At 41.5% G+C, this 144179-nt stretch overlaps 2 protein-coding genes across 7 annotated transcripts; one reads left to right on the forward strand and one right to left on the reverse strand.

Moving 5' to 3' along the window:
- Positions 1-1431: 1431 nt before the first annotated feature.
- BORA (BORA aurora kinase A activator) lies at positions 1432-56725 on the reverse strand. 5 transcript variants are annotated; one of them, XM_005306833.4, is made up of 13 exons: positions 56250-56725; positions 52074-52244; positions 50393-50499; positions 39640-39685; positions 30583-30664; positions 29641-29706; positions 28846-28902; positions 26252-26475; positions 23003-23156; positions 21306-21913; positions 20271-20402; positions 9869-10046; positions 1432-3288 (listed from the first exon to the last, which is right to left on the reverse strand). In XM_005306833.4, the coding sequence occupies exons 2-13, from the start codon at positions 52227-52229 to the stop codon at positions 3230-3232; spliced, it is 1869 nt and encodes a 622-aa protein (XP_005306890.2). In that variant the 5' UTR covers positions 52230-52244; positions 56250-56725; the 3' UTR covers positions 1432-3229. The 5 variants fall into 5 exon arrangements, with proteins under 5 accessions (XP_005306890.2, XP_008171142.1, XP_023965336.1 ...); XM_008172920.4 differs by lacking the exon at positions 9869-10046; XM_024109568.3 differs by lacking the exon at positions 28846-28902 and having other exon boundaries at positions 56250-56556.
- Positions 56726-56810: 85 nt separating this feature from the next.
- MZT1 (mitotic spindle organizing protein 1) lies at positions 56811-72732 on the forward strand. 2 transcript variants are annotated; one of them, XR_256772.4, is made up of 4 exons: positions 56811-56970; positions 69421-69566; positions 71002-71118; positions 72419-72732. XR_256772.4 is itself a non-coding variant. In XM_005306832.5 (3 exons), the coding sequence occupies exons 1-3, from the start codon at positions 56922-56924 to the stop codon at positions 71023-71025; spliced, it is 219 nt and encodes a 72-aa protein (XP_005306889.1). In that variant the 5' UTR covers positions 56811-56921; the 3' UTR covers positions 71026-72732. The 2 variants fall into 2 exon arrangements, 1 of the variants encoding a protein (XP_005306889.1); XM_005306832.5 differs by having other exon boundaries at positions 71002-72732.
- Positions 72733-144179: the final 71447 nt, after the last annotated feature.

The raw sequence follows: 144179 nt of genomic DNA on the forward strand, positions 1-144179 counted from the left end.
CCTACTTCTTGTTCAGCCAATTGCTATGACAAACAAATTTGTTTACATTTACAGGAAATAATGTTGCCCTCTCCTTACTGACAATGTCACCAGAAAGTGAGACCAGGTAGTTCGCATGACACTTTTGTAGCCGGCATTGCAAAATGTTTACTTGTCAGATATGCTAAACATTTGTCTGTCCCTTCATGCTTCAGCCACTGCTCCAAAGGATATGCTTCCATGCTGATGACACTTGTTTAAAAAAAAAAAATGCATTAATTAAATTTGTGACTGAATCCTTGGAGGAGAATTGTATGTCTCCTCCTCTGTTTTATCCCCATTCTGCCATATATTTCACGTTACAGCAATCTCTGATGAGGACCCAGCACATGTTGTTCGTTTTAAGAACACTTTTAATGCAGATTTGACAAAACACAAAGAAGGTACCAATGTGAGATTTCTAAAGATAGCTACAGTACTTGACCCAAGGGTTTAAGAATCTGGAGTGCCTTCCAAAATCTGAGAGGGATGAGGTGTGGAGCGTGCTTTCAGAAGTCTTAAAAGAGCAACACTCTGATGCGGAAACTACAGAACCCAAACCACCAAAACAGAAAATCAACCTTCTGCTGGTGGCATCTGACTCAGATGATGAAAATGAACATGCGTTGGGCCGCACTGCTCTGGATCATTATCGAACAGAACCCGTCATCAGTATGGATGCATGGCCTCGGGAATGGTGGTTGAAGCATGAAGGGACATATGAATCTTTAGTGCATCTGGAATGTAAATATCTTCCACCACTGGCTACAACAGTGTCATGCGAATGGCTGTTCTCACTTTTAGGTGACATTGTAAACAAGCGGGCAGCATTATCTCCTGCAAATGTAAACAAACTTGTTTGTCTGAGCAATTGGCTGAACAAGAAGTAGGACTGAGTGGACTTGTAGGCTCTAAAGTTTCATATGGTTTCATTTTTGAATACATTTTTTTTTGTACATAACTCTACAGTTGTAAGTTCATCTTTCACAACAGAGAGATTGCATTACAGTACTTGTATGAGGTAAACTGAAAAAGACTATTTCCTTTGTTTTTTACTGTGTAAGTATTTGTAATCAAAAATAAATATAAAGTGAGCACTGAACACTTTGTATTCTCTGTTGTGACTGAAATCAATATATTTGAAAATGTAGAAAACATCCACAAATATTTAAATAAATGGTATTCTATTATTGATTAATCATGTGATTAATCTTTTTAATCCGCAATTAATCATGATTACTTTTTTTTAAATCGCTTCACAGCCCTAATCAGCAGCACCTTCAACATCAGACTTACATTACAATAAAATCAGCTTTAGTCCAACTGGTTTCCTGCCCCACTTGAAAGAAGTATCTTAACGTCCTTAGTCTGGCATGATACTAAAAACAAAACTATCCAAAACAATCTAGGGTGTGAGGGAGAAACAATCAGTCTTTATTACATTAAATCACTTAAAATTATACAATAATTTTCAATATAAAAACCCTTGTTAAAACAATTTAAATCGTTTTCTTTAAATGTAAACAGTGACCATTTTGTGCAATATGTGCCAACTGATGAATTAAGTAAAACTAGATAAATGTGATGGTCAAAAGGGCACTGTAGTTCATTAGTACAGTAGGTTTTCGAAACATAATTAAAAATATTTGTTTTTCTTAAGTCAAAATAAATAGTTGGTTGCTTCTTGGCACAATCTGAAGAAAGAAAAGAGGATAGACAAAACATACAAAAACTTTTATACAATTCACTATTTTCACATTCATCCAGTTGTGCTATTCATTTTTTGCCTTACCTATTAAAAAGCTTATTTTACACAGGGAGCAATTAAACAATTTTAGTGATTACTTTATTATTTGTGACTAATTTGAAAACTCTGATCATTGAACATGCAGCTCTGAAGAATCCAACTAAATTTAATTTTAAAAATGATAAAACCACATTTAATCTCACATTTCCACCAGAAGAGTCCAGAAGTTCCACTGATACTACAGGGATCATTTTCATTTCTGGTACAGGGCAAATGCTTTGAAAAAATATATTGTCTCAGAAATACTTGTATTGGTCTACCAATGTGCTTCTAGCTTAATCAGGTCACAAGATCCAACCTTACATTCACATAAAATTCTGATTACCATATTGCTTTCCCTCTTCTTCCCCCACCTTACATTGGCAGAATATTAGCAATCAATCATAAAAAAATAAAATCCTAAACATTCCTTATACCCTCTGGAAGTCTGAAATCCTTGCTTTCAAATGGCATAAAGCATTAAATTATCTGTTTTGCAAGATAGTGGCTACTAAAATCATGCCAATACAAGCAGGAAGCAGAAAAGGGGAAGAAGGATGACTAATTTTTTTTCATTTCTGATCTCATGACATGCCAGAGAACAGAATTAAAAAGCAACATGTTCAGTTTCTAATGGTATAAAGTTATTTTTATAGCCCTGATGGTTTGTGAGATCAAACTTAAGTATACTGTTCAGGACATACATGCACTGTAAATTTTTAATCCCTGTATTATTCAAGTGGACTTAAAACACATAATACAGAAACACTGTGCCAAACCTAGTTGCAGTTGATAGTTATATCTCCTATTTCAAGGGTTTATCATCACAATTAAATAGTGAAGTGTGACTTATCCTCCTTGGCATAGAGACTATGGCAGGGACCAACCTTTATTTATGCCAAGAACCTTAAACTGACAGGTAAAAAAAAGGACAAAGTTTAAAAATGTAAAAAAAAAATCCCATAAGAAAAAAAAGCACCTCAGAAAAGTATGTTAATTAGTTGATTACACATTTTAAACGAATCACAAACTTAGATTATTTTTGCAATACTTAAGTTTGAAGAAACAGAAAATTAATAATATTTTATTAGTGATATAGAAGTCTCCCTGTTAATTTCAATGTACATTTTTTCCAGAGTGGTCATTGCTGAGGTAACGATAACAAACATACAGAGGTTTGTGATTTGACAAAATTTCACAAGCTATTTTCCGTTTCAAGTAACAATTCAGATGACTTGTTTTTTAAGTGCCATACAAATCCTTCTCACATTTTATCTTCAAAAGTGTTCAAAATGTAGTTCAAAATGTAATTGACACAGTTCCCTCCAAACTATAACACAACTGATTCCATTTGCAAAAGTCATATGTGCCAAAGGCTACTTGTCAGCCTTGGTCTAATCACTTTGATAGAGGCATTTCTGCAGGTTATTGCATAGAATGACAGGCAGACTCTCCATCCAAGATCTTGGGACTGTTTGTCCTTACTATAAAAGAAAAAAAAAAAAAAACTTAATTGGAAGAATTTAATAATGGGACAAACATTCATTATACAGCTTCTAAGATTAAGTTATCCACAAAGGTAGAGTGCCAAGTTCTAATATCTTTGTCTCCAACTGCCAGGCTAGTGAGTAATTCAATGTATTGTTTTTTCAGGTTTTTAAGTCCAGTGTTTTTTGTAAACTTGGCTAGTCAAACTGACATGTTATCTTTGCCAGTTTGCACCCCTAACTTAAACAAATCCAGCAATAGCAAAATTAAGGATATATAACACTGGTCTACAATTTTTACCTCTGAAGCAGACGACTTCTCAAAATGTGCTATTTATTATGTATTTTGATGTGCTGAATTCAAATATGACAATTAAAACAACTGATTAGCTACTGTTTCTAAGATATTTAAGTTTTTACATTTTATGTCTATGTATATTGTGTAGATAGTAGAGTTTTAATCATAAATTGTAAACCTAGGTCTTTTCATGTGTTTATGGTTGCTCTACATGATAATATTTCACCTGTCCTGTTTACATAACACTTTAAAAATCAGCAAAAGGGTTATATAAATACAATTTATTATGAAACAAAAGGCAAAAAACTATTCTGTACATAGTTTAGTCCTATTCAGTGTCTACTCGGCGCTTCTTGGCTCGTCTCTTGTATTCATTAAATGGAGCATCTCTTGTCACTGTCCAGCAATAGTCTGCAAGCATTGATGGGCTCCATTTGCGCTGATAGCGTTTCTCCATTGTTGCAATGTCCTGGTGAAATCGCTCGCCGTGCTAGTCGCTCACTGCTCCGCAGTTCGGTGGAAAAAAATCTAGACGAGAGTGCAAAAAATGCATCTTTAGTGACATGTTGCAACCAAGGCTTTTGTATGCCTTGAGGAGGTTTTCCACCAACAACCTGTAGTTGTCTGCCTTGTTGTTTCCGAGAAAATTTATTGCCACTAACTGGAAGGCTTTCCATGCCGTCTTTTCCTTGCCACGCAGTGCATGGTCAAATGCATCATCTCGAAGAAGTTCACGAATCTGAGGACCAGCAAAGACACCTTCCTTTACCTTAGCTTCACTTAACCTTGGAAATTTTCCATGGAGATACTTGAAAGCTGCTTGTGTTTTGTCAATGGCCTTGACAAAGTTCTTCATCAGACCCAGCTTGATGTGTAAGGGTGGTAACAAAATCTTCCTTGATTCAACAAGTGGTGGATGCTGAACACTTTTCCTCCCAGGCTCCAATGACTGTCAGAGTGGCCAATCTTTCTTGATGTAGTGGGAATCTCTTGCACGACTATCCCATTCGCAGAGAAAACAGCAGTACTTTGTGTATCCAGTCTGCAGACCAAGCAAGAGAGCAACAACCTTCAAATCGCCATGAAGCTGCCACTGATGTTGGTCATAGTTTATGCACCTCAAATGTTGTCATAGGTTTCCTTCATATGGACTGCATGATCAACTGGAATTGATGGCAAAACATTGCCATTATGCAGTAAAACAGCTTTAAGACTCGTCTTCGATGAATCACTTAACAGTCTCCATTCATCTGGATCGTGAACGATGTTGAGGGCTGCCATCACACCATCGATGTTGTTGCAGGCTACAAGATCACCTTCCATGAAGAAGAATGGGACAAGATCCTTTTGACGGTCACGGAACATGGAAACCCTAACATCACCTGCCAGGAGATTCCACTGCTGTAGTCTGGAGCCCAACAGCTCTGCCTTACTCTTGGGTAGTTCCAAATCCCTGACAAGGTCATTCAGTTCACCTTGTGTTATGAGGTGTGGTTCAGAGGAGGAGGATGAGAGAAAATGTGGGTCCTGTGACTTGATGGTTCAGGACCAGAAGTTTCATCCTCTTCCTCGTCTGACTCAAGTGAGAATGATTCTGGTGCATCAGGAACCGGCAGTCCTTCTCCGTGGGGTACTGGGCGTACAGCTGATGGAATGTTTGGATAATGCACAGTCCACTTTTTCTTCTTTGACACACCTTTCCCAACCGGAGGCACCATGCAGAAGTAACAATTGCTGGTATGATCTGTTGGCTCTCTCCAAATCATTGGCACTGCAAAAAGCACAGATTTCCTTTTCCTGTTCAATCACTGGTGAAGATTTGTTGCACAAGTGTTGCAGCATATGTGTGGGGCCCACCTCTTGTCCTGATCTCCAATTTTGCAGCCAAAATAAAGGTGATAGGCGTTCTTAACCATAGTGGTTATACTGCGCTTTTGTGATGCAAAAGTCACTTCACCACAAACATAGCAGAAGTTATCTGCACTGTTCACACAAGTACGAGGCATCTCTGCTCACTTTGGCTAAACAGAAATGTGTCCCTTTGCAAAATCAAACACTGACAAATAAGAGAGCACGACACTATGATTTCTAGAGCTGATATAGGGCAATTTGTTCAGCAGAGTGATGTAAGCTTCGTTATGATTGCATCATCCATGACTTCTAGGAATAACATGATGCAATTCATATCATGTATGACGCAATACCAGCTTCAGATTGCATCATTCATTGTCAGCCTAAAAAGCAAGTACTGTCCAAACCCAGTCATAGATTTATTCATAGATCCAGTCAAAGATGTATTTTAGTCATTTCTGGTTTAAATTGAGATCCCTTCCCTTTATAACTCACTTATCCTTCACCATTCCCAAGTCAAGGGTCGTATATACTGACCCAATAGCATATCTTGAAAACTAGAGCCAAACAACAATTTTAAGCATCATTTTCGTTCGCAGTGACCCAGAATTAGTAAAGTTTGACTGCATTTATTTCAGAAGCATTTTGGCTGTAGAGCAGTGTAATTTAGTGCTTTTTCTGTTGAATATCTATTTTCAGTGTTGAAAAATCATTCCAGCTTTGCTAGAAAAAATATATTTTGAGAAATATTCTCTCGAGTCCCTCCACATTTTCTCATTTAGGGTTTGACCTATACAGTGATGGACCACTGTTCATTTTCCTGAATCAGACTTTCCTTAGTCAGTCTTGATTTTTTCCCCGATACAGTATGACTACAGCAACTTTTTATGTAGCATCTTTCATGCAAACTGTATCTCCAAGGGTTTTTCAGAGTAAAATTAAAAAGCACAAAGTAGAGGCAAAATAGAAGAGAATTGAGGCAGATATGGGAAGACCGTTCAAAATATCAGAAATTGTAAAGGAAGTACCAGCATGTAGATATTATAGGGAAGGCCACAAGTCAGTGGTTGTAAGAAGATGGTGTAAGAAAATACTGTATCTGAGTGGTTAGGGCAAGTCCAGGGGAACTTTTTAAAAACAAACTTCTCTTTGTATTGAAACTGATGAGGAGCTAGTTAAGTTGATTGAGATGGAGAGGATTTATTTCTTAGAACAGACAGGTAGTTATTCTGCAAATACGATAGTCCACAGAGGTGGGATTTGGGAATTACCACTAAAAAGGAAACTGAAAAAGTGAATTACTAGATAAGAATGTCAGTGTATATGGAAGTGAGAATATGAGCAATATTGCAGAGGGGTTGACAAGCCAATCTATGAACCTAGGAAAATGCGAGAAGAGGAGCAAGAAAATTAAGATCATAAATTATATTCTGAGGACAGTGAAGAAAAATGGAATAGATGAAGTTGGTAAAAAAAAAAATGAATATGGGAAAAGATCCTTGTGGAACTCCATAAAGGAGAGGCTTTTGTGTGTAGAGGAAATATCAACAGGGACAGAAAACAGATCAAGCAAGAATGCAACTAGACACCTGCACAGCTATTGAAGTTGGGCAGGAGAATGGAGTAGTTCAGTTTCAAATACTCTGCAGATTTCAAGGAGAAGAAGGAAGGAGAGAGTACCAGCAACAACAGAAAAGACCTAGTTAACTAGGAAGAAAAGAGTGGCTTCTGTAGAGTGGCCAAAAATAAAACTAATTTTCATATTGAAACTTCTACTGAAAAGTGTTTAAGCAGTGAGGTTAGAAACTGAAGATAAAATTGGTCACTCTGTACTCTCAAGAACTGGTAAAAGTAAAAGGAGTGGTTGACAATAGTCTACTAGAGTGGGCAGATGACAGACAAGGGCAGGGGATAAGGAGGTAAAGTTTTTGGTAAAGAACTAGGTATCAAGTCCCAGAGGAGTCCCTCACTGCTACTTCTGTGCTTAAATCCACTGGACCACACTCAAAAGAGAAGTTTTTCTTTTGCAGATTCAGGAAAAGATTATGAGGGAAGTGTGAGCTAGTTATGGAGAGCACAATGAATAAATAAGGGTTACCAACACTGTAGTTATGGAAGTAGAACTATATTGTGTGCTTCACACCCCCATCTGGCAATTTCACAGCAGATATTTTGATGCAACATGCACTCCACCCCCCCACCCCCCTTGAGATGTTAACTGAACATTTGAGGGTCCTTATCTGGAAGAAATATTGGTGGATGAAAACTAGAGGCGCTGATCAGGACAAATTTGTTCATGGGCAACGTCTAGGTTACATGTATACTAAATGGCTATGTTGCAAAATCTGTAATCTACTTTTTGCTTTATTTAGAGAACAGTGAATATACAGAGACTGTAGAATACAATATCACCCCCTGAATATCGTCCAATAGCTCAAACTGGTTTCCTGTGAATTAGGGCTGTCAAGCAATTTAAAAAATTAATCGTGATTAATCACACAGTTAAACAATAGAATAACATTTATTTAAATATTTTTGGATGTTTTCTACATTTTCAAATGTATTGATTTCAATTACAACACAGAATACAAAGTGTATAGTGCTCACTTTATATTTATTTTTGATTACAAGTATTTGCTCTATAAAAAAACAAAAGAAACAGTATTAGGTGAATTTAAAAATACAAATACTGTAGTGCAATCTCTATCATGAAAGTTGAACCTACAAATGTAGAATTATGTACAGAAAATAACTGCATTTAAAAATAAAACTATATTTGTTTACATTTGCAGGAGATAATGCTGCCCGCTTCTTGTTTACAATGTCACCTGAAAATGAGAATAGGCGTTCTCGTGGCACTGTTGTAGCCAGTGTGGCAAGATATTTATGTGCCAGATGCGCTAAAGATTCAGCTGTCCCTTCATGCTTCAACCACCATTCCAGCGGATATACATCCATGCTGATGATAGGTTCTGCTTGATAATGATCCAGAGCAGTGCAGCCCAACGCATGTTCATTTTTATTATCTGAGTCAGATGCCACCAGCAGAAGGTTGATTTTCTGTTTTGGTGGTTTGGGTTCTGTAGTTTCTGCATCAGAGTGTTGCTCTTTTAAGACTTTTGAAAGCACGCTCCACACCTCATCCCTCTCAGATTTTGGAAGGCACTCCAGATTCTTAAACCTTGTGTCGAGTGCTGTAGCGATCTTTCGAAATCTCACATTGGTACCTTCTTTGTGTTTTGTCAAATCTGTAGTGAAAGTGTTCTTAAAATGAACATGTGCTGGGTCATCATCCGAGACTGCTATAACATGAAATATATAGCAGAATGCGGGTAAAACGGAACAGGGGATATAAAATTCTCCCCCAAGGAGTTCAGTCACAAATTTAATTAACACATTATTTATTTATTTATTTATTTTAAAAGAGTGTCATCAGCATGGAAGCATATCCTCTGGAACTGTGGCCGAAGCACGTAAATATCTTGCAATGCCGGCTACAAAAGTGCCATGCAAATACCTCTTCTCACTTTCTGTTGACATTGTAAATAAGAAGAGGGCAGCACTATCTCCTGTAAATGTAAACAAACTTCTTTGTCTTCATGATTGGCTGAACAAGAAGTAGGACTGAGTGGACTTGTGGGTTCTGAAGTTTTACATTGTTTTGTTTTTGAGTGCAGTTATGTAACAATAAAAGTCTACACTTGTAAATTGCACTTTCACGACACAGAGATTGCACTACAGTACTTGTATGAGGAACTGAAAAATTGTATTTCTTTTGTTTATCTTTCACAGTGCAAATATTTGTAATCAAGAATAATATACACTTTGATTTCAATTACAACACAGAATGCAATATACATATAAAAATGTAGAAAAACATCCAAAATATTTAATAAATTTCAATCGGTAGTCTATTGTTTAACAGTGCGATTAATCGCGATTAATTTTTTTGATTTATTTGCGTGAGTTAACTGCGATTAATCAACAGCCCTAATGTGACTGTTGTCCAGTGTCCATAAATGGAAACAGTTTAAGAAACTCCTAAAAATTCACCCATTCTAAGGTTGCTAATATGCCGAGTGTATTTCTATTGAAGCTAGTACAGCTAAGATTTTGGAACAATTTGCCATTTCTAGAAAGCTGCCACTAGTGTTCACAGAAACAGCTCAAAAGAAAAAATGCTATCAATTTTTGTTGCAAGTCCAGCTCACAGCCTCCCTAATTTTCCATGTCCAGTGGATGTGGTTAGGAGAACCTGTATAGATTGCTGCTTCCCAGCTCCCTATAATACATATCAAACAAGCAGCAAGGCAGCAGTTTGGTCGGCTGCCTGAGCTCAGTTGTAGTATTACTGTGCTCATCATACAAGGTAACTATTAACAAGTACTAGCCAATAGCATTTTAAGTCCTCCATAAAAATCCACATACCATTTTTGTGAAATCCCTGAATCTGATGTTCGTTGGTATGTTTCCAAGTAGAAAAGTTGCAAGTTGCATTTTGACTGAATAATGTATTGTATGTTTTTACTTTATGGAAACATGGTTGAATCTCTGGAGACGTTGCTCTCAACAGCTGATTGTCTTTACGGTTTAAAACAGGAAACTCCTAGGTTTGTAAACAAATTTCTTTTAATATCATTCTTTCAAAAATCCTCATTTCAATAAGTTAACAATTCGGACCTCATTTCATTTGAATCAGTCCATGCTATACAGGGTGCTCATCTCAGGATATTATAGAAACAAGCGACAAAGAGTCCTGTGGCATCTTATAGACTAACAGACGTATTGGAGCATAAGCTTTCGTGGGTGAATACCCACTTCGTCAGATGCATGTGGGTATCCAATACGTCTGTTAGTCTATAAGGTGCCACAGGACTCTTTGTCACTTTTTACAGATCCAGACTAACACGGCTACCCCTCTGATACTATAGAAACAAGGTGATTGAGGTAATCTTTTATTGGACCAACTTCTGATGGTGAAAGAGTGCTTACGCAGATGCTGGAGAAGAACTCTGTGCAAGCTAGAAAGCTTGTCTCTTTCACCACCAGAAGTTGATCCAATAAAATATATATTATCTCAACCATCTTGTCTTCCTATTATAAAGGATCGTTTTGGGGGTTAAGTCACAGGAAGTTTCAGATCTCCAGTATGAAACAGTTTTAACTTCATCCCTTCCTGAAAATAAAAAAACAGAAATAAAAAACAGCTATTCCCCCTATAACTATGGTTCTTAGAGATGTTGTCCACTTCTGGTGCACATGCACCCTGTGTGAGTGAGATTGGATGCTTTTGGCCAGCAGTGTTCACTGGGGGAGAGGCATGCTCTGATTACTCTTGTGTGTCGTCATTTCCCCCTCCCCCCAAGGGCATAAAGGGCAGGGCAGAGCCAGCTGCTCCTCAGTCCCTGCACTGCACAACTCCAACAATGTCCTTGGTGCCAAGTTCATCAGTACTGAGAGAGTAAACATCAGTACTACAGATTTGGTATTGGGCATGGCTTGAATTTTTTCATAGGCTGGTACCATTGGTCATGTACCATGTTCTCCAGGGTGTCATCTGGACTCATTCTGGGCTGAGCCACCCCTTGTGGGAGTGAAGTGAGATTTTTGCTTCTTCCAGTTAGGGCCTGAGGAAGACAATCTGCACTTCTGCTCCCTGGAGGAACAGTGTTCTTCCCTACCCATAAGATTGAGGAGAACTTGGCTACCTTGCCCGTCTCTGCAGCTGGGGACATCTTGGAGAAAGAGCCTGGGAACTCAACCTTGAGCCAACTGACATAATCAGTTCAGGTACAGGGAGGTCCTTTCTGCACTGATCTAAAGCAGGCTTCATAAAATAATCTAAAAGTAGAAGTTTGAGACGAGCCCCTGGAGCCTTCCATGTCCTTTTTGAAAAAGAATGACATAATTTCTCTGGAATATGCCCTTCCCAGAAGGGAAAAAAGGCACCTTGAGTGACCATTGTGAAAGAACACACCTATCTCACATGAAGGGCAGTTTTTGAAGCCAGGAGACTTTAGGTATGTCTATATCTTGAGCTGGTTGTGTGATTTCCAACTTGCATAGACATACTTGTGCTAGCTCCTATCAACCTACCACACAACATAATAATGTAGCCAGGGTAGCAGCAGCACAGGCTAGCCATGCCAAATATTAACCCACCTGAACCCTGTGTATACATATTCAACACAGTTAACCTACGCTGCCACTTGCTGCTGTCCATGCTTCCCTACTCTCTTTAGCATGCTAGCTACACACGCTGGGAATCACACCCCCAGCTCCAAGTGTAGATATAGCCTTTGGTTCAGGCATAGAGGAAAAAATTCCTAACACTAACAGAAGTTTGGGGGTGTTTTTGCCAACAGATGTACCAACCCTATACACACTAATAGCAACTAATTTAACACCTAACTAACAATACAAAGATGTGTTTATTTGCTTCATAAAGCACCTAGTGATGCAGACACTGCAGGGTTCTGTCTCACAGCCATGGATAGTAAGAAAGAACTGAAGGGCAGTTCGACCCACTCTGACTTTGGGTGGGATGTGTGAGGGCACTGAAGGTGTAGACACAGCCCCAACAGACACTGCTGTGCAAAATAATCTGATTTCATGCACACAGGGCATAGGTGTACCAAGAGTGGAATACATACAAACATTTGAAGAAAAGACGGTTACTCACCGTTGTAACTGTTGTTCTTCGAGATGTGTTGCTCATATCCATTCCAATCAGGTGTGCGCGCGCCGCGTGCACGATCGTCGGAGAATTTTCTACCCTAGCAACACCCGGCGGGTCGGCTGTGGAGCCCCCTAGAGTGGCGCCTTCATGGCGCTGGATATATACCCCAGCCGACCCGGCGCCCCCTCAGTTCCTTCTTGCCGGCTACTCCGACAGTGGGGAAGGGGGGCGGGTTTTGGAATGGATATGAGCAACACATCTCGAAGAACAACAGTTACAACGGTGAGTAACCGTCTTTTCTTCTTCGAGTGCTTGCTCATATCGATTCCAATCAGGTGACTCCCAAGCCTTACCTAGGTGGAGGGGTCGGAGTGAGACATTGCTGTGTGCAAAACCGCTGATCTGAATGCAGCATCGTCCCTGGACTGCTGTACCAGTGCGTAGTGAGCTGCAAATGTGTGGACTGATGACCAAACTGCAGCTCTACAAATGTCCTGGATCGGAACTTGAGCCAGGAAGGCAGTCGAGGAAGCTTGGGCCCTCGTTGAGTGAGCGGTGAGGTGCGGTGTTGAGACACCGGCCAGGTCATAGCAAGTCCGGATGCAAGACGTGATCCAGGAGGATAGGCGTTGTGAGGAGACCGGTAAGCCTTTCATTCGGTCGGCCACTGCAACGAAGAGTTGCGTTGTCTTTCTAAAGTGCCTTGTGCGGTCAATATAGAAAGCCAGGGCCCTGCGTACGTCCAAAGAATGCAAACGCTGGTCATGGCGAGTAGCATGTGGTTTAGGATGGAAGACTGGGAGAAATATATCCTGATTCATGTGAAACGGAGAGACCACCTTAGGAAGAAAGGCAGGATGTGGACGAAGCTGCACTTTATCCTTATGGAAAACCGTGTAAGGGGCTCGGATGTAAGCGCCCTGAGTTCAGAAACGCGCCTTGCTGAGGTGATGGCTACAATGAAGGCTGTCTTCCAGGATAGGTACAGAAGTGAACAGGTGGCCAGTGGCTCGAATGGAGGCCCTGTGAGCTTGGAGAGAACCAGGTTGAGATCCCACGTCGGAACGGGCTGACGTTGTTGTGGGTACATCCGGTCTAAGCCCTTGAGGAATCTAACGACTATCGGGTTAGAGAATACCGAGGACGCGAGTTCCCCTGGGTGAAAGGCCGATATAGCAGCCAGGTGAACCCTAATTGAAGATATCGCCAAACCCTGCTGTTTTAGGGAGGAGATATTCCAATATGAGAGGAATAGGTGCCTGTAACGGGGACACGGCTCGTTGTTCACACCAACAGGAGAACCGCTTCCACTTGGCCAAGTACGTGGTCCGTGTTGAAGGCTTCCTACTGCTCAGCAGAATCTGTTGGACAGAGTGCGAGCATTACCGCTCTGCCTGGGTGAACCATGGAGCAACCACGCCGTGAGGTGGAGTGATTGTAGGTCGGGATGACGTAGTCGGCCGTGGTCCTGAGAGATGAGATCTGGACACAACGGAAGCGGGATCGGTGACTGAACCGAGAGCTCCAACAGTGTGGTGTACCAATGTTGCCTCGGCCACGCTGGAGCGACTAGAATTACTCGAGCCTGGTCTCTGCGTAGTTTGAGCAGCACCTTGTGGACCAGTGGAAATGGAGGGAAGGCGTAAAACAGGTGATCTTTCCAAGGAAGGAGAAACGCGTCCGATAGAGCCCGGAGCTCGCCCTTGTAGGGAGCAGAACGCGTGGCACTTCCTGTTGGCTCGAGATGCAAACAGGTCTACCTGGGGAAATCCCCACCTCTGGAAAACGGAATAGATGATGTCCGGACGAATAGACCACTCGTGCGTCTGAAAGGACCTGCTGAGTCGGTCCGCTAAAGTGTTCTGGACTCCAGGGAGGAACGATGCCGTGAGATGGATTGAGAGGGCGATGCAGAAGTCCCACAGGCGAATGGCCTCTTGGCATAGAATCGACGAACGTGCTCCTCCTTGCTTGTTGATGTAAAACATGGCCGTGGTGTTGTCGATGAGAACACACAGCGGCCACGTAGGAGATTGAGAAATGCCTGGCACGCCAGGCGCACCGCCATCAGTTCCCGAACCTTGATGTGCAGGGCTAGCTGGGGTGCAGTCCACAGGCCCTGGGTATGGTGTTCGTTGAGATGGGCACCCCAACCCAGAGATGAAGCGTCTGTGACCAGGTGCAGAGAGGGTTGTGGGGCGTGAAACGGCATCCCCTCGCAAACCACACTGATCTAGCCACCAGATGAGGGAGGTCAAGACCGAGTTCGGAACCGTGATCACCATGTTCAGGCTGTCCCGATATGGGCGGTATACCGATGACACCCAGGTCTGGAGTGGGCGAAGCCGAAGTCTGGCATGCCTGGTTACGTACGTGCAAGAAGCCATATGACCCAGCAGGGTGAGGCACGACCTCACCGTGGTAATTGGGAAGGCCCTGAGTCCTCGAATGAGGCTTGTGATGGTATGAAAACGATTGTCTGGTAGAATAGCTTGTGCACGTCCGGAGTCTAGGACTGCCCCAATAAATTCTATCCTCTGGGTAGGCTCTAGCGTGGATTTCTCTTTGTTGAGTAGAATGCCCAACGCGTGGAATGTGTGAACTATTATGTGTACGTGAGCTCGAACTTGCTCTCTGGTGCGACCGCGTACCAGCCAGTCGTCTAAATACGGGAACACCTGTACCCCTTGCCGACGAAGGTATGCCGCCACGACGGCCATACATTTTGTGAACACTCTTGGGGCTGAGGATAGGCCGAAGGGAAGGACTGCAAATTGGTAATGCACCTTGTTTACCACAAATGGTAGGAAGCGCCTATGAGGCGGGTAGATTGCTATATGGAAGTATGCGTCCTTCATGTCGAGGGCGGCGAACCAGTCTCCAGGATCCAGGGAAGGGATAATGGTCCCCAATGAGACCATGCGGAACTTCAACTTTACTACGAATTTGTTGAGTCCGCGTAAGTCTAAGATGGGTTGCAGACCCCCTTTGGACTTGGGAATCAGGAAGTAACGGGAATAAAATCCCCTGCCCCTTAATTCTAATGGAACCTCCTCTATGGCCCCCAAAGATAGGAGCGTAGAAACCTCCTGTATAAGGAGTTGCTTGTGAGAAGGGTCCCTGAAGAGGGACGGGGAGGGGGGGTGGGATGGGGGGGAAGAAGAAAACTGGAGAGCGTATCCCCTCTCCACCGTGCGAAGGACCCAACGGTCCGAGGTTATAAGGGACCAAGCACGGTGGAAATGGGAGAGGCGATCCCGAAAGGAGGGGGCTGGATCCTGGGAGATGACTGGGGCACCGTCCTCGACCGCACCTTCAAAAGTTCTGCCTAGGGCCTGAAGGTGGCCGAGGTGGCACCTGGTTCTGACCGGGTTGAGGGCCGGTCAACCTCCTCCTACCACCTCGCCCCCGCCTTCTGGCAGAGTCCTGTCTCGGACGAGGTGGGGGGGGGGGGTAGAACCGCTGAGGCTGAGGTCGAAATGGCCTGCGCTGGGGTCCCGGAACATGCATCCCTAGGGAGCTCATGATTGTTCTCAAGTCCTTGAGGCTCTGCAGACGAGAGTCCGTCTTGTCCGAGAACAATCCGTGTCCCTCAAAGGGTAAATCCTGCAGAGTTTGCTGCAGTTCCAGAGGCAAGCCCGAGACCTGGAGCCAGGAGATTCTCCGCATGGCGATACCTGAAGCCAGGGTTCTCGCAGCCGAGTCTGCTATGTCCAAGGAGGCCTGTAAGGAGGTCCGTGCCACCTTCTTACCCTCCTCCACTAAGGCCCCAAACTCTTCCCTGGAGTCTTGGGGAACCAATTCCTTGAACTTCCCCATAGAGTTCCAGGAATTAAAGTTATAGCGGCTCAGGAGCGCCTGCTGATTAGCCGCTCTAAGCTGTAGCCCCCCGGCTGAATAGACCTTACGCCCAAACAAATCGAAGCGCTTAGCGTCCTTCGATTTGGGCGCTGCGGCCTGCTGACCGTGGCGCTCCCTTGCATTCACCGACGACACCACCAGTGAACACGGCTGGGGATGAGTGTACAAGTACTCATAGTCCTTTGAGGGGACAAAGTACTTTCTTTCCACCCCTCTGGCTATGGGTGGAATAGAGGCAGGAGTTTGCCATATCGTAGTGGCGTTAGCCTGAATCGTACGGATCAGGGGCAACGCTACTCTGGATGGGGCATCCGCGGAGAGGATGTTCACAATGGGGTCCTGCACCTCCACTATCTCCTCTGCCTGTAGGTCCATATTACGTGCCACCCTACGTAATAGGTCCTGGTGTGCCCGGAGATCTATCGGGGGTGGACCTGTGCTCGTTGTGCCCGCCACCGCCTCATCTGGGGAAGATGAGGAAGATGCCTCAGGTGGCAAGGGATCTAAGGGCGGGTCATGGTCCAATGAGCCCTGGAGCGGAGCATCACCTGCCCCTGGGTCCAGGACGTCAGGTGGTGCGGGCACGGAAGCCTCCATGCCCCCTGGAGGAGGGCGAGAGATGGTGGACTCTGGGGCCCTTCGCTCAGAGTGCACCGAGCGAGAGGCTGATGGTGGTGGAGCCCCTTGTGCTTGGTGGTACGCCCACGGGGTCCAGAACGACTAGTGTGAAGGTCCCTGAGCGGGATCCTCCGCTACCTCCTGCCAGTGGCCCATGTCCGGCTCAGCGGCCTGCCCCTGAGGGGGGTATGCCGATCTCGATGCCCCATCGGAGGAACGGGACACTGATCTCGATGGCCATGGCGGTGCCGACCGCGCCGAGATGAGCTCCGGAAGATACGGTGCTGTTCGGTGCCAGTCTGGAGATGATCGGTCCCTATGCGGTGCCGGTGAGCGGTGCCGAGATCGGGATCGGTGCCGATGACCGCGTCGGTGCCGAGAGTCCGACCTGGACCTGGAAGGCGACCTCGAGTAGGCCCGGTGCCGGGAGCGGCCCCTCGACGTCGAGTGTCGCTCGTATCGGTGCCGGGAACTACGTCTCGAGTTCGAACGGTACCGACGATCATAACGGTGCCGGGACGTAGAACGGTGCCGCGACGATGATCTTAGCCGCGAGTACGACCGGTGCCGAGGTGATAGTCGGCGCCGGGACTGCGAGCGGCGTCGGGACCTGCTTTGTGACCTGGATCGGTGCCGTGGTTCCAGTCCTTGAGACGGAGGGCGCATCATGGCAGGTTTTCCCCTGGATTGCACCGGACGAGGAGCCAACGGTGCCGGTGGTTGGGGCGGTGCCGGCTCCGTGAGAGCAATCAAGTCTCTCGCCGTCGCGAAGGTCTCTGGGGTCGACAGGAGACACGGCTCTACCACTGACCGCGGTGGTGATCCCGTCCGCACCGGACTCAACGGCCTCGGAGCCGGAGTCGACGGTGCCGGAGGCACCTGCTTTTGGTGCTCCACCGGTGGACGCGGCTCTACCCCCGGCACCGGGGGGCCTGGCGTCTTCAGGACAGCAGTCTCCTGCGCCTTACGGGATTTCTTATGTCCCGGGGATAACGATCGGCGCCGAGGCACTTGCGGCGGGTGCGGTGCCGAAGGGGTCCGGTGCCGCGGAGGCTTGTCCGACTCCACCCGCGGTGCAGGGGCAGTCGGTGCCGCAGGGGCACTGCGCACCGAGGCGCTTGGCGCTGGGGCTTGACGCACCGATGGAGTGTCCGGGCTAAGTGCCACCTCCATGAGGAGTTGCTGAAGCCGAAAGTCCCGCTCCTTTTTGGTTCTCGGTCTGAAGGCCTTACAGATCTTACACTTATCTGTTTGATGGGACTCTCCCAGGCACTTCAGACACGAGTCGTGCGGATCACTTCTGGGCATAGGCTTAGCGCAGGACGCGCACTGCTTAAAGCCGGGAGCCTTGGGCATGAGCCCGGCTATGCGCCGGGGGAAAAAGGGGGAAGAACAACCCCCTTAATCCCCTTTAACTATCTACAACTATTAAAGGGTAAACTGAACAACTATCTAAAACTATATAACAACTACAACTACAACTATCTACAAAAACGGAATAAGCTAGGGAGAGTGGAGAACAGCTATGCCGCGCTCCACAGTTCCAACGACCGTCAGGGGCGGTAAGAAGGAACTGAGGGGGCGCCGGGTCGGCTGGGGTATATATCCAGCGCCATGAAGGCGCCACTCTAGGGGGCTCCACAGCCGACCCGCCGGGTGTTGCTAGGGTAGAAAATTCTCCGACGATCGTGCACACGGCGCGCGCACACCTGATTGGAATCGATATGAGCAAGCACTCGAAGAAGAACTGAATAATTCCCCTTTGTTTTAGTCTTGTATATCCCCTTTCACTATTCTCAGAAACTGTATTAGGTGTTTGTTGCTTTCCCTTGCCTCTGTACAATAAGATCCACAAGTGGAAGTAGAGATCTCAAGTTGAAAAATTATCTTAAAGACATTCCTCAGCGTATTGAATCAAGTCAATACCATGGAACTTTTAAGATATCCAGGGATGGCATTTTGTTCATTTGTAGTCTCACCAATGCTTTTGCCAAAGAACATTGAGCGAAGTTCTCCCCAAGCCCCCAGTGCCTTTTACTCCTGATGGAATTCTGCGCACCTGCACGGGCAGAGAATTCTTATGGTCATTAGATATCTGTCTCCCCACGCAGAAAAATGCAGAAGAAATATGCGGGGGACATGTGCCTCTTCCTGGACAGCCCAGGCGGCGCGTCTGTTCCAGCACACCTGGAGCAGCCATCAGAGATGCAAATCACTGTGGGGGTGGGGCAGGGCATGCGTGCCTGCCTGGGAGACATTACTCACCGTCAGGGGACAGGGCGGGACGGGGCTGGGCATGCATGTGTGTGAACAAGCGAGAGAGACTTGCTACAGTGTAGCTTGCCGGGCATGGAGAAGTAGAGCTTCAGGTTGTTAGGCATAAGGCAGGCTCTGTCCCCTGAGACAGAAATGTAGTAGCCTGCCTGCCTATTTTCCTTCGCTGCAAGGAAGCAACCAGCTGTTTTGCCAGGGTTAGAAACGCAATCAGCCAGTGCTATCCCTTTAATTGCATGGAGGCTCATTTTATAACAGGGATTGAATTGAAACAAAATTCAGTCAGTTTTTGCTTGAGATGGGATAAGGTGTGGAAGAATAAGAGTCTGTTCTGTGCATTCCTTCAAAACTGTTTCAATGTTTGAAATAAAAGATTAACAATGTGTTTTTTTCACATTTAGAACAATGTTGCTATCGATAGTTAATTCATCTTATTCTCTGAGGCAGAAGTGTAGCAGCCTGCCTGCACAGTAACATGGTTAATGTTACTATTGTTAACTAACTGTTCCCATTCTCAGCCAATTCCCCCAGGAGCATAACACATGTAAAAGTGTAAAGGGGCCTTTACATTGCCAGAGTGATGTAAAGGAGCCTTGTTATAAATGACTGTAAGGGAATCATCAGCTAGGAGGTGTATGTGCTTTCTCACTTTATGGGGTTAGATTACAGCTCAGGATTTATTTTACTTACCCATTAAATAATAAATTAAAAAAAAAATAGAAAAAAGAAAAAGGACTGAGGGCAAATAAAACCATTTATCAAGAAATCACTAAAAAGTCAGGACAATCAGAACCAAGCACTTCCCAGAGTACCCAGCCAGGTCCAGATGAACAAATATCCCTTTTGCCCTTTAATAACTTCTTTTGCATGACATGAATGGCCTTTACATCATGCATCAAAAACAAGTTCTCATGCTTGAGAATTCCCTACAAAACTGCACGTGGACGGGGACAAATTATTTTGCACATCCTGCAATGTTGTTCTCAAGCATGACTGATTGACTGTAATTGTGGATCATTTTGCATTAAAAAAAAAAAAAAACCCACATTATTTTGACCAATAAAATATGAGAATTTTAAAATGTTGTGTGCAGAATTTTTTTTTTGGCACAGAATTTTTCATTTTTTGGAATTCCTCCAGGAGTATCCTTTGCCGTCATCAGAACACATGAATTTTAAAATTAGGATTTTCAGTATATTTTCCTTTATTTTATAGATCTTTTTAATCTAATACTTGACACTAAGGCCAAATAAATTTGCCGTCTTCAAGTTCCCACAAGTTCTTAGAAACAATTTGTCAAATCCCTGACCTAGCAGGGAGTGGTGTGAAGGAAGGCTGGGAGGAAACAAGGAATGGATATTGGAAATGGAAAAACGTATCATTCTATGCATTTCCTACCTTCGTTTTGGAAAGCTGAGATTTGTTCTGAGCCTCATAAGAATGTACATTATTGTCTCTGCAATTGTTCTCAGCCCCAACTGTATCCATAATGCTGCTTCCACATGTCTGTGTATTATAGCCACTGTCCACCTAGGAACAAAGCCAGGAATTAATATCCTATGTACTCTGTTCCAGATAAGCTCCCCTATTTCTTATGCATTACTTAATTTAATTTACATTTCTATGGCACATACTTTATAAATACAATATGAAAGGATTATGAAGTTAATCTATCTTACACGCTATACATATCAGTGATGAAAATATGAACCATTGAAATACAGCCACATCTAAAGGTGATATCTGGCAATTATTTAACAATGCATGTTGAGAGTCACTTCTGTCCTAAACTATTCAGTATCTGATAGAAACTTCAGGGAAAGTCCAATAGGCAAATTGGAAATACTTGTGTGTTAAAGTACATGCCCGTTGGACAATTAATGGTCACAACTCAGAACTTTTTCAAATATTAAGGCATCAGCATCTTCAACAGGACAGTTCCTACTACTATCATCATAGCTTCTTCACTATCTTCAGAAACCAGGACTTCTTTGGAGACCTCCTATCCAAGGTGATATGGCTAGATGTGTGTGACTTGCATATTTTACAAGACAAGACAACTGCAGGCTTAAATAAAATTGAAAATCTATTTGTGACTTAAAAAGCAAAAGGCTGCATTATGGAATAACTTAGTTAACTGCAGCAGATTCATTAGAAACAAGAGAAGATGGTAAATTGGTCAACCAGAATCAAAGTAGTTTGGGATTAATCCAAATTTACTACTGTGGTAGCTTAAGAAATATTTCCTTGAATTGCTATGTTGCCAGTCATATGGAAAAAGCTTTGTCACACAATTCAGTGTTTACACCCCATCAGATAAGAGGTGACAGAAAGTATATCCAGAATGGTAGATGGACAAATGTGAAAATTGAGAGATTAAACTTGTAGTATACTTTATTTACTAAATTATTTAAATAAAACAAAAACTCTTACCTGAATACTACTGCTGTCACAAGGAATTACACTGCTTTCTGCAAGAGGTGATATGCACATGTGAGAGCTTTCAATACTGAAAGTAATTCCTGTCATGAAGCTGGTCATTGGCATACTGCTATTACCAACACATTCCTTAACCCAAGTGTTCTCATCTGACACCTCAACTGAATCAACCATATCAACAGTATTATTTTCTTTTAAACCTTCTATATCCTGCAGCGATGCCAGTCCTTGTTCACAAGCTTCAGAGTGATCTGGTGAAATAGATACAGTCGCCACAACTAAATGTGTACCATGTGCAAAAGTATCAGCATCCTGCTGCTGTAAATTTACTCCAGTGTCCATCTGTGGTAACTGAACTTCTGCAGGTAGGGCATTCTCTTTGTCATCTGCCTCTTCGTTGTGATTTTCAAGGGTAAATGGTATCCTAATGAGGGAAGTTTGATACTGTGCAGTCCCTTTGCATGCTCCAAGTCTCATAGGAGAGCAATTTTTAATTGGAGAACAGCCATCTATATAAGGACTTCTAGTACTTGGGGGTGTCATTCTGTTTGAGACTGGCGCAGAAGGAACATCGGGAGAACGAAAAGTCAACTTCCTTTGTTCTGTCCATAGTAAAAACAGAATAATTCAATTCATTAGATATCAGATGGAGGAAAAGCTAACAGACTGAATCCTAGGACCAAAAGTCACTAGAACAATTACAGCCACACTAGGTGGTGATTCCCTTGAGTATCATCTCCTGGCAGTAAAGGCATTTGATACAACTATTTTTAAAGGTTCTACTTGTTACACACACATTTAGCCATCGTACTTTCAAATTTTAATCCTGCTTACCTAAAGATTTCCTTTCTCTGACGGGTCTGCTACAGCAGAGACCAGGTTTTCAAATGGCAGTACCAAATTGTGTCAAAATGACCAGTCCTTACCCCAAAATGCTTCCAGTCCAATAATCTAATATTCATACTAGGCAAGTACTGTAGATTTCTTAGAACACATTAGTTCTACAGAAGCTTTTTGAGGGTGAAAATTATCAGAACTTTATACAATCAGGCACAGAGTGGAAAGTAGCTATTCAGTCTTTATACATAACTTTGCCGAAGTATCTCATAGCAGGTTCTGACTGAATCAGCTATGCAAATAGACTAAGCTTTTACAGAACACAGACTACCAATACTGCAAAATTGCAACAAATTATGGAGTCTGATATGGATAAGCATCCACTAGGTTTCTAAACTAGTGAATTCGTTTAATCTCAACTTAATCTAGTTATGGGGATCAGGGCTCAAATGTAAGACACCCTATCAAAACAGTTTTTCCTACTACTTCCACCTGAACTTTTTAAATTAAAATTACAATTCTGACTGCTTATCTTATTTTTGATACATAACTTATTTTTGAAACAAAACCCTCCTCCTCAGATCATATTGCTCCCCTTTATCTTATTTCATACATGTATGAGTTTTCATGATTCCTTTTCCCACTAATTTATTTTTTGCACTTTAAGTAATTATGTTCAAGTAAACATTTTATACGTTTACATTGACGACACTTTACTGTTAAACATTCCATGTGCCATTTTAGATGAGACCACTGGACTATCAAGCCAAGTACCTGCCTCTAGATGGATCAGTTTTTCATCACAAGAAATACAAGCTGCATGAAAGGAGACTGTATATACAGTCAAACCATACCTGACAATGGTGTCTTTCTTATCTGAAAAGCAATTGGAGAAAAAGTAGGGGAAGCGATATTTGCAGGGGACCTCTCTGGAAACGTGGGACTGGTAATGCTTCCCAGACTGTATGCCCTTGTACCTCCCTGAATAGGACTGGAGGAAAACTGACCCTTTAACAAAAAAGAGTAAGAGTTAGCTTTTACACAATATAAATGTATAGACTGATATACAAATTTGTAGACTTGAAAGTACAGTGCTACTGGGAAAATAATTCTATTTCTGCTTCACTGACGCTCTCAATCAAGCATTTCACTGCTTGAATAGTCCATTTGAAATTCTCCAATTGGATTTTATGATGCCTCATAAGAATTCCAATGCTTCCAAAGAAGAGTACTAATTAAGACTATGTTATCAATCATATTAGGACTACCAGGAGCCAAACTACTGAATAAGGATTTTCCTAATCAACACCCAAATTACTGTTTAGTATTTGTATTATTGTTACACTACAATGTTTCATCTCCCAAATGGCAGATACCCCAAAGCAGAATGGAATATTGCCCCCAATGCAGTGACTGACTGAGTAGCCTACACACTGCCACTGTTGGATATTTTAACGGAATCCAACTATCTGAAGGACATAACTTTAAAGTCAGCCAAAAGAGACCTTTCATCTGAAAGAGTCAAAAGAAGCTGTGCTCTTATCTCAGGCCAAGTCTACAGTAGGAACAGTTTGCTGTCATAGGTATAACCAGTGTATTATATTGGTAAAGTAGTAATTGTGTGGACACAGTTTACTGGTGAAACTGCGGTTTTGCCAAAATAGCTTATTCTAGCTCCCCATACAAAATAATTTATACTGGCAAAAGCACAGTTTTGGAGGTATAACTGCATGTACACTCAGCGTTTTTGCCAATACAGCTATAATGGTCAGAGACCACACACATCACACCTCTGACTAACATAACTATGCCAGCAAATGTCTTTTGTGTAGAGCTATCCTCAGCAGGAAGTAGCAATTTGCACAACATCACCAGAAACTGAGTTGGAGCTAAGAAAACAACATTCAGACATTTGTGCCTTGGTTGTGATCTTGTCTTCAACAAGTATAATATGCTCCTGGCTGGCTGAATGTCTCATTTAAAGTGAGTTTGTGTTGGAAACTGATGGCTCAAGAAATTGATGATAGTTCACTTTAAGGGACTTCCAATTCACCTGTGTATTATAGCATGCTAGAGGCGCATCTGTATTTTACATTGCCAGATCTGAGAGTTCTGAACGATCACAAATGAGTAAACAGCACTGTAAACGTTGCAGTTCTGTAATACAATATCATCCTTTCAAGGAAAATACTTATTTTATTTTGAAGTGTAAAAAAAGGTTTGTGCCTTTTTTGCTTTATTATGTATAGGGCTTCTGATTTTTGGTTTTATTCTTGATACAAATGAGTGGCGGAGGAAAGAGAAATTGGTGTTTATCCACTGAATACCAGAAAAACACCACAAATGGTTACTTGTATCTAAGGCTTGTCTACACAGAGAAGTAATGCAGACTACAGAGGAGAGATTTCTAAAGTGCACTAAACATGCTGCATGTTAACTGGTCTATGTAGATCCTTCTGGTACTTAAGGTTCCCTAGGGTGCTTTGAAGTCATGTTGTTTGAAACGTTATGATATTAAAGCACAAATTACTTATTATAGTATACTTAAGCAGAAAGCCCCGAATCCACCCGTATATTTTATATATCTACAGAAAACTTGAAAATTGAAACAAATACCACCACCCCCCAAAAGCAAAAGCCCTAACTACATATAAATATCCGTAAAGTTTTCCTCATTCTGCTTTTCTTTTTTTTTAAATTAAAAAATCATGTTTTGCCTACTTTCCCCAGAAATACTATGGATTACTAGAGAATTAGTAGGTTTAGGATATACACCAAGCAAGCAAACCCTGGTTGAGAAAGGATGTGATTTTTATTCAGATTGTTAGCTTTTTGTTAACAATTGTTTGGAGAATGAATCTTTAACATTCAACACATCCCTTTCAATTAACGGTTAAAGAAATCTCACAACTTCACTCAGACCATGGAGTTCTCTGTAAACTCAGGGAAGACCAGATTTTACATTCCCAATATTTCCAAAGTGTTTGTTTTTTTTAAACAAGCATAGAACAACCCCCTTTTAGGTACATTGGGTCATTTATACTATTCCTAGAGAGAGAAAAAAAAAAGCGAGGGGCACAAATCTTTCTCCTTTGCAGATCAACTTTAAGGGACAGCAACTAGAGCAATTATATACACCAAATGGTGTTTTGGGTAAATAAATTAAATATATGGAGATATACCTATCTCATAGAACTGGTAGGGACCCTGAAAGGTCATTGAGTCCAGTCCCCTGCCTTCACTAGCAGGACCAAGTACAGATTTTGCCCCAGATTCCTAAGTGGCCCTCTCAAGGATTAAACTCACAATCCTGGGTTTAGCAGGCCAATGCTCATACCACTGAGCTATCCCTTCCCCCCTACTAATCAAGCCAAGGACTAACATGATATTTTTGGTATGCAAACTTCGTAAACTCATGAAGGCATGGCTGCAATATGATCTCAGCCAATAAAGTCTTTCTGTAAAATGCATCCTATATCGAAAGATCAAAGAGACTTCACAAGCTACTCATATTCAAATCATTACCTCTCATTCTCTCATGTCAATATAATTCAGACACAAATACCATTGGGCAGAGAAAATGGCAGCTCTTCAACAGTGAATATCAGCACTACACAACAATTTGATAGTGAAAGAAAAGCATAAAATTGAAGTTAAAAAACATGAAGTTTTACTTAGGCACAATTTAGTTTCAAAATTGGAATTTGACCAGGACCCTTAGTATTAACACCACTCTTTAATTACTTCAGTTGTATAAACTATTCAAAAGTGGCACTTCAGCTGATGAAATCTGATCAGACGCACTCAGAAGTGGTTCTGCTGCTTTAGAATCAGAGGGGTAGCCGTGTTAGTCTATATCCACAAAAACAATGAGGAGTCCAGTGGCACCTTAAAGACTAACAGATTTATTTGGGCATAAGCTTTCGTGAGTAAAAATGTTGCATCTGAAGAAGTGGATTTTTTACACAGAAAAGCTTATGCCCAAATAAACCTGTTAGTCTTTAAGGTGCCACCCGACTCCTCGTTGTTTTTGGTGTTTTAGAGAATTTCACGTGTACCAGATAAATCAGTACATACACAAAGAAATTGAAAAGCCTTCTTACTGAACTAGATGTTTCCACAGGGCTTCTGCACCGGGCTGGAGAAATATCGATTGAACACAGCACTCCAAGTGATGCTGGTGGATTATTACAAGGGCTTTGTGGAGAAAGAGACAAACACTCAGATACACTTCCATTCTCATCTAAAAACAGCTTTCTTCTCAGTGATGAGGAGCTTAGGCTTTCCTGAGACTGGTCTGCAAATTCTTCTGTTCTAAAATATTCACCTAAAGAAAAAAGAAAAAGTTTGTTGGCAAGTTTAATTAGCCAGTCTTGTCTTATTTCTCCTGTCTACAGAAAAAGTATGGGGGAACAAAGGGGACAAGGACCCTTCCTGCACAGCCACAAACAGCCATTGAATTCTGTAACTGCTGAAATGGTTAATAATGTTTTAGCCATGCTGTGGGCATTAGACTAAGCAGCGTTATAATAAGGTTAATATAAAATCAGTGTTTTCCCCCCATAAAGGCTGGGTTTACTAAAATGTGCTGTAATGTGATTTTTCCCCACACATGGAGGCTGGTCCAAATGTATCAACCCCAGTTTAGACATGACAATGTTGAATAGTTTCTGCTGAACTGTTCTGGTTGTGTAGACAAAGCTTTTCGGATAGCTGCCATTCCAAGTGACCATGCTTACAGAACTCCCATAGAATCACAGGACTGGAAGGAACCTCGAGAGGTCTTCTAGTCCAGTCCCCTGCACTTATGGCAGGACTTAGTATTATCTAGACCACCCGATTGTCCAACCTGTATGTAGTGGAATGCACATTCTGGCCACCTTACCAAAGAAAAGATGGACAGGCAGGAAGTACCCAGCCAGAAACTTTTCTAAATGGAAGACTGAATCAAGTTATTCCGGGGGCGGCAGGGGGGGAGGGGGTGTTTGCCTCCAGCATTTATAATAGTGTTATGCATTAAAAAAAAAATACATATAGAGAACCCCATCCACCAATGTAGTTCAGAGATAGGAAGGAGTCGAGTCACAAAACCACGGTAGGGATAGAGACTGGTAATCTTATTTGCAGTAAGTTGAAAATTCTAAATATTCCATCCAGTCTGTTGCTATGGGTTGAAAGCCGCACCACCGTAAGACAAGCTGAAAGAAACATTCTGCACCTAAAACCTGGCTCCTCCCCCTGCTCCTTGGGTCCTGCAACATCTCTTCTTGCAGTGGCTGGCTCATGCTTTGTAGCAACACCAAAGAAAAAATAGTTACTCACCTTCTCGTAACTGTTGTTCTTCGAGATGTGTTGTTCACGTCCATTCCAATCAGTGCACACGCCGCGTGCACGGTCGTCAGAAAGTTTTTCCCTTAGCAGTTCCCGTCGGGTCAGCTGGGGAACCCCCTGGAGTGATGCCTTCATGGCACTCAATATATGACCCTGCTGACCCGACCCAACCCATCTTCAGTTCCTTCTTACTGTCCATGGTAGCCGTTGGAACTGTGGCTCGCTTGCTTTGCAAGTGCTCCCTTAGCACAGTTACCTAGTCTAGTTCTTCTTCTTGTTGTCTTGTTTTGTAGTTGTTAGTATAGTTATAGTTAGTATAGGTGTTCGTGAGTAGGCTCTTTCCCTGTCCCCTCATCCCTTCTTGGGCTCTGGGGCATGCTGGGAGCCCAAGGCTTTAAGTCTTGCAGCGCATGCCACAAGCCCATGCCAAATAATGACCCCCACGACTCTTGCCTGAGGTGTCTGCGCGTGCACACGTGATTGGAATCGACGTGAACAAGCACTCGAAGAAGAACTATTTTTGGTAAAAGCACCCTATCTGTAAAAATCAGGTTGCTGGAATGAGGTTGAGTTGCATTTTTTGTTGTGCTGTTTCTCACTTACCTTTTTCCCTATAAGCTGTTTGCGTCAGTCACACAGCGGATGTGACTAGGAAGTAGTAACTTATGTGAACTATGTGGCCCCAACTAGAGGTAAAGGGAATAAGATGGACTGGTCTAGAATAGCTTATTGAACTCTTGCTACCCAAGTTCTGTTATATAACTCCTGCTTTTTAAGTATTTCACAGAAAGCAAACATTTCCTTTAGATAGGTCAGTGTGCAGTGCAGATAGTATGCACAGTCTTCCTAGTCTGTGTAGTCTAGAAAACCATGGATATTTTCTTTGGACTCAAGACCTGTGGTCTTCCATTATACCGATGATAAACATGAGGTTACTGTATACAGTTTTTAAATTCCTGCAAAATTGTCATGCAAACCCAATCTAGCAATTGAGACTATTAGTCTTCCATAGCTAACTTCCAAACCATCCTACATTATGAACGCTGGCCCATACTTTAACATCTTATCTTTTTAAATATAACAATACAACGTTTATGTACACTTTTATCATTGTCCTATCATTCCCCATCCCTCCACCTTTTGTTTTTGTCCTCCCTTGCCGAGCCATGTCCAAATTAGAGCAGGAGCTCCACAGGACAAGGAGCTGTTATCTGTCGAAAACAACATTTGTACTTTGGGCAATTCTATGAATACTCAATTTTGATTCACACTAGGTTTCCAGTGCATTGTACCGCCATTCCTAATCAGGATGCAAAATAGATTTTCAATTTAGACATTCATACATAAAGTACAACACAGGACATACCTAATATTTTTTCTAAGTTAAAATCCACAGGCAAAGACAATACTGTCTGACAAGCAGCTGCAATGAATAAAAACAATGAAATTAGCCTACAGTAACTTAGTCAACTAGTGCAAGTAAAAGGTTTAACTTTAAATTGTATTTAACACATCGCTAGTTAAATTAGTGAAACACAATGTGTTGCCATGAGGAAAAGGGAAAAACTTATTAGGCCTGTGGTCCTGAATTGGCTACAGTGTAAGGAGCAAATCAGGCTCAGGGATAAGTGAAAAGGGTTGTTACACACAAGCTCTCTAGATGGCACCATGTCCAGCTGTACCTTAGCTGGGAGAAAGGCCTTAAAAAAAAAAAAAAAATCAATGGAATACCCTGAAAATTATGTGTTTATATACAGGTTTCAGAATATAGGTTCTGTGACCTTGTACAGAATTGAGGGGAGAGAATCTTTATATATAATGTAATTAAGTTAGTATGCAATTTGGGCTTCAAAAGCATAAACAGAACATTACGTGTAATACTACATGTACTCCAAAAAACACAGTTATTCCTAGACAAATAGTAACATAAGTACCTTGCTGAATTGGGGCCTAAATACATGCCTAACTTTAAGCACTAAGTTGTCCCACCGAATGAGACTACTCATGTGCGTAAAGTTAGGTAAGTGCTCAAGCCCCCTGGCAGTACTGAAGTCAAACAAACTTGTTTTTAAAAAGGGGTTCAGTTAGCTTAAAATAAAAACTTCTTATATTACTTTGAGTGCACGTTCATTTTGTCAACTTGATACTGTTTTATACCAACCATTGCTTTTTCCAGGTTGCACAGTTAGCTGTCTTCCAATCGGTGAAATGTTATTTAAATCTATACCTGTAAAGCATCATTTAGATAAATTAACTTAAAACTTAAATACAAGCTTTTTATCATTCTGAAACATAACAATAAAGTGAAAACATTTAGTCCGATTGTATTGAGGAACATCTCAAAAATAGTTAGCTACAATAAAAATATTGTAATACTTTAGTTTACATCAAAACCAAAATATTTTCAGAGCATAAAACTAGAACATGATGTTTGCAACTAAGTTTGGGACAGATTTAAAAAAAAAAAAAAAAAAACCTAGAGAGACAAGGGTCAGAGAAGCCAGAGAGAGGTTTCATCATTTTTTCTCATCAGTTTACGTTGTAACAGTTTTCCATCAGAAAATGCAATTCAATTCAAATCTTAAAGTGTCTCAAATTATGTTGATTTTCCCAAAGATTTGTGATGGGCAGGGAAGGAGGGGGGAAGGGAGAGATGAAGGGAACACAAGTGAAAAAGTTATTATAGTGTCAAAAGGTCATTCATGACATTTTAGGAATGAAAAGCTTCAGTTTTTCTTTTCAAATTGACTGTTTTGAAATTTATTTTGGATTATGTTATATTAAAAAAATCAAAACTAAACACTTTGATCATTTTTTTAAAATACTCAATTCTAGAAAATTTGGTGGGTTCAATAAATATAAGAATCTGTTCAATTTTCCTAGTCAATATAATTATGAGATCAGTGATAGGATCAAGTTCACAGGAACTGAAAAACCTAACTTATTAGGCAAAATCCTGGCCCCACTTAAGTGAGTATTCCCATCTAATCACGCTGTCTATAACTTTTTATAAAAGTTAAGCATATACATATTAATCATGCAAAACAGCTGATTTCTAAATTTAAGCTACTAAAAGACACTTTTAGAGACATACACAACTTACATTTAGTGGAATGAAACTGGGAAACTTGCTTCCCTTCATGATCTGTCCAAGGAGAGGGAACGATAAGACTTTTGGTGAAAAACTAGAGGAAAAAATATAACAATTGGATAGGCTTAATGTTTGGGAGTATCTACTTAATTTTATAGATATGTATTTACAAGCAACTAGTTGTAAATCTTGAGTTTTGATTCTTGTGGGCATGTTTAACATAGCCAAGATTAATCAAAATTCACTTTGGAACAGCTGATAGCTTTCTATCAGATTTCTTCAGTCACTTATTTTCAAATTCCCTCTCTGAGATACAGCCCAAAATACCAATCAAAATGTTAACCTTACTGTAACAATTTGAAGAGCCCCATCTTTTCCTAATTCCGAAGTATACTGGTGCGTATACCATGTTAGCTTTGACAAAGCTTTCTTCGCACATCTGTATTGACACACTCAATGCTGGTATCTAAAACATGTCTCATTACTCCAGCAGAGATTGAGGAAGAGTGAATAGATTTTAAGAGGTTCCATGTACTCTGCAGCAAGCTGGAGCTAAGTTCTGAGGCAATATAGTGCAGCAGAATGGAAATCACATTTTCAGTACACCACAGTTTTGTACTGACAATTCAGATGCTTTGTAGAAGCAATCAAGAGGAAGTTGAAGTCGTTATTGAAGATGAATAGGTGGTGACTGTTGGGGCTTTTGGCACCTTAAAAGACATTTAGGATCATAGAAATAAGCATATTTATGGTAGGTTTCTGCTAAAAGTCAACAGTATTTGACACTTAAATCATCACCTTTATATCTGAGCATTTCCAAAATCCAAACCTAAAGGTGATGGAGGACATGATAAAAACCTGGATAAACAAGGGAGAAATCCCCCCACCCCAACCAATACAAGCAAGGCCCAAAACACAGACAAAAGGAAAACTGGAGTAACTGGACTTCTTTGAGATGTGCTGACCGTATATTCCATTGACAGTGCACATGCACTCGAGATTGGAGTCTTTTGGCCAGCAGTGTCCATTAGGGTATACGTCACAAGTGTCCTTATTCCCAAGCCATGGACATAAAGAACAAAGTTGGACAACTGCCACTTTGTTCCCTTACCACCATGGAACTTGATGGATATAAGACTCCAAACCAGAAAGGAAGAGAGGTAGGTTGTGAAACATATGGCTGACATCTCAAAGAATTCCAGTTACAGCACAGGTAAGTACATATTCAACTTATATTGACTCACAAGCAATGAGGATGGGAGCTCAGAGTCTAGGAACATGAAGATTGGAATGTAGCTTTCCCAACTGTAGTTATCAGATCTCGAGGCTTCAGTGACAGACTAGTACTTCACAAATGTGTGAACAGATACCCAGGTAGTTGCTTTACATATGTCTAAAACAAACATTTTTCAAAGATGCTGTGGAGGTTGAACGAAAGAAGGAGGAGGATCTACTTTAGCCACCTCATAAAAGTTGGATATCTATCTAGATAGGCTATGTTTCATATTTGTATGTCGGAGGGCATTGGCATTCTACTAGCAAAAGATTAAACCTTTCAGAGATCTACTCCAAAAACGATTTATGGCAGTAGCAGAAATGGTGAAAGACCTGTTTTGCTGCCAAGACCATCTCTTAGAAGAGCATAACTTGGGGAGCGGGGGGGGGGTGGGGTGGAATATGGGCAAATGAATCTCTTGGTTCAGAGGAAAATTCATAGTAATTTTAGGAAGAAACTTGGGATGCATCCTAAGGGATATTTCATCTGGATAGAAAACTGTATAAGGTGAGTCCACCATCAAGGCGTGGATTTTAACTCTTCTCAAAGAGAGAATCACATTTAAAAGTGCCATTTCCATAGACAAATGTAATAACAAACTTTGCCTTGGATTAAAAGGTGGGTGCATTAGGATAGATAAGACCTAATTAAGGTTCCCCTATAGAGGAATTCTTCGTCGGAAAATACCTTGGTAAGATCCATCACAAAACCTTATAATACTCACATGAGGAAAAAATTGTGTCTCCCTCTACAGGAGAGGGATGCACAGAGGTGAACACTGAACACACTTATTGAAAGATGTTTCAGGTCAAGTATATATTATAAAGTATCATGAATCAGCATCCTGTGGAATTCAAGATCTCTGCTGCTACCAAGAGAAAAAAATCTTTCATTTTGATGAGTAGATTGGATCAGTAGAATCTCTTCCACTATTTAATATGTTGTTGGGATTTTTTTGGTGTGTGTGAGTGTTTGTTTTAAAGCAGATGTACAACAGGACTTTAAGTCTAACCTCCCTCCAGCAGTCAGATGATGAAATGGAGGTACTCTAGGCCCCGTTCCTTCATGTTGTATCAACAGGTATGGAATTAGAGATAATGTCTTTGGTTGGTAGACCGAAAGATTCTCAGCCACACTGATACAATTAAGATAATTTTGGCTGAGTTCTGCTGGATCTTGCGTCAGACTGTTGGGATCAACAGAACTGGTGGGTATGCATAAATGATGGTTCATAACCACAAAAATCAGAAAGATATCTGAAAGTGAGCCTGAGGTGATGTCAGGACTTCAGTTCAAGAGGGGATACTTGTTGCTTCTATCTGTTGCAAAGAGGATAACCCCCATCCCAAGATGATGTTGCAAAGGACCAAGTCCTTGATCTCCCACATTGATGGGAGAGTTGCCTGCCAAGAGGGAGATTCAATGTCTGATTCACCAATTGGTGGATAGAAAGCTGGCTAGATCGTCGGGCTCAACGGGTAGTGATCAACGGCTCCATGTCTAGTTGGCAGCCGGTTTCAAGTGGAGTGCTCAGGGGTTGGTCCTGGGGCCGTTTTTGTTCAATATCTTCATTAATGATCTGGAGGATGGCGTGGACTGCACTCTCAGCAAGTTTGCAGATGACACTAAACTGGGAGGAGTGGTAGATACGCTGGAGGGTAGGGACAGGATACAGAGGGACCTAGACAAATTAGAGGATTGGGCCAAAAGAAACCTGATGAGGTTCAACAAGGACAAGTGCAGAGTCCTGCACTTAGGACAGAAGAATCCCATGCACTGTTACAGACTAGGGACCGAATGGCTAGGAAGCAGATCTGCAGAAAAGGACCTAGGGGTTACAGTGGATGAGAAGCTGGATATGAGTCAACAGTGTGCCCTTGTTGCCAAGAAGGCTAACGGCATTTTGGGCTGTATAAGCAGGGGCATTGCCAGTAGATCGAGGGACGTGATAGTTCCCCTCTATTTGACATTGGTGAGGCCTCATCTGGAATACTGTGTCCAGTTTTGGGCCCCCACACTACAAGAAGGATGTGGAAAGATTGGAAAAAGAGTCCAGCGGAGGGCAACAAAACTGATTAGGGGGCTGGAGCACATGATTTATGAGGAGAGGCTGATGGAACTGGGATTGTTTAGTCTGCAGAAGAGAAGAATGAGGGGGGATTTGATAGCTGCTTTCAACTACCTGAAAGGTAGTTAGTCTGTTAGTCTTAAAGGTGCCACAGGACCCTCTGTTGCTTTTTACCTGAAAGGGGGTTCCAAAGAGGATGGATCTAGACTGTTCTCAGTGGTACCTGATGACAGAACAAGGAGTAATGGTCTCAAGTTGCAGTTGGGGAGGTTTAGGTTGGATATTAGGAAAAACTTTTTCACTAGCAGGGTGGTGAAGCATTGGAATGGGTTACCTAGGGAGGTGGTGGAATCTCCTTCCTTAAAAACCTCTAAGGTCAGGCTTGACAAAGCCCTGGCTGGGATGATTTAGTTGGGAATTGGTCCTGCTTTGAGCAGGGTGTTAGACTAGATGACCTCCTGAGGTCCCTTCCAACCCTGATATTCTATGATTCTATGAATTCCATAACCTGATTGCCTCTTGGCATAATGGGGAAGATCTCTTCCCCCCCGCCCTTCTCTGGTTATGTAAACATGGTTGTTGTGTTACCAATCATAATTTGGACTGATTGGTCTTCTTGACTATTTCAAAGGCACACAAGCCTTTGTCCAATATGTCCAAGCAGCACAGGACATGCCCTTACTGTGGTGTTTGGATTCAATTTTATCCAGAGATATTAAGGCAGACATGTTCTCGAACCTATCTTGAGGTAGACACTTAAGGAGTCTAGGATTGGTCATATGAGCTCCACTCTTGGAATTGGTATTAACTTGCATTTCTCCATGCTGAATTTTGGGCCAAGAGGGGTTAACAGCTCAAGAACGCAATGAATCACATCTCTCACTTGAAAAGCTTTTTTCAAACTAACCACTTTTGGTAGTCAGACCTGTTCATGATGACAACAGCACCTCCTTTATCAGCCTCTTTGATTATAATGTCAGGGTGGTTTCTGAGGCTGTGGATGGCATTGCGTTCTGCACGACTGATGCCTTAGAGCCCCGACCGGGGTTATTCTATCTACTACCCAAGATCCACAAATCCGGAAATCCTGGACGCCTCATCATCTATCTCACTGAAGGACTGTCTGGATAGGTTTCAGAGTAGCAGCCGTGTTAGTCTGTATCTGCAGACAGACTCCTATTCTTTTTGTCTGGATATGTGAACTCTCTACTCAGACCCTATGCCACCAGCACTCCCAGCTATCTCCGTGACACCACTGATTTCCTGAGAAAACTACAATGCATTGGTGACCTTCCAGAAAACAACATCCTAGCCACCATGGATGTAGAGGCTCTCTACATAAACATCCCACACACAGATGGAATACAAGCTGTCAGGAGCAGTATCCCTGATGATGCCACAGCACAACTGGTTGCTGAGCTCCGTGACTTTATCCTCACACACAACTATTTCAAATTTGATGACAATATATACCTCCAGACCAATGGCACCGCTATGGGCACCCGCACGGCCCCACTATATGCCAACATTTTTATGGCTGATCTGGAACAACGCTTCCTCAGCTCTCGTCCACTCACGCCCCTTCTCTACCTACGCTACATTGATGACATCTTCATCATCTGGACCCATGGGAAGGAGACTCTGGAAAAATTCCACCACGATTTCAACAGCTTCCACCCCACCATCAACCTCAGCCTGGACCAAGCTACATGGGAGGTCCACTTCCTAGACACCACGGTGCAAATAAGTGACGGTCACATTACCACCACCCTATACCAAAAACCCACCCACAGCTATGCCTACCTTCAGGCCTCCAGCTTCCATCCCAGACACACCACACGATCCATTGTCTACATCCAAGCACTGAGGTACAACCGCATCTGCTCCAACCCCTCAGACAGAGACCAACACCTACAAAATCTTCACCAAGCATTCTCAAAACTACGGATACCCGCACAAGGAAATAAAGAAACAAATCAATAGACCCAGACGTGTACCCAGAAGCCTCCTACTGCAAGACAAGCCCAAGAAAGAAACCAACAGAACTCCACTGGCCATCACCTACAGTCCCCAGCTAAAACCTCTCCATGCATCATCAGTGATCTACAACCCATCCTGGACAACGATCCCTCGCTTTCACAGGCCTTGGGAGGCAGGCCAATTCCTCGCCCACAGACAACCCGCCAACCTTAAGCATATTCTTACCAGCAACCACACACCACACCATAGTAACTCTAACTCAGGAACCAATCCATGCAACAAACCTCGATGCCAACTCTGTCCACATATCTACACCAGCGACACCATCACAGGACCTAACCAAATCAGCCACACCATCACCTGTTCATTCACCTGCACGTCCACCAATGTAATATACGCCATCATATGCCAACAATGCCCCTCTGCTATGTACATCGGCCAAACTGGACAGTCCCTACGTAAAGGGATAAATGAATACGAATCAGATATTAGGAATGGCAATACACAAAAACCTGTAGGAGAACACTTCAATCTCCCTGGACACACAATAGCAGATCTAAAGGTAGCCATCCTGCAGCAAAAAAACTTCAGGACCAGACTTCAAAGAGAAATTGCTGAGCTTCAGTTCATCTGCAAATTTGACACCATCAGCTCAGGATTAAACAAAGACTGAATGGCTAGCCAACTACAAAAGCAGTTTCTCCTCCCTTGGTGTTCACACCTCAACTGCTAGAAGAGGGCCTCATCCCCCCTGATTGAACTAACCTCGTTATCTCTAGCCTGACTCACTCTTGCTTGCATATTTATACCTGCCTCTGGAAATTTCCATTACATGCATCCGACAAAGTGGCTATTCACCCACGAAAACTCATGCTCCAATACGTCTGTTAGTCTATAAGGTGCCACAGGACTCTTTGCTACTAATTGGGATAGGAATATATACACAGGTAAAAAGAGAGAGCCAGTTTGTGAAGCATGGACAGCAAGCAGTTCAATCTCAAAACCAGAGGTGTTGAGAAGGAACTGAATGGCAATTGGTCTGCTCCATCCTTTATACCCTCAGTGTGAGACACAAGGACAGTCAGGGTGCATGCACAGCCACAATAGATTCCTATCTCAAGCAAATGAGGTGCATGTGTACCATAAGTGGAATGTGTATATGAACAATAATTCAAAGAAGAATCAATCATTACTAACGAAAACTAACCACTAATGTCAAACACCTAACCAACAGAGCTATTGTTTCAGGCTCTTCAAATCAGGAAGACCACAGTCCACAAGATTAACAATTTAGGTTTCAAAAGTAATTCCATCGGAAAGGCTAGATTTAATTTTTTTTTAAATAAAAGCTTAGACTGGAACACAATTCCATAGCAACAGATACATTCCATGGCAAATTTTCTGACTGACAAAGCCCCTGTTTTTACTTAAAGGGGAAAAAAAGGACAAAAATTCACTCAATAAAATATTGTAGGGAAGGGCAACAACAGTAATAAGCACCACTTTTTTTTTTAAATCTTAATTTTTTAAATCTTCAGTGTTAGAAAAGAAGAACCATTCCCTTCTGTGACCTTAAAAGCCCCTCCACACTAACTTATCAGGCCTGATATACTCAATAATACTAACAGGATCGGCCAAACCTGCTGACGCAGCAGGTAAACAAACCGACCGAGCCCGTCAGGGTGCTTACCCAGGCGGGCCAGGTGCCAAAGGTTGTCGATCCCTGATTTAAGCACTTAAAGTTAAGTGCCTAAGATGGAAAAATGATTAGAAAAATGGATTACTTGCTCTTCTCTCTGATCAGAAAACTCCCATTACTGAGTACAAGAGACTATGAAAGTAGAGTTTCCAGAAGTGTTGATACTTAAAAGCTGTACATTACAGCAAGCATTGAGATACAGAGACAAGTTGCACCAATGCACTGAAGGAAAGCTCTGGGGGAGGCAGAAGGACTCCAGGGCCCAAAAGGGCCAGGAGACTGGAGTCTAGGGATAATTCTGGGCCAAAGAAGACCTTGCCAGAAAGGATTAAAAAAATCACCACATCACACACACAAGCAGATTTGACTGGAAGCTAGAAAACATTAAAGAAATAATACCCAAAGCAGGATGAAGTCTGACAGGTTGGAGAAATCTGCTCCCATGGGGAGCTCTTTCACTGACTAGAGCGAGCGAGAGAATTGGTTAGAACGCTAGTTCCCAAACTTGTTCCGCCGCTTCTGTGGGGAAAGCCCCTGGCGGGCTGGGCCGGTTTGTTTACCTGCCGCGGCATCCACAGGTTTGGCCAATCACGGCTCCCAGTGGCCGCGGTTCACCGCTCCAGGCCAATGGGAGCTGCTGGAAGCGGCGGCCAGTACATCCCGCGGCCCGCCTTGGCCTGGGACGGAGAACTGTGGCCACTGGGAGCCGCGATTGGCTGAACCTGCGGACGCCGCGGCAGGTAAACAAACTGGCCTGGCCCGCCAGGGGCTTTCCCTGTACAAGCAGCGGAACAAGTTTGGGAACCACTGGGTTAGAAAATTCCAAAGAGAGCAGTTAAGATACTGGATGGTGCATGAGCACCACTATAGGTAGCTCAGACTGCTGATACCCTTGGGGATGACCAAAAACAAACAAAATCTCACACACTGCTTTAGTGCAAGACAGATAAGACCTAGAGAGCTGAAATCATGAGATGAGCATCTTACACAGATGATATCTTTAGTGAACTAAATATCTTCAGTCAAAATTTTATTATCTTGTAGAGATGTATTTTTAGATCCTAACCATGATTGCATGTGATCTTATGAATTGCCTTATTGCACACCAGTCAATCATTCAAGGTAAGTACCTATGAGGCATTAGTACCCTTAATGAAAAAAAAAAAAAAGAATTATGAGAAGGACAAGTTATTCTTAAAAGGATACATCTAACTCTACAGACTTGCAGTACTTTCTCCTACTGTTGGCGCAGTAGAGCAGGGCTAGACAACAGGGTGGGGGGGAAAAGCATCATCACACTAACTCTTCCACCATTCCTACAACCAGCACTAGTTCACAAATGGAAAGAGTACTAGTGTAGGCAACCCCACAAAAAGCAGTTCTCTCCTCCATATCTCTAAGGTGAGATTCTGGTAGAAACTCCTTTAGCTATGTTTTTGGACCCATGGCATTTGTGGCAGAGTTGCCCATCTGCCAGTGACAGTTACTGAACAGATGGCTGTTTAAATTCTCTTTAAAAAAAGTAATTCGGGTCAGAAGTAACAGGGGCAGCCAACTCTACAATAAGATTTTTCCCTCAGTGAAAAAGCAAAGATTGCCGGGCACCATGATAACTGCAAGCAGGACTTAGAAACATGGAGATTCAACTCCTGGGTATTTTGAAAACAGTCATCTGTTCAGGTGATATTTTTGTGAAGTGCTCTAAAAGACTTGTGCCACATTTCAGGTCTAGATAACAAAAGATCACATAAAAGTCCCAAAGTCTGCTTCTTCGGCCTAAAGCTATAGAGTGGAGGAAATCAAATAAAAACCACAAATAAGGATTCCCATTCTAAAACTACAAGAGATAAGCAATAAACTGCATGGTCTTCTACTAACCATTAAAATACCACATGCTCTTGGTGGAGAACTACCTCATACTTTGTAAAGTTGCTTTGCAAAGTTGCTAGATAACGCTGAAAATTTACTTTTTTACCATTGTTCATTTTACCCATATACACACACAATATTAATATCTGGTTTAATACCAATAGCAATTTTAATTACCTCTTCAATGGCTTTCTGTCTTTTGTCTTCCATCTCTTTATCTATTCTAAACAATGCAAATGAAAAAAATAAATAAATTACCAATGCCATTACTGCATTTGATGGTTCAAATAAATGAAAAGAACCATTTTTATAAAAGATTAAGATTAGCTGCCTTTTAAAATAAATCACAATTTACTCTATGTATAATATTCTTAATATACTGTGTGCAATTCCTTTGTATTGCAAGTTGATAAGTGTTTACTGTACTCAGACAATTAACTTTAAAGAAGGAGTTCCGACTTCGGGCAATTTTGTAATGACAGTTTACACAGTAAGTGATTTACTTTGTAATCTTCTGTATGATCCCTTTTACTATTATGAAAGATATTTCTATTTGAATGAAATCGGTCTTGGTCATAATACAGCTTCTCTTTTCACCTAAATCTCTGCAGAGTCTGATTTTGAATGCTTCTATAAGCAACTTTTAAAATTACTATAAAATAGACATAAAGAGAAACTCACTCTAGGATCAAACAGGACAAGGAATTAGACCATAAAGAAGAAAGCTCTTTAAACAGAATAAAAGTAAAACCACAATGGAAAACAAATGAAGGAACTTGTATAGCTTTATTTGACATTATCTACTTCTTCCCCAACTAAAGGTTCCCTCTTCAAGTGGCTTGTAAACACGTTATCCCAGCCCAACACAAAAATCACATCAAATATCTGAGTTAAGAGTTTATACAATCTCCAACACAAAATAGGCAATTCCAAAAGTAAGCTTGTATTAAATGGTATTTCCCCTAGTTCAAACATTTCTCTGCCATATTCAAATGATTTGTATAGCTTTTCACAAGTGATACTGTTTCCTTTTTGTGTCACCATAACTGACAAAGCTTCACTATACCAGTCATTAGGAGGCTTATAAATGACAACCAAAGAAATCCATACTGAAGAACAGCAGAGGCATGAAAATATTTATATAGAAGTTTATGTGAATAAACTCTTCAGACCACATAAATTATATATTTAGAAAGGACTGGATACAGCATTTGGATAACTGATATAAGTGCTTTTTCTTTGGGCAGTGAAGTTTGGAAAGTGCAAAAGCAAAAACAACAAATGTAGTTGGCACCGAAAATATCAATCCTGTATGCATCTTTAAGCCAGGGTCAAAATGTAACCTTGGCACAGTATTCAAGTTGCTATATGGCTTTTTAAACAGCAGATACTTCATACTGTATCATCTAATCGAAAACATCCTGCTTCTACTAGAGGAAAATGAAGAGGATCAAAGCCAGGAGACTGGCCTAGGGCACCCCAAGCAAAAGAACATTTTGTACCAAATGTACAGTAAGAATTACAAGAGACAAACAAGTGTGTTCTGGGTCTTTCAGCTTGAACACATCAGCTGATCGAATACTGCAGTGGAATTTGGGAATAATTTAAGTCGCTAATAGTGATCTCAAAAACCTCTAATAGGTTGCCATTTATGCATGGAATAGGCAAATGTGTCCATGCTCACTTGAGTTTCCTTTCTTTGAGTAATAAGGTCTACATATTTGTTACAATGGTACTTGGGGGTACTGGGGAGGGATAGCTCAGTGTTTTGAGCATTGGCCTGCTAAACCCAGGGTTGTGAGTTCAATCCTTGACGGGGCCACTTAGGGATCTGGGGCAAAATCAGTACTTGGTCCTGCCTAGTGAAGGCAGGGGGCTGGACTCGATGACTTTTCAGGGTCCTTTCCAGTTCTATGAGATAGGTATATCTCCATATTTATTTATTTATTTAGCCTTCTAGCAGCTTGGAGACAAAACCACACTAGTCAGTCACTAGCAGTAGAGGATTATGTTAACTATGCTGTGAGGAAAAAGCACAATTTCTCTTGATACAGCATATTCAACTTAACAAGAAACAAATCCCTGAATGTCAAATTTCATCTTTCTTCTGAATGCTCCATTTGTCTTCAGATTGGTCCAGATCTGTGGACTTATTACTCAAAGAAAGGAAATTTCAAGGAAAAGCATGTATAAGGGTCCCTATTATTCGTCATGCTAAGATTCAAAGATCTGGTACAGGACGATTTTCATAGCAGTGAGCCTCCAGGATAAGAGGCAGGATCAGTCTTTAAATATGGGGATCTGAAACATGGTAACTTTATATGATCTTCTCCACCTTCCCCTGGGCTCAAAGGCATGGAGAAGGCTTTTGCCAAAAGAAAGGAAGTTGTATTGGCTAATATTGGACGACCACTATTATTCCTGAGGGAAAATACAGTCTGCTGGAAATGCACTGCAGTTACACCTTTCACCCACCAGGGGCTTCTGTAACACCAGAAGAGAGGGCAGTGGGCTCATGGTCCAGAGCAGCCAGCTGTGGATAGGGAAGCTGTATTTCTCACAGCAACACGCCTGCGGTGCCAGGCACGGGATGGGGGGAGCAGAGCAGATAGAGCAGACCACAAAGGGTCAGGGGTTAAGAAGGGCGAAAGGGGGGGGGGGGGGGACAGACTGGGGCAGGGGCACAGGAACTAGTGCAGTGAAAGCACTGAGCCAGGGGCTGAATGGGCAAGGGGTGAAGGACCACATGGGACGGGGAGAGGGGGTGGTTGAGTGGAGGTGCAGGGCCACATGGGGACAAGGCTAAATGTGCCTGACTGAATGGAGAGGCTAGGGGTCAGCCAGGGTCTGCATGGGAGGGGGATCCCCAATTCCTTAACACTCCCCTCACCCAAAAAACTCAACTATTCCATACTTCTCCCACCCACACCCAGCAACCCTCCAGGTTCATTCCCAGGCTCCTTTCCAGCAATTACTTCCCTGTACCTCAGCTCCTCCATTACCCTTGACTCCCCCTAAGCCTTTGCACTGCTTCTGAGGGGTGCAGGAAATACATTTCTGTATTGTAGTTTAAGTTCTGTATTAATATGCCTAATAAGGAATGTATTTGTCAAAAAACATTTCCTGATTTGTTTTGTTGCATGTATTATAACAGACATGCTTGCTGACAGGTATTTTTAAATACATTCCCAAAATAATTGAAACTGGTGTGATAATATTTTTATTTTGATAAATAAAATATTCAGAATTTTAAAATATTGTGCACAGAATTAAATTTTTTGTCACAGAATTCCCCCACGAGTACAATATGCTACTCTGAGAAGAGACTGTCAGTGCTCCTAAGAACTGGACTTTGACACTTAAGATGGAATATTTATTGAATTTACTCAAGGGAATAAAAACAGACAATGACAGTTGTGAAGATTCATCATTATCATCACCCCCATAACCGCATTGGTGGTTGGGGCACCATCATTGATAAGCAATCAGCCAATTGTCTCCACCCCTGACGATTGTGTGTCAGTGCTTGAGTCTCCGCGAAGTCCATTCCTGTCCACTCTTATGTTGTCAATCCATCTTTTCTTCTGTCTACCTCTTCTTCTCTTCGCCTGTACTATCCCTTGGAGGATGATCTTGGATAGGCCAGATGATCTTTTACATGGCCGTACCACTTCAGCTTGCGCTTCTTTACGGTCGTCAGGAGGTCTTCATATGACCCAGTGCATTGGGTGATGATGTTGCGGAACTCTTCATTAGTGACGTGGTCGAAGTAGGAGATGCCCAGGATTTTACGGAAGCATCTCATCTCTACTACCTGTATTTTCCATTCAAGATCTGCCATAAGGGTCCATGTCTCACACACATACAGAAAAATGACCAATGCATTCAGCAGTTTCAGTTTGGATTCCAGGGAGATGTTCTTATTCCTCCAAATTGGCTTTAGCTTTGTCCCTGCTGCTGCTGTTTGCATAGTTCTTGCCTGAATTTCTGCCTTGGATCCTTCATCAATGATGATTGCCCCCAAATACTTGAATTGTTTCACTGTCTGCAGCTCTTGTTCACTGACAAATGATATGTGAACGGATCCCATCATGTTTGTTTGGCATCAGCTTGGTTGTCTCTGCACTGATTTCCATGCCATATTTTGTGGCGGTTTCATCCAATTGTTTCACAAGGTTGGCAAGTTCATCTTCGCTGCCTGCCAGGCCATCAATGTCATCAGCTAACTAAAGATTTGAGATTGTTCGCCCCCCCAATGCTGACTGTGCATCTGTGATCTTCTAGGGCATCTGCCATTATGCACTCCAAGTAGATGTTGAACAGTGTGGGCAAAAGAAGGCAGCCTTGCCGGACTCCAATAGTGGTGCGAAACCACTCTCCTATTGTGCCATTGATGAGAACTGCACTGCTGGCCTTGGCACACAGTTGTTTAATGGTAAGAATAAGCTTACAACCAACATTGTACTTCTTCATGGTTGCCCAGGGAGCTTCGTACCATACTCGGTCAAACGCCTTCTTGAAGTCAACAAAGACGTGGTAGATGTCCTGCTGGTGTTGGAAGGACCTTTCACGTAGTGCACGAAGGTTGAAAATCTGTTCTGTGGTACTTCTTCCAGCACGAAAGCCAGCCTGTTCTTCAGCAATGATATGGTCTGCTTGTGGCTTTAATCTGTTCAATATGACTTTCAACATCACTTTGCTGGGGTGGCTAATTAAGATTATGAGCCGGTAATTTTGACACAATTGCAGGTTGCCTCTCTTTGGCAGAGTGATTGGTTACTGTGTCCACGTGGAAGGCCAGCCACCGGTCTGCCAGATCTTGTTGCACATCTTCGTGAGTACATCTATTACTATTTCTCCTCCGAATTTCATCAATTCGGCTGGGATGTTGTCAATACCTGTAGCCTTTCTGTTCTTGAGTGATTTCACAGCTGTCTCCACTTCTTCACACAGTATTGGAAAGTCATCCTCCTCTGTTGAATCTGCGCTGTCTAAGACACTAGGATCTCCATTTGTCTGGTGGTATAGATCAGAGCAGTAATTTGTCCACCTATTGATAATGTCCCTTTCTTCGTCTTGAATTGCGTTAGCTTTGGTCCATCTTTCCTTCATCAGATCTTTTACAACCTGGAAGGCACGTTTGCTATTATCAATATTGATACACTCTTCAATTTCAGAGCATTGTTTTTAAATCCATATCTCCTCGGTCACCTTCATTCCTTTCTTGATCTTTCTGCCAATCACACTATTTATCAGCTCCCTCAGTGCTATTCTTGTCTCTCAAGTTTTCTTCTAATGTCACACATTTGTAGTATTTCATTTGTGACCCATGGGTTTTGTCTTCTTACGATGTTGCCCAAGGATGACCATTGCTGCCTCATTCATTACAGCGTTGAAATTGTTAATTGTTGTTTCTTTGTCTTCCTCTAGAGCAAGCAGCAGAGCAAATTTTCTGCTGATCATTGCTTGGAATGACTGCAATGTTTTGGTCTCTAAGTCAAACTTGGTTCTGATTAACTTTGGCCTGACGATTTCTTTTAGCCTCAGCCAAAAATTTAGCATCACAAGGTCATGATCACTTCCACTATCACCACCGGGGAAGCTGGTGTTTTAGATCTGTTAATCCCAGAACGAAATCGGCCTTGCACCATGATGTAGTTTGGGGTCGGCAGCCTCTGGCACGCGGGCAGAGGGATTTGCTGGCCACGGCTTCCCATCGCCCCAATTGGCCTGGAGCGGTGAACTGTGGCCAGTGGGAGTCGCAATCAGCAGAACCTGCGGACGCAGCAGGTAAACAAACTGGCCCGGTACGCCAGGGTGCTTACCCTGGCGACCCGCATGCCAGAGGTTGCCGACCCCGATGTAGTTGACCTGGATGTGATGTACAGATGCTCCCCGACTTACGCAAGCGTTCCATTCCAGAACGCCTTGCGTAACTCAAATTTTGCGTAAGTCGGAAACATATACCTGACCATTACGCCAAAAACAAAAACACACCACACCACAATACCAAACTCCTATTTCTAGCTTACGGAAAAAGTTCCATATGTTCGGATTTCTGTTAAGTCGGGTTTGCGTAACCCAGAGGGCATCTGTAGACCATTAGGTGTGTGCCATGTTGATCGTCTGGATGCTTTATGTGCTCCTAATGTGTTTGCAGGAACCAGATTGTTATATCTGGCAAACTCCAAAAGTCTCAATCCTCTCCCATTGGTTACCACATTACAAAAAGGGACACAATCTTGTCAATCTGCCAGTGCATCAATACCCACTTTAGCATTCCAATCTCCTTGTAATCAGGATGTTTTTCTTGGGTACCTCATCGATGAGGTCCTGGAGCTGATGGGCAAATTGAAGATTTTTACAATCATCGTAGTTTGTTGTAGGGGCATAGACTTGTACCACTGTGATATTAAACGGTGCTGCCTCTAGACGGATGGAAATAAGCCTGCTGGACACTGGGCAGCATCCTAATACTGAATTCTTGATATCTTTATGCACAAGAAATCCTACGCCATTGACATGTTTGTCCTCTCCACTGTAAGAGTACATGGCCTTCTTTTGTTAGTACCTCTCCAAAGTTCTTCCATCTGACCTGAGATATTCCTAGGAGGTTCCAGGTGTATTGTTCCATTTCATATGAGAGTTCTTTTAACCTCCCTGTTTGTCTCAATGTCCTTACATTCCATGTGGCTATGATGATGTTATCTCTTCCACGGATCCTCTTTGTTGCGGTTACACCAGTAGTATGCTTGTCGTGTCTGCCTTGGTGGGAGATGGATGGCACCATCATTATTAACCCAGGTGGCAATCAATCCAGTATGGACATCATTGACTTGCTCATCATATGGTGTCTTGGGCAAATTTCTAACCCGGTGGAGCCCATCCCTCTCCGGGCAGCCCCCTTTTAGTTGCCTCTTACGACATGCAGGAGGAGCAGTGAGCCTATTCTGTCCCCGGACCCACAGGGGATTTGTGAGGACTACCTGTCTGAATTAAAAGTACAATGCTGTGTTTCATTAAAAAAGGTGTATTTTTTTTTGAAAACAGAAAACACCTTATCTGACTGGAGCTAATAGCCTTCCAGAACCCTACACTAATGGACAAGGAGCATAACACCTCCTGCAAGGGGTTCAATCTGGGAAGTGCTATAAGAAGCAGAATGAGGTTCCCAGGTTGTGTTCTATGACTTCACAGAGCTGGAATAAGATTAATTCCCTAAGGAACTATTTAATGTTGGGATTTCTACAAAACTTCCTCCTCTTGAACATATTAAGAACATTTTACTATGGAGACATGACCTTTTTGCATTGACAATCATACACCCATATGAAGGCCCTTCTGAAGCACTCTAAGGTTATATTTCACATGTTAAACTATGGGCTTTTCACCAGAGAACAGAATAGCTGTATTTTTTTCCCCCTTTTTCTTTTGGGGTCCAGGAAAGCAATAGTCACTTTATCCATGTATTCATTTTAAACCTGTCTGGTCCCAGATAGAGAACTGGTTTTGTAGTAGCTCCAGTGAGATACTGGATCATCTGATGTCTCTGCTAGGTTAATCAAGCCTGAGAGCCATAGCCTCTTCACCCAGAAAGGCATAAGCAATAACACTACTGCTCCTTCACTCTGATTTTGTATGGTCTCAGGCAGCTCTGGAAAAGGTGGAAAGATGTATAGGAGGAACCTTGCTCAGTTTTGAGATGTCTTTCACCACTTTACATCCCAGTTCCTTATACTCAGACACCACAGGGCACTTTTACTGTTTTCAGATGCAAAGAGGCTGACCTGGACCAGCCCACCAAATTGACTTATAATAGTGAGATATTTCTATGTATAGTAGCTATTCTGATAATCCGACTATGGAGTTGGCCTAAACGTGTTTTACCAATGCGAAAACCCTATCAGACACATATACTATTACAAGCAGAAGAGGCCTGTTAGGAGCAGACCTTAATCAAACATTGTGTTCCAGGATGATGCCCTCCGTTTCTGATACCCATTCCCTGAACTGAATCAGGAAGTTCCCTTAAAAAAAAAAAAAAAAAGATTGTTTGCATTTACCAGTGTGGGGAGTGGAAAGTATACGACTGGAGCTAGCTCTATCAATGGATGAGACACGGTGAGATGTGGAGGGGATACCTGGAATTACTGGATAGGTATATGAACTCTGAATCATTGACACATGCCTGTGTATGAAATCAGAATTCTCAACAAGTTCCGATAAGTACTGGATATTTGTTTTTTGACACTACTTCCTTTCCATTATGACCATCATCTTCTGTTAAAAATAGTTTCAAAGCAAGAACTTCTACCTGTGATAGTACTCACTCTCAGCCCAGGCCTACGACTGACTTCCCTGGCACGGTGGTCTTTGTTCTAAACCCAAGATACTCCAGAAACCATATCACTCTGTATTTGTTTTACCTTTCTCTGTACAGAACCCATATCAGAAAATTGTCTAGAAAAAGATGAGTGAATTTCCATATTCCCTAAAGCCAATACTATTCTTAAGATTATCCTGTTAAGATAATGGTAATGGCTGAAATTGAAATGGTAATGACTGAAGCTGGGAACAGAAAAGGGCTGCCATTCATCTGCAAACCATAAGAATTGTCTGGGGATTGTAAAATGGGAATGCTTTGAATACAAGCCTTCTTTAGGAACTTATTTAGACGTTTCAGACACAGTCTGCTTTGCTGGTCCCTGATTCTTTGAAGTTCAAAATAGGATGGGGAGCAGGTTGCAATTCTCAAATCCAAAGTAGATGATGAATGATTTCATTCATGTTTGGGCCTTTCCATGAGTTACTGAGATTGAGAAAAGACAAAGTTGTTCTTGTAATTCTTGCACAGCTCCACAACGTCCAGTGCCCTCCTTTGATTAAAGCTATAAGTAGCCTTTTTGCAAATGGCAAGAGTCTGGCACCAATCAAAGGTCTAACTCCTGATAGGGCTGGCTGGGAGAGCTGAAAGCAGCTCTGAGACAACAAAGGGCAGCTACTGACCCTGCACTAGCTACCACTTGCTAAGGGTATTTTCTTCTGTTGTACTTTCTGCGCCGATTTAGCTTGCCATATGACGTGTATTCCTTTCTGTAGTGTCTAGCAGGAGCCAGATTCTGAACAGACTTTTCTGATGATTCTGAAATAGTCTCAGCTTTTAATAGCTCCCCACTGTATCACTAAGATAGCTGGGAACTGATCTGTCTGGATAGCTGATTAAAAGAATGAAACAGATTTGAATCCCGCCTCTTTTTCAAGGAAAAGCCTCCATCTAGGGTGCATGATTTTTAGGTTGAGAGGGACCATACTTGCAATCCTCTCCATATATTATTAGCATCACTTCTGAAAGGATGGGACACTCCAGATGCCAGACAGCAGTTAATATTACTTTTATTTATTTTTGTAATCCTGATGCCACCCGAGTTTTCATGTCCACAGGACGGTGCTGAGACAATGCCTGCTTGGACTTGGCTGCTTGTAGAGTATTTGTATAGCGAGACCATGCTGAGGTAAAAATCTCCACCAGTTATTAGAAAGGCTGAGTTCCTGATCACCAGGAAAAACCACCACCTTTACCTTAGGAGTAACACCAGGTTAAATCTAGATTGGTTCATGCTGCGGAATCTACTAGCTTTATCAAATGGAAGCCAGGATAAGCCTCTGACTGCAATAAGGGTCTATCTACACTGCATGCTTCTTTTGACAGTATGTAGAGTACATACCTGCATAGCACCCCCTAGAACAGGAACAAATAGCAGTGTAGCGAGTGAGGCACAGCTTAGGCAAGTAGAATAAAAACACATCTGAAGGGTGTGGATATGTATTTGAGTGCATACCCTTCACGCTCTCTATTTGCCCATGCCATGCCTCCCCTTCTACTCTGCTATTTTCAACAATATAGCATCTTGGTGCCTCCCCACTACTGGAGTCTCTCTTCCCACAGGAAAAAATCTCCCCAAGAGGAAAGGCTCTGGCAGGGGATGGCAGTAGGGAAAGGATCCACCACTTCCCCGCTGTTGGAGCATTTCGCCTCTGCAGAGAAAGGCTTTGGAAGTCTCTCTCTCTTTGCCATAGTGAAAGGCTCCTACAGTGGCGAGTTGTTGAAGCCTTTCTCTGCTACCTCCCCTCGGCCAGAGCCTTTCACTGACACATATAACACATAGCAGTAGGGATGCAACCTGCTTTCCACTGGGAGGTATAACTACATGCCAACACTAGTGGTATGTGGTGTAGATGTAGCTTAACGGTGAAACAGGAAATGCAAACACATCCTTTGCCCCTGGATTTTCTTGGCTCCTTGAAGCCTTCAGGGGCACCAGACATTGCAAAAGCCTCAGAAGGGGAAATGAAGTGAGGGGACAATCTGCCCAAAAGGCAAACACAGACCAGGGCCAGAGCTAGGATTGAAATTATTAAGCTAAACTGTTAGTATGAAAATCTGAAATAAAATTTTGACTTTTTGCCTCACAAAAGCTCTGCCCGAGGATGTGGCTGAGCCTCCAGCCGCTCAGGAGGCAGAAAAAAATGGACGGAACTTTGAGAAAAAGAGACAGGGGGTGAAATGGAGGAGGGAAGAGGGGAAGCCCTTTCCCTCCTGTTAGTGACTGACAGGCCTGATTTAGCCTCTAAGGGGCCAGCTGGCTAAAGTATCATTGTAACAGATCCGTGGACCTTTACACAAGGAAGAATGAAGAAACAGCCTCACTTAAGAATACCACAGCACATAGACATGAAAAGCAACTTAAAAACAAAATTCTAGATAAAAGCAACCTTATACGGACAATAGCTTAATACAAGATAATGTTGTATTAGATAAAGAATGTTGAATATTTACATGAACATGAATAAAACAGCCATGCATACAAGAATAGCTTTCTGGTATTCAAATATCAGTTCAGTTCACTGCATAAAATAGAAAGCAACTTACCTGGCATGACTTAAATACAATGCCTGACGCCGAATATCTTCAGAGTCAATTTCCACAGGATTTATTAGGGCAAGTTGATCAATAGACCACCTAAATTTTCCTGGAGTCTGAGAAAGGAATAAACATCGCAGTGAAGTATGCAGTGCTTACTATTCTGAACAGACAGAATCAAAAACACAGAACACAAATCTTTAAAAAGAAGCCACATTGGAGCCATAACCTTCTTATATACATGAGCTAAAACAATAGTAATTGTTTGTCAGCTAAGTAAGCTACTTAAATTTTAAACTACAAAAAATGAGTAACAGAATCAGACCAATTGACCTTGTAATCTATTTTTGTTTAATGGTCATTAATTGCAAATGTATGTAACATGAAACAAAGCATAGCATATTTAGCATTTATATAGTGCTTTACAAACATTAAAACTTCACTAAACCTCTGTAAGGTAAATATTATCCCACTTTTACTGATGGGAAAATTGAGGAAGAGAATGTATGTGACGTCACTTGTCTAAGATCACAGAGTTGCTGTTAGAGCCAGGATTAAAACTGAGTGCCTATTTTCTAGTCCTATGCTCAGTCCATTAGATCAAATTGTGTCCCAATGCTCAAGCCTTCTACCACCTGTAGTCATATCGCTACCTATAAGGAGATTTAAAAAGTAGAATAAAGCCTGTCCAGTATTCGGATGGAAGACCTCAAATTGCTATAGAAATTAAATTAGAGATTCAGAAGGCACGTTCCTTCCAGTACTTCAGTATGATGTTTAAAGGTTCTATACTGCTAGCAGTGTCATCTTTAAGATGCATGTAAAATGGAGATCCAGATCCCTTGTGGTAAAAAATTCATGATACACCCACATCTATACAATTGTGGGTAATATCCCCAAGGATCTGGTCAAATTCCAGTTTGGGAAATTACATTCTATCTACCTTAATTTTTGTTGTTGTTTCAATGGACTAAAGTTTTCTTCACTGCATGTCAAACTAATACTGCTTCTGCAAAGTGCTGATTTTACTCCAGTGTCCTGGAATTTATGGACAAATGATCCAGATAAACCAGAAAATGGGAAAATGCAATGCTACAGCACCATCTAGCAGCCACAAGAGAGCTAGCTCTCTTTCTGGACATGTGTGCACTGGTTGTCAAGGAGAGCCAAATAATGGAGGGTCGGATGAACAGGTTTCTACTGTATTTAGATATAAACAATTTACACAGGACTTCAAGACCTTCACATGATAAAAAAGTGCTATATAATAAAAAAAGGAATGTAAAATATCATTCTAAAGATTTTGCATCCAACCTGCTTGTGTCACAAGCCTAGAACAAGGATTGCTGCAGACAGAGCACCGATTTAGACGACGACTAACTCTAACAAATGGTCTTCATTCCTCCCTTTCTCAAGAATTTGATTAGCATCATGCAAATAGTTTTTTGCATTTAGTATATATGTTAACGCAATGTTATCATTAATATTTTAAAAACAAAGTCATAGTGCTAAGTGACATCTGAGTTTTAGCACTAGGTTTCCTTTAGTATTAAGAAGGTTGTAAGGAACTATGCTACTTAGTCTTGCTTAAACTCTAGTAAAAACTATCTGCACATTTAAGAAATGATAAATTAGTATTTGGCGGTATTAATATTGCCTTTGTGACATTGTACTAGACATTAAATCTTACTGATGAGGATTTTGTTGATTTAAAGACAGAAGGACTGGAAACAATCTGCTCCTGCAGACTATAGTAATCACTTGGACTTTCAAAGGGGTTTAGGACAGTGGCCCGTCCTGGAGTCTTTGGTGTTATTTGCATTTTAGTTTCTTTTGCATCTCCCATAGCACAGAGCTGCACCTAGAAGAAAACAAATTTTTTAGTTACAATTTAGGAAGCTACATTTTTCATTTTGAGTCACCCTTAGTTTTAGGAAAAGGCAAGAAATCATATCATTTTTCCATCTGTCAAGCAATTAAAACAATTAATCGTGACTAATCTCTCGATTAAAAAATTAATTGTGATTAATCATGCAATTGAGCTGTTAAACAATAATTGAATGCCAATTATTTAATATTTTTGGATGTTTTTTACATAATCAAATATATTGATTTCAATTACAAAACAAAATACAAAGTGTACAGTGCTTACTTTATATTTTTTATTAAATATTTACACTGTAAAAAAACAAACAGTATTTTTCAATTCACCTAAGTACTGTAGTGCAATCTCTTTATCATGAAAGTTGAACTTACAAATGTAGAATGATGTACAAAAAATAAGTGCATTCAAAAACAAAACAATGTAAAACTTTAGCGCCTACAAGTCCACTCAGTCATACTTCTTGTTCAGCCAATCGCTAAGACAAACAAGTTTGTTTACATTTGCAGGAGATAATGCTGCCTGCTTCTTGTTTACAATGTCACCTGAAACTGCGTCCATGCTGATGACGAGCTCTGCTCAACAATGATCCAAAACAGCGTGACCCGACACATGTTCATTTTCATCATCTGACTCAGATGCCACCAGTAGAAGGTTGATTTTCTGTTTTGGTGGTTTGGGTTCTGTAGTTTTCTCTTTTAAGACTTCTGAAAGCATGCTCCACACCTCATCCCTCAGGTTTTGGAAAGCACTTCAGATTCTTAAACCTTGGGTCAAGTGCTGTAGCTATCTTTAGAACTCTCATATTGGTATATTCTTTGTGTTCTGTCAAATCTGCAGTGAAAATATTCTTAAAACTAACATGTACGGGGTCCTTATCTGAGATGGCTATAACATGAAATATATGGCAGAATGCGGGTAAAACAGAGGAGACATACAATTCTCCCCCAAAGTGTTGGACCACAAATTTAATTAATATTGGTTGTTGTTTTTTTTTTAAACAAGCATCATCAGCCTGGAAGTATGTCCTCTGGAATGGTGGCCAAAGCATGAAGGGGCATACGAAGGTTTAGTATATGTGGCAAGTAAACACCTTGCAATGCCAGCTACAAAAGTTCAGGTTTCAGAGTAGCAGCCATGTTAGTCTGTATCCACAAAAAGAACAGGAGTACTTGTGGCACCTTAGATTAACAAATTTATTTGAGCATAAGCTTTTGTGGGCTACAGCCCACTTCATCGGATGTATAGAATGGAACACACAGAAAGGAGATATTTATACATACAGAGAACCTGAAAAGGTGGAAGTAGCCATACCAACTGTAAGAGGCCAATCAATTGAGATGAGCTATCATCAGCAGGAGAAAAAAAAACAAAAAAGAACTTTGAAGTGATAATCGAGATGACCTATAGAAGGTGTGAGGATACTTAACATGGGGAAATAGTACCTACATGCTCCAGCTTCCATCCAGGACACACCACACGATCCATTGTCTACAGCCAAGCTCTAAGATACAACCGCATTTGCTCCAATCCCTCAGGCAGAGACAAACACCTACAAGATCTCTATCATGCATTCTTAAAACTACAATACCCACCCGCTGACGTGAAAAAACAGATTGACAGAGCCAGAAGAGTACCCAGAAATCACCTACTACAGGACAGGCCCAACAAAGAAAACAACAGAACGCCACTAGCCATCACCTTCAGCCCCCAACTAAAAACCTCTCCAGCACATCATAAAAGATCTACAACCTATCCTGAAAAATGATCCCTCACTCTCACAGATCTTGGGAGACAGACCAGTCCTCACTTACAGACAGCCCCCCCCCCCCCAACCTGAAGCAAATACTCACCAGCAACCGCACTCCATACAACAAAAACACTAACCCAGGAACCTATCCTTGCAACAAAGCCTGATGCCAACTCTGTCCACATATCTATTCAAGTGACACCATCATAGGACCTAATCACATCAGCCACACCATCAGGGGCTCGTTCACCTGCACATCTACCAACGTGATATATTCCATCATGTGCCAGCAATGCCCCTCTACCATATACATTGGCCAAACCAGACAGTCTCTACGCAAAAGAATAAATGGACACAAATCTGACATCAGGAATCATAACATTCAAAAACCAGTGGGAGAACACTTCAACCTGTCTAACCACTCAGTGACAGACTTGAAGGTGGCAATTTTGCAACAAAAAAACTTCAAAACAGACTCCAAAGAGAGACTGCTGAACTTGAATTAATATGCAAAGTAGATACAATTAACTTAGGTCTAAACAGAGACTGGGAATGGTTGGGTCATTACACTAATTGTATCTATTTCCCCATGTTAAGTATCCTCACACCTTCTATAGGTCAATTCAATTATCACTTCAAAGTTCTTTTTTGTTTTTTTTCTCCTGCTGATGATAGCTCATCTCAATTGATTGGCCTCTTACAGTTGGTATGGCTACTTCCATCTTTTCAGGTTCTCTGTATGTATAAAATATCTCCTTTCTGTGTGTTCCATTCTATGCATCCGATGAAGGGCTGTAGCCTGTAAGCCCACGAAAGCTTATGCTCAAATAAATATGTTAGTCTCTAAGGTGCCACAAGTACTCCAGTTCTTCTAGCTACAAAAGTGCCATGCGAACACCTGTTCTCACTTTCTGGTGACATTGTAAATAAGAAGCAGGCAGTGTTATCTCCTGTAAATGTAAACAAACTTGTTTGTCTTAGCGATTGGCTGAACAAGAAGTAGGACAGAGTGGATTTGTAGGCTCTACAGTTTTACACCGTTTTGTTTTTGAGTGCAGTTATGTAACAACCACAATCTACATTTGTAAGTTACACTTTCAGGACAAAGGGATTGCACTACAGTACTTGTATGAGATGAATTGAAAAATACTATTTCTTTTGTTCATCATTTTTACAGTGCAAATATTTGTAATAAAAATAATATAAAGTGAGCACTGTACACTTTGTATTCCGCGTTGTAATTGAAATATATTTATTTTGAAAATATAGAAAATCAAAAATATTTAATACATTTCAATTGGTATTCTATTGCTTAACAGTACGATTCAAACTGCAATATATTTTTTTAATCACAATTAATTTTTTTGAGTTAATCACATGAGTTAACTGTGATTGATCGATAGCCCTGATCATTTTTGAAGACGCACTAACATCTCAAAGTCTAGTCAGGTTGAAAAAAGTGTGAAAAGTAGTTTCAGATTGAGTTACCAGGCTCAACTATGAGAGGCAGACACACAGAGGGATGGGGGAGTGTGAGGAAGGTAAGATGAAGAACAAAAACTTAATACCTATAAAAATGAGAGTTAATGAGAACAAAGTCAAGAGAAAGGACAGAGATAGAAAGGAGAGACCAAGTTTCAAAAAGACAGCTCTTAACACTCAAGCCAGCTGAAAGAGACAGATGCCTGTTTGGTGCATGGAGTTTCAGAAAAAGGAAAATAATCAGAATAGTGCAAGGAGGAGGGATTAGCAGGAAAGTAGAGCAAGACATACAGCAGGAGTTGGGTAGCAGAGGTTTCAGACAGCCAACTGTTACAGAAGATTAATTAAGTGCTTGAATAATTTACCAAATATCTACAAGCCGGGGTAGAGGGGAAGGAGAAATTTACTCAGCACCCCTACAAGAAAGTGGTGATGCTGGCTTTCCTACCAGGGATTTACTCTGATTCAGCAGGGATGTGATCTCCTGGAAGGACCTTGCCTGAACAGGGGATTCGAAGCCCACACTGGTGTCCACACTCCCTGGTTCCTCGCGGTTATTTATTGTCATTTTGGGGTAGAACTGGGGCAAAAGAAGTTTCCTAAAGTCTAAGGCCAGAAGGGACCATTCGACCATCAAGTCCAAACTCCCGTCTACCCCACCAGCCATTAGTCTAAGGAAAGTCTCTCTACTCTTTCTCCCAACAACCCCCTCCCTCCGCGAAGAGGCCGGGCTATTGTAGCAGGAAACTCACAGCCTTGTCCGCTCAGCTCCGTCGCCGGTTGTCTGTGAAAGCAGCCGCCTGGCGGAGCCCGCCCGGCGAGCCGCGAACGCCAGCAGAGGCACCGCGCTCCCCGCAGACTCGGGGCCCAAGTTAACGATAAGCCGGATTCGGTCTGTCACAGCCTCACGGGAGAGGGTAGCTACCTCCGCCGTTGGGTATCTGTTCAGTCACCGTTGTTGAGCTGGGGCAAGCAGCACCGGGGGCCCCTCGCCGCTTTCACTCCGGCGGCTGCATCATTTACTTGGCTACTGCTTCCTCACGCGTCCGCGCCAGCGCCAGCCCGGAGGCTCTTTAACTGCCACGCCCTCTTTCCCCGTGGCTGCCCAATCGCCGCGCGTCGATTCTCATGCCCGGCCAATCGCGGCTCGCCTTCGCTCTCGAACGGACCAATCAACACTGGTCCGCTTCACAAATTCGAACGGGTTCCTCCTCCCACCTCTCGAGTTGTTAAGCGGGCAGGCTCTATTCAAACAAATACGGCGGGTGGGGCGGGGCCTGAAGGTGACGGAGGGAGGTCAGGCAAGGACGGGCAGCCGCGCGTGCGTGGTGAGATTTTTCTGTTGGGGCGGGAATGTTTGAACCCCAGGGAGAGGGGGTGTGTTTCCGGGTTAGAGGTCTCGCGCTGAATAGGCTTCTGTCGCCATGGCGAGCAGCGCAGCCAATTTAAACGCGGTGAGAGAGACGATGGATGGTGAGTCCCAGGAGGCGCCGCTTATGGGTTCTGTTGCGGTCGCCTCTGGTGCCCGACCCGCGCAGCTGTCGGGGGCGGCGGGGGTGACCTCAATGGGTGGCGGCGGCGCTCCCGGGCCCCAGGTTATCCCCGCGCGGCTCCCCTTGCCTGAGACAGCCCCCCCCCCCCCAATGCCCGTGTGTTCTGTCCGGGACCGTTCAGCTGCCTCCCTTGCGGGGCCTCGCGTGTCGCCCGGGCTTCTGTTAGCGCGACCTATCGCCGCGGCGGCGCCCGGAGGCCTCCGTCGAGGGCGGGGCCCGAAGCGCTAGGGGACGTTGTATGCGCCTGCGATTGCGGCCGCGCTCCGGGGCCGCGGTGTAGCCGTTAAGGACCGCTGCGGGCGGGCGGGAACATGTACTGAGCCGGCCCAGGAGCCAAGCGCGGCGGTGACACGGAGCTCGCCCCCGTGGTCTCTGCTCTCCACGGCCCGCTGCTGAGAGAAGAACAAAATCACATTCACATGGGGGGAAAAGTCAGCGTTGATGTGACTTTACATCGGGAAAATGAGATTCTCCAGAGAGCCAGGGTTTCCGCCAGCGCTAATGCTGTGTGTGTTACAGGGGGAGGGATAGCTCAGTGGTTTGAGCATTACCCTGCTAAACAAACCCAGGGTTGTGAGTTCAGTCCTTACGGGGGCCACTTGGGGATCTGGGGCAAAATTGGTCCTGCTAGTGAAGGCAGAGGGCTGGACTCGATGACCTTTCGGGGTCCCTTCCAGCTCTGTGAGATAAGTATATCTCCATATATTATTATTTATTATTATTATTATAGACAGTGTGAGGCTATAGCTGCCTGGATTTTATTTTCTCTCTTAAATAAAATGATGCACAAGACTACATTTGTGCAACTTGGCCAAGTCGACTCTGTGATACAAACCATAAGTAGTTGTCAGATATTGGCGGCTGCTGATTGCTCACCTTCAGGAGTAGTTTGGTTGTGAGAATAGACAAGAAGAATGACATTTTCTAGCTCCATTATTTGCACTGTGTGTGTTCAGTTATGTCTGCTTGCTATTGACAATAATGCATTTTTCTACACTAGCCCTGCAGAGCCAGCCCAAGAGAGAGTGAAGTGGATTCTGTTTCTTTTTACCCAGCAGGATTATTTTCAGACTCAGTTTTGCAGGATTTTACGTGCAACATGGGGGATGTTTATTTTCAATCAGGCCCAAATTATACGTGTTTAACTCTCTACAACTGCAATCATAAGCTTTGTGTATTTTGGTGATAATGCATAAGTGGAACAGAACATTCAACTTTCTATTCCCAGACTGTGCTTCTAGGGATGACAGAAAACGTATCCTTCTAGATCTAGTTAAGTAATCAAATAATTGAGGTACAATAAATGTGGGACTTGAAGATGGTCCCTCTCTTTTTTTGCAATCACTTTTCAAAGTAGAACTATAACTTAATGTTGTACCAATGCTAACACTTCTAATAAAATTACTTTTTTTTCCTGTCAGTAGTAAGATACAGGAAAACAACTGAAGATTATTTCCTTCATGTACAGTAATCCTGTTTGCAGTGACTGCAAACGAAACACCGAAGTTCTTTTCCTTAACCACAGATCTATAAACTTTTTTTTTTTTTGGGGGGGGGGGGAGACAAATGTTGGCATGAAAATGGAAAACTGTTATATATCTTTTAATTCAAGCTTTTTCATTACTATTACGTTAAGAATATTTGTTTGGCGATGTTACGGAGTGCACAGGCTCGATGCTCTGGAACCACTCAGAATGAAGTTCAGACGATACCCTCTGGTGTCTGACACCGGTCAGGGCACACTCTAACTAGGGCAAGCCTCCTTTGTCTCAGCGCTTCCTTGGGTCTGATCTCTGAGCATTCAGCACCTCTGCTCACAGCGTGAGCTCCTCACAGTCAGTCCACTGGATAGGACACCTGGGGAAACCTTCCATCCCCCCTCCCAATGGGGCCATGCACCCCATCTTTGCAATTATAAGTGACTCAGCCAGTGAGGTAAAACAGAAGGGTTTATTAGTTGACTGGGACACAGTGTTGAACAGATCTTGTTAGTACAGAAACCCAGCGATGTCCATCTTGGGGAATCCAGAGCCCTGGACTCTCTCATGTGAGTCCTCTGTGAGACTGACTCATTTCCAGTAGCCAACCCTCAGTCACAACGAATTGCCTCTCCTCCATCTTTTGTCTCTTTCCCAGGTTTTCAACTCTCGCTTTGTTCTCTAACACCTCTGGCTGGCTCTTGCAAAGGATGGGCCCTGGCTATCAGTTGCCAGAATATAGTGTTAGTTATTGTTTGGGCCAGGCAGCCAGACAGCAGTCACACCTGCCCTCTAAGGGTCTCTGCAACGATCACACACCCTTGTACCATCACCTAGATCAGAGGTGGTGCAAACTACAGCCCACGGGCCACATCTGGCCCATAGGACGGTCCTGCCCGGGAGGCTAGCTCCGGGCCCCTTCCCCGCAGCCACAGGGCCGGGGGATTGAATAAGAGGCAGGGAGTCCCGGGGGGGCGGTCAGGGGACAGGAGGCGGTTGGATAGGGCGGAGGTTCGGGGGGAGGAGGGGCAGGGGATAGGGAACAGGTGGGGTTAGATAGTGGATGGGGTTCCAGGGGGGTGGTTAGGGGGTCCTGGGGCATGGTCAGGGGACCAGGAGTGGGGGGGGGCGGGGTTGGATGGGTGGGGAGTTCTGTGGGAGGGGTCAGATAGAGGGTGGGGGCCAGGCTGTTTGGGGAGGCACAGCCTTCCCTACCTGGCCCTCCATACAGTTTTGCACCCGGATGTGGCCCTCGGGCCAAAAAGTTTGCCCACCCCGACCTAGATACTTGAGTAACACATAGGGGAAATTGGGGCACACACACAGTATTCAGATAAAACATTAAGAACATTTCCACTTCGTCACAGAGGGCATGTAATTCTTTTTGCATTCCCATTTATGAATGGACAACAGACTGTCAAACGTTAATGGTCACAGTTGGCAGAATTAAGTATGGTCAGATTTAACTATTTTTGTGTTTAATGTGTGTGACTTTTAAAATTAGTAAAATATTCTTAATCTTAATTTATGAAAAGAAAAATTGAAAGCGAGGAAATGCATAATTAAGGCTCTACAAACATCCTTAACTCTGCTACTATATGTAGAGCCCTGCCTGGATACAAATTTACTACCTGAGGATGCGGATATAAATCGGTATCCACAGAACCACAGGGCTCTCCTGGGAACCACAGCGGCGAAAGGAGCAAAACGTGGGGGTGCCGCTCTCAGGAGCCAGCACCCCGCACCAGCAGCTCCTCCAGTGCGGCTATACTGCCCCGCCCACCGGGGCGGGCACCAGGCTTACCAGCAGCTGTCCCTCTTTGTGGTCATCCGGCGTGCACACCCCCAGACAGGAGATGCTGATAGCTGCGTGGAAGGGATGGGGGCAATACAGCTGCGCTGGTGGTGCTGCCGGTGTGGGACGTTGGCTCCTGGGAGCGGCGGTCCAATGTTCTGTTTCTTTTGCCGCTACGGTTCCTGGGAGAGCCATGTAGTTTTGTGGATATTGATTTATAGCCGTGGATATACATTTGCATCCACGCAGGGCTCAAGCTATATTCCTGATGACCTTCAACCTATAGACCAGAAACCTTTTTCCACCCATCCACCTTCTCAATTTTTTTATGGAACATACAAAACCCAATGATAGATGAAAAATACATGGTTAAAAATGAAGTTTTAGCATCTCCATAACATTGTTGATCATTTACACCTGTATATAATCAAGAAAAAAATCACAAGAGCATAATTATACCAGATACCTGAGAGCTGTGTGTGTGTTGTATGTCATAAAGCAGAGTGACTTTACTGCATTTATCAGATGGGCAGTCTGGTTCGATTACTAAACATGGGTTAATACTTTTGGACGATCAAAACAATTTCTTTAATTAAAAGTTTCTTTAAAAAAAATCTCTCAAATTGGGGAAGGTATTATATTCCTAAAATTCAGTAACTTGCATTAGCTTACACCGTTCAGTGTGCAGTAACTGAAAGTGACAAGTGATTTTTAGTTCAAGGGTGGGCAAACTACAGCCCACTTCCAGCCTGTGAGACATTTTTATCTGGCCCTCGAGCTCCCGTTAGGGAGCGGGGTCGGGGGCTTGCCGCGCTCCCAGCCCCTGACTCAGTGATGAGCAGTTTGAGCACCATCTTCCTGGAAGATTCTTCTGGCACACAGAAGAGCCACATTGTGCAGGTGTGACTTCACCAACCCTACATGGCAGCATGCCAAATTCCCTCCCAGTCTCCTATGGCCCCACCCTCAAGAGCCTCAAGTGAGGGAAACCACCCAGGGGCTGTAGCTACATCCGGCCTAGCTCGGGTGCCTCCGCACGTGGCACAGCTGTCTTGGTGTCACACTGCCAGCAGAGCCCCCAGGAGTCCCTGGTATCACCCCGGTAGAGCTCCCCATGCGCCACACCTCATGAGTCCTCTCGCCCCACCTCAGTAACGTCCCTTACTATATACAAACTTAATGAAATCAACAGTGCAAACAACTCAAAGAACATTTTGGGGGGAGTCTGGGGCATAAAGTTACAGGTGAGTTTACACTTGCCTCTGCCTCTTCTTGTCCCCATGGGTTGTGGGATAGAGTGCCATGGCTCAAAATTGTCGGGGGCACTGACGCCTGATAAATCCAGGCTAGAGAGACAGCCCACACCAGTTTTTTCACAGTGCATGCCATCTTGTAAAAGAGCAGTTTGAAATAAGGGCAGCAATTAGGATTTTTTTTTCCCTTTCAAAAATGAGTGCTGCAAAAGAAAAGAAAAGTGGACAGTGACTGTTGGGTTTTCAACAAAGAATGGAATGCAAAATATTTTTTCACAAATGTGGACTCGAAGGCTGTACGCCTGATTTGTCAGGAGAGCACTGCAATGTTCAAGGAGTACAATTTGAATCATAATTTTTCAACGAAACATCCTAATTATGGCAACTATTTAACAACTGAGGAAAGAGCAAGAAAAGCTGAAAAACTCACCACGAACTTAAAGACTCAGCAAAATATATATGTACAACAAGCTGAAGTTCAAGAAGCCACTAGGCAAGATATGTTCTGGCATTTAAAATTGCTAAACAAAATAAGCCCTTTGCTTTAGGGGAATTTTTGAAAGAATGCATAGTTGATATTGCTAGCATACTGTGCCCAGAATACCAAACAAATTTGAGAACTTTAGTTTGTCATGAAGAACTGTTACTCGCCGTGTAGAAGTGATTGATGAACATTTGACTTCTGAGTTGAACAAGAAAGCACAGGGCTTTGTTTTTTTTTTTCTTTTTTTGTTCACTCTTGATGACAGCACTGATATTAAGGACACAGCACAGTCACTGATTTTTGTCAGAGGAATTGATGACAAATTTGAAATCAGGAATTTTTATCAATGGAATCAATGAAAGGCACAACTAAGGGATCGGATTTATACAAGGTGGTGTCTGGCTGCCTTGAACCTCTGAAGCTCCCCTGGGGTAAACTGGCAAACATAACCACAGATGGATCACCAAATTTAACTGGGAAAAACGTAAAAGATTAAAGAGAATTCAGGACAACGTAAAAGAAGATGACTCTGATAAAGAGGTGATTTTTCTGCCCTCTGTAAAAATGTCCTGGACATTGACCATGTTGTTCACCCAGTAGTGAAAATAGCGAACTACATAAGAGCAAGGGGACTTAATCATTGGCAATTGATTTCCCTTCTTGAAGACACTGACACTGAACATCAGGACTTACTTTATCATACAAATGTCCACTGGCTCAGCCTAGGAAAGGTATTGCAGCAAGTGTGAGAGCTCAGAGATAAAATTCGCACTTTCTGGAGATGCAGGGGAAAGAAAATGATTTCCCTGAATTAAAGAATTCAAACTAAGTGTGTGACCTCACTTTTGGTGTGGATATCTTGGCACATTTAAATGAACTTAATGTAAAGCTACAAGGAAAGAATGTGTTTGTACACAATTTGTATTCTAGTGTGACAGCTTTCAAAGCCAAGTTAATCTTGTTTTCAAAACACATTAAGGACAAAGTGTTCACTCACTTTCCAACACTGAAATACTTGAAAGTGTCACCAGAGAAGACAGAAAAGTACAGCAAAGTTTTGTGTGACTTGCATGGAGAATTTTCTCGTTGTTTCTCTGACTTTGAGAAGATAGAGAAGACACTGGAGCTGGTGTCATTCCCACTGTCATTTGACTACAAGAAAGCCCTGCAAGAATTACAACTGGAGCTCATTGATCTCCACTGTGATTCCACCTTGAAGGACAAGTACAATTCAGAAAAACTGAACAAGTTTTATGCCACCTTGAGTGAAACAAAGTTCCCAAATGTCTGCAAGGTGGCACAGAAAATCCTTGTTTTGTTTGGCTCCACTTATGTGTGCGAACAAACATTTTCCCTGCTGAATTACAATAAATCTCGCTACAGATCCCAGTTAACTGACCAGCATCTCAGCTCGGTATTGCAGATTTCCATGACGAGAATGACACTGGACTTTGATGCTATTATAAAGAAGGGTGACTAGCTGCATTGTTCACATTAATCAAAAAGTGCGTGGAAAGGGGTTAAGTTTGATTTAATTATTGTAATACACTGTTATGATATATTAGTAAGTAAGGTTTTATGTTTATTTCCACTAAAATGAATTTTTATTAAATAGAGTTTATTTGAATATCTCTGAATTGTTAATTTCATGAGCATTCATGGCCCACCATGCAATTTCCATACCCAGATGCGGCCCTCAGGCCAAAAAGTTTGCCATCCCCAGTTTTAGCTGCTGCTATACACAGAAACAACCATTGGCTAGTTTATATAATGTCAGAGTCTTAAAATATTGACTATATAAATAGTCAAAGTAAGGGAAAACATACTAATCTAAAGCTTGTTAACAGTGATATTGAAGTGGCATGATAGTAGGTGGCTATCAACTGAAAACGCTTACTTACTGTTTTCAGCGTCTGCCTGCTGAGTTGTACAAATGCTAGTTCTAAAAAAAACCTTATATATTTGTGAGCCCTAAAGTGCCTAAAGTGTAGTCTTTCAAAATCTATAGTACTCGTATTTTCCCTGTGATGTATGCAATGATTTCTGGGAGGACACATTTACTGATACGTCCAGGTTTGTATAGTTATGGCTGATACCTGCACAATTAGAATCATTAGCATCCAATCAAATTCTTCTTTTGATAATGCTTGCTAATACAAAATGAAGTGACATTCACCCCAGTTCACACAGTCAGCATAAGACTTAAGTGGTACGTAAGTTTTATGCTGGCCTTTCTCATAGAGGTGAAGTTCACTCTCTATCACTACATTTAAAATAAAAAATGGCATGCTCCTCAAATGTTGTCTAAAATTAGAAATTTGCATCTCGCTATTTATATATCCAGTATTTAGATCGCTGTTTGCCAGTTTGATGTTTCAAAAGGCCTTGAATATGTGGATATTTAATGCTCAATTAATTAGTCCCCTTTTGATCTTAAGTGCTGTTTTATGTGCTTACCGCCCTCATTTCCTTGCCTCATTAGCAAAATAATAGCTATACTTTTTACCACCTTGGCTTTTGAGAGTAAGGCTATGTCCACATTACAGATCTTACAGCGGCATAGCTGTACTGCTGCAGCTGCGTTGCTGTAAGGTCTCCCATGTAGCCGCTCTGTGCCAACGGGAGAGAGCTCTCCCATCAGCATAATTAAACCACCCCCCAACGAGCTGCGGTAGCTATGTTGGCGGGAGAGCATCTCCTGCTGACGTAACGCTGTCCACACCAGCACTTTTATCAGTAAAACTTAGGTCGGACAGGGGTTGGTTTTTTTCACTGCCCTGAGCGACATAAGTTATACCAACATAAGTGGTAGTGTAGACATAAACTAAGGCTTTCTTGACAGTAGCTTTGATCTGACCTTTTAGAATGTGTCTGAAAGCATTTGAGAGAAGAAAATAAAATTACACAGCTGACTTTGGAGAGAGAGAGAGAGGTTTTTGGGCAAGAGCAATCATTCCATAGTCAGAATAAAGTGAAATTAGAGCAACTATTAACGACAGATTAGGAAAAAAAAAGTTATAAAAGTTGCAAATATGTGAAAAAATTACAGTAGAACCTCAATTACGAACACCAGAGTTACAAACTGACCAGTCAACCACACACCTCATTTGGAACTGGAAGTAAGCAATCTGGTAGGAGCAGAGACAAGACGAAAAAAACAAATACAGTACTGTGTTAAATGTAAATTACTAAAAGAAAAGGGGGAGGGCCTAAAAAAATTGACAAGGTAAGGAAACTGTTTCTATGCTTGTTTCATTTAAATTAAGATGGCTAAAAGCAGCATTTTTCTTCTGCATAGTAAAGTTTCAAAGCTGTATGAAGTCAATGTTCAGTTGTAAATTTTTGATAGAAAAACCATAATGTTTTGTTCAGAGTTACGAACGCTTCAGAGTTACAAACAGCCTCCATTCCTAAGGTGTTCGTAACTGAGATATTTGATCAATTATTTGTAATCAGATAAATGTACAAGAGATACTCCTGGGGGAATTCTATGTCACTGTGCATGTGCAGAATTCATGCCCCCACAGATTTCTTTGCTTCCCTGCAGAAAACTTACTTCTGACAGGGAAGGCACAAGAGCGGTCACGCGCCCCTCTCCGTAGCACAGGCAGGTTGGTTCAGGCACCCGGAGCAGCTGGTTGGAATGTAAATCACCACCGTGGGGGGAGGGAAGATGGTCGTGCGTGTGAGAAAGAGAAACACTCTGTCCCTGTCGCTCGCTATTGCAGCATGCTCGGTGCAGGGGGCAAGGCTTTAGGCTGATTCTGAGGAGTAGGCATGGGGCAGGCTCGGTCCACTAAGGCAGAGCAGAATGTAGCAGCCTGCCGCCTTAGTGATTGTTCCCGTTGTCTTTGTGAAATCCCCCAGGAGTGTAAAAGTTTTAAGGCTCCTTTATGTTGCCAGAGTGGTGTAAAGGACAGTATGGCCTTATAAATGCTGATGATGCTTTAGTGATTAGAACTGGTCTAAATTTTTGGACTGACAAAATTTCCTATCAAAATCTGCTCCATGAACTATTTGCTACTGACCTTTTGGGAGATGTTCAGTAGCCAATATAAATTGGTTGATTTCCCAGCCCTCACTTGCTTTTCAGTTGCCTATGATGTAACACCAAGCGTATGGCTCCATATATTTGTTGATTAATAACTAGAAATGAAGGGTCAAACCTACCTGCGTTACTATTAGGCAAGAGGGTTTGGGAATTTCCTCCAATGCTCCCCACTCCCATTCTTCATCCATTGTATTGTAGTTTAAATAAATTACAGAAATAACTGAAACCAGAGTGATTTTGTTATTTTGACAAATAACACATGCAGAATTTTGCAGAATGTTGAAATATTGTATGCAGAATTTTTAATTTTTTTGCGCAGAATTCCCCCAGGAGTAAAGAGATTTTTGTGTTATTTCTTCAGTTCAGAGAGACCAAGGATGGCCTTATGGTTAGGATGCTAGAGTTGGATTTGGGAAACCAGACTTCTTGTGCTAGACTTGGGCAAGTCGTTTAGGGTAAAATGTTGAAAGTCCTTAAGTCCCATTTTCGAAAGTGACTTAGGCATTCAGGAGCCTACATCCATTTGTCTTCCAATGGGAGGTGTTTGGTACCTAAAATAGTGGAATTTTCAAAAGTGCCTAAGTGCCTAATCTCCCAGTGATTTCAATCATGAACACTAGAGTCAACTTTTGAGGTTCCTGAATCACTTAACCACCTTTGAAAAATGTACCCTTAGTGTCTCTCTCTGCCTCAGTTCCCATGTTTGAAAATGAGGTAAATAGTACTTTCTTATCTCATAAGGCTGTTGAGGATAAACACATTAAGATTGTGAGGTATATGGCCCCTATTACTAATACCCATGCAAGTACCATAGAGAGATTCTACCCTGTGGTACATTATAATAGCTAAAGAAACAAGGAAAACAAATCAACATTCGACTTTATAAGAGACTAACTGAGATTTGAAATTCTAAATTATACTGTATCTTGTTTAACTCATTTCATAAAAAGTAAAAGTTATGGGTATAAATGAACTAACCTTAGGTTGGAATGTAAGATATTTTTCCATAAAACACCATTACCAAGTACTAATAAAAGAGAAATTCTGCAGAGAATAAGAGCTGAAATTAGTCACTGAAAAGCTGTGTGATTCTCTGCCTCAAACTATCAAACACTACTTTTCCACTGAGAAAAAAAAAATCAGTTAGAACAAAGTAATCAGAAATTTGTATGCCCAGGAAATACACCTCTACCCCAATATACCCAATATAACGCTGTCCTCGGGAGCCAAAAAATCTTACCAAGTTATAGGTGAAACCGTGTTATATCGAACTTGCTTTGATCCACCGGAGTCCGCAGCCCCCCCCTCCCCCGGAGCACTGCTTTACTGCGTTATATCCAAATTCATGTTATATCTGGTTGCATTCTATCGGGGTAGAGGTGTATGTACTAAAAGCTCATTTAAAAAGTTAAATGTAGTGTTCTGACTTCAAAATATACTGTGTTTATATAATTGCAGTATTTTCAAGGTCATTATGAGAATTACAGCCACCTTTAGTTAAGCAGGGAGAACATAGCAATAGAACTCACACGTCAAAAGTACTGAACACTTGGCAGCTCCCACCAACTTCGTTGGGCTCTTCTGGGTTCTTAGCACTTCTGAAAATTAGGCCACTTGCCTACATGCCTAATTATGGACATAGATTCCTAACTTCAGGCACTCATTTTTGAACATCTTGGCCTGGCCTATATGTGTGGGTGATCTTATTTTTTTTTAAAGCTGTACTTCAGTATACCATAAATTTATACTGCAGTAAAACATTTTTAGTATTTGTGAACTATATATCTTGTCAATATTCGCACATTAGGAATCCAAACAGCCATCTGTTGTCCTAGTGTAATGGTGGAAGGAATGAAGTAGTATTTGTATTTCAAATTTTTGAAAGCTTTGTTTCTTTGCGATTATAGAAACGTTATAAGTAATATTTCTTAATATAAATAAATCACTGTTGTCCGGGAATCTTGCTGAAGACTGAACCTTGTACTGCTCTACAATAATGAAAGCTTTTCATAAGATTCAAAAGGGAGTAGTATCTAGTCAGAGGATGCCATTTCACCACAAACGTGCTTGGATGAAATTGCTTGTAGTGGAATGGGCAGTTCAGAGATTGTTAGTAGATGAGAAGAATGTAAGGCAAAAGGGTAATGATGATGGGAAAAACTAGCCAGTAAAAATCTAGAACAAGTATCTTGAGTCACTGAATCAAGTGATGGCCATTCTTGTAACACATGGCATTGGGATTGTCAAAGGGAGAACCAAGTATAGATGTAGGAGTGAGGGCCTAGGACAGTGGTTCTCAACCCAGGGTACACATACCCTAGGGGATGCACAGAGATTTTTCCAGTCAACTCATCTAGATATTTGCCTAGTTTTACAACAGGCTACATAAAAAGACTAGCGAAGCCAGTACAAACTAAAATTTCATAAAGACAATGACTTGTTTATACTGTTCTATATACTATACACTGAAATGTAAGTACAATATTTATATTCCAATTGATTTATTTTATCATTATATGGTAAAAATGAGAAAGTAAGCGATTTTCCAGTAATAGTGTGCTGTGACACTTTCATATTTTTGTGTCTGATTTTTGTAAGCAAGTAGTTCTTAAGTGAGGTGAAACTTTGCAATATTTAAGACAAATCAGACACCTCAAAGGGGTACAGTAGTCTGGAAAGGTTGAGAGCCACTGGCTTAGGACACTTTTTAAAAGCTTAAGTTTAATATTTGCTCTCAAAAGCAAATAAAATTTAATATTTATGTCTGTATTGTCAGACCAAACATTAATATTGAGTAAAATTGATAATTAAATATGCAGTAATACAAAACAATATTATAATAGTGTATTGTAATCATTAATTAAAACTGCTCCTGTTTTCTTTCCTATCTTCCATTTAATGGGCAAAGATTTGAATTATCATTACAATTTTAGAATTTTTTTAAATCACTGTCTACAAATAAAAGCTTACTGCATTCTATAGACATGTTGACTATTCTTCCTATCACAACAGTAAACAAGTAATATCCTGGTTCAGTGAATGGGAAATACTAGAGTAGAGAATGTAAATGTGGATCTGAGTTTGGGAGTCTGGGGCTTCTGACTCACATGGGGAAGGTGATTATGAATGTTATAGGTTGGGGTTCACACTGTGGGGGGTGGATAGGTAGTGTTTCCATTTTCCCCATCCACAGAGGTTCAGCTTTTGAAAATCCCACCCTTAAGAAATAAATTCATTTTAAAGAGAAATGTCAGTAATCTCATTTAAACTTTAACAAAAACTAATTTTAATTTTTAAAAATTGTTGCAGTTCTGCTTGAGATTTCAAGAATATTAAACACTGGTTTGGATATGGAAACTCTGTCTATTTGTGTGCGGTTGTGTGAGCAAGGTATAAATCCAGAGGCGTTATCCTCAGTAATTAAAGAACTACGCAAAGCTACAGAAGCGCTAAAGGTAAGGCAGTTTATGAAAAACATGCAGAGTTTTTGTTGTTGTTGTTGTTTTTAATTAAAGCAAATCAAAGTTCAAATTACTGCACTTTTAGCTTTTCATATGAAATTGTACCTTTGCCTTGCATTTTAAATAAAATAAAAATAATAATCTTAGGAAACAAATCCTGTCGCCTTCATCCTGTATTGCTAATAGGATTTGGTCCAAAGCATAGAATCTGCAGATAACAAACCTTACAAATTTTTACGTGCTTTTTTCCTCTTACTTTGAATGAGTGGCATGTTTTGATGGACCAATAAAATTACTAACTTTCTTTATCATCAATCACAATGGTAAAAAATGGGCAACTGGGCCTTTTTGTTCTTTGAGTGAACAGGTATACTTTCATGATAATTTTGCAAAGCTATAAATAATGTAGAGCCAGAGCCTGGATTCTCTAACAATTTGCTCATCAGATTCTCAAATTTTATCAACAGATCCACACTTAGGCTTCAATTCCCATTCACCTCTATATCAAATCCTTGTTTTTTACCTTTTTACCTTTAAGGCTCTTCATAATTGAGCCCTGCACACTCTAGCTGCTTTAGTAATCTTTCTCTCTTCTTCGAATCCCAATGTAAAAAATAATGATCTACATAAATGTAGACTGATACATGTACCTGAGAAGGCAGTATCAGTTCTTCCCCACATTAACTTTCTTGCATGTCATATCCGCATTCCCTGCCGTTTGTCTGTAGAGCCTTTCAGGGCAATGATATCTCTTCTGTGTTTATCCTGCATCCAGTGGTACCATTATATAAATATTTACTACTACTGCTGCTGTTACTATTACTACTACTATGAAAATGATCTGTATAACTCACTGTAGTGTTACTTATGAATTATGCCAGTGTCCCGAATTCATGCAGATAAAATGTTTATGCTACACCATTATGTATTTCATATTCTATAATAAAAATATGGAAAGAACAAGAATAAGGATTCATATACATTTTACACATTTTGTTTGTTTGTTTGTTTTGGTTTACAGTTTAACAAGTAGGTGCGACCACATGACTATGTGTGGGTCTGTAGTAAAACATGCCCTAATCTGAACACCACCTTCATGAGTCAGTGCGAAAAGACCAGGTACAGCTCCTTGTTAGAATTATACACTTGGCTTTCCTATGTCAACTTTTGTCAAGTGATGGCTAAATTAATAAAGGAAGAATAGTGGGGGTCAAAAATATTATGAAAATGAAAATAATCCATGAAAGAGCCATTTAAGCCACATATTAAGATTATATATCACATGATTTATGATCTGTAAACTATTTAAACATTGTTGACCAAATAAAAGTAGTTGCAAGAAATGACCATTAGTGTTATAGCTGATCTATATCTCCACAGTGTTTATTTTCAGTGGGTTCATTATAATGAATTGTACTTCTCTTTCTAGGCTGCTGAAAATATGACAAGTTGACTTCATGGGAGAAGATATCTCGATGAGATAAATGTCGAGCTAGCAAAGGGTTTGAAGACTGGCTGCTATTCAGAAATATAGAATGAAGTTACTGTATGTTCAGGTTTCCAAACATTTCTGTAATCTTCTTTAAAAAGAAAAGGATGAGATGTAAAAGTGTAAAGCTTTATAGAAAAAGGCATATTGATGGAATTATCTAATAATTATTCATTGCTTACTTTTTTCCTTTATTTTTTTTTTTATAGGCTGTTGTATTTTGGAAATAGCATGATTATTATATGTATTCCTTATAAATCTGAGCTTTAGTTTTATAAACAATCTGTCAAATATTGCACGTTCACTGAATCTACCTAAAAGTTTAGTGAAGCTATATCACTCTGATATAGTAGGTATAACTTGTTGAGAGTTTTATTATAAACTCTTAATTTTGGACAATTTATGCATAATGGATTGATTAGTTTATTTTCTTCTGGTATGAAACTTGGCATTCAACTTCAGATGCAATTTTTTATGTACAAGCTATCATTTAAATCCATTCTAGGTTTTGTTTTTAATCAGAGAAAAGGGGAAAATAGTGAGAGTTTGCTTGCTTCTTTAAAAAAAAAAAAAGCTTAAGATTTCAAAACTCAGCTTATCATTTTGATAGTTTGTTTTTTTCAGAACTGAATAATGTTTATTTAAAAAAAAAAAGACTTTTCTAACAAGCTAACATAAGTCTGCAAGCAGTTACCATACTTGAAGATTTATATATACTTGAATTCCATAGTACATTTTTTATGCATTATATGGAATATCCTATTGACTTCAGTAGTGCTTTAATTAGGTTTATATCCTGTCCATTACAGATAGCAAATATTCCATTCGAATTCTCATGATCTTTAATCCTAGTCAAAGTATAGACCAGAGATGTCAAACTGATTAGGAAAGAACCAAATTCCATTTTTAATTATGGTCAGTGAGTTTGGGTATAAGACTATTTACTCCCCTCAGTTGACAGTGGAATATCCACTGATGTCTAAAAAGTTTGCATAGGAATCAATGGTAGAATATACAGTAACGACATTTTTTGTTTTCATTTTAGTGTTCATTATCACTCAAAGGGAAAATATACTCATATTCAGGAGAATTGCTATTTCTCCCCTTTGTTTCTCTCTCCATCCTCCTTTCTTCATTTCCTTCCTTCTCCCTGTTTCTCTCTGTCTCCACTTCAATAATTCCTGCCCCTTCACCATTTTATCTATTGAAATCATTAGTGCTGATGAGTAGTTGTCATTATTGGGCTTAAAGAAGTGATGGGCCTCATGCGGGTCACAGGTTGCCCACCACTGGTTTAAAGTCACTCCAACACAGATTAATAGGAAGCAGAGATCACACTTCTGATTTATTGTTTCAGGTTGTCTGCAGACTCGAGAAGATAACACTATATTGACTTACATTTGGAAAGCTATCTTTGCAGCCTGGAGACAGAAAACCTTTTTTTTTTTTTTTAAATGGAATCTTAGATTCTGTATAATCTGAGTAGGACATGAGGACCACAGAAATGCATCAAGCAGGCCTAATGGTTGACACCCTATTATAGACAATATGTAAAATATGAGTTCATTTTAATAGTGATTTGCATCGTTTTATGTTTATTTTGCTACTTGGTAACATGTTCTTTTTGGTTTGCTGTTTTACATATATGAAATAAAACATTTTAGTATCAAACCTGGGAAATTTAACTTTAGTGATGTATGCTAATTATCATGGTACATCAGTGGCACCATAGTGAAAGTTGACACACAAAGTTCATTTTAATTAATTAGTGCTTTTCTGACTTGAATATTTGTGGGGGAGAATAATGAAAATTTTAAACGTGAACATGTTTGAATTATTTAAAGTATTTTTGGTTCCCAAGGTAAAATTGTACTTTCAAAACACAGTTTTTCATATTTTTACAGTGTCTTGGGTTTTTTGTAATGTTGGTGATGAGTGGCAAGAAGAAAGTTTAAAAATGCACAGTTGAACATTGGCGGGGGAAGGGGCACAGAAAATTAACAGTTAACTAGTTTGCGTAATTGAGTGGTGTCAAATCAGTTTACAACAGTAGAGCAAAATTGACAAAAGATTGAAGAGCATGCTGATAATGTTGACTTGTCCATCTCTTCGCGTTTTCCTGTCTAGTTTCCTAACCATAGATCCCGGGGAGGGGCCAGCTTCCCTGAGGACAAGGTGATTATTGTTCCATTTGCAAAGAATGGTACATAGTGGCGTTACCTAAGGGCAGCCTCACTTCCTCTAGCAAAAGCTCTAGGGAAGTGCCAGCCATTGCTGAGGTCCATCTGTGGCTTCATTCCCTTTGGATACTTGCATCAAAGGACACATTTAGGGCTGTCTGGGTATGCCCTTGGTGACTATAGTTGAGTAAAGCAGATTTGTAGGGCAGTGGACCATGTGCTTTTAGGTCTGTGGTTGTGAACAGAACTTTACTCTCTATTTTCTGCTTTTTGTGAGTTTGACATTATTGTCCCTGAGAGACCCTAAGCAGTTTTCAAAATGTTTGTTTGAAGATACTACTATACAATTCATATGTATTAATCTATAACACTGCTTATACATGAAAGAAGGATACAAATACAAGGGTATATTTAGGGGTTAGGTTCCAGTCCTGCAAACACTGAAATATGTGCATAACTTCACTCGTGAATAGCGCCAAAAAGGTCAGTGGAAGAAACATGCTTTGATTTAAGGGTGGTTGGTTTTGGTATATTTACATTCCAAATACTGAACTAATAATGTCACAGAGAGCAAGAACTGATTTGTTAATAATTGATAGGAAATAGGGGGAGGACATCTCTCATATAACGTACTTTATTTTTAATATATAAGTAGCACACAAAGCATGCTAGACATTCTAAAACAAGTAATATACATCCTGAAATTGCAGCTTTTTTTGTTAAATTTATTAATAGGGTAAATTATTATTCACAGTTTAATCTTCACTCCATTTCTTTCACTTCTTTGTGTATGGAACTTGAAAGACAAAGGATAAAGAAGATAGGAGTGTACATACGGAAGGATGGCTGGAATATAGGTAAGGTACTGGTAAGGATAGGGAATTGAGGGCTGGGCAAAGTTGGGGGAGGAGATGAGACAGGAGGACAAGTGCTTATAGCTTGATTAGACTAATGACAGTATGAAGAGCAAGTGCAAGCTGATAGCAATGGCAGTATGGATGAAACAAAATAATGGCAACAGTTTCCAAGTTCCAGTGTAAAGGTCAGGAGTCCTTCATTCACAGCTACCAAGATTTGCACAACGCTGTGTGTGATGCTTTATGCAAATTATGTCAAGCTAATTTGCATATGGTCAACATCATTTTACTGTCAATGTAGCCTTCTCCAAGCAGAGGTAGGGATAGGGCATGGAGTTGCACAATTGGCAACTATGAGGTTGGGGCCTGTGAGGCAGTTGGATGTCTAGGAGTGCTGTTGTGTGTTCAGAGCGCTTGAGTTGGTGGATGCTGATGGGTATCTCAGGATGCTGAAGTGACTGGCTGTTGCTGTCAGGGAATGAGTGGGAGAAATATGGACTCTGTCTGTAGACTGGAGTGGGCAGGGGTCTCTTGAGAGGTTGTGGGAATGGAGTTTCTGGAGACTGGCATCTATGGTCTATCTTGACGGTCTCTAACATGAAATTACATCTAGATTGGAAGAGTAATCCTACAGAATGTTTTAAATTTAAATACCTGAGCTTCCACTCCCTCCATATCAGTTCTAATCTGAACAGCTTCTGTCTGCCCACTTCAGGAGACTGACTTCAGAATCTGATCCCAGTCCTCCAATGAATTTAAACAACTGTGACACTCTGTGGCTTACACTCTCACAAGCTTCTCACAAAAAATGGCAGCGTGCCCAAAACACCAGCTCTGATAGGTCTGCAGTCAGGAATAGAGAAGACAGGTGCTTTCCAGCACCTTGCTGACAGATTACTTCATCCCCAGGTCCCACAGAGCCATGTAATAGTATCCCATTCAAATTGGACTTCTATAATTCTAGGTATATACTGTGACAGATATAACAATTTCCTACCTTATTGAATTAAGTTTAGGTATCTTTGTAATTCATTGTTTAAATGCAAAGGTTATGTATTGTTAAAGGCCTGGATGATCAAAGGACTATATTGAACAATGTGGCAGACACAAATGGTCTTTTGGGAGAATATGTATGAAGTGTATTTCCTGGGAAATATCTAGGGGGAGGTGAATTAAAATTCCTTCCTTCCCCCAGTTGTGCAAAAACCCAGCCTTTTGAAGCTGTGCCCTGAAGAGGGGACCTTTGTCTGCTCATCTATTGCACGAGACAGATCAAAATCCTAAGCTGTCTAAAGGAAAGACTGTACTATTCGTGATTGGTTGTTCTGAGCTAATGCTGTTACAAACTTATAACCATAGAAAAACACCTTTAGGGGTTTGAAGGACTGATCCCTAGCAGAGCCCTTGATGAACTTTGTGGGTGATCTCTGGCATGCTTATGAGAATGCATGTAGGTTCTTTTAAACATGTCTTCTTTGTAACATGTTCACCTTAAGAATAAGGGGCTTATAAAGAGCTGTGTGTTAACTCATAACTGCTAGTAATTATATTGCTTTGTCTTCTCCGTCTATGAACAAAGTGCAGAGGCTGGCTTGTTCGGGCTGGCTGGCTTGTTGGGAATATCAGTGTTGGTAGGGAACTATGTAGCCTGGAAAAAGCTCAGTCAAGAGACAGAAAGACGAAGGTCTTTGCCAAAGAGAAGTCACAGCTGAGGAGCTGGGACTGGGTGCTCTTGGTGGACCATAGAGGGAGAAATACAGGTGAGATGCAGTTTTCCTGAATTGTGGCATACATATTGCAAATAAAACTACCATTACCAGTGAGAGAAAAAAAGACCTTTTAATCATTGTGTGTCCTTAGCCTGCTTAAAAACAAACCAATACTTTTATAAATGTAATATGAACAATCTAAATGCAATTTTGTTCATGCATATATTTTCAGACATTTCAGTCCACGGTAGTTGCAGCTGTATTGTTGTCTTTCTCTATCTATGTTATGCTAAGTTCTGTGACTGGTACAAGGTTCCTCACAGCTACAACTAAAAGTACAACATTGTATGAGTGACAGTCATGAGGGTCAGTTAGATGGTCAAAATTTCAATATGAGCAGTGCATTTTTAATTTTACATCTACAAAAGCTTTTCTCTGTTTAAGCAGAGTTGAACAATAATATTAATTATACTTAGTGTTTTACATTTCCAAAGCACTTTGTAGGCATTAAGGACCATATTTGTGAGGTAGCACTCACTCCAGTTATTCAGAGTAGGATCTTCCCTATGCTGCTGGGAGCGCCCCACCAAAGTGGGATCCTAGCTCCGGCTGGGCAGGGGAGGGAGAGTACTTGTCCCTGACCTGCACAGCTGCTCTGGGGTGGGGAGGAGCCCCACCTCCGGGTGCCTCCCTCTGCTGCAGGACACTCTGGGACTGGGAAGCAGCCCCAGAGGTTCCTGCAGCTGGAGGAGTTCTTGTGGAGTTGTGTCAAATCTTTCCTGTGCTGCTGGGAGCGCCCCAGCAAATGGGGCTCCTAGCTCTCACTGGGCAGGGGAGGGACAGTCCAGCTCTGAAGGGAGCACAGAAGTGAGGGTGACAATCCCCTGACACACACACACACACACAGGTTTGCCACCTTCCATCCCCTTTTGGGTCGGGACCCCCACGGTTACAACACTGTGAAATTTCAGATTTAAACATTTTCAAATCCTATGGCTCTGGAATTGGCCATAATGGATTGTGTATTTGGTAGGGCCCTACTCATAACATTGTTCCCTGTAGGTCCCTGACTCTCCTCTTGCTGAAATGCAATCAACCATTGCAGAATATACCATGTAGCCCCCATATACATTCATTCTCCTCAGTCCTCTCTGTTCGATGGACCTATACTGACTCCACTGTCAGGAAACCAGGGTAGATAAAAATCATGATTTTTTTTTTAAAAGCCAAAATATCACAATTTTAAATTTAAAAATAGTTTTTTATTTATACATTGTTAGTTTAGTATTTCTCACTTTAGTCTTAGCTTGCTAAAGTTGGTGTTTTGTATTTGTTTCTTTAGTTTCCTAATTGTTGGTAGAATTTCAGATTTTAGATCGAGATTTTTTTCTATGGAGCAATTTCACAGTTGAAGTCCTCATCTATGCTGAAAAAAAAAGTCCATGGCCTCATTAGCATTGCAGCATAAATCCAATATACTGAACTCTCTCAAGTCCAGAAGAAGTGTTTCAAGGAGGCTTCTCCATGATTCTAAACTACTTTGATGCTTTTGAAAATTCAAACTTTAACTCCCCAAATATACGTTCAAGAGTTTAAGAGTAGGCTCCTATTTTTGAAATGTTGGTCAATGTGTGTAATAAAATTCAAAATAACCTGGTTAATGTTTTAAAAGTCTAAACAACTTTTATTGTTAGCACCAAATCCGTTTTGTTTCAAGTGAATACGATTTTATGCCACTAGAGAAAGCGTTTAATAAAAATACAATTTTAGCCTCTGATGCTGCAAACAGTTTGCACATACTGAACTTTTCCTTTAAATCCTGCAGAGGACTAAACCTTGCTTTAAATTGCTCTACTTTTGGAATGGAAGGAAGGGCATGTCACCAAGGAAGTATACATGAGAATGGTGTGAGCGTGTAAGGACATAATCAGGAGAGCCAAGGCAAAGAATGAGTTACAGCTGGCAAGGAATGTTGGAGACAACAAGAAGGGGTTCTTCAAATATATCGGGGGGGGGGGAAGAAAGAGCAGGGCTAGTGTGGGTCCACTGCTCAGTGGGGAAGGTGAGCTGGTAATGGAGGATGATAGGAAGGCAGAGCTGTTCAATGCCTACTTTGCTTCAGTCTTCTCACAAAAAATAACCTATCACTGGACAACTAGCAAAGTTATCATAGACAATAAAGGGAAAGGGATGCAGATCAGCATAAGTAAAGGACATGTCAGAGATCTGACCAATCTGAATTCAAGATAGCAGGATCCGATGCAATTCACACCAGGGTCTGGAAGGAATTAGCTGAAGAAATCTTGGAGCCACTGGCAATAATATTTGCAAACTCATGGATGACGGGAGAGGCCCCGAAAGACTGGAGAAGGGCTAATATAGTGCCCATCTTTAAAAAGGAGGGGCCAGGGACCTATAGACCAGTCAGCCTGCCTTCAATAGCTGGGAAGCTACCAGGGCAATGTATAAAACATTCCGTTTGTGAATACCTGGAGGACGAAGGGGTAATCGCTAGCAACCAGCATGGATTTACCAAGAACAAATCATGCCAAACCAGCTTGATTTCCTTCTTTGACAGGGTGATTGGTTTGGTGGATAGGGGGAGCGTTGTCCATAATATACTTGGACTTCAGCAAGGCTTTTGACACAGTTCCATATGACATTCTTATAAGTAAGCAGGAGAAATGCAGTCTCAGCGGAACCACCATTAAGTGGATACATAATTGGTTAAACAACTGCAAAGTAACCATTAATGGAATTATGTCAGATTGGAGGGAGGTTTCAAGTTGGGTTCCACAGGGATCTGTTCTGGGTCTAGTGTTGTTTAACATCTTTATTAATGACCTGGACATAGGAATAAAGAGCATAATGATCAAATGTGTGGATGACACAAAACTGCGAGGGGGGGACAACACTTTGGAGGAGACAGCTAAAATTCAGAGGGAGCTTGATAAATTGGAGAACTGGGCTATAGACAGTAAATTCAACAAAGCCAAATGTAAGATGCAACACTTAGGTAAGGGGAAAAAAGAGGAGATTAAGAGTAAAATAGTTGAAAGGCTGCCATAAAAAAGATGGAGAAAAGTTCTCTTGCGCCACAGAGGGTAGTAGAAGAGGCAACTACAGCATAGCAGATTTAGATAAAATCTCAGGAAAACTAAAGAACAGTAGGACAATGGAAGAGACTCCCTTGGGAGGTTGTAGAAGTTCCTTCACTGGAGGTTTTCAAAAGGAGGCTGGATAGCCATCTGTCTTGCATGGTTTAGATACAACAAATCCTGCATCTTGCCAGGGGGTTAAACTAGAGGGCCCTCGTGATCCCTTCTAAGCCTATGATTCTATGACCCTGTGCAGCCAGGGTTTAATCATACTAGGTGCTGTGCATCCTTAACCCCCATGGAAACCAGTGGGAGTTGAGCATGCTCAGCAGCTTGCAGGCTTCAGCCCCTATAGATGAGGGGCTGGATTTACTCCTTCGCTGAGTTCTACCACATCCCAGTGTAATAAATTATTATTTCCTATTTATTTTTATTTTAAATGTTAGTGTAAGTTATGAAGTTTTAGGCCTACAGAGTCTTATGTGTGTGTCTAAGTTTATACAGAATGTGTAGTCCTGTTGACTTCAATGTTAAGCCTCTGCAGGATTGGTGGCTTCCATGTGCTGTCCCTTTACCAAGGATTTCATTCTAAATATAAAAAAGGAACACAAATGATGGAATCCCAGCAAACACACCCAAAATTATATACTGTGATCTTATTTAAAAAACAGAATGCACAATGAATTCCAGTTTTAAGAAAACATTTTATAATATCGTCTCATATTTCACATAATTACAAAACACAGCAGAGCAAGGAATGATATAAAGGTTCTCAAGCCCTTACTCTTTATTTTTATTTTCATTGTAGCCTTGTAGGGAATCTTAAGTGGAAGCGGAGAGGTTATTTTATCTCTGTATTTGGCATTGGTGCAACCACTGCTGGAATACTGTGTCCAGTTCTGGTGTCTGCAATTTATGAAAGATGTTGAATAAATGGAGAAGGTTCAGAGAAGAGCCACCAGAATGATTAGAGAATTAGAGAACATGCTGTATGCCTGAGATTTAACTCACCCCATACTAAACCAGCCTTGGGTGAAACTCGGGGATTTCACCACTAAAATTAAGGGAAAAAATGCTCCACTGCTGCTAAAGTGCCCCCACCTCAGGAATGCCCCTAACAAGAGTTCTAACACCAAGGGTGGTAAAGTAGAGACACCTAGGCATTGGGAAGTTTAGGGAGGAAACAGGAAGACCCCAAGAATTGGTACAATAGATAAGATAAGCTCTGACTAGTGAATATATGCTGATCATCTGCACAAACAAACTGACCCCTCTGCATGACCATGACATGCAGGGGCGTTGCCGGAAACCCCCAGACGAGAGGATCCTGACTGGCCATCAGATTAATTTTGTCTGTATATTGGGAGTGGTGAGCATAAGAGATTTGCTTGGTATATGTATTCTGTGTCTGTTGTTAATAAATAGATGTTTAGAGCACAACTGTGTAAGGCTCTCTCACTGGGAAAAGGTTCCGCAGACCTGTAGAGCCCTGAGCCCTGTGGGAAACGGCAGGTACCAAAATTGACCAGGTCATGCCTTGAGCCCTTGGTAGGGTATAGGTGGGGTGCCCTACATTTTTTTTATCAGTTAACAATGCCTTATAGTGAGAGACTCTAGCTGAGGTACACCAGGTAGCTCTTCCCCACCCCTTTAAAGAGACTGGCACAAATCAGCCAGTTGAGGGAAAAGGAGTGCCAATTGTTTGCATCTCCCAGCTCCAGGGATTTAACCTGGAGTATTGGCCATGTGGAGCCTCTTTTGGCTCCATTCCAGCAGCTTATTCACCAACCCCACAGCAGCAGCAGTTGTGGTCAGGATGCAGAGGAGTTAAAGTTAAGGATTTTGGGGCCATTCTCCCTAGAGGTATCAGGTCTGCCTCAGCAGGGGGAAGGGAAGGAGGTGTCTCTGCCCCACTGCAGGGGTCAGATCCCAGCCCCACAGCATGCGGGCTCTGCCCTCTACCAGAGGATGAACCCCCGTAGGGAGGGATTTCATGTTGACTCTCTCCCCCCACCCTCCCTACTCAAGGTGAGGGAGGCAGAGGACACATGGTGCTGCTGCGGTAGCCGTGATGAGTCAGGGCAGGACTTTGAGGGTTGCATCTGTCACCACTGCCCCACCCCACCCCTCCTGCCTGGGAAAGGGGATGCCATGGAAGTGCTGCAGCTGCCATAGAAGCACATGGCTCCTTATGTCTTGCTAAGCCTCCCTCCTTGTCCCACTTCAGGAGAGGGAAGGGGAAGGGCTGGTGGGGCTTCAGCTAAGAGAACAACCAGCAGGTTTGTGGGTGCCTGCACCAGGAGTTACTCTGAGGAAGTGAGACAGAACACCTAGTCCCTTCCCCTCCCCTGGGGTTAGAGTGAGGGTTAGAATATAGGTGGTAAGGTTGTCCTTCGGCAAGCATTTGAGGGACCTAGCCCTGCCCTATTGGAGGTACTGAGAGAGGTCGCCTTAGAGGTGGCTGATGGTTCATTCAGGCAGCTTTGCCCAAGAATTCTGAGTGTGAGATTGTTGCGCCTTGGGGAAGGATGTCCTCAGTCTTCTCAGGAGTAGAGATCAGGGAGGATCAATAGTCTGAAACTGACGTGAAAGAAGAGTCACAGGACAAGGGGAGCAGATGGGTCGGATCCAGGACCTTTGCTAGGACAAATTCACTTTGCAGTTGGTGATGTGAGAGAAGTCCATTCCTCCCTGATGGGATCTTGAACCTTGTACAAGAGGTCTCTGGGAGGCACAAAAAGGGTGAGTTTGAGTCCTGGTCTATACTACAAACTAGGGCTGTCAAGCGATTACAAAAATTAATCACATGACTAATCATGCTGTTAAACAATAATAGAATACCATTTTTTAAAATATTTTTGGATGTTTTCTACATTTTAAAATATATTGATTTCAGTTACAACACAGAATACAAAGTGTACAATACTCACTTTATTTTTATTTTTTATTACAAATATTTGCACTGTAAAAAACAAAAATAATATTTTTCACTTCACTTCATGCAAGTACTGTAGTGGAATCTCAAATGTAGAATTAGGTACAAAAAATGCCTGCATTAAAAAAAATAAAACAATGTAAAACTTTAGAATCTACAAGTCCAATCAGTCCTATTTCTTCTTCAGCCAATCACTCAGACAAACAAGTTAGTTTACATTTGCAGAAGATAATGCTGCCTGCTTCTTGTTTACCTGAAAAGTAAGAACAGGTATTTGCATGGCACTGTTGTAACTGAAATTGCAAGATATTTATTTGCCAGATGCGCTAAAGATTCATATGTCCCTTGATGCTTCAACCACCATTCCAGAGGACATGTGTCCATGCTGATAATGGGTTCTGTTCAATAACGATCCAAAACAGTGCGGACAGATAATGAAAATGAACATGCTTCAGAGTCAGATGCCACCAGCAGAAGGTTGATTTTCTTTTTTGGTGGTTTGGGTTCTGTAGTTTCCACATCAGAGTGTTGCTCTTTTAAGACTTCTGAAAGCATGCTCCACACCTCGTCCCTCTCAGATTTTGGAAGGCACTTCAGATTCTTAAATCTTGGGTTGAGTACTGTAGCTATCTTTAGAAATTTTACTTTGGTATCTTCTTTGCATTTTGTCAAATCTGTAGTGAAAGTGTTCTGAAAATGAACAACATGTGCTGGGTCCTCATCCAAGACTGCTATAACATGAAATATATGGCAGAATGCGGGTAAAACAGAGCAGGAGACATACAGTTCTCCCCCAAGGAGTACAGTCACAAATTTAATTAATGCATTATTTTTTTAACTAGCATCATTAGCATGGAAGCATGTCCTCTGGAACAGTGGCCGAAGCATGAAGGGGCATGTGGGTCTTTGGCACATCTAGCACGTAGGTGTCTTGTGACACCAGCTACAGCGGTGCCATGTGAACGCCTGTTCTCACTTTCGGGTGACATTGTGGATAAGAAGTGGGCAGCATTGTATCCCGTAAATGTAAATAGATTTGTTTCTCTTAGTGATTGGCTGAACAAGAGGGACTGGGTGGACTTGTGGGCTCTAGGATTTTACATTGTTTTGTTTTTGAGTGCAGTTATATAACAAAAAAACCCTACATTTGTAAGTTGCACTGTCATGATAAAGAGATTGCACTACAGTACTTGTATGGGGTACATTGAAAAATACTGTTTCTTTTATCATTTTGACTGCAAATATTTGTAATGAAAATAATATAGAGTGAGCACTGGACACGGTATTTTGTGTTGTAATTGAAATCGATATATTTGAAACATCCAAAATATTTAATAAATTTCAATTGGTATTGTTTAATAGTGTGATCACTATAATTTTTTAAAATTGCGATTAATTTTTTTTAGTTAATCACGTGAGTTAACTGTGATTAATCTACAGCCCTACAACAAACGTATGTTGGTATAACTCCATTGCTCAGGGGCATGGAAAATCCACACCACTGAGCAACGCAGTTATACCTACCTAACTCCCAGTGTAGATAATGCTATATTGACGGCAGGGCTGTGCCACCACTGCAGCGCTATAAGTGTAGAGAAGCCCTGATAAGGTGACCAGGTAGCAAGTGTGAAAAATTGGGACATGGGGTTGGGGGTAGTTGGTGCCTATATAAGACAAAGCCCTGAATATTGGGACTGTCTCTATAAAATCAGGACATCTGGTCATCCTAAGCCCAGACGATAGCAAGGGACAGAGTCTTATTGAGGTGGATAAGGATAATGAGGAGTGAATGACAGTCCCTGGGCCTAGGCTTCATTCCCATAATCCACCCAGTATCCAGTGAGTCTCCTTGGGATATGTCAGTGGTGTTTGCCAGTGGCCCGAGATAATGAAGGAGGAGATTGCAAGCATTGGTGCTCATGAGCAAGGTCCAGCCTTGGAGTCAGTGCCTGTACAAAGAGCCACATATTAACTTCTGAAGAGTCACATGTGGCTCTGGAGCGTTAGGGTGTCGAGTACTGAGGAGCCTTACTCCTGACACAGTCTGGGAAGCCTGCCTGAGAAAGCAAGTGCTTCAGACAAAGGGGTAGCACTGTCAGAGGTTTGGGGCAGGACTGATATCTCACAAAGGGATACACAGCTATCAGGGAGGAACCCCCTGTTGCCAGGCAGCAGCATTCCTAAGGAAACACAGGTGAGAGATACGACAGCTAAGTTCCTGGGGATCATATGCGGGATCTGATCAGACCCTGGAGAATGATCTGTCTATAGGGGTTAAGGAAACGATTTGGAAGGGGGAGTTCATGGATTTACTTACCTCACTGTTTAGGGAAGAGCAGACAGAGGAAGGGGGCAAAGAGAACAGAAAAGACAAGGACAAACTCTGATGACCTAAGGTGCCACAAACTCTTGAAAACTAGTCCACAACCTATTGCATTTATACAAATATAATTTGTGTGAGGAGCCCCAAGAGGTGTATTTCCTTGTTCAAGTACAAGGATTTAATAGCAAAGGCTTATGCTACATATGGTAGCGTAGCATGGTTAAGGTATGGCAGAGAATTTAGATAGAGGGCAACAGAGGATCCTGAATTACCCTGGGGTAAAATGGACCAGGAACTTTAGCTGGTGTGTATGACTCCTTATCTCCCCACCCAGCTGACATTCACAGACAGCAGGTTGCCTGTGCTAAAACCTCGGCTTCAAAATGTGGAGATAAAAGTGAATGTTAATTTTGCATTTAACAATCCATGTCTAGTTGGCAGCTGGTATCAAACGGAGTGCCCCAAGGTTCGGTCCTGGGGCTGGTTTTGTTCAATATCTTCATTCATGATCTAGAGCAGAGATCGACAACCTTTGGCATGCAGCTCGCCAGGATGGGCATCCTGGTGGGCCGGGCCAGTTTGTTTGCCTGCCGCGTCCGCAGGTTTGGTGGATCGCGGCTCCCGCTGGCCGCGGTTTGCTGTCCCAGGCCAGTGGGGGCTGCGGGAAGTGGCACGGCCCGAGGGATGTGCTGGCTGCCGCCGCTTCCCACAGCCCCCATTGGCCTGGGACGGCGAGCCGCGGCCAGTGGGAGCCGCGGTCGGCCGAGCCTGCGGACGTGGCGGGTGGACGGGCCGGTCCGGCCCGCCAGGGTGCTTACCCTGGTGGGCCGCGGGCCAAAGGTTGCCGATCCCTATCTAGAGGATGGTGTGGACTGCACCCTCAGCAAGTTTGCAGATGACACTAAACTGGGAGGAGTGGTAGATATGCTGGAGGGTAGGGATAGGATACAGAGGGACCTAGACAAATTAGAGGATTGGGCCAAAAGAAATCTGATGAGGTTCAACCAGGACAAGTGCAGAGTCCTGCATTTAGGATGGAAGAATCCCATGCACTGCTACAGACTAGGGACCAAATGGCTAGGCAGCAGTTCTGCAGAAAAGGACCTAGGAGTTACAGTGAACATGAAGCTGGATATGAGTCAACAGTGTGCCCTTGTTGCCAAGAAGGGTAACGGCATTTTGGGCTGTATAAGTAGGGGCATTGCCAGCAGATCGAGGCATGTGATCATTCCCCTCTATTCGACGTTGGTGAGGCCTCATCTGGAGTACTGTGTCCAGTTTTGGGCCCCACACTACAAGAGGGATGTGGAAAGATTGGAGGGAGTCCAGCGGAGGGCAACAAAACTGATTAGGGGTCTGGAGCACATGACTTATGAGGAGAGGCTGAGGGAACTGGGATTGTTTAGTCTGCAGAAGAGAAGAATGAGGGGGGATTTGATAGCTGCTTTCAACTACCTGAAAGGGGGTTCCAAAGAGGACGGATCTAGACTGTTCTCACTGGTACCAGATGACAGAACAAGGAGTAATGGTCTCAAGTTGCAGTGGGGGAGGTTTAGGTTGGATATTAGGAAAACTTTTTCACTAGGAGGGTGGTGAAACACTGGAATAGATTACCTAGGTGGAATCTCCTTCCTTAGAGGTTTTAAGGTCAGGCTTGACAAAGCCCTGGCTGGGATGATTTAGTTGGGGATTGGTCCTGCTTTGATCAGGGGGTTGGACTAGATGACCTCCTGAGGTCCCTTCCAACCCTGATATTCTATAATTCTATGAATGGGAAATGTTTTCACACCCAATGCAAGTGTAAACACTGCAGTACGAGGTGCAGGGGTCAGCATAGTGCCCTCTCCTATCCTGGGGACAAAGGATGATTCCAACAGTAGGAAAGTGAGTCAGCAAGGACTCAGTGCTTCAGGAGATGCTACAGGGGACGGCTTCTGCTCCAATTAAGATAGAGGTGTTATGGAATTTGTTATTGAACTACCCCAACAAAAAAGATGCAGTTTATTAATTAAATGGATTTTCAGCCCATTTTCAAATCCCATATGAGGGAGTGAGGTGCCATTCCTGTGCAGAGAACTTAAAGTCTATTAAAGGCTTCAAGCATATAGTGAGGGCAAAGATCACCATGGAAGTGGCAACAGGGAGAGTGGCAGTCCCCGTCCCGTGCCTTCCAATGCCAGAATTACATATATCTCCCCTGGGTGAGGTCCCAAAGAAGGTGAAGGAGTAATACAGGCTTATCCATCACTTTTCCTATTTTGGGGGCTCATTAGTAAATGACTCTATTGACCCCCCAGCTGTGTTCAGAAAGATATTCCTCATTTGGTGCTGAGGTAGCCATGGTTAAGAAGCGTGGCCCTGGGCCGATGTTAGCTAGCTGCAACATCAGGTCTGCATTTTGGTCACTCCCAATGTATGCCAGGAATTTTTAACTTGGTTGGGTTTCAGTTTGAGGGCCACTACGATTCTGATAAAGCCATGCCCATGGGATGCTCAGTGTCATGTGCTGCTTGTGAAAGATTCAGCTCCATATTGGAGTGGGCGATTGTATGCAAGCCTGGCCTGCATCATGTGCGGCACTATCTTGATGACTTATTGCAGGAAAATTAGGGATAAGTAACTGTGTGTACTTGCTTCAGGTGTTCCAGAACCTAGCTGAGTGCCTCAGCTCCCCCACCTCCCCAACGGAGAAGACGGAAGGCTCTACCCAAAGTTTAACATACCTGAGCATTGAACTGGACACAGTTCAGGGTTTTTCTAGGTTACTTGCAGAGAAGCTGAACTCAGTCAGGGCACTCAAAGGGGCAAAAAAAATTAAATGGAAGGACCTACCAGTGGTCATGGGACACTTACATTTTGCATGTCAGGCAATGGTTCCCAGTTGGGCATTCTGTGCCCCATCTTGTGTTGGCCTCCTCTGGAGTGCAAAAACCTCACCACATTATGAGCATGATGAGGGAAATGAGGGAAGATTTAGAAGTGTGGGAAAGATTCCTGGGAGTTTAATGGGAATTTCAATATGGAGTTTGCCTGCAACTGAGTCTTGAATGACTAGTCCACAGTCCAACATCTCAGAGGCATAGGTTTTGGGGTTTACTTTCAATGTGAAATGTATGCACAGAGATAGCCAGAAAACTGGGTGCTCAGTGAACTACAAGAGATATCACCTTCCTTGATTCCCCTCCTCCCCATACTGGTGGCAGTCACTATTTGGAGAGAGAACTTTCAGAACAAAAAAGTCTGTTTCTGGTGCAACAACTAATTCATGGTTTATATTGTAAATAGACAGTTGGCTAAGACTGCTTGGGTAATGAAGCTGGTGAAGGTCTCCGTTTGACATCCTTCTTCATGCAGTGCCTGTCCTGGGAGTGGATAATGGTGTTGCTGGTGCTCTATCTCAATTTCAGGACAACAGATTCTGGGAACTTGGCCTGCTTGCCAGCAGAGATTCGTGGGTGATGCCCCAACAATTCAGGACCCTTCACTCATGACAGCTGTGGGACAAATCTAGGATTTGGTTGCCCTGGGGAATCTGAGGTCCTATAAACCAGCCTTACAGAGTTCATGGAAAGAAGGGCACAGGGAGGGCTTTGTCGTGAGTGGCCCATATCTATATATACCAGGTCATGTGATATGCAGTGTCTTTGACCTACTGTGGGTTGACTCCTTCCACTATCTCTGGCTGGCTATTGAGCCTGTCCTATGGGAGTAGGCTGGCGGGTTTCCCAGACCCATGTAGGCATTTTGTAATACAGAAGCTTTTAGGAGGATGACCCAGGAGGGGTGGTTGCAGGAGGGCTGACAGGTTATGCCTAATGGTGGAAACCCTGACAGGATTATTAAAGACTCTACTGTGGGTATGCAGCTGTGGGAGGGAGGCCATTTTATTCAGGGCAGCATTCACTGTTGCCTTCTTCGGCGCTTTTACAGTAAGTGAGCTGGTGCCTTTGGCAGCCATGAACAGGTCCCATCAGCATTGAACTTAATGAGTGCTGCCCTAAGGTGTCCCTGCACTTAAGTACTCCTGGGGGAATTCTGTGCAAAAAAAATTAAAAATTCTGCACCAAAAAATTAAAAATTCTGCACACAATCTTTCAAAATTCTGCAAACATCTGCATATTTTGTTTGCCAAAATAACACAATATAATCTCTCCGGTTTCAATTATTTCAGTAACTTATTTAAACTACAATACAATGATGGAGGATGGGAGTTGGGAGCATTGGAGGAAATCCCCAAACCCGCTTGCCAAATAGTAATGTAGGTAGGTTTGACCCTTTATTTCTAGTTATTAGTCAACAAATATATCTAGCCATATGCATGGTGTTACATCATAAATAAGGTTGCGTTTATGTCACAGAGGTCATGGAAGTCACGAAATCCTTGACTTCCAGAGACCTCCCTGACATTCTCTGCTTCAGCCCCAGGGGCTGCAGGACTCTGGAGCTGGCAGCCAGTCAGGGTTCCAGCAACGGGCGACAGCAGCGACAAGTGACGGGGCCCCCTGCAAAATTCTAGTGACAGGTGACAGACTCCTGAGGAGGCCCTCCTCAGGGTTCCAGCAACAGGCAACAGCCTTGCATGGTGGGAGGGGGATGCCTCGGGCAAGTGGCTGGGGTATCCCATTTTCTCTTTGGGAAATATGGTCACCCTGGATCTCCCAGCCCCCTTGTCGGAAGGGGAACCCCATAGCTCCCAGCCACCACAGTGGTTTGGGGAAACCATGGAGCCGCAGCAGCAAAAGTCACAGACAGGTCACGGCTTCTGTGAATTTTTGTTTATTGCCTGTGACCTGTCCATGACTTTTACTAAAAATAACCATGACAAAATCTTAGCCTTAATCATAAACAACTGAAGAGCAAGTGAGGGCTGGGAAATGAAACTGACAATTTATATTGGCTACTGACCATCCCTAGAAAGGTCAGTAGCAAATAGTTCATGGAGCAGATTTTGATAGGAAATTTTTTCAGTCCAAAAATTTAAACCAGTTTTAATCATTAAAGCACCATAAGCATTTATAAGGCCATATTGTCCTTTACACCACTCTGGCAAAGTAAAGGAGCTTTAAAACTTTTACACTTGTTTTATACTCCTGGGGGAATTCACAAAGACAATGGGAACAATTCACTAAGCAGGCAGGCTGCTACATTCTGCTCTGCCTGAGGGAACAGAGTGTGCCCCATGCCTACTCCTAAGGGTATGTCTTCACTACCCGCCAAAGGGATGTAGCCTCTTTGTAGCTCTAGTGCCACCTGGATCAATCTGTAGCTAGGTCCTTAGGGTTCTGGCCGGATATATTCTGGCTATTTGTAGCCATCATAAGCAATCTTATCACGCCACCAAAGCCTTTGGCGACATTCAAGCTGCACATTCAAGTCATGAGGGTTTTATACTGTAGCCAACCACCTGTGACAATCTAGTGAATTGTCATTGTAGCTGAAATGAACAGGAGCTTCTCTGCCCCTGAGGTTAAAATGACCAGTGAAACCTTGTGGAAGGATGAAAGGGAAGTTCTAATACCAGCTCCATTGTTTATTTTGGGCCCCAGCCTCCTCTGGTAAATATAGTCATCCCCAGTTTACAGATGGGAAACTGCGGCACAGAGAGATTAAGGTCACAGAGCTGGAAACAAGCCACATCTCCTGACTCCCAAGCCACATGCTCAGTCTAATTCAGTGGTTCCCAAACTGGGGTTCGTGAACCCCTGGGGGTTCGCAAAATGTTACAGGGGGTTCTTGGGAAAAAATTCTCTAATGGCGGTCAGAGATGTCCCTAGGGATCCTGGGCAGCATGGGGCCAGCAGCCTGGAGCCCCTGGACTTCCAAGAGCTAAGCAGATCAAAGCAAGCATTGCTATCACACTGAGGAGATTTAAACTTCAAGACTCCTTATAAGAAATGGAAAGGGAGGTGGATATTTTTTGCTGTTTTTAAAATTATATAGGCAGCTAGTATTGTTTTTAAAATTATTATGAACAATTTTAAGCTTTGTTGTAACGTGCATTGTTTGCCTGGACTGCTCAAGACCTGAATGCTTGTGTAGGAGGAACTCTTTGAGTTGGCTTCTTAAATGCCTTCATGATGTTTCACATCTGAAACATAGGAGCCTTGTCTTATAACAGGCTTATTCAAAGTGATACAAGCTACAAAAGTGAGATCTTGGAAGAGTGTTGCCGTTTTCATAATGCAATAAAAATACTGTAATGATAACTAATAATTAATAACAAATAGTGTGTAATAAGCATGTCATAAAAACAAATTTTATATTTCCAAGATCACTGCTTTTATAATTTATACTCAGGTAAAGGAGAAAATCCCTGGAAATATTCATTTTTAGGAGGGGGTTCGCGAGACTTGACATTTTAGTGAAAGGGGTTCACAGGTTGTTAAAGTTTGGGAACCACTGGTCTAATTAAACAACAGCTGCACTTGTGTCATGGTTTGCCTTCTGTGGAAAGGTGTCAGTTATGATGTTGTGTTTCTCTAAAGATACCGTCTGTATAGGATTCCCACTCCTGGCTCTTAGTTCATTAGGGCATGTCTGGTGAGCACACAAGTGAAACTCCTTTAACTTTTAAGATCTCTTATCCTTGAAGGTTGCAGATTTAGTGAGAGTGCATTGAGCTATAGACCATCATGTGCCGTCCCTGCCAATAATGCCCATCGAACATTCCACCCAGTTCTTCTTAACTGCAGTTGGTGAAGTTCGCACCCACAGCATCCACACAGGGGAGTTACAGCGCAGCAGTTTTGTTCGCACTGCTGTTCAGACCTCTGTAGTTTGGACTGTGGGGCAGTGTAGACATGCCCTAAGTTTAATACTAGAGATAATGAGTAAGCATGACAGACAGATCAGACAGACAGGGGTGGGGCATAAAAGGACAGTAAAACTATTATAAACAGTGGAATAAGCAGTGGTCACAGCACACCAGCTGCCTAACTATCATCAAGTGTTTTGTAGTATTGGTGGGTTTTAAGGAACGATTTAAAGGAAGATACTGGAGTGGCCTTGCAGGTCTTTTGAATAAGGGTATGAGCAAAAATATCCAGATAAATCTTCAATATAGATAATATAGAAAAAAGAAAGAAATCTAACTAATCCCCGTTCATTTGTTAAAAAATATGAAGTCAAATAAAGATAATTTTCAAATCAAGTGCTTTTCCAGTTCAAGTAGGACATTTTGTTTGGCTTTATGGCTTGTGTGGTGCTGAGTGAAGGCAGTGACGGTTTAGTAATGACTCAACAAGTTAGATAAATAACTATCCATTTCTGCATACCACAACAATAATCGTGTGTATGGATTGGGCATACAAATATCCATTGCACATACATATAATATGGCTCATATTGTTAACATGATACCTAGGAGTGTACACTTCACTATTGGAAGAACTTCAGAATTAAATCTGCCAATCCATTTCCATCAATGGCTGGTTGACTCTTTGCCCTAGGTGGATGACTTTTCAATTACCATGGTATTTTTAGTCATGTTGGGCCAAATTCAGCACTGATTTACACTCTATGCAGTCACACTGAAGCTCGTGAAATAGCATAGGGCATAAACCAGCACTGAGAATGTCCCACTTTGTGCTATTTTGGATACGCAGTTTCAGCTTCCCCAAGAAGTTGCTATGGCCCATCATATTCATAGAAAGCCACTTGGGAAGCTGCAGATGGTGTTAGCTTTTTCTCTTGGCTTCTATAATTCCCATTTCTTGATGTGCTATATGAAGCAAAATCAATTAAATTCAGCCAATTTCCTTTTTTTCTCCTTTGGTATGATGGTGAGGTCTAAAGGCTGGACATCTAGATCATTTGCTGTCGTAAGTTAATGCTTTCAGTGCTACTGCTTATAGCATATACCGAAAATCTCTTTTCCTGCTGCAGAAATGGTATTTGACATTTCTATATCATCATGTGTCTGAGGATTTGTTTTACAAATACTTATTAAACAAACTTCCCAATAACATAATGAGGTGGGTAAATAATCTTATACTCATTTTATGTATTAATATTTAGAGGGAAACAAACAAGTGACTTTAGTTTACCAGGTTCATTGGCTCTTGCAATTGTTACTAGAAGTGCCAAAATCTATGCACTGGAGCTGGTCAGAATATAGGGGTTTCCCCCCCATGAAAAGTTTTGAGTTTTTGTCCAAATACAAAAAAATCAAAATATTTTGGGCATACAATGAAATATTTTCATTCCAAACCACTTTGCCAGTCCTCATGGGAGTTGTAGTTGGGGTGCCTTGCTCTCTCATTCTCTTCTATGGAACAGGCCATCTGGATGGACTACAACTCCCATGATAACAGCACTTTCTCCTTTCTTAGTGAGGGCAGAAGGCATGGCAAAAAATGTGGGGTGTTCCTTTTTTCTATAAAATTTCAAAATTTTCCATGGAAAGCAGAGATTTTTCACAAAAAATTGTTTTGCTGAAAACTCAATTTCCCACTGAAAAACAGTTTTGATGGAAAGCTTTTGTTCAGTCCTAGTGTCCACACATGTCTGAGTGAGATTTTATTTGCATAAGTGTGTGAGACTCCTTGCATTAAGAGACACATCAGAGGGATCTCAGTGAGCTGAGATGTCTTTGTTTCTGTTAACTTTGGTTTTCAACAAGTTTTTAATTGCTTTGACTTTTAATTATATTGTGCTGTTGGTAAGGGTGTTAAAATTAAACACTAGATATATGAGTCAGAATTAGCCTTAATGTATAAGTTTAAACTGATCAAAATACAGATCTATTTTCTGAAGAATTTCAGACACAGAAGAAACAGTGTTTTATGTGGTTATCCCTATCCCCACTTTTCAACATGTGCATCCTTTCCTATCCTTTATCCCCACAAAATTAACTGATGTAACATAACTTAAGTTAGAGGGCTGTGTAGCCCCACCTTTTCATTCAATGGCATTGGGTAGTTACACCAACCAAAACTTGATATTTATCCTTCATTACATTTTAAACAATTGGGAGGGGGAGATTTCAATTTTATTTTTAATTTTCTATATTTTTGAAGAGGCCTTTTGATAAATTAAAAAAGGAGAATGAAAAAGATTAGGAAATCATAAATATAATTGGAAATTGTGTTGAATATACTCCACTAGATGGCAGACAAACATTTACAAACGTCTGGCTTAAGAAAAGACTCTTCCATTTCTTTTGCATGGATTTTAATAAATGGCATTATAGGATCTATTGTAATTTTGGTAGAGGACCTGTGCAATTTATTCTTTTAATTAATTTTTTTAAACAGTTTAAATTGAAAAAAAATCAACATTAGCTTTCTGTGTGCTGAAAAGGCACGTGTGTGATTGCAGAATTGGGATGTTCAAAACAGAGAACTGAGTTAGCCATTTAAAACCTTAGCTTCTTGTATGTGACTTTGGATAACATTGGGAGTCACTAGACTAATTATGGCACAAACAATAGCAAAATATTCAAAGAAAGTTTTCAATGTGGAAACCAACTCTGTATTAAAATTTTTATCATTGAATGCAGATTTTAAATTTAGCAGAAGGAAGTCTTACAAACTGCACAGGAGAAAGTTCCGTAATCCTTTTTCTCTAAAGTTTATAAATACTTCGGGAATGAGCTTTTCTCTTCCAGGAATTTAAAAACTTTTCTGGCATGTGTTACATAAATGGGTGTCACTAGATGGCGCTATTGCAAATATCTTGCTGGTTCTGTTGCATAGCCTATACAGGAGGTAGGTCTTCAAAGGATGCTTATTGTCCATCCAGCAATGTTTATTTCCCCATCACCAATAGAGTCTGCCCCATACCTAAATCTCTCTTATACTGAATAATTTTTCTTAGGTGCAGCTTCTGCCCACAGTTTATACTCAGTAAACAAACAAAACATTGCATGGTGTCAGAAATTCTAAGTGTGGACGCAGCCTAAACGAAAAGAACTGGCTAGGATTCTAGAGTTCTCTGAAGTTCACAATTAATTGGGAAAACATGAGTCTTCCTTAAGATTGGAAGAAGTTCAATCAGCACAGAGCGCCTTCTCCAGGATCTCTGAAATCCATATATGAGGAGGCATAATGCTGCTGTTATCTGATTATTTGGGCTGGACAGAAAAGTAGAGATGTTTATAATAGTTGGATATATATGTCAGCTGAAGAAAAAAAAGAGCCAAGGTTTGATTGTTACTTTAATGCCTGTTGTTTGCCTCCCAGATTCTGAGGCATTTACATGCTAATATTAAATATGAAACTATGAGAGGAGTATCAAGAGAGCAATTAGGAGAGGAAGGACTGAGACAATATCAATAAGAAAACATGGTTACGTAGTGATATAATTATTGAAAGGCTTAATGTTGGAAATTAATGGCAAACCCTTATATATGGACATATATTGTTTTCCTTGGCAAGTATACTTCCTCTTTAGTATGCTTTAGGTATATTTTGCAGTGCACATTTCTTATACTGTACAATTATTTTCATGTAGTGGTGCAACTGAGACTCTATCCCAAAGTATGTGAATCCAGGTTTGAGAAATCTGTGCAGTAAACTGCATGGAATTCTATTTATCTAACTTGACGATGGAGGTCAGACCACAGGCCAACCCTGCCTACATTTGAATCAGTGCCTTCAGAGTATGTGACATTCCACTTAATAAGCAGTACTCCTGAGGCATTCTGCACCAAAAAATTAAAAATCTTGTGCACAAAATTTCAAAATTCTGCAAGTTTTATTTGTCAATAAATAAATGCAGAGGCTCCAGCATGGCAGTGGGGAGCACAGGCCACTGGCTGCATGAAGCTGGGAGATCACCCTGGAGCTCCCTCAGCTCCCAGCCCCGGGACACGGACTCAGCATTGAGGCTGCACCCCACCCTGACATAGCACAAGGCCTGGGCTTGCCCCAGAAACACCTTGGAGCCCTGCCCCTCTGTGCCAGGCACACCAGGTATGGAGTAGGTAGGCACAAGCAGACAGGATCCAAGTGTGGGGTGGATTCAGCTGTGGGGTGAGAGGATTCTGTGTGGGACAAACTGGGTGCAGGCAGCTCAGTGGGAATCTAGGTGTGGGGGGATCTGGATGCACAGAGGCTCGTTGGGGGATTCCAGGTGCAGGGGCAATGGGACTCTGCAGGGGTTTCCAGGTAAAGGTGGTTGGGGTTCAGTGGAGTGGTCTGGGTGTGGGGGTCTCAATGGGAGGGTCCGGGTGCTGGGGGAGAGGGTCTTGGTGGAGTGGGGGTCTGGGTGTAGCTAGTTGGGGGTCAGTGGCATGGGGGTCTGGATGTGGGGGCTCAGGGTGGTGCTGGGGATGGGGCATCAGGGTGGGGGGTTGAGTTCAGGGAGCTCAGTGGGGGGTGGTCTGGGTGCAGGGTTGGGGTCTGGAGGAAGGGGGTCTGGGTGCAGGGGGGCTCCAGATGCAGGGGTTGAGGTTGAATGGGGTGATGTTTGGGTGTGGAAGACTAGGGGAGTTTTGGTTGTACCAGGTGAGGCTTGGCAGGATGTCTGGGTATGGGAGGTCTCGCTGCACAGGAGTTGGGTGGATGAGGGAGCAGGTCCCCATACAATAACCCCTCCCCCCACAGCTGAGGAGCAATGGGGGCAGCAAATAGGGGAGGATGCTGAGCTTCCTGCAGCTGGTGAAAGTTTTTTGCGGGGTGTCTGACACAGCCCCAGCCATTCCTTTCAAGGGAAGAGGCAGTCCTGTCCTTTCCTGCCTCCAGCCCAGATGGGACTAGCAGCTGATCCCAGCTCAGGGTAGGAGCCACTGGCTGGGGTGTCTCTAACCCCATGGTGATTTACCTCTCTGCCAGCTGCTCTGGGTGCCTGAAATGATGTACCTGCACTGCTAGGGAGTGGTGCATGACTGCTCTTGCAGCTTCCCTTTGCTTACCTGACAGAAAGTCATTTTTCTGCGGGGAAGCAAAGAAATCTGTAGGGGACATTAATTCTGCATGTGTGCAGTGGTGCAGAATTCCCCCAGGAGTATAAACAGGGAGCCACAATCTGCACTTGCTTTAACTTCCTAGTGGTCTCAAGTGTCACCTCATGCAGAACACATTACAGCAATCCAATCCTGAGATGACAAAGGCCAACATAACTGTGGCAAAGTCCACATCAAGCTGAAAAAATCACAATGCTCTTGCAAGGTACATGTGAAAAATAAAAAGACTTTTGGCCACAGCTGTTACCCAAACATCAGGAACTAATGTCACACCCAAGCTGCACACGTCTTACAAATAGCAGTCACACTTCCTCAGTCAGGGCACTGATATAAACATTGCAAACTCTTTTGGATATATCCCAAAGCCTGTGGTTTGCTGAACTGAGGCCTCCAAAGAAGATACAAAGGCTTTTCTGATACTGTGGTGTTGGTGGCCATATATGTACCTGACTAGATTCTTGGTGTGTTTTGTCTGTGGCAATTTTTTCCCCTACACCTTTTGCCAAAGATAGTTGTAGTAATCATACACTTGGAGTACTTTAATAGTCATTTACATGCCATCATCACTACAGTTTTTAGTCATTCATGAGCTGTTGCTGGGCTGAGGATAATGTTTTCTCAGGCCATAGCTGAAATGCTAATCCATGTAGTACTTCTGTCACCTCCAAGGTAGATTATTGTAATTCCTTTCTGGTGTCTACCTGACTGTAAAACTTCACAAGTTCTGTTTTACATAAAATGCTGCAGCTGACATGCTTATTCATCTTAAACCAAATTAGCATATCACTCTGGTCTTTTGATCCATGCTATGGCTGCCAGTTAGAGTAGTGCTTCCTTCCTATAAGACCTGGCATGAATTGATGCATTATGATGGATTCCAACCACAAGTATTAGCACAAGCTTAAGGTTTAGATTATAAAATATTACCTTGGCCCTTCTTCACTCTAAGTCACCTTTATCTTAGTCTCAAGCTGGTATGTTAACACTTTAATAGTGGTTATTAAAATTAATTAATACAGTCATAAATATTAGGGATGGAAATGCTCTATTAGGTCATTCTAGTTAAAGTAATATTACATTTATTAATGAGATATCTAGTATTGTGTCTACTCAATGCAGAATGTCATATTAAATAGCATTCTTTTTAAAGAGATTTTTATTGGATGAACAGGGCCTTCAGTTTTTATTTTACTTTGAAGTCCCTTCATGCAGCCGCTTGTTTAAATATATTGAAATATTAGATAGAGTATAGATAGATCATTAGTAACAGTTTGGGCTGTGATCTGACCCATGTGATTTTACTTTAATAAAGTAAAGGGGAAAGAACACTATCAAGCAACTCCTCCCAGTTTGATTCCCCCATTCTGCGGATTGGAGTACCTGATATTATGCTCTCTGATTTCATTTCTGGGTGTATGCTATGAGTTAAAATGGCAAATGAGACACTCCCTTATTGTAATTGCATATTTAAAGGGAAAAAATATGGTGAGTAGTTTTTCTTGGAAAATCACTTACAAATTACCGTTATTTGAAGGCACCTTATTAAAAATGATATGATGAGCAGGACTGGATGGCTCAGAGGAGTGGTAAAGGATTATTTCACGCATTCATTAACACAGGAATGTATGTAGTCTCTCCCTTCCCTGCGTTGCCATCTTCTCCTAACAGGCACATTCCTGTTCCCATTCAAGTAAATGGAAAAACTCTCATTGACTTGCATGGTACAGGACGGAGCCCCATTGATCCTGGAAACATGTACAGACATGAGTAATTTTACTCATTTGTGTAACCCCACAGGTTGCAGTGAGACTTACTCAGAGGCATGAGTGTTCGCAGGCTCAAAACTTTAGATTGTAAGTGCTTGAGTGTGAAGCCCCCATCTTTATCTGATGTATGAAGTGCTGTGCCTATCTGTGCTGCTCTACAGGTAATGTAATAATAAAAGGTCATCAGCTGAAATTCTGACCAACAGTTGTTACCATCTGATGACTGGTGATTTCAGTCTTGTTGCCAGTGGAGAAATGTACATATTAAAAAAAAATTCACAGCACAGTGCAATAGGCATGCATGTATTATTCTCTTTTTGTTATAGATAAGAGAAACTACAACACAGGGATTAAGTAATTTAAATATCCAGTGAGAGCCAAATTCTGCTTGTCTTAAGGATATTAATTACATTATGGTCACTATTACCAAGTGGTTCAGCTATATTCACCTCTTGGACCAGATCCTGTGTGCCACTTAGGACTAAATCAAGAATAGCCTCTCCCCTTGTGGGTTCCAGGACTAGCTACTCCAAGAAGCAATTATTCATGGTGTCTAGAAATTTTATTTCTGCATCCAGTCCTGAGGTAACATGTTCTCAGTCAATATGGGGATAGTTGAAATCCCCCATTATTATTGTTTTTTCTGTGTTTGTAGCCTCTCTAATCCCCCTGAGCATTTCACAATCACCTTCATCATCCTGGTCAGGTGGCCGGTAGTATATTCCTACTGCTGTGTACTTAGTATTCAAGCATGGAATTTCTATCCATAGAGACTGTTTGAATCATTTAAGATTTTTACTATATCTCACTCTATGCTTCATTTTACTGACAGTGCCATTCCCCCACCAATGCAACCTACATTGTCATTCCTCAAAAAGAACAGGAGTACTTGTGGCACCTTAGAGACTAACACATTTATTAGAGCATAAGCTTTCGTGGGCTACAGCCCACTTCTTCGGATGCATATAGAGTGGAACATATATTGAGGAGATATATATATACACACATACAGAGAGCATGAATATATTTTGTACCCTGGTAATACTGTGTCCCATTGACATTGTTTCACCAAGATTCTGTGATGCCTCTTATATCAATATCCTCGTTTAATACCAGGCACTCAAGTTCACCCTTCTTAGTATTTAAACTGCTTGCATTTGTATGCAAGCACTTACGAATTTGGCAATATTTAGTTGTCTGCCTTCAAGTGACGTAACTGAAAGGGGCTTTTTTGTTTGTTTGTTTGTTTCTCTTCAGTTCCTACCTACTTTATCAACGTCTATGCTCTCCTCTTTACTAGGATAAATCCCCTTCTAAGGGCTGAGTCAGTCCAAACTGTGCACTTCTCTGCACTTCTCCTCTTTCCCTGAGCCCTTAGTATAAAAACTCTTCTACAACCTTTTTAATTTTACATGCCAGAAATCTGGTTCTGTTTTGGTTTAGGTAGAGCCCATCCTTCCTGCATAAACACCTCCTTTCCCAGAAGGTTCCTGTTATGGGGTGTATATACCCCATGCTGGCCCAGCACCAAAGGGTTAATGTAGGTACTGTTGGCCAGTGCTGATTAGCAGCCTCACAGCAGGTAGGAGAATAAAAGAACTGGGAAGCAGAGGAACAAGGAGGCTGATTGAAGAGCAAGCAGGCTGGAGATGAGAACTGCCAGCAAGCTGTTGAGAAGTTGCTCAGAGCCAGCATCCTGAGAAGGGATGACCAGACCAACAGGCTGAAAACCCTACAGTTCCCCTACAAACCCCCTGAGAAACTTAAGAACTGAGGGAGTCCTGGGCACCAGGACTAGCTGACCCTGGCAGGAATAAAAGGAAGACCCACACACCCAGCTCACAGTTCCCCAGTTCCTAATAAACGTAAATCCCGCCTCTGAGCACCATTGTCTCATCCACACATTGAGACCCTGTTCTGCCTGCCTACCTGGCCCTGCATGTGGAACTGGAAGCATTTCAGAGAATGCTACCATGGAAGTCCCAGACTTCAATCTCTTATCTAGCAGCCTAAATTTGGCCTCCAGGACCTCTCACCTACATTTCTGTATGTCATTGGTACGTACATGTACCATGACCATTGGCTCCTCTCCAGCACTGCACATAAGCCTGTCTGGATGCCTTGAGAAGTTCACAACCTTCACACCTAGCAGGCAATTCACCATGCAGTTCTCCCCGTCATTACAATCTCAACTATCTATATTTCTAATAATTGAATCCCTCATCTCTGTTACTTGTCTCTTCCAAATAATAGGGGTCCCTTTCGGTAAAATGGTCATCTTATTTTGGTAAAATTGCAGCTGCTTCTTATGTAGCAAACCCATATAGAATAGAAGAGAATTCAATAGAATATGTAAAAATACCATTTTCTAAACAAAGTACAGCATTCCATGGTGTGCATTTGTAAAGAGGTCCCATATATGCTGCTCTTTGGTGATGAATGCAAAAAGAGACTGAAAAATGTGACGTGCCTGCATCTCTAGCATATCACAGAATTCCTGGGACAACTAATACAAACATTTATAGTTAAAAACCTACTGTATATTTTGTATATAAACACACATGTACATATGTATATGTATGCATCACAGAATTAGGCATTTTGAGCTATTTGTATAAAGAGTGTATTATACTGAAAAAACTAAGCTTTTTGCTGTGTGCCATATAAAGCAAATTCTGATTTATTTATAGGGTTACAGTGAAACACAAGCATGTAGATATACATATCACCAATTATATAAAACAACATTCACAGTGGAGTATTCTGATGGATTGGTCCACTGTTTATTCTCAATTTCCACTCCCTAAGGCTCCATTTCTACTAGTGCCATCTCAAGTTGATTTGAATTAGAAAGCATTCTGTAGTTTTGAATGTTAATGGATGTAATTGCACTATGGCTCTACAAAAAATAATATTACTATCAAATAAAAGAACTACAAGTTATGAAGAAGATAGGATAAATCACACTGCTGATCAAAAATAAGGATGCTTTCATTTTTTAACATGAAAACGAATCAAACTTGCAGCATAAATAAAGGAAATTAATTTATAAAGGACAGTATGCTAATATTTTTTTAAAAGCATGCAAATTAAAATAAGGGATTTTTATAAATAATAATTATGATAATTTATTTTATGCTAACATCCAAAGGTCCCAGGAAGGATCAGGACCTATTCTGCTGAGTCCTATGCAAACAGAGATGAAGAGGAAAGATCTTCTGGAACAGCAATATTTTTTAAAATTTGACTTACTGTAGTCATGAATAAAAGAAAATTGTCTGTCTAGCCACTAATCCAACCTCAGTTGAGATCCATCTAAGCCTTGATAAAGAAATTGCACTCCAGCACAGGCTGTTTGTTTTTTATTTTAAGAGGATTTTAATGGCAATTGTAGTGTAGTAAGTGAAATGGCAGCAATATTTTGTTTATATAAGATACAGTGGAAAGAAAATATCTGGATTCCTACGAAAACTACTAGCAAAATATTTAGATTCCTACCGGAAGTATTAGCAAGCTGTACATTATACTATCAAACCAGTTTTATAGTGTAGAAGCTCTTACCTATTCAAAGAAAATTTGCCAAAATTGTTATTAATCGACTGCTGCTAACTTTCCAGCAAGCAGACACATCAGGAGTTGGCGCTTATAAAGGCTTTCTTTCTACATTATTTAATCAGACTTTTCTATTAAAACTTTCTTATTTGGCATTTAAAGTATAGTGTGACGATATTATATTATATCCTGAATTTCTGGATACTATGTGATCCTTACTAATAGGAATGACCTCACTCAGCATATAATCTTGTTGACATCCATAGGAAGACTTGGGTGAGTATTTCTTACTTTAGTGTTAGTTGAAGGACCAGGCCCTTAAATCTTACATACGTGAAGACTAATGTGTGAGGAAAATTGACACAGGTCATGTTTTCTGGAGATTACTCCAAAATCTGTTTTAGGGGAAATTCAGAAAAACAAATAAGGTTCAGAGAAATACCCACTAAGAGAAAAATTAATGTAAGTATGAGAGAAACAAAACTTGAGTACATAGCATGATATTTGGTATTTAGAAGTAATTCATTAAAGCTGTAATGTATTAAAACATTGTGTTCTGATTATTTGTTGGTAACAGTCCATGCAACCAATGGTTTGGTTATTCAATATAGTAAATAAAAGAGTTACATAACTGTGGTTTCCCAGCTCTTGCTTTCTCTGATCTTTGAAGTGTGTCACTCTTTCATTTTACCATTCAACAGCCTGACATGCAAAAGCTTTGTTCAGACAGTTTAATTTAATCACTGCCACTGGTTCAACAAGATGATAAAATCCCCTGTGCTGTACAACATCCAACATCCCGCTCACTGTTATCTGATACTGTTTGAAGCTCTACTCATGAATGCATGCTGATAACACAAGAACTCCAAACATGTCATAAACAATATATTAATACCCTTGATTGAATTCCATTAGAATAAGAACTAGATGAAGTTCAGGCCATCCAGGCAGGCCAATGTAATAAAATGTAATTTGGCCTAATCTTCCCAAAGAATGTCTTGTGTTTGAAGCTGACAGTCTCCTATCACATGCAAAAGTAATTGCTTGTTGACTACACTGAGGACTCTTTTGAATCCTGGCCTTTGTACTTCATGCACCTTCCAGGTGTCCCTTGTAGCAGACAATCTATGCCTTTGTTTCAGTGGAGGGATGTCAGAACTACAAATAATAAAATAGACAGTGGGTATTTTAATGAACACTGCTGATCCAGACTGGAATTTGTAGAAACTTGAGATTAGGAGCTCAGATGTTTAAGGCAACAAAGAAATGTAAAGAATTCATTAGGTAAAATGTTAATTCAAATGATCAGATTTCTTAAATTGCGCCAGAACAAAAGATAGAAAGGTATTTCAATTAATGCATACCTACAATTATCCAAAAGCTATATGGCCAAATCCATCCCTGAGATAACTATTGGTTTCATAGGAGCAACACCAGTGATGGACTTGACCCTCAGTGGTTAAGAATTTCACTTGTTTTAAGACTAATAAAGGACATAACTGGATGGTGTATTGTGTTGCTGCCAGGAGTTGTCAAATTCATGAGAGGTGATTTCCCTTATTTTTGTCAAATTTTAAAACTACATTTTCAGTGTACATGAAAGGTGGTGGAGCTAAAGGTAACAACACAGGAAATTTGTGGTCTGTTGGTTACAGTTATTACTTGATTTTATTTATTATTTATTAAGTATCAGTCGTGTACTTTCTTCAGTGAAAGACATAACATGAAGATAGTCCATTTCTCAGATAGTTTACAGCTTAAAAGCTAGACAATTGCACTGTCTGCTCATATTGGCTTCAGTGGGATTTCTGGGATCAAGCCCAGAAAGTACCTTATATCATTAGCAACCCTTTTCCGTGCTGACCCACAGTGTGTCTGAACAATGTGAGGGATCCACCTCCAGTGCTGAGAGGATAGTTTGGGCTCCTTGCCGAGTCAGTCTTTAGCCTGGTTACCAATCAGGATACGAACTGAGCTGGTGATATTTATGATGTGGACACCAAGAAATGGACTGAAACCACCAATTACTTTTGTCCAAAAATATGTTAAACAGCAAACTACAGAAGCATTTCACTGTCTTGGGTATCTTGCAGTCTTCTTGCTTCAAACTAGTCCCTGCAAGCTGCATACAGAGGGATGGGCAAACTAAACTATTTCCACATCTCACTCTCATAACTGATGAGATGCAAAATTGGCTTTGGCAGAAAAATAAGCTCAAGGTTGTTCATTTCTCAGCATGTGTAAGGTTCTCCTGATATTACTGTGACAACTCTCTCACTATTTTGTTGTCTTTCCTACTTGCATGCATTTATACAGTGTTGTCACCTGAATAAATGAAAACAGCCTTAGTCCTTCTAATTTTGGGCAATTCAAAGTAAACAGAGTTTGTATTGCACACACTTAAGCTCTCATTATAACAGAATTGTTCTGCCTACTTTTATAGTTTCTTTGGGGCCAGATCCTGCAAACACTTACATATGTGCTTAACTTTGTGTAAGAGTAGCTTCATGGAAATCAGCTGAGCTGCACTGAAATCAAGGGGCCTTCTCTCATGCTTAGCGCTAAGCATGGGTGTTTGCAGGATTGGGGCCTTCAGATTTTATTGACAATGCAAACACTGCATTTCAGCCCATTGTGATATGCACAACATATATCAACAGCTATTAAAACACATTTCAAGAAAGAATTCCAGAGATTGATTGTTTCTTCAAAAAAAGACCAAAAAAATCAATCAGAATTGTTTTATAAATATGCCTACTATGCACCAAATTCCTGTTTTCTTTTTTTTTAAACAAAATTTATCAATCCATTAAGGAGGAGACAAGTAAACAAAAATGAATTGTCATTTGTGTTATTTTATTAGTGTCACATGAGATTATGGCATATTATTGACTTCTTCAAGAGTATTTTACCCAAGGAGGTTCAGTTTAACATGCACAAATCAGGATCAATATTGGATGTGCATTAATTTTCATAAAAATGCTACAAGGCAATTTTCTTTAGAAATCCCATGATCATATTTATAGTTCCATAAACAAATCATCACTGTGACCAAATGATGGTCTAGCTAAGATTTAATTATTAAAACAATGGATTATTATTTGCATTGTTGCTTAGCTTCCCAGGTGTGTTATTTATTGACCAAATTTAATTTATTTGCTCACCCAGTTTAGTGGGAAGTTGGATAGCCTGCATACATTTTGCTGACTCCACTGTCTTAGCTAGCTTTATCAATTCTTTCCCCCCACCTTTTTTCATTAGAGATCACATATAGTTTAAGAGCTGTAATCTGACACCTCACAGCTCTAGTGGATACTTAAAAGACTCATTGATATACTTTGAAACGTAGACCATTGAATAGCATTAGCAACAGCAGCATCTAGCCATTAGACTGTTAGGATCATTTGCCGAGGCACTAAAATTAAATATAGGGACTCTGGCAATTCCCCAATTATATTTGTTAGTATAATAGCAGTGCCAAGGATATTTTTTTCAGTCAGTGCAGTGCAGATATCACAATAACTCTGTTGTTTTACATGTTATAGATGTACATATATATTGGGATCAGGAGACAATAAAAGATCTTTAACATTTACTTAGTTCTGTGGTGCAAGCAATGTAGATCAGCACCCTGGGCTGATCCAAAACCCATTGAAGTCTTACCATCAGGCCCTATGTTATCTGGAAATCCCTATTTCTTCAATTTTATTTAATAATACCATCAATATGTCAAAACTGTATAATCCGGGAGGACCCATGTTGGGAGGGAGGTGGGCAGCAGCATAAAGTCAAGGGGAGGAAGCTCTTTGCCTCCATTAGCTGGATCCCACAAGATCCATACAGATCTCAGTGATCTGCAGGGACAGCCTCCTCTATGAGGGTCAAGCTTTCTCTCACCCCATGACAGAAGAGTTCCATGAAAAGGTTCACATTCCTGCATCCTTGTCTAATAAACTTGTGATCTAGTCTTTGCATTTATGCTATTTTCTGCATTTCTTTCCCCTTCTTCCTTCTGTAAGTTCCCTATACTATTGCTTTCCTCCAATACCTCAGATCCCTATGTGCTATAGATTTATTTGACCCACAGACTGCTTTGCTGGGCAAGAATATTAATTCTCCACTAAAAACCACAAACAACATCTTTGTCTTCCTTAGTTCTTCCACACTCCTCTTACAACTTCTTATCCTCCAACTACCTCTTCAAATCCTCCTCTCCAACTCCCCTTGTCTCAGTGTCCCCTCTTGAAAACAGGCATTGTTTTACACTCACTTAAAAACTCTAAGGCAAACCTGAGAGCCTTAGATATATATAGGGTGACCAGACAGCAAATGTGAAAAATCGGGACGGGGGTGGGGGGGTAATAGGAGCCTACATAAGAAAAAGACCCAAAAATCAGGACTGTCCCTATAAAATTGGGACATCTGGTCACCCTAGATATATACATGGGTCCAACATATCAGCAAACATCTTGCCTGCAGCAGCAACAGCACCAACAAAGGCAGCAGACACCCTCTGACAACAGATGTCTGTTCTACCAACCTAAAAAGTGACCTTGTTAAAATAGGGGGGCATCAACCCTCTAACCCCTCAACCTTGCACCCTGCTCTGTTCTCATGGCAGCAGGTTTGGCTCATTGGTTAAGAGTTGCACCAGAACCAGTCATTCCAGTTCACCTTGTCCCATTCTAGTGTGCAGGATTAGATGTTAATACAGAGAAATGTGGATTAGACACCATTACCCATGGATACATGATCAAATTTCTTTCCCTGTCCCCTACTCATGCCTCTTCCCCATCCCTACTCATGGACCCTTTTCATGAGAGTCTTTTACAAGCAGAACTGGCCTCATTGCTCCAAACAGTAGTGGTAGAAGGAGTTTCACAGAAATACAGGGGAAGGCGGATTTACTCTTTGTACATTCTCTTTCTGAAGAAGAAAGGGGGTCTTTTGTCCTCTCCTAGACCTGAGGATATGCAACAAGTATGTACATATATTGATAAATGATCTGGAAAAGGGTAAACAGTGAGGTGGCAAAATTTGCAGATGATACAAAACTGCTCAAGACAGATGAGTCCAAAGCAGACTACAAAGAGTTACATATGGGACGGACAAAACCTTTCAGTCTCTCTCCCCAGCTCTTTATTGCTCTGCCGGGTAGACCCACAGGTCAGGCAATTTCATTTCAATGACTGTTGAAAGTGGATCACTCTGTGTATCTCCATCTGCTACCAACTGGCTGGTAAGACCTTTTCTACATATGTCAGGGCACACACCAACGGGGCTCATGCAACATCCATGTTCTGCTTCAGAACTGTTCCAACTGCTGAGATCTGTATGGCTACTACATGGAATAACCCAATGATCTTTGTAAAGCGTTACACACTTGATGTAGCAGCCAGAGCAGATGCTAGATTCAGTCATTATTTGACCGATATGGCTGTGACTCCTCTCTCACTTCCCAGCTACTATGGGCTTTGCAGTGCAAGAGAACTGAGATGGGGTGGGGCCAACCACTGTACAGAAGCATGAGGAGACACAGGGCACAGGGGCATCCCCACCAGACACTGCTAGCTAAAATAATCTGGTCTCATGTGCATGGGATGCATGCAAACCTAGAGTGGGATTACATTGTCTCAAAAAATTAGTTACTGTAGGGTAAATAACCTTATTTTCTCCTCAAGCTTGACACTAAGTACCACTCCATTTCTAATCTTTCCTTTCTCAACGTGCTTGAGAAAGTACCATTTTTTCACCTGTGCAATCTTCTCTCACACAACAGTATAGATCAGTTACCACCTGAGTTTTGGTCTGGTCATAGGTGAAGATCTCAGAGGGAGTTCTATGAGATGTGTATGTAGAATGGATGAGACATTCTGGGGTACAATTCAGACCAGTGAGGGGCAGTGTGACCACTTGCCCTGCAACTTGGGGTGCCTCACAATGCTTTGCCACTGAAGCTCTGAAACTGAGCTTCTTCACAGTCAGCCAAATAGCATGCAGGTCACACACAGAGTGTCTCTGTATAGCCACAGCCCTGGTCTAATAGCTCTGACCCCAGCAGCCTGTCAGTAAACACCAGCCACGCTTTGACTTCCAGCAGAGTTTACTACTTGCAGGGTGACCCCCAACACACTCCCAGTCCTGGTTTCATCCCAAAACATTTGTTCTGCACTGTCCAGCCATCTCCTGGACAATCTAGATATATTAGGTCCATTGCCCTTTAAGGGGATCATTATACAACAGTTTGCTACCCTAAATGGAGTTAGCCAAACAATTCAGTTGAAACACAGTACTGGATTAGTTTTGATTAAAGAATAAAAAAAGTTTATTTAACTACAAGGAAATAAGTTTGAAGTGAGTACAAGTACAAAACATTAAAGCCAGAAATACTAACAAGAGAAATAAAGATAAAACACTAGTACTAAGACTTAATATATGGAGATATACCTATCTCATAGAGCTGGAAGGGACTCTGAAAGGTCATTGACTCCAGCCCCCTGCCTTCACAAGTAGGACCAAGTACTGATTTTGTCCAAGATCCTTAAGTGGCCCCCCTCAAGGGTTAAACTCACAATTCTGGGTTTAGCAGGCCAATGCTCAAACCACTGAGCTATCCTTCTCCCCCATTTGTTTTAACAACTTAGAGGTGAACTGCCCAACAACATGAGTGGGTTGGCATGTAGTATGCTGACTTCCCAACAACCACCTCAGTGTAGCCTGAATGAAATACTGAACGAGGTAAACTGCAGGCGTCATATCAAGAGTGAATCTGGCCCAGTTTTTTTTTTTAAATAATTGATGGTAAAAAGGGAGATTCTGACCTTGCTGAATCCAAGGAATTGTAAACTCTGTTTTTGTCACTTTTTATGGAACTTTGATAAAGAGAATTTTACTAATTATTATGAGAATGGGGTTTTTTTTTTGGCAGGCCCTAAGAAATGAGATGCTACTTTTAAGGAACATTGTGTCCTGTCATTAGGAATGGAAATGGCAGGTGACTGGGAATAAAGGACAAATCAAAATGCTCTTCTGGTAAATGTTAGGCATGGATAAGCAATATGCCTTTCGCTTGTTGGAAAATTTACACCACCTCAGTGTTTTCATGGCGTTTGTAATCAACCTATGGAGCAAAGAAGCAACGAGATATCTCGATCAATGCATTTGAGTTTAGTCATTGGTTTTTGACAAGGGAACATAGAGATGCTCAGAGAAAAATTGCCCTTCTAGAAAACAACTTTTCATGACATTCTAAGACTTTTTTCCTTCACAATATAAAAATTATGTTTCTTCTTGCAAACACATCCTCTAGCCAAGGGCAAGATGGAAAACTTCAAAAAGCAAAATTATTAAAGGGACAGAATCAAATGATATACTGTTGCTGCTACATGACATACAAATTGTATTTCTTCTACGAAACATAGTAGTAAGCCCAGCACATCTCCTAGGCCAGGACAATATGAAAACTTTCAAAAAGCAAAGTTGTCAAGGGATGGACCAATATAATGTACAGACACAAAAGATTTTTCTTTCATCGGCAACTCAATCCACATGATCCACTGGATTTGCTGGACACTATCCTCATGACCTGGATTGTTGTTCCATAGTTTTGGACTATAAATGTTTTCTGTAAATGTGTTTTTGTGAATCAGTCAGTTGATTAAAATAACTATAATAATATTGAGAATGGAGAAATTCCCCACCAACAGCATTGACTCAGAAGGGATTGGAGCTCTGGGATGCACCGAAATTGGTGAAAAATTCATAGATTCAGAAATAATAGATTTATGATAGAAATACAAAGTGAGAAGACTGATGATCAAAATCTACAGAATGGGGAAGAACACTTTGTGATCCCATCATGCAAAGAAACCGATTGGTGCCTAATCACAGTGCATCATGCCATCTGTTGGTCATTTTACAAATTACATGGACTAACTGTTGTATAGGAGCCACTGAATAGCAAAAGCAAGGTATGATGCTGATAACGTGGATTGCGAGGGAACTGAATATGGAACTGTGATGCTGTAATGCTGTCCATTGCTGATGCAATATAGTTAGCATTAAAATAGTGTACAGCACAGTATTTTCTCAATAGAAACCACTTGCTTTTCAATAATAATACTGTAAAAACTTGTTTTCTGATGCATTTTTAGATAGCCCATTAGAATAGTGATTTTCTGTCCAGTCCTGAACAGTAGAATGGTAAAAAAAATAAATTTAAAATTTGAAAATTTGACCAGAAAACGGGGGGAACAATTTTAATGATTCTTTTTTAATCTCCCCCCAGCTCCCTTTTTTCTGACTTGCTTTACCAAAAATGGGAGAGAGAGCACAGGCTAATAGTCTGAGGATTGGACTGGAAGCCTGACATTCTAATCCCAGGTTCACTACTGAGTAGCAGTCTGGTTTTATAAACCTCTCAGGCTTGATTCTGATTTCATTTACACTTGTGTAAATCTGTAGTAACTCCACTGAAGCGAGCTGAGATTTAATGGTGTGAAATCAGTGTAACTGAGATCAGAATCAAACCCTTTGTGTCTCATTTGCCTGCCAATGGGAATAATATTGTCCGTCCTTCAGAGGAGTTGTGAGGAATAATTAGTTAATGTGTGCAAAGTGCTTTGAAAATGAAAAGTGCGCAGTATTTTATTATCTCTGTTAGTGATTATTTTTGTACTGGATGAAACTAAACAATCCATTTTTCAATATAACCCTTTAGAAAGTAGTGTGTAACCATGATTTATAGCAAAATGCCATGTTTTCACATGTACCCAAAACTGTTCAGTAAAGTCCCCTAGGGCTTGTTCCACCAGCAGGGGAGGGGGAAGGGGGAAACTGGTGTAAAACTGCATTCAGACAGCCCAACACATTCCCTGGCTTCACTCCAACCTAGGGATCACCAGGGGAATCCTCAGCTGTTCTTAGTGTAGCTACTCCCATTTTCAATTTGGTACCAAGGGCAGATCAACTTCTTTGTTCCAGTCCAAATAGTAGAGCCACTAGTTTGTCTCTTTTCTGAGCAAGTCTTTAGCTGGAGCACATATCAGTACTGGTTCTGTATTCAGTCATTTAAAACATGTGCCCAATTGTTGCAGAACACTACTGAACATTAAAAGAAAAATCCTTTTTAATAATGTATATACCCACCTAACCTTAATGATGAGTATGAGTAAGATGTGATGTGCTAAGCAGTTTTAATGCAGTGCAGGAATTACACTTCAGTGCTGCTAAAGCAAGTTAACGCTACCCAGACGTGGGCAGGGTGGGGCAGATTATGTGAACCCTTCATAGCCACTAGAAACTCATCTAGAAAAAGAGCTAAGGCAGTTCCAGCCTGATTCTTTTTAATGTCACAGTTCATTTGCAGACCCATAACTGGAATCAAAAATTAAAAAGCCTTGTATAAAAGTCAGTAACATTAAACCTTTAAGACTCATGTTTCATGTGTCATAAAAAGTCTATGAAAGGATTTTATATTCTGTACAGTGTTTTAGCACTTTCAATCATTTTTTTCTACATAACTTTTGTGAACACTTTTATGGCCTCTAAATGAAAAACTAAACTATGTGTCATTCAAAAAAAGGTTTTATGGATCATAGAATTTAATACAAGTTCTGCACCATAACAAGGAACTGATAAACCTACATGAAAATTAATTTAAAATGTTGAAAAATATTTTAGGAGAATATGTGTCACACATTATGGTAAATATGACTATTGTAGGAGTGAAAACAGTACATTAGAGGAAATAGATAGCAAGAACTATAATGGTTAAAACATTATCCTTGTATCATGTATCTTAAAATCTCAGGTTTCCATATTTGCTGTAAGAAGAGTTAAATCAACTTTAAAAATCATTAAACAGGCATGATAATAAACACAGCATGTGACTGTGTCTGACAAATATAAAATTCGGTATAAGGTCTAATCTTTCTCAGGAGGAAAGCCTATTATTCCCCTGTGTCATTAATATTTATGAATTATGCTTCTTTATGAAATGGCAAAATTACAATGATATTCTTCACGTGCTAGCCCTATATTATACATCTGTTTTACGCTAATGGGAAGAGTCGTCTTCTTTTAACACATTTTAGTTATGTGCCTGTGCCAAGGGGAGAATCAATGCCACAGCAAAGATGTATAAAAATAATACTGTGCACATTTCATCTACTGAGAAATGCTGTGAAAAAGTTAGAATAATTAATTTTCACAAGATTTTTGTGAGATAAGTATAATTTCCCCATTATACAGACTGTGAAATCTGGTTGCAGCTCCCTGATTCTTAGGCTGATTCTGTGCAGGCCTCTCTGTTCTTACTGCTGGGTGGACAAGGGCAACTACCATATTTATCTGACATTAACAAAAATTGCATTTTCTTAGTACCATATCAGTAATATCACAACATTGCACCAATGTAAGCATAATGTGAGCACTAGCTAATGCTGCTATAAAAATAAGTCAAGTTCTTGAATTAAGATAATTTATCTCCACAAAACTGGAACAGGTCCAGATTTTTCAATAACCCATTCTCCTATCTGTTCTTTATATTCCTGAACCTATAGACTATGTTCTTCCATCAGAAAAACTGAATACATAGTCTTTGTGGGAAGTAGTAAATCATGGGCAAGATAGATTCATAAATGATCTGGAGAAAGGGGTAAACAGCAAGGTGGCAAAATTTGCAGATGATACAAAACTGCTCAAGACAGTTGAGTCCAAAGCAGACTACAAAGAGTTACATATGGGTCTCACAAAACTGGGTGACTGAGCAACAAAATGGCAGATGAAATTCAATGTTGATAAATGCAAAGTAGTGCACATTAGAAAACAAAATCTCAACTATACATATAAAACGATGGGGTCTAAACTAGCTGTTTCCACTCAAAAAGGAGATCTTAGAGTCATTGTGGATAGTTCTCTGAAAACATCCACTCAATGTGAGCTGCAGTCTAAAAAGCTAACAGAATGTTGGGAATCATTAGGAAAGGGATAGATAATAAGACAGAAATATCATATTGCCTCTATATAAATTCATGGTATGCCCACATCTTGAATACTGCATGCAGATGTGTTCACCCCATCTCAAAAAGATATATTAGAATTGGAAATGGTTCAGAAAAAGGGCAACAAAAAAGATAAGGGTGTATGGAACAGCTTCCATAAGAGGAGAGATTAATAAGACTGGGACTCTTCAGAATGGAAAAGAGATGATTAAGGGGGGATATGATAGAAGTCTATAAAATCATGACTATTGTGGAGAAAGTAAATAAGGAAGGATTATCTACTACTTCCCCTAACACAAGAGCTAGGAGTCACCAAATGAAATTAATAGGCAGCAGGTTTAAAACATACAACCTGTGGAAGTCTTTGTCAGAGGATATTGTAAAGGCCAAGACTATATCAGAGTTCAAAAAGAACTAGACAAGTTGATGGAGGATAGGGCTATCAATAGCTATTAACCAGGATGGACAGGGATGGTGTCCCTACTCTCTGTTTTCCAGAAGCTGGGAATGGGTGACAGAGCATGTATCACTTGATGATTACCTGTTCTGTTCATTTCCTCTGAAGCAGCTGGCATTGGCCACTGTTGGCAGCCAGGATGCTGGGCTAGAAGGACCATCGGTCTGACCCAGTATGGCCGTTCTTATGTTTTTATAACAACTGTTAGTGGTGGCTGTGTTGCTGATCACTGCTCGGTGTCCTGGCTCAGTGTTGCTCTGTGTTCATGCAAAATGTTTGACTACCCCTTCCTGGGTTTGTGACCCTTTCTATGCATAAGTTAATTATCATACTCAGCATAGGGAGTGGATGGAGATGAACTGGCACAGAAGGTGTTGTAATTTGATTGTGATATAGGCCAATAACAATTCATTATTCCCACCAATGTAAGGGGAAAATGGGGAGGGAATTGTGTCTCAGAGGATTGTACTTGAGGCCTGGTGTCTGTCAGGGCTACTCCTTAAAACACAATCTAGCCCTGATTAAAACCCTACATCACCCATCCTCAATAAGGTAGGGTCTTATCCTCCCAAATAGCACAGAGAGAATACATACACTTACAGATGCCGACATTCCACTGTTCCGGAGGGTGCTAGACCCCAGGCTCTGCCACAGGCCCCGCCACAAATCCACACCTTCCACCCCTGCCCCACCTCTTCCCGCCCCCACCCCACCCCTTCTCCCAAGCCCCCACCCCACCTCTTCTTGCCCCTGCTCCACTCCTGCCCCACCTCTTCCCACCCCGTTCTTCCCCCTCCCCCAAGCATGCCATGCCCTTGCTCCTCCGCTCTCTTCCCCAGAGCCTTCTGCATGCCTCAAAACAGCTGATCGCAGTGGGCGGGAGGTGTGGGGAGGGAGAGGGAGACACTGATTGGCGAGGCCCGCTGGTGGGTGGGAGGCATTTGTGGGAAGGAGGGGAGCTGATAGTGGGGCTACTGATGGGTGCTCAGCACCAACCATTTTTTCCCCATGGATGCTTCAGCTCAGAAGCACCCACGGAGTCGGCACCTATGCATACATTCCAAGTCATATGAGACAGAGAGGTGCAATGTAAACTCATTGTTCCCCCGAAGGAGCAAACACAATGCTGAGTGCAAGCATCAAGAAAAATTATGTGCAGCATGGTCATAAATATTTATCCAACTGCTGAAAAGTATGAACAAATGAGTGGTATGGGGAGAATCAGGTACTGTAGGATGTGTAACAGTCTCAGTGGTTACTGGCCTTGAATAAACAAACACATAAAATTGCCATCCCCCAAAGAGAGAAAAGGCTGCAGTGGGAGGAGGTTAGCTATGATGGACAGCAGGCCTGTCTGTAGGCTGCAAAGAATTATTGTAACTGGCCACAGAGGACAGTAAAATGTAGTATGTAGCAATCCCTTTATCCTCTGAACTATGCAGCTCCATTTAGTGGTTTGTCCTCAACTTACCTGGTGACACTGACCATTCTAAAACACATCCTGTATCATAGTGACATTACATCACCCTTTCCAGAGTCCCCTTTTGCCTTCTCCCTGAAGTTCAATGGATCTTCTTATCTTTCATCACTCATACAAGGTATGTCCCTTTGAGTCTGCCACTCACATATCATGTTGTCTGCTCACTGCCCCTGTATTGTTATGACCACATTGACAGGCACAAATCTAGGTAGAGGGTAAAGTAGTCAGAGGCTGCTTTAATTAATGCATTGCTTGTACCTGACCTTCTTCTATATGTATACCATTTGTGGGGAAAGGACAAATCATAGGAACTTAAAACTTTGCCAGCTGGCCACACCTTCTTTTACCAAGGTCATACCTCCTTTTGGCATTCTGTGTGACAGAGTGCAGAAGGAGAACAGTACAGCAGTGTGCCCTTGGGATCGCATAGGAGTGGGAATCATAGGAGCTCACTAATTTTGATATATGTCATTAATCTTTGCTCATCTTTTTGTCCCAGGCACACTAATATTACTATCAGTTCTAATTTGCATTAGGGGACTACCTTGAGACCTCAACCAGCTTGGATCCTATTATAATTGGCAGTTTAAAAACATACAGGCTATGTCCACATTGCAGGGTCTTTGTAGTGACATGCCACAGTGAAAAGCAGGCTGTGTCCACACTGCGGTGTGTAGTTTCATGTGTCAGTGAAAGGCCCTGTCAGGGAGGATGCAGCAGGGAAAGGCTCCAGCAGCTCGCCATTGTTGGAGCCTTTCCCTGCTGTTGGAGTTTTTCTCTTCAGTGAGGAAAAACTCCAGCAGTGGGACAGTGTAGATGGGGGAGACACTGCTTGGGCAAGTAGAGAACTCTTTAGGATATATACATAAGTGCATATCCCCAGGGTTCAGGCATGTCTTTACTTGCCTAAGCAATGCTTGGCTGTCTACATTGCTACTTATACCCATGCTAGGGGTGTGTGTAGCGTATGTTCGCTACATGCTGCTGAAAGGAGTATGCAGTGTAGACTTACCTACTTCCAATCTTAGGTCCCATTTCAGCACAGCAATTCAACTTTTGGGATTTTAGAATATGCTTAAGCGCTTTGCAGAATTGGGACCTAAATGAACTCGTTTTTTGGGCATTTTTTTGTTTTGTTTAATCTTCATCAGTAACAGTAGTCTCAGTTTGCCACATGTCTAGCTATTATTAGCTAGTATTGTTTCACAGGCATCACAGTAGATATGAACATTAAGGAAGGATTTGAAGGAGGATAGGACATTATGGAATTTTTGGGAAGTTTGTGCAACGTATAGGGCAATGGGCCCTAGATGGGTTGTTTTTTCTCTCAAAATGTGTATTGTTAATGCTTTGCTTCTCTCAGAACTTAACCTTGTAATATTCAGTGACACAACTCTGCCTAACCTTTGCAATACTTTTAAAATTACTTGTATACATGCCAGTTTTCCTGCATGTTTTGACAAATGACACATTTCCTTTGGTGCTTCCTTGTGGGTAACAGTGTGTGAGGATCTAGTGGTGGCAAAATTTATTACAGTTATTTTGTAGTTGATATTAAAGAACATGATGTATTATATCAGGTGTCTGACCTTTAAAGATCTTAGGACCCAATTCATTACAACATAAAATTTACATATTATTCAACATTCCAGCAGACCTTTTATGAAGAAGTCATGGGGCATACGTATATGAGATTTAAGATGAATAAGTATACTGGCACATGAAGAGACTGAAAACTGTATGAAATAAAAAATATAGTAGTTTGGGAAGGACTCACTTTTTAACCCATGAAATGATTGCTCAAAAGAATGCTGGCAGCATATTTTTGTTCAGAGCGTTAGTAAAATTAGATAGAACGCAGCAGGGGCAATATGGTCTGGGTAAGAACAGGGCTCTTGCTTTCTATTTCAACCCTGTCTTGGCCTTGCTGTCTTAACATCTCAGTCTCTCAGTTTACCCACTGGTAAAACAGATAAAACCACACATAAAAATCTATGTTAAAAGAACATTAAGTCAAGCACTCAAAGGTTAGGAAATGCCAGCATTAAGGTTGCCTGTGAACTTTATGTAAAATGTTATGTTTGGGGCCAAAGAGAAAATGTATCAAATGACTGTATTAACAGTATTTCTTGATGGTCTGGAATCAGCTGAATTAAATGGAACTGACATCAGAAGGCAGGAGGCAGTAGAGGAGAGAATTTGTGTAAGCAGGTCTGAATGAGCTCTCCCCTGACATCTAGTGATGATCTGGGGGACAAGACCCCAGGAACTAAACTTGTTTGCATAGATATGCCCACTTCACCTAAGGGCACAGCATGATAGGGCTGCTTTGTCCAAATGATCGCTTTTGACTGGTGTCAGATTGCAAGTCACTTTGTTATTAGGTGCAGGGCTAATAAAGTGTTGTTACCCTCGTAGTGTGAGTAAAGGGAAGCAGAACTGTGCTTGGAATGCCCTGATTGAGGACACTCACCCTCAACTGAACTGCACTCACTAAGCAGAGGGTAGGGGTGCCAAAGGCCAGTAGAAGGGAAAGAGGTGTTTGTACTTGGCAGTGTGGGCTCTGCCTAAAAGCCTGAGACACTATTGGACTCTCCTCCTCTCCCCTGTAAAAGGACAGAGCTGAAATAGACTCAATCAGGACTCTTTTGCTGTGCATCAGTAGAGTTGAAATCACTGGTAAGTGCTAAGCGTTAGACCTGCTTATGGGACAGTGCCTCTGGTGAAAGATTGCCCAGCCTGCACCAGCAGTGAGGCTCCTCCACTAACAGCCGAAATCACTGAGCGCTGTGTTAAGCAGTGGGACCTCAAGACATCCTTGAGGTTGCAGTAGAGAGGGCAGTGGTGGAGTGAATGAGGGCAGAGCAGCTAGCCGTGGAGCAGCCGGCGATTGAGTGGCCGATGGCAGAGTGGCAGCAGCGGAGTGGCTGATGGCAGAGCAGCTGGTGACAGAAGAGCAGCTGGCAACTGCTGGGATGCTGGCGATTGTGGAGAGGCCAAAGCGGCAGTGAGCAGTGCAGCAGCAGCAGCAGCTGAGGAATTTCTTGATGCCCCCTCGGGGGTGGGAAGTGAACTCATAGAGTGAACCTCTGAACTTTGGGTCATCGCTGACCAAGGACAAGAAGTATGAGTGGGGTGCAGTGGAGGAAGAAGGGAGTGGCATGTTAAAGGGACATTTTTTTGTTGGACATTTACACCACAAGGGGAGAGACTGAGGAAAAGGACATTGCCCAGTGTACTCGGGGTGGGTGTTTTGCTCATGATCATGTTTTTGAATCATGTTTGTGGTGTTTTCTAAATTAATGCCAGGTTCCTTTCCCCTTTTATTAAAAGTTTTCTTTTCCATACACAGACTCAGTGCTTGCAAGAGGGGAAGTATTGCTCATGGAGGCACCCAGGTGTGATGTGTAGTTTTCCCAGATTACTGGGTGGGGGCTCAAGTTGGTTCTGTGTTGTATTGTAAAAAGGAACCCCTAGATATTGAACCCAGCCTTGTTCTGCGATTCCCCCTGGCAGAAGGGTTACATTCGAAAGATGGTAGGGGTAAAAAGGAATGATTAAAAGACAAATGAAGTTAAAAGGAGAGTAGAATGTGAAATCATAGTACGGGATGGGCTACAATCAAAAAGATTATGATGGTGGGGACACTGCAGAAGAAGAAAGATGCCCCCCAAAATAATGCAAACACAACAAAGGTCAGTCTGACCTAGAGACTGGCCGGACCCAACACAGCCCAGATTCCTAGGACTGTAGTTTCAGGATAGTCTTGCTCATCTCTTGGCTGGAGCATGCCCAGTGTGGACAGAATTTTAGGTGAATGTAGCTGCTAAAATCGAGGTCTCTACTGAGAATGTACAAAGTGCAATTTTTCAAAGGCTTATAACATGGCCAAATTTGGGTAGATTTTCCTGGGGATGGCAAAAGGCACATCACTGATGCAAAGAGCCCCTCTCTCCCTGCCAAATTTAAAATCCTTGCTCTAAAGTGTGGGGGCACTAGATCTTTTCTGAGAACGGAAAAACAGTTTTTTTAACATAGGCAAAACAGTGTATTTTTCCTAGCCTCATTCTTGGAAACAGCTGAACTGTTTTGGCTGAAATTTCCCCAAAAAATTCAGCCCAAGGCAGATACCAGATATGGAAATTTTCACTTCAAATGCTTAAAGTTTGGCAAAGTTATAATAAACTAAAAACAGGATCTTATAATGGGAAGTGTTTGGCAACTTTAATAGTACACGGTGCTACCAGTCCCACATATAATAATACTTACCTTACAGAGGTATTGTGCTTCATTAATTAACATCTGTAAAATGATTTCAGATCCTTGAATGAAAGACTCTGTGCATGTGCAAAATGTTAATTATTATTTTACAATTTATATACTTATGCTTGACTATTACTATTACTATTCTTAAAATGAGAACTTCCTCCTTCTGCAAAATAACCCCAGGCAAGAAACAAAGACATGTATAAACCTAGCCAACCTTTGCAAACAGAACTCTTACCATACATTCTTTCAGCTGCAGTATTTTGTTAAGAGCTAAGGAAATAAGAAGAGCATTTGAAACAACTAGAAAATTAAAGAAACGATCATTAAGACTCAGGAAAAATATATATTATTATACCATGTTTTTCTTGAAATATTATACCAAATAATAAATCTCACAATACAAGTCTGTAAGACATCTTAGTGGAACATGTAAATGCTACAGAAAATCAATTGATAATACAGCAGACTTTTGATGAACAGGAAAATAAATTGTCAAAGAGAATGCACTTCAGATTTTGATGCATTAATCATTGCATCAGGACAAAGTATGTGCAAACATTTAGTAAATAAAATGCCTATATTTGTCCTCCTATTAAAGGCTCTTCTGATGCAAAGAAGTTTGCTTGAAGTCCAGTGCATAGCTTGCAATTCTGTAACCCTCGCACAAGCCATCAAAGTGATGCTCCAGTAGCAAGGCTATGTGCAAAAGATTATTTCAGCCATGATTTTTTTATTTTTTGTGTAAATGTAGGGCCTGATTCACTTACATCAATTTGATACCAGCGTGACTGACTTCAGTGGAGCTACTGATTTACATCAGTGAAAAAGGAGAAACAGGGCCTTATGTCATTTTTTTATTATGAAAGAAAAAAAGGATAAAGCGTCAGATCTTGAAAATTAGAAAAAACAAGCAATGAAATAATGACAGAGTACAACATCTCCTCATTCTACTCCCAATTACATCACAAACTGCTGCCTCTAGCAGTCAGATTAGGACAGAGAGTCCTAGAGACCTGTGAACCTTTGTAAAGAAACTATTTCCCATTATTATACTGCCTATACTTATCCACACACTCGCTTATGCTTCTGATGGATACCTCTGCCCACAGCTGTTCCCTGTGTGTCTTATTTTCACTGGTGAGAGATGTCACATGTGGCACTGGGCCAAAGTCAGCAGCTATGAAACTGACTAACTCACTGACCCTAAAAGGGAAAACAATGAGATGACTGTACAAGAGGTGCTGTTATTGCACAAAGTAAACACACTGAAAAAAGAATTAAAATAATTTTTCTCTCTAATTTCTTACAATTGCTGGGACTTTGTTACTTATAGCAAAAGTTTGTAAGAAAAAATAACTAATGATAGAAGTGCACTTTTTAATTGCACTTTTACAAAAGAAATTATTCCAGCCCCTAAGACTCCTTGTCCCAGATTTTTAAAAAAATCAAACTCTTACGGTATGTGTACACTGCATTGTAAACCCAGGACTATGGGATCCAGGCTTGTGGACTTGGTGTTTCCAAGACCTTGCTTGAGCATTCACGCTGCATTGTAAACCTGGATTTACAACCGCTGCACTCGAGTTTCACAGATGTGCTAATATGGCCATATTACACTATGCAGACTTTCTGTACTGCGGCTTGACCTGCATCCACACTGCAAAATGACAGGGCTTGGACCCGAGTCACAGTTGAACTAGGGTGCTGAATGACCCTTCTGGCAGGATCCTAGGACTCAGGTCCCGAGTGCTTGCTGACCGAGTCAGACTGATTTGTGTGTGGACAGAAGGGGGCCTTGGGCTCAAACCTGAGTCAGAGCTTGGACTTAGTGTGCAAGATGTAGCCTAACCATAGAGAAGAGTGGCTAACCAGCCTGTCAAAGAAAAACAAAAAGAGACAGAAGAGAGAAGTCATTCATTACTTTAGTCATAGCAAAAGTTGAGAGTTTAATTGCATCAGCTATTACCATCCCAGGCTGAGAATGCCAAGAGAGATCCCATTCACTCCTATTATGAGAGGAGGGATTCACAGCCCTCTAATTCCCCCACATAAAGTTCCATCTCACAGGTTGCAAGAGAGAGAAAAAAAAATCTTATAACAAATGAAAGGAAAACTGAGCAAAATCAAAATTTAACACAAATCCAGGAAGGCAAGCTCATGAAATAGGTAATGATCCAGAAAGCTGCTCATAATGGAAATATTTGTGAGGGCTAATAATAATGAGATTTACCACATACAGCTGTGGGGAGCCTTGGTTCTTTTAGTGCTTGGGTTAGCGGAGGCTGGGAGCATGGCAAATATGACAGGAGAAGAGGGAATTCAGTCTGACTACTCTCAGGTGCCCATATGGGCTGCCTTTGGATTAAGCAGTGCTGCTTCAGAGGAGGCCATCTACAGTTGCTGACTGAGGGGAGGAAGGAACAGGGATTGTACATAGAAAAATAAGCATCATAGCCTGATGTGGTGGGTAAAAGTCCATAATCTTGGCTTGGATCAATGTCCATGTAACATCTCTGCCCCCGAGGAAATTAGAACCTTCTTGACTTAAACACCTACTTGATATTTGGTGGGGAAGAATCCCATGTGATCGAGAAAATAAGGACATCAGTCTATACTCTATCACCACCTTACCATTCCCAAATACTTACCATATATACTTGTTTATTAGCCCATTCTTTTATAAGCCGACCCCCCAAGATGGATAAGTAAAAATAGCAAAAACTGGTAAGCCGCTGGCGGGTTGGGACGTTTTGTTTACCTGGGAGCTGTTTCCTGCAGCTCTCATTGGCTGGGAACGGCGAACTGCGGCCATAGGGAGCTGAGGGGCTCCATGCCTGCAGACGCTCCAGGTAAACAAAATGACAATGTATTAGATATTCAATTCAATGATTCCATAGAGTTTAAAATCATCAAATTTTGGTGTAGACCCGTTTATAAGCCGACCCCCGCTCTTAGATGCGTCACTTTTTTATCAAAAATATTCGGCTTATGAACGAGTATATACGGGATATCATTATTTGGTCCCTGATATTAAATAAAAGAGTGTACATGTGACTATGTGGAAGATAGTACATTACTATGTGAGCGTATTTGAAGAAAACATACTGTTATTTAGATGGAAACTATAAAATAAAATGCAATAATGCCTCGATTTCTAGTTTGATAAAACCACAGCATTTCAAACTGAAGCCAGACATTGGTTTTGTGTTGCACCCTGTCCATTTCCACATTCTGCTGTCTAATTACAACAAGTTTATTTTCACTGAATACTAGTGATTAATGTACTTATTTTCACATTTGCTAGAAGGTCTGCAAATCTGTATTGCAGTTTGTAGCTTTTTCAAACTTTCACAGCCAGGCATTTTAGACTTGATAAAAATAAAGTAAAGGCAAAATAGGTGATTGCTAGTTTGGATTCATGTTCCTGAGAAAGTGATAACCAGTTCTGAGGAATAATGGCTCTGTATGTGGAAATGCAGCATGCCCTCAATAGAGGGTGCTGTCTTCTCATTCTATCACAAGTTGAAATAGAAGGTCACTCAGCCTATTGATAAATCACACTGCCGTGATTCCTAACTGACAGCTCAAACTAACATCAAGCTGGATGAGAGAGAACAAAAGGCCATCAAGCAGCCATTTTCTTGACACTTTTATTCAATCACCAGCAGATTGCTTACGACAGCAATAGCAGCTGTTTTGTCTTCATCTTTCCACATTTGATAAAAGGTGTCAACTCAATTTTTTGTAAATAATTCACTTACCCCTACTGCACACACCAGCACTGTTCAGCATATGTATTCTGAGTGAGCAGATCACTGAGGCAGGTCAGGGCTCAATGATATCAGCTGAAGGTCATCTGTGATCTAAAAGGAAGCACTGATAAAGCTGCAGTCCCTCAAGGTCAAAGATAAGAACTACACTGAGATATGTGTAATGTGGACAAAAGGTTAAACAATAGAGAGAAAAGTGTGGTATTGTTTCAGTTAACACACTAATGATTTTTCTATTGTTCTTAGTTTAGGAAACACTATTACTAACTCATTCAGCTAGTTAACCCTTTCTAAGTGTATGGTGTATTTTAAAAAATGTTAGACTCAAGTAATCAAAATATTACTTTCCAAAGTTGGTAATGTTAAGTAGTACCTTACAGATCCTTAATATGCTGCTTCTAATAGTTTTGTACTGTGAAAGGGAATGGAACATTTCTTTATTGCATTCACTGAAAAAAATAGCTGAATATTGTATCAAACACTAGTGGATAAAAAGACTAATATAAATTAATTAAAATCCAGTGTATCTTCAATTCCTCCTTGAAATGCTTTTAGGTTCTAGACCAGAGGAGAATTAGAGAATGTGTCTAACATCTGCCATTGTAACAGCTTCGTTTACTTTAAGGGTTTAGAGAAACTAATAGAGAGATCTTTGAATTATTGCAATCTGACACTGATGTTGGCAGTAGCTAAAGCGGAGAGATTAAAAGTGATACATCCTTCAATGCTGTTTTTTTCATAGTTATATTACTCACAAAATAAATCTAAACAACAAATAGTCACTGTTTATCACTGTTTGGTTTATGCTTTCTAATAGCCAAAGTATATGTGCATTTGAGATTCTGTCTGGGCTCAAAAAGTAAGGAATTTATTGCATGCAACTGATGTACATGAAGATCAAAGAGCAGTACCTTACATTTTCCCCTTTCCTTTCTGCCTCAGAGCTATGGTGGCAACAACTTCCCTCAATCCAGCTACACTTTGCTAAAGAAATTACCAGAGCTGGATAAGAGAATACCTTACAAAAACAAACTGGAGTTAGGAATAGTGTTTGCATAAATTTCATTCCCTATCTAGCTCGTCTCATGTAAATTAATTAGAGAAAATCTCAACTAGGATTAAGCAAACAATTTGCAGCAAATAATCTACTTTATGAATTTAATCTCCTTTTCTGTTAGCAGGACATTGAGAATTAGATTGTGATTTCTTCAAATGTTCTAATTTGAATATGCTGATTTTTATTTAACTCTATGGAGTGATTGCAAAAAGTTTTCTGTGAGAATTTGCTACTTGATAATCTGAATTCAGGTGTGCTCGTTTACATTGATTGGCCACATAAATCTTATGGCACTGTGTTTCCCTTTCTTAAATGGACAAATCCTAAAATCAGGCAAAGGGTTTGAGGAAGCCACTGTGGCTTTGAATCTCTCCGGAAGTAAGCAGGATTAAGGACTTCTAGAAAATGTTAAGCCTTTTCCTTTCTGAGCCACATACATCTTGCTCAAGGTACCATTCTTAGGCCTGGTCTACACTACGAGTTTAGGTCGAATTTAGCAGCATTAAATCGAATTAAGCCTGGACACGTCCACACGACGAAGCCCTTTTTTCGACTTAAAGGGCCCTTTAAACCGGTTTCTTTACTCCACCTCCGACGAGGGGATTAGTGCTAAAATCGGCCTTTGCGGGTCGGATTTGGGGTAGTGTGGACGGAATTCGACGTTATTGGCCTCCAGGAGCTATCCCACAGTGCTTCATTGTGACCGCTCTGGACAGCACTCTCAACTCAGATGCACTGACCAGGTAGACAGGAAAAGCCCCGCGAACTTTTGAATTTCATTTCCTGTTTGCCCAGCATGGAGAGCACAGGTGACCACGCAGAGCTCATCAGCACAGGTAACCATGATGGAGTCCCAGGATCGCAAAAAGAAGAACAGGAGGACTTGTGGCATCTTAGAGACTAACAAATTTATTAGAGCATAAGCTTTCGTGGACTACAGCCCACTTCTTCGGATGCATCCGAAGAAGTGGGCTGTAGTCCACGAAAGCTTATGCTCTAATAAATTTGTTAGTCTCTAAGGTGCCACAAGTCCTCCTATTCTTCTTTTTGCGGATACAGACTAACACGGCTGCTACTCTGAAACTTTTCAGGATCGCAAAAGAGCTCCAGCATGGACAGAACAGGAGGTACAGGATCTGCTTGCCATATGGGGAGACGAATCAGTGCTAGCTGAACTCCGTAGTAGTAAACGAAATGGCAAAATATTTCGAAAAAGTCTCAAAGGCCATGAAGGACAGAGGCCATAACAGGAACGCACAGTAGTGCCACATGAAAATTAAGGAGCTAAGGCAAGCCTACCACAAAGCCAGAGAGGCAAACGGAATGTCCGGGGCAGAGCCGCAAACATGCCACTTCTATGCGGAGCTGCATGCCATGCTAGGGGGTGCAGCCACCACTACCCCAACCGTGTGCTTTGACTCCATCAATGGAGAATAACGCAACAGGGAAGCGGGTTCGGGGTACGAGAAAGATGATGATGAAGGGAGGGGACAGAGGGTTCATCAAGGAGAAACAAACAGAAGTTTCACACTGTAGCCTGGCCAGTCACGAAACTGGTTTTCAAAGCTTCTCTGATGTGCACCACGCCCTGCTGTACTCTTCTAACCGCCCTGGTGTCTGGCTGCGCGTAATCAGCGGCCAGGCGATTTGCCTCAACTTCCCACCCCGCCATAAATGTCTCCCCCTTACTCTCACAGATATTGTGGAGTGCACAGCAAGCAGCAATAACAATTGGAATATTGGCTTCGCTGAGGTCTATCCGAGTCAGTAAACTGTGCCAGCCCACTTTTAAACGTCCAAATGCACATTCCACCACCATTCGGCACTTGCTCAACCTATAGTTGAACAGGTCCTAACTACTGTCCAGGCTGCCTGTGTACGGCTTCATGAGCCATGGCATTAAGGGGTAGGCTGGGTCCCCAAGGATAACGATAGACATTTCAACATCCCCAATGGTTATTTTCTGGTCCGGGAAGAAAGTCCCTTCCTCCAGCTTTTGAAACAGACCAGAGCTCCTGAAGACGCGAGCATCATATATCTTTCCCGGCCATCCCATGTTGATGTTAGTGAAACGTCCCTTGTGATCCACCAGGGCTTGCAGCAGCATTGAAAAGTACCCCTTGCGGTTTATGTACTCAATGGCTTGGTGATCTGATGACAAGATAGGGATATGGGTTCCGTCTATCCCCCCACCACCATTTGGGAATCCCATTGCAGCAAAGCCATCCACTATGACCTGCACGTTTCCCAGAGTCACTACCTTTTGTAGCAGCAGCTCAGTGATTGCTTTGGCTACTTGCATCACAGCAGCCCCCACAATAGATTTGCCCACTCCAAATTGATTCCCGACTGACCGGTAGCTGTCTGGCGTTGCAAGCTTCCACAGGGCTATCGCCACTCGCTTCTCAACTGTGAGGGCTGCTCTCATCCTGGTATTCTGGCGCTTCAGGGCAGGGGAAAGCAAGTCACAAAGTTCCATGAAAGTGCCCTTACGCATGCAAAAGTTTCGCAGCCACTGGGAATCGTCCCACACCTGCAACACGATGTGGTCCCACCAGTCTGTGCTTGTTTCCCGGGCCCAGAATCAGTGTTCCATGCCATGAACCTGCCCCAGTAACACCATGATTTGCACATTGCTGGGGCCTGTACTTTGTGAGAGGTCTATGTCCATGTCAATTTCCTCATCGCTCTCGTCGCCGCGCTGCAATCGCTGCAATCGCCTCCTCGCCTGGTTTTGCTTTGGCATGTTCTGGCTCTGCATATACACCAGGACAATGCATGTGGTGTTCATAGTGCTCATAATTGCTGCGGTGATCTGAGCAGGCTCCATGATCCCAGTGCTATGGCGTCTGGGCTGAAAAAAGGCGTGAAACTATTGTCTGATGGAGGGAGGGAGGAAGGGAGGGAGGGGCAAGTGACGACATGGCGTACAGGGAATTAAAATCAACAAAGATGGCTGTGCATCAGGGAGAAACACAAACAACTGTCACACAGAATGGCCCCCCCAAAGATTGAACTCGAAACCCTAGGTTTAGCAGGCCATTGATTTCACAGAGGGAGGGGGAAGCAAATGAATACAGAACAAATCTGGTCCATCTATTTTTTACATCTTAAGCTGGCAGCAGACGGTGCAGCATGACTCATAGCCATCGGCATCTTCTGGGTGCTTGGCAGAAGATGCTGTACTACGACTGCTAGCCATCATCGTCAAGACGACAGTTCAATAGCACTGCCGGCAGGACTGAGTCTCCAGGAGACAAAACATGTCTGCCCAGGTGCCTCTGACCGAACTCACTGAGGAATACGACGACGATGGATACCAGTCATAATATACCATCTACTGCCAAAAGGCAATTAGCTGCTGCTGTATAGCAATGCAGTACCACATCTGCCGGCACCCAGATGACATATGGTGACGGTGAGCTGAGCTGAGCTGAGCGGGCTCCATGTTTGCCGTGGTATGTTGTCTGCACAGGTAATCCAGGTAAAAAGGCATGAATCGATTGTCTGCCGTTGCTCTGACGGAGGGGGAGGGGCCTGATGACATGTACCCAGAACCCCCTGCGACACTGTTTTTGCATCATCAGGCATTGGGATCTCAACCCAGAATTCCAATGGGCGGTGGAGACTGCGGGAACAGTGGGATAGCTACCACAGTGCAATGTTCTGGAAGTTGACGCTAGCCTCGGTACTGTGGATGCGGTCCGCTGACTTAATGCACTTAGAGCATTTTATGTGGGGACACACAAAATCGACTGTATAAAACCGATTTCTATAAAACGGCTTCTATAAATTCGACCTAATTTCATAGTGTAGACATACCCTTAGAAAAAATAGACCGCTATAAAATGTATTGGCTGGGTGCAGAAATTTAAATATAATGTTCTCTTATCACATTTGCACAAAGTCATTGTCTGTGCATGCATGATTGTAGCTGCCAAGAGTGCTGTTAGGTGTTTTAATTGCCCTTGTGGCAAGGCTGTGGTGAAAGTTTTGGGGAACACGGATCCCTTGCTGTTTTAAGCAGCATTCCATCCTATATAAAATAAACCAAATGAATTGCATTTATTGGTCTACAGTTTTCTGACCAGTTTCAGAGTGGTAGTCGTGTTAGTCTGTATCAGCAAAAACAATGAGGAGTCCGTGTGGCACCTTAGTGACTAACAGATTTATTTTGGCATAAGTGGGTTTTAGTTAGTCTCCAAGGTGCCACAAGGACCCCTCAGAGTTTTCTGACCATTTATTGATGCAGCTTCACTGTGCATATGTGTGCTTGATCCTACTTATGAAGGACATGTTTAAATCCTTGTATGGCTTCTTTACTTCCCACAGCACCTAATGGCCTGGAGCAGCGAACCACGGCCAGTGGGAGCTGCGATCGGCCGAACCTGCGGACGCGGCAGGTAAACAAACTGGCACGGCCCGGTGCTTACCCTGGCGGGCCGCATGACAAAGGTTGCTGATCCTTGCTCCATAGTCTGTAAGTCCTCAGTCTCCTCAGGATAAGTGGAGGATGGCAGTCTTAGCAACTCTTCCCCACTCTCGGTCTACTTTGAGGGCAGGACACTGCATGACTCAGGGTCTGGCCTGGAGTCCAGCAATAGGCTAGAGACGTCTGCCTCCTTCACTGGCTCCAACCCAATTGAGCTGAAGGGCCCACGTCTTATACTTCCTGTCCCTCCTCTCTGCTTCTGGCATGAGGGGCAGGCTGGCTTGGCTCTACCCACTAGGGAGAGTGTAGTGGTCCCTCCCTCTCAGGCTCAAAGGGAGGCCACTCTGCCTCAGTACAAGGGGCCTATATTATGTATCTTTATAATTCACTACTAACCACAGCAAAAATACTAACGGTTTATTGGGAATTTTCCCCAATTCCAGTAATCGGTGTTGGCCACCAATGTAGCTGTACCACTCTAAACCCCAAGGGAAGTAAAGGAAAGCTGTGACTTTCACTGGTGGAGTTTACTCTAGTTTCAAGCAGGTATAAGCATCATCAGTGCAAATTGCAGATTTGTCAGTCTATATCTGGGCTAACCATTGATTGCTGGAATCGGAGGCAAATTCCCAATTAAGACAAGTCCTATGGTAGGTAAGTAGTCAGAGGCTCATTAGAAGTAGGATATTGATAGCTTTTAGGGCTAAACTCAGAAGAACCATTGTAATAATCTAATCTGACCTCTTGCATAATACAGGCCAAAGAAACTCATCCAATAATTTCTCTGCATCAAGCTCATAACTTCTGTTTGAGCTATAATGTATCTTTTAGAAAGCTTTCCAGTCTTGATTTGAAGAGTTCAAGTGAGAAAGAATTTGCCATGTCTCTAGGCAAGTTGTCTCAGTGGTTAATTACTCTCCCGGTGAAAAATGTGTGCCTTATTTCTAGTCTGAATTTGTCAGGCATCAGCTTCCAAACATTAAGTATTGATAAAAAATCACCTCATATCAGAAATCTCTTCCTCATAGGTATTTGTTGACCATGATCAAGTCATCTCTTAACCTTCTCTTGGATAAACTAAATAGATTGAGCTTCTTTTAGTCTCCCACTACAAGGCATTTTTTCTAGATCTTGAATCATTCTTGTTACTCTTTTCTGAACCCTTTCCAATTAGTCAATATCCTTTTTGAAGTGTGATCACCAGAAATGGACATAGTATTCCAGTAGTGTATGGAGAGGCAGTACTGCCTCTCTACTCCTACTTTATATTCCCCTGCAAATACATCCTAGGATCACTTTCACCCTCTGAGCTATACCAGCACACTGGAAGCTCGTAATCTAATTGGAATCTGCCATGACCCTTAAATCTTTTCAGGCTCACTGATTTCCAGGATAGAGTAGTTCCCCATCTTATAAGTGTGACCTACATTCTTTGTTCCTACATGTATGACCTTACATTTGGCTGGATTAAAATACATATTCAAAGGAGCCCACTTTACGAAGTTATCCAGGTTGGTCTGTATAATAGATCCATATGTATAATAGATCCATATGGTCTTTATAAATAATCCATCATTATTTACTACTCCATCAATTTTTGTGTCAGCAGCAATGATTTTATATTTTCTTCCAGACCATTGATAATGATATTGGATAACATTGGGCAGAGCACAGAACCCTGTTGGAGTCCACTAGAAACATCCCCATTAGATGACAATCCCCCATTTACAATTAATTTTTGAGATCTACCAGTTAACCAGTTTTTAATCCATTTAATGTGGGCCACACTGATGTGTATAGTGCTCATTATTTTATCAGAATGTCATGTAGGATTAAGTAAAACATCTTATAAATGTCTAAGTATATTATGTCAACACAATTACCTTTATCAGTCAAACTTGTGATCTTATCAAAAATATAATCAAGTTTTGTTTGACAAGATGTATTTTTGTATACACTTATGTTGATTGGCATCAATTCTGCTACCATCCTTCCTTTAATTCTTTACTGATTATGTCTTAAGTTAGCCTGTCTGTAATTTTACCTTGGACTAACGTCATGTTAACTGGCTTATAGGCTTCCCAGGTTATCCCTTTTACTCTTTTTAAATATTGGTACAACACTGGGTTTTCTCCAGTTTCTTCTCAATGATTGGATGACTTCAATCCCTAGCAAGATAATGAACAGCTGATAGAGGACTTAATTAACAAAGTATTAAAGGAGGGTAATGTAATTAATGTGAGTGAACATGGGTTTATGGGAAAATAGATCCTGCCAAACTAATTAGATATCTTTTTTTGGTGAAATTACAATTTGATTGATAACGGTAATAGTGTTGATGTCATATACATAGACTTATCTAAAGCATTTGACTTGGTAGTGGACAACATTTTGATTAAAAAATGAGAACAATATAAAATTAACATTATGCACTTTAACTGGATTAAAAACTGGCTAATGGATAGGTCTCAAAATGTAATTGTAAACGGGAAACTGTAATGTATACATCTAGGAATGTATACATACTTAAAGGATGGGGGATTCTATTCTGGGAAGCAGTGACTCTGAAAAAGATTTGGGGGTTGTGGTGGATAATCAGCTGAATATGAGCTCCCAGTGTGACAGCATGGTCAAAGAGCCAATGTGATCCTGGGATGCATAAATAAGAGAATTTCAAGTAGGGACAGAGAGGTTATTTTACCTCTGTATTTGGCACTGGTGAGACTGCTGTGGGAATCCTGTGTGCAGTTCTGGTGCCCACAGTTCAAGAAGGATAGTGATAAATTGGAGAGGCTTCAGGGAAGAGCCACAAGAATGATTAAAGGATTAGAAAACATGCCTTATAGTTATAGACTGAAAGAGCTCCATCTATTTATCTTTACAAAGAAAATGTTAAAGAGTGACTTGATTACAGCCTATAAATATCTACATAGGGAACAAATATTTAATAATTGGCTCTTCAGTCTAACAGAGAAAGGTATAACATGATCCGATAGCTGGAAGTTGAGGCTAGGTAAATTCAGACAGGAATTGGGGCATACATTTTTAACGGTGTGGGTAATTAGCCATCGGAACAACTTACCAAGGGTGGTGGTGGAGTCTCCATCACTGACATTTTTTAAATCAAGATTGGAACTTTTTTTTCTAAAAAATATGTGCTTGGAATTATTTTGGGGGAGTTCTATGGTCTGTGTTATACATACTAGACTAGATGATCATGATAGTCCCTTCTAGACTTGGAATCTATGAATTTATTAATTTATTCAAAATCAACATTAATGGTTCAGATAGCTTCTCAGCCAATTCTTATAATACTCTTGGGTAAAAGTTATCTGGTCCTGCAGATTTAAAAAATGTTTAACTCTAATAGTTGTTGGTTAACATGATCTCTAGTTACCGATGGAATAGAAAGTATTTCATTATCACATCATCTTGCTTCTTTCCTTTCCCTCCTTTTTTCTTTCTTTTGTATCCTGATCTATTGACTATGTATTAATAATTATATTGATTGCTTAAGAATTCCCAGTTTTCACTTTGAGGATTGACAGGTTCTTGTCCCAAGATCAGGCCAAGTGTTATTAAAATTACTGTATAGTTGGAAGCCCTGCGGTGCACAGTTGCAACACTCACACTAGAAGAGCTTTTCTATATTTACAATAATTTATTAATAAATTTAGCAAAGTCACAAACTCTCAAACTCAGTAAGGTAGATAGAGATAATACAGAATGTATACGTGAACATCAATATATTCGCACCATCCCTTGCAAAACAACCTGAAATGTTAGCCCTTATCTTCCTCATCACCATCACTTTCCTCCTTATCACCAGCTGCTATCATTCACCAAAGGCTACATTTCTCTCTTCTTCACACAAGGCTGGGATACAGCTTTTATAATATGTTATGCTGACACCACTGTGCCTAATGCATATTCATTAGGGGATTCTCCCTCTTCCTTATTTGTATTTCCTCACCCTACTAGTGTTGGGGAGCCCTTCTCCTATAGGTTAGTATATTAATGATCTCAACTTAATATCATATGTGTCAATTTGTTGCCATGGCACTCTTGTGGTCAGATACCTGTAGAGGTTAGCTCGGGTTCCTGTGGTTGGCTGATGTTATTATGGCCCAAATTCCCCCTCACACTCTATTTCCAGTTCCCCCAAACTTAGGGGTTACTGTTTATCTGTGACAAAGTTCATAGGCCTCAAGCCTTATGCTAATTGTTGAAGCCATTGTCTTACAGGATACAGGCCTGTAGGTTCCTTGCATTACTGCTGAATACAATAAAAGCAGAATATAATAAAGGCAATCTAGCCCTATGAGCTACACTTTTGATGTTACCTGTGGCTACAGCCTGGTCCCTAGTCATACAGATCTGTTTACACAGGTACACAGAGCAATATTTAAAATTATTTAAATTATATATGGACCTGCTCCTGTCTGCAAGTATGGATGGAGGGTGGTGGTAGGGGATGGAGGGACATTGGTTGGAGGTAGAAGACTGAGTAGCACGAAGCTGTGCTATTAATCTTGGAATAAGGGAGGCCAAAGGAAGTAGGAGAAGTTGGTGCACAGAGAAATGACAGGCCGTAGAGACTTGTGATTTTACAGCCAAAGGTCTTGGGTTCAATCCCTGCTAACAATCCAACCACAAGAGGTAGTATACTTGCTAGGCTGTTTGCAAGGAGGCTAGAAATCAGGAATTCTGCTGACATCTTTTACTGCTGTGTTACAAATAGTTGTATACACATTAGCAAAATGTGTGTCTTATCTCCCTTGGTGGATTGTTTCACATGACATAGAGGATAACAGTTTAAAGCTGGCTGGTCAAGTCACTCCATGTTTGATGGCACGTTCCTGAGCATCAGTTCCTGATCATTGGTTCTGGCCATTTCCTATCATTGATTCGTATTATCTCAGACATCCGGAACAGGAGTACCGGAGGTCCTTTGGATCTAGTGGATCAGGTCTAATGTGCACCCCTGCAAGCAAGCATCACTGGAGTAGAGTCCGTCTCTTCGGGGAGTCATGAGAGGTGCTTGTGGCTAAGACTGACGTGGACGTTAGACAGTACTGAATGAGATATTTGGGGGAAGGAGGACTGTAAAGGGACATGCCCTCACACTAGGTAGGAGGAGGCTAATGAGATCTTCTGGGCCTGTGCTGTGCTAACAAGGCATACTTGCAAGACTTGTTCAGCATGGAGGAAGAAGAGGAGCTCAAAAGGGGAAACTTATCATAGGAAGGAACGGTGAACAGGAAGAATGTTGCTCCACTCACAGACTGAGGGTAACAGAGATAGTCCAGCCGAGGAGGAGACAGCTACAGGACACCCGCTGACACAGAGCTGTCCTGGCTGTCAGTAAAACCATATGCCCCAGGAAGAAAGGTAGGAAGTAAACTTCCATGAAAGGGCAATAGACTTTGAGAGACTCAGCTGATAAACCAAACATCCAGGGGCTGCCTGAGAGACTGGCCCTCATTCCAGCCACCCCTAAGTGTTGCCAACTGGGGTAGAAGAGAGGCTAAAAATGATGGACTGTGGGACCTGGGAGGAGCATTAAGGAGCCCACAGGGATCTTGCTCCCCTCATAGGGACCTTGAACTAAAAAAAAATCATAATAATAACATATAAGATAATAGCCTGTGAATATGCCGATAGATATAGATATATTTCTTTATTTAGAGGCTAATACTTAGTTATGTACACTTAGTAGTAAGTTGTAGTGTATGTATGTTTGTGTGTGTGTATATATATTTAAACTGTTATACTTTTTATTATATATATTCTTAATCTATTTTGTGTTATTGTAGGTAGGTGGAATATAGTTCCGTTTGTTCCAGTTTAAATAAAATTCCCGTTATGCTATTTTTTTTTGACAACCAGTTGTATTATCTTGGCAACCATTAAATAACTTTTTATCACAGTATAACATCCCCACAGCTCTCACCTGCCGGGTAAATTATATCTCCACTGTGACAGACCAGTACTAAATCTTGGTTGGCGGTTTTGAGATGGGGCGACCCTCAGATGTATTTCAAATGATAACACAATAACTCTACTCTGAGAGGTCTGTTTACATATATATAAAAGTTAGTGTAAGGACCCTGGAGTAATTGTTGGAATTATTTTATATTCATTTATAGAGATGAATGTGGATGTTGAGTTGACATTGGTTGAAGTGTTCCATTTGTTGAAGTGATTTTGTCATGATCAATGTTTGTAAGTCACTCTAACATGGTGGACTGTTTAGACAAAGTGAAATAATGAAAGAACAGAAAACTCTACCGTTAACTGTCACTGTGTCTACACTAGGGAATTTTAGACAAAATTTCCCATTACTGATGCCGCTAGTTCAGCGGCAAAGGAGTTAGCACCAGCGTGAAACAGTGCAGATGAGGATCTGGAAGCTTCTGGTGTTCTTACCATTATGTTAGTTAAATGTAACTGATGCAGCGATAGAAACATCAGAAGCATTTGGAGCTACATTAGGGCTTACATTGATACTAACACTAATGAAGGTGAACTTGCGTGCTGTGAGATCTTTTTCTACAATTATCTAGCATAGACAAGGCTGCAAGACTCACTAAACAAGCCAGAACTTTTCTGCTACACTATCAGTATCATAACACTTATGTATCAGCATGTTTATTGTTATTGAAATAGTGAATGTTTTCAATTTTTATATACACACACATATACATATAACACACATACACATACTAAAACACAAACATGCTAACATGCCCTGGGACTCTGAATAATGTTCATTCATTTATTTTAAATGATCAGAAAAAAGATTGATTTAGCAGTTTTTACTCTTTTGTGGGGAGCATGGAATGGAGCCCAAATTGCAACATAATCTTGATGTTGATCTCTTAGAAGAATGTTAATTTGTCAGTGTCTGTAATTTTCCAGGCTTTATTATTAATCCATTCTTCTTTCTTCCGAGGAATATTTCTTTTCCAAAACTGTGCTATTACATTTTTTCCAGTAAAGATGTTAAAAAAAGGACAAATCTCTGAAATCATTCTCATATATTGAAACAATCCCACAAGAAATGTTTTGTAAATATCTATCTAATCTAATCTATTTTCTATATGACAAGTTTTTCTCTTAGCGATGTGAATGCAACCCTACTAAAGTCTATATTATCTAATAATTCCTCAGTGAGAGTTAATATTAGTATATGGGCATTCCTCCCTGATATGCACTGTGCCAGTGAGAGTGAATCTGTCCCCACATGTTATTTAATCTGTCTCTCTCTAATTTTGCATATGAACATTTTGTTGTGTATTGCCAAATTTTTTGTTCTACTTTTCTCTGGCTGGGTTTCTCTGGCAGATATCTTTGCCAATAGATGAGGCATTTAATTTTTAATTTAAGAAATATCTCATAATGCTTTATATAATGCTGACATCAGCCTTATTAAATTTTTCTTTCCAAAAAACTGATTCTTTATTTTCCCCGGGTTCCTGGAAATAATGATATTTAAAAGCAGGTGCAATATATAAGCATATTGTCATAATTGTAAGTAGTAGGAAAGTAGGATTTCTTCTCTCATCTTATTGTATCATTTATCTTTTGAAATGAAACACAGAATCTTTACCAAATAGCTGAGTCGTCCTTTCCATGTCTAGTCACACCTTGCCCTCATTAAATCTTTTAAACATCTCTGTAAGAATTAGTCTCATTTTACAGATGGTAAGATAAAGGCAGAGAATTTAAATGATTTTATTGAGTCCACAGAAGGATTCAGTCTCTGCACCAGGGTTAGAATATAGAAGTCTCTTGCTTTCAATTCCATTTTTAAGCCACTAGACCATACTGCTTCTCATGCTATTGAGCTATAAGTCTGTGAGGCCTGAAGTCTCATTGGCTCGTAAGCAGAAGAATCCAGTAAGATACAGTTAGCTTGCAAGGGCCTTACTGTCATCATCATCAGCCTAGGTGCCACTATCTCTCATAGCTGTGATTTTTATATGAGGTCCTCCCAAAAACATTGAGAGATATGTCTGTGGTTTTCATGGACCTCAGAGGCTAGCCCTGGTTGGCTTCAATGGAGTTCATGAATAATCCATGATTTTAAGCAAAAATAGGGACAAACTGTCAACCCTTGCAATGGGTTTATATAGTGTTACCTTTTTAAGGATATGTATTTGCAAGGAAAAAATCTAGAACATTTATTCAAAATTGTAAGCTGAGACTGTGACGTTGTGCAGTCTATATGGTTTTATAAAAACTTGATAATAAGTCAATATAATGTAACTGAGATAGTTTTAGAGAAAATACGGTAATAAGTGAATGTAAGTAACTGGGGTATGCCTCATGCAAAAGGTCTCTTGTAAGGTATCATTACAAAGCTTATAATCTACTGAGTGTGATCATCTGATTTGTATAAATGTACCACTCTTGTACCTAAAACTAGAAATATAAAATGTAACTCTGAGGGCCTATTGTAATTGTGTAAAGTGTGGACCATTAATGATGGTTTGGAATCTTGATGACTCCCATTGTCTGCAGATGGCTGTATTTACCTGTGAGTCTTCCTGTCTATGTGTGTGCTGGCAAGTGAGTAATGAAGTCTTGCAGTGACATGTGATCATGTCACCTGAACTGGAATCCATCTTTAACCTGGTGCTTTTCCAGTGAGGGGGGGTGGAAACCCAGAGAGACAAAGAGTTCCCGCCTTATGCAAAAGATATATAAAGGGGGGAAGAGAAGAGAGAGGGAGGAAGCCATCATGAAGAATCCCCTAGCTACCACCTGAGCTGCAACAAGAGCTGTACCAGGGGAAAGAATTGTGCCCAGGCCTGGAAGGTGTCCAGTCTGAGAAAAACTTACTGAAGCATCTCTGAGGGTGAGATTATCTGTATTTAGTTTGATTAGGCATAGATTTGCGCATTTTATTTTATTTTGCTTGGTGACTTACTTTGTTCTGTCTGTTACTACTTTGAACCACTTAAATCCTACTGTCTGTATTTAATAAAATCACTTTTTATTTAGTAATTTACTCAGAGTATGTATTAATACCTGGGGGAGCAAACAACTGTGCATATCTCTCTATCAGTGTTATAGAGGGCGAACAATTTATGAGTTTGCCCTGCATAAGCTTTATGCAGGGCAAAACGGATTTATCTGGGTTTAGACCCCATTGGGAGTTGGGCATCTGAGTGCTAAAGACAAGCGCACTACTGCGAGCTGTTTTCAGGTAAACTTGCAGCTTTGGGACAGGAGATTCAGACCCTGGATCTGTGTGTGGAGCCAAACAGGAGTGTCTGGCTCAGCAAGACCGGGTGCTGGAGTCCTGAGCTGGCAGGGAAAACAGAAGCAGGGGTAGTCTTTGCACATCGGGTGGCAGCTCCCAAGGGGGTTTCTGTGATCCAACCCGTCACAGAGACTAACTCTGATATTTCTTGGTCCCCTAAATGAAGGGAAATGGCTTGCAGGGACAGGCTCTGAGATCCCCAAAGACTGTCTCTGCACATTAAGAGACACAACATTAGAAACTAACCTAAGAACTTTTGAGTGGTTTTCAAAGGGTAAATGTGAGTGACTTTGACCAATGAGTCAGCTGTAGTCTTGATGTAGGTTGTCATGGTGGAAGGAACAGAGATAATTAGCAACCATAATGAGTAGACATGACATTCATGTATGTGAAGGGGCACCAGTTCTAATTCCTGCAAGCCCACATATTAATAGTCATAAGATGAAGAAATCCTAGTGCTTAGAAAATGGGGGTAGCTGGTAATTTCATAAAATACTACTTTATTCCTAATACATTGCTCAATGAAATGAATGAAACATTCCATATTTGTCAGATTCAGCAGAATCTGTTAGAAACTCTGTTAGGTAACATGCTATTGATATTTGGCCAATGTCACATAACTACATCCGCTTGCCTGAGAGTGAACATCAATAAGGACAATGTACAGCTATAAGAATACTAGGTGCCTTCATTTAGGTAACGATTTAGCCACTGCACGTGTCTAACACAACTTACTTTGAGAACAAAGAAGTGGACACAAAAGGGAAAATATGATATTGCTTGACTCATGTGGCCATCTGTCTGTCCATCATGATAAAATGAACTATAGTAATGTAATAACATAGAACATGTGATATATGCAGTAATTTGCCATTCCTGCTTCAAAATGTGCCTCAGAATATAATGTTTCCAGTGAACAGCGTATCAAGGGCTGATTTGGAAAGAATGGTGGGATTTGTAGGGGCAGAGTTAATTACATCAGTCTGTGCAAATGCTTCTTTTCACACCTTTGAAAAATATACACGCAGCATGTATTTTCACTGCTAGGTTATGAGGTGTTTTGTTTGCAAGCATAGGGCTAGATTTGCACATAAAGTAGGCATGCAGTTATGCACGCAGTTGCCATAATTGAGTATATAGGTCCATGTGCAAATGGTTAGTTAGGCACATTGATCAGAACAGGCAAGAGAACGAAACACACACATAGTGGTGTTTTTTAAAGTGGGAGGTGGCAACTTCGTTAACTTTTAACTTCACTGGGAACTGGAGGGATAACACTTCCAGCCCACCTAAATACCAGGAATTTGCTTGGGTTCAGTGCCATGTTGGATAGTTCTATGCCAAATCACCAGTATTCAGGGTTGACGCTCTCCAGCCTAGGATTTAGGATTCAGCCCACATCTGCATATCTTTTCCTCACTCTGCAGAGGGGAAAGAGGGTACCAAGTCTGAAGACTAAGGATCCTCTCCTTCTTTTTCCAGGTTCACCATGTCAATCTCATCCCAAGGGAAAAGTCTTTTCCTGACTCCCAAAACTAGTGATGTGGTCAGACCCACAGGATCTTGGAAATGCAGTTCAAACTATACCTCCACTATGGGGCAGCATCTGCAGCAAAATAGCTGTTGTGTGCCCTAAAGGCTTCATATTCAGAAAGGTGTGTGTGTGTATGGGGGGCAAGAGACAATCAGCTCTCCCTTCCCCTTGCACAGCCTAGCCAATGGGCAGCAAGAAAAGGAGGTGGAATCAATCTCTCCTCCCTGTTACCCTCCTCCCCTGCCTATCCTTTCACCTTTTCTCTCAGGACACTAGGAGTTGTCTATCTCCTGCCTCTCCAATCAAACATCCCCCTCCCCTGCTCACACCTATTAGGATGGGGAATGGGCATCTGCCCACACAAGGCAAGTGTTGCACACAGTGAAAACTGTCCCATATTTTACATATATAAACAAAAAATGATAAAGATGGCAATATTTAAGAAAGTATATTAAGACTGTGTCAATATTTTAGAGGTTTATAACCTAGCCATAATAATTGGCTCCAGGCTACAACTTGGCATGGAAGGGTGCTATATTTGTAAGTAGGTTACTTAATTTTAGGTTACATAACTAACATACTAATATAGTGTGAGCTGTTATATTTATTAATCTGCTTTGGTTTTTTTTTCTTAAAAAAAAAAGGGAAAGATATGCTGCAGCATTCCTCCTCCCACACAGATGGGCAGGGGTAGATAGGGCTTTGACTCTGCCCCCAAAGCAACATCTCAGAGGGGGAAGCAATCTGCACTAGGTAAAGGAGTGATGCAGATTACTTTCCCACCATAGTAAGAGAGGAACCAGTTACAATTTAGTCGCTGATCAGCCCTGGGGAAATGCAACTGCGCACTGCCCCATACTCCATGCTAGTTGTGATAAATCCACTATTTAGATCCCAATAGGCAGCATCTCTGGCTCAAAAAATCTCAAACCAAATTCTCATGTGACTTAAACACTCCTGGGATAGGACTGGAAAGGACACTTTAACCACCTCCCCAGTTGGGCTCTCTCAGGCAGCTGCTGCACTTCATGGAGCAGTGACCCAGAGTGGCCGGCATGAGAAGTGGCTGGTCCCACCCATTCTGGTCCCACCCAGACCCAGCTGCCAGAGACAGTGCCTGAGCATGCCGGGGACAGGCATACCGGGAGGACAGAGCCCCTCTCCCTCCCCACTGGCAGGCCAATCGGGGTGGGGGGGAGGAGGCATTTGACCCGGCATGCACCCCCTACACATTGCCTCTGGCAGAGACCCTGGAAGGTTTTCGCCTTCCTCTGCAGCATGGGGCACAGGTCACTTGCAGCTTTAAACTAGACTAAATGGTAGATTCTCTGTAACTTGAAGTCTTTAAATCATGATTTGAGAACTTCAGTAACTCAGCCAGAGTTTATGGGTCTATTATTGGAGTGGGTGAGGTTATGTGGCCTGCAATGTGCAGGACGTCAAACTAGATGATCATGATGGTATTTTCTGACCTTAACGTCTATGAAGCTATAATATCTGGATACATGTTCTTAGTTCTTGCAAGATTTCTTCCAATGTGATTTGGAGAAAATGTTTTCGTGAAGAAAACATTGATACAAGTATTGGTGGGTAAAGGCCTTTAATTACATTTAAATGAGAGGGAAGGCTTTTTTAAAACATCCATTATTTTACTTGTAGTCATTGAAATAATTTGATTATTAATAATAATAATTCAATAAATTCATCTACGGTGAATTTCAGAGGGAGAGAGAGAAAAAGTCTTTCCGAACTTTTGTAAAGTTCTGCAAAGATTCAACCCCCCCAGTTCAATCTGAAAGCCAGCCACATCTTGTCAGGATTTGTCTTGTCTGGAATCCTTGCCATAGTGTAATTTTGGTGAAATTTCTGTCACTGGTCCTTGTCATGAATATTTATTCGCATCCCAAAGGAAATCATTGCTCATCTGAAAGGGAGTTAACAATCCTTAATAGCCTCTTCTGATTTGATTGATGTTTTTGTCACTTCCTCCAGTAAATAGGTTCCATTAGCATACCAAATATGCTATCTGTCCTTTTACCTCTGCAGGCACTTTACTGACCACTCACTTAAGATTTAAATATCCCACCTAGGGTTTTACTGTCAGTTCAGGTCATTTGTTCAAACTTGCTGGAGAAAGACTTAACTATTTAACCAGCTAGCATTTCTGACTACCATCTTGCACAGTAACAAAATGTAGTCTGCTCTGACTGGTAGTTTAATCATAGCATTTGGATGGTTCCTGTACAACTATCAGTATAGCACAATGAGTTATTTGTTCATATAATATAGACTGTACTTGATGGGTTGATAATATTAGTAGATATATGGGATTAAGTGACTTGTAATTGCATATGTATAAAGAAAGATATGGTGCAATGTCTCTTATGGTCACAACAGAAACTGGAATAGCTTTTACATGGGAATTAGTATGTTGTATACACGCTGAATTTGTACGTAATTGACACACTACATGTTAATTTTGAAAATATAACCTTCAGTCTAATAGTTATCAGCTCGACTATTGTTAGCTGTATTAACAGTTGCTGCTGGGTCTTGGTTCCAAAATGAATGTGTCATTGTTTATCAAGTGTTTCTAATGCCTTGACAAAGTCCAAGGGCAAATGAATGTCCAGAAAAGAGATGGAGAATATACGTTTTGCATGTTACAGTGTTTGCATCATGACAATGACAATTGTGTCATTTCTCTCTAACACAAACAGTGTGTGGCCCAAATGAGTAAAGGGCTACTCACTCATTATGGGTAGGAGGCAGAGCCAATCTTCTTTGTTTTCTAGCCAATTTTAACCCAAAAGGATCTTCTTTCCATTACTGGCAGTGATGACTCCAGCTTTCATTGGGTGTATTAGACGGCAATTCTTTCATGGGTCATGTACATTATCATTATGTCTTAGACACATACGCTAGTGAATGTAAAAGGAAAGAGTAGAAGAATATTAAGAAACACAAAATAAGCTAAATATGTTGACTTGTGGCCTAGTTTTTAGATTATCATTAGTACCTTTTAACTTTCTTCCTTGGGAACTCATTGTCTTGGTTGGAAGCCTATGCCTTAAACTTCATCAGGACCAGAACTGTGTGGAAACAGCCCAGTAATATTATGAGCAAAAACATCATGGGTTAAATTCTCCTCTCATTAACAGCTAGGGTGACCAGATGTCCTGGTTTTATAGGGACAATCCCGATTTTTGAGTCTTTTTCTCACGTAGGCACCTATTACTCCCCACCTCCTGTCCCGATTTTTGACACTTGCTAACTGGTCAGCCTATTAAGAGCAGTAGAATTCCAGTGACTTTACTGTAGGTGCTCTGCTGTAAAAGAAAAGAGAATTTGGTTCCATTTATTCATGGGACTGACTTGCAAAAAAGCTTGTCATTTTGCATTGAATTGTTTCACTCTGGTGAGAGGTGTTTAACACTATCATGGCAGTAAAATTAATCTGAAATTCACATAACAGGATGTAGAATTTTCACATTGGTCCTATGCTTTAAACTGTAAAGTGATTTACATATTTAGGACCTGATTTTGTGCATGTTTGAGTAATGAATGGGATATAGATTATATATTGTGTTGATTACTTAGACTGAGAGCTCCTTGGAGGACTGTTCTTCTTATATGCTCAGAAAGCAACGAGCACTGCCAGAAATAAATAATAAAGTTACAATTATAATATAGACAACAAAGATATTTTCAAGAAATACTGGCCAACCTGGTTTGTTCACTGTGATAATAACCACAAGGAAATGACAGGAAGGGTCTGTTCACAGCATGACTATTTGCGCGTTTGGGAGTAGCATTTCTAGGAGTGATTATTATTAATGATTATTTATTACTTGTAGCACCGTAGTGCTTAGGAGCCCCAGCCATTGTGCCCATTGTGGTAGTCGCTGTACAAACACAGAAAAACAAAATGGTCCCTGCCCCAAAGAGCATACAATCCACATATAAGATGAGACAACAGATGAATACGGAGAAACCAATGGGGGGGGGGGTACAAGCAAACAATGAAACAATGGTGGTCAGCATGATAGGCTGTGGTCTCAGCACCCCAGGAGCCTATCCACTGTCAGGTAGTTGTAGGCATCATGCCAAAGGAGAGTTTTAAGGAGCGTTTTGAAGGAGGATTATGAGTTAATTTTGTGGATGCGGGAACTCCTCCAAAGTATGAGGGTCAGCATGAAAGAAAGTACAAAGGTGCTTGTTTGAAAAGGCTGGCATTATGGGCCAATTGGAGGTGGGAGTCGATCTCTTGATACTGAATGAGAGATAATAGGTAGGGTAGGGGTAAGTCATGAAGGGCCTTGAAGTGATGAGCTAATCTGCATTCCAGCACCATGATGTCACTTTCAGATGTACTATTTTTAGATGTGGTAAGAGTGAGCACCTAATAGATGCTCTCTACATCCTCTCTCCTAACTCCATCTTTTGGGTGAAATCCTGGCCTTGTTGGGAATTTTGCCATTGACTTTAATGGGACCAGGATTTCACCCTTTGTCTCCTTCCACTGTTGTCTTCTTCTGTGCCACTTACTAGCTTATTACTTCCCAGATGCCAAATGGCTTCCACATCTTCAAATTCCATATTGAAACCCATTTCTTTCACTACACGTTGTTACAGTTATCTTCTCAACAAATGACTGTTCTTCTCACACCTGAACTGCAGTCCCATGTCCCATATTTGGACCAAATTCTGTTTGACTTCCCGCGCCATGTGACCTCAATCATTAACAGGGCTGCTCTCATGCATAAGGACAGTAGGATTTTGTCCTGAGATACCAAGAGATCGGTAATTTTGCCTTTTATGAGTTCTGCAAATGCTTTATTACATACATTTATAATTATATAAATATATAATTAATACAAATAATCATGTTGTTATTTTGAGGATAGGTCAGGTAACTAAAATATCTGACATAACCATGGGTAAAAGAGCATTGCCATGCTTAAAGGATACTTGAAGTTTTCAGAACTTCATGAACCTGTATCTAGTCTGGACAATTGTGTTTATTAAATTGAGACCTTAACTAGGGTAAAATCTGATTTTAAAATTTGAAGTTACAGAAATATAAAGCAGGTAAGTCTATTACACATTTTTAGTAACAGAAAAGAACATCTCTGTGGACTGATGGCATGTACACCAAATTTTAGTCCAATATGGTTTTATATGGCTCAAGTAAAAACAGGAAACACGAAATTGACTGTCAGTGTATCAGTGCTACGGCAGCACTGTAATGTTTTTCTTTACTTCAGCTATTTTCCAGTGGTAGAACTAGAAAGCAGTATTTAGGCTAAAATATAATCCTATCAGTTTTACATAAAATATGGATAAGGAATAAACACTTAGCATCCTTGGTACAAATTCACTGGACTTCACGAAACACTAATATATGGATTAAGAAAAGTTAACATAATCCTTTTATGGGAACTAAAATCAATTACATGTCAGCTTTGTAGTATTATAAATGTATTTAGTCAACACAGAATTTTTCCAGCAGTATTCATT

This window comes from Chrysemys picta, chromosome 1, assembly GCF_011386835.1.
Source record: "Chrysemys picta bellii isolate R12L10 chromosome 1, ASM1138683v2, whole genome shotgun sequence".
In the NCBI taxonomy this organism is placed as follows: Eukaryota; Metazoa; Chordata; order Testudines; family Emydidae; genus Chrysemys; species Chrysemys picta.

Bases quoted from the DNA above. Each gene is read 5' to 3' on its own strand.
- MZT1 (XM_005306832.5), top strand. From the start codon at position 56,922: ATGGCGAGCAGCGCAGCCAATTTAAACGCGGTGAGAGAGACGATGGAT. The intron at 56,971-69,420 runs GTGAGTCCCAGG...AAATTGTTGCAG, and splicing joins GGTGAGAGAGACGATGGATG to TTCTGCTTGAGATTTCAAGA. The intron at 69,567-71,001 runs GTAAGGCAGTTT...TTCTCTTTCTAG, and splicing joins AAGCTACAGAAGCGCTAAAG to GCTGCTGAAAATATGACAAG.
- BORA (XM_005306833.4), bottom strand. From the start codon at position 52,229: ATGGGAGATGCAAAAGAAACTAAAATGCAAATAACACCAAAGACTCCA. The intron at 30,665-39,639 runs GTAATTAAAATT...TTTTTCCTCTAG, and splicing joins GACAGAAAGCCATTGAAGAG to TTTTTCACCAAAAGTCTTAT. The intron at 28,903-29,640 runs GTTGGTATAAAA...TATTCATTGCAG, and splicing joins GCAACCTGGAAAAAGCAATG to CTGCTTGTCAGACAGTATTG.